At 51.7% G+C, this 139,794-nt stretch overlaps 8 protein-coding genes, 1 long non-coding RNA gene, 2 other non-coding genes and 2 pseudogenes across 15 annotated transcripts in view; 8 read left to right on the top strand and 5 right to left on the bottom strand.

Annotated features, from left to right (window-relative positions):
• The window catches only part of LOC121134383 (keratin-associated protein 10-2-like), a 1,378-nt gene extending 530 nt beyond the window's left edge, over positions 1-848 (top strand). Inside the window, exons 1-2 of the mRNA XM_040732560.1 lie at positions 1-117; positions 268-848. The exon at positions 1-117 is cut by the window's left edge and continues 530 nt beyond it. Coding sequence (XP_040588494.1) covers positions 3-117; positions 268-848 — 696 coding nt within the window. The 5' untranslated portion in view covers positions 1-2. The remainder of the gene's footprint in view (positions 118-267) is intronic.
• Positions 849-5,808: 4,960 nt separating this feature from the next.
• On the top strand, positions 5,809-6,564 carry LOC121134382 (keratin-associated protein 10-3-like). The gene is made up of 2 exons (XM_040732559.1): positions 5,809-6,151; positions 6,233-6,564. The coding sequence occupies exons 1-2, from the start codon at positions 5,809-5,811 to the stop codon at positions 6,562-6,564; spliced, it is 675 nt and encodes a 224-aa protein (XP_040588493.1).
• A 1,331-nt stretch (positions 6,565-7,895) lies between these two features.
• On the bottom strand, positions 7,896-10,414 carry LOC106021181 (annotated as a pseudogene).
• A 3,022-nt stretch (positions 10,415-13,436) lies between these two features.
• On the top strand, positions 13,437-13,940 carry LOC110340980 (annotated as a pseudogene).
• Positions 13,941-24,175: 10,235 nt separating this feature from the next.
• LOC121132748 (keratin-associated protein 10-1-like) lies at positions 24,176-33,067 on the top strand. 3 transcript variants are annotated; one of them, XM_040732333.1, is made up of 4 exons: positions 24,176-24,725; positions 32,120-32,301; positions 32,419-32,460; positions 32,596-33,067. In XM_040732333.1, the coding sequence occupies exons 1-4, from the start codon at positions 24,189-24,191 to the stop codon at positions 32,798-32,800; spliced, it is 966 nt and encodes a 321-aa protein (XP_040588267.1). In that variant the 5' UTR covers positions 24,176-24,188; the 3' UTR covers positions 32,801-33,067. The 3 variants fall into 3 exon arrangements, with proteins under 3 accessions (XP_040588267.1, XP_040588268.1, XP_040588266.1); XM_040732334.1 differs by lacking the exons at positions 32,120-32,301; positions 32,419-32,460; positions 32,596-33,067 and having other exon boundaries at positions 24,176-24,370; positions 24,446-25,037; XM_040732332.1 differs by lacking the exon at positions 24,176-24,725 and having other exon boundaries at positions 31,481-33,067.
• Positions 33,068-34,313: 1,246 nt separating this feature from the next.
• Positions 34,314-39,048, top strand: LOC121134381 (thrombospondin-type laminin G domain and EAR repeat-containing protein-like). Its single transcript, XM_040732558.1, has 4 exons — positions 34,314-34,349; positions 34,794-35,188; positions 36,673-36,763; positions 38,300-39,048. The coding sequence occupies exons 1-4, from the start codon at positions 34,314-34,316 to the stop codon at positions 38,459-38,461; spliced, it is 684 nt and encodes a 227-aa protein (XP_040588492.1). The 3' UTR covers positions 38,462-39,048.
• Positions 39,049-41,560: 2,512 nt separating this feature from the next.
• Positions 41,561-53,277, top strand: LOC101834892 (thrombospondin-type laminin G domain and EAR repeat-containing protein). Its single transcript, XM_021227505.2, has 5 exons — positions 41,561-41,900; positions 43,642-43,871; positions 49,592-49,779; positions 50,756-50,857; positions 52,667-53,277. Exons 1-5 carry the CDS (start codon positions 41,561-41,563, stop codon positions 52,818-52,820), a joined length of 1,014 nt encoding a protein of 337 aa, XP_021083164.2. The 3' UTR covers positions 52,821-53,277.
• Positions 53,278-61,796: 8,519 nt separating this feature from the next.
• Lrrc3 (leucine rich repeat containing 3) lies at positions 61,797-65,521 on the bottom strand. Its single transcript, XM_013113820.3, has one exon. It carries the CDS (start codon positions 65,519-65,521, stop codon positions 64,748-64,750), a length of 774 nt encoding a protein of 257 aa, XP_012969274.1. The 3' UTR covers positions 61,797-64,747.
• A 6,046-nt stretch (positions 65,522-71,567) lies between these two features.
• On the top strand, positions 71,568-85,066 carry LOC110340996. The gene is made up of 4 exons (XR_002382859.2): positions 71,568-71,929; positions 77,062-77,190; positions 80,183-80,268; positions 84,608-85,066. It is a non-coding gene; the product is annotated as an uncharacterized LOC110340996 (long non-coding RNA).
• On the bottom strand, positions 78,800-124,501 carry Trpm2 (transient receptor potential cation channel subfamily M member 2). The gene is given in 34 exon segments (XM_040732160.1): positions 78,800-79,605; positions 80,458-80,574; positions 81,634-81,735; positions 82,794-82,899; positions 83,633-83,719; positions 85,983-86,084; positions 86,357-86,433; positions 87,169-87,326; positions 87,873-87,957; positions 88,692-88,779; positions 92,048-92,180; positions 92,420-92,497; positions 92,500-92,600; positions 93,415-93,598; positions 97,221-97,392; positions 97,832-97,964; positions 98,546-98,664; positions 100,146-100,359; positions 101,382-101,494; positions 102,106-102,251; positions 102,731-102,860; positions 103,589-103,726; positions 104,643-104,990; positions 105,177-105,298; positions 107,311-107,413; positions 108,682-108,882; positions 109,623-109,684; positions 110,940-111,123; positions 113,007-113,173; positions 113,843-114,023; positions 115,543-115,717; positions 122,835-122,923; positions 123,662-123,904; positions 123,984-124,501. Coding segments are annotated over 33 exon segments (4,521 nt in total). The 5' UTR covers positions 123,821-123,904; positions 123,984-124,501; the 3' UTR covers positions 78,800-79,458.
• On the bottom strand, positions 81,692-81,767 carry LOC121134415. The gene has a single exon (XR_005871488.1). It is a non-coding gene; the product is annotated as a Z6 small nucleolar RNA (small nucleolar RNA).
• LOC121134414 lies at positions 82,782-82,840 on the bottom strand. Its single transcript, XR_005871487.1, has one exon. It is a non-coding gene; the product is annotated as a Z6 small nucleolar RNA (small nucleolar RNA).
• Positions 124,502-135,468: 10,967 nt separating the features above from the next.
• Positions 135,469-139,794, top strand: part of Cfap410 (cilia and flagella associated protein 410) — a 6,278-nt gene continuing 1,952 nt past the window's right edge. Inside the window, exons 1-4 of one of the 3 annotated variants that reach the window (XM_005070703.4) lie at positions 135,469-135,641; positions 136,785-136,803; positions 137,519-137,565; positions 138,732-138,961. In XM_005070703.4, the coding sequence (XP_005070760.1) occupies positions 135,565-135,641; positions 136,785-136,803; positions 137,519-137,565; positions 138,732-138,961 (373 nt within the window). In that variant the 5' untranslated portion in view covers positions 135,469-135,564. The other 2 variants (XM_013113996.3, XM_040732043.1) reach the window with 2 other exon arrangements.

Raw genomic sequence — 139,794 nt, 5'->3', positions numbered from 1 at the left:
CCATGGCCGCCTCCACCATGTCTGTCTGCTCTGACGCTTGCACCAACTCCTCCTGGCAGGTGGACGACTGCCCAGAGAGCTGCTGTGAGCCCAGCTGCTGCCAGCCCAGCTGTTGTGTTCCCAGCTGCTGCCAGCCCAGCTGTTGTGTTCCCAGCTGCTGCCAGCCCAGCTGTTGTGTCCCCAGCTGCTGCCAGCCCAGCTGTTGTGTCCCCAGCTGCTGCCAGCCCAGCTGTTGTGTTCCCAGCTACTGCCAACCCAGCTGCTGCTCCCCATCCCCCTGCCTGACCCTCATTTGCACCCCAGTGAGCTGTGTGTCCAGCCCCTGCTGTCAGTCTTCCTGCACACCATGCTGCCAGCAGTCTAGCTGCCAGCCCTCATGCTGTCAATCCTCCTGCTGTGTGCCTGTGTGCTGCAAGCCTGTCTGCTGCACACCCATCTGCTCTGGTTCCTCCTCATGCTGTCAGGAGTCTAGCTGCCAGCCCTCATGCTGCACCTCCTCACCCTGTTCTGTGACCCTGTGCTGCAAGCCTGTCTGCTGCACACCCATCTGCTCCGGGTCCTCCTCATGCTGCCAGCAGTCTAGCTGCCAGCCCTCATGCTGCCAGCCATCCTGCTGTGTGCCTGTGTGCTGCAAGCCTGTCTCCTGCAAGCCCTGCTCCAGCGTGTCCCTGCTCTGCCGCCCTGTGTGCAGACCCGCCTGCTGTGTGCCCACCTCCTCCTGCTGTGCCTCCTCCTGCCAGCCCAGCTGCTGCAAGCCCTGCTCCAGCGTGTCCCTGCTCTGCCGCCCTGCCTGCTCCAGCCAGGCCTGCTGTGGCCTCTCCTCAGCCCAGAAGTCCTGCTGCTGCTAAGCTGTCCTGTGCTTCACAGACCCCCAGGCGCAGGTCTGAGACCCTCAGAGTCGTGAGCTCAGTGGTGCTGCTCCCCACAGCTGTGCTCAGCCTCATCCCTGTGTCTCCATGCCCAGCTCCTAGTATCTTGCATATTGTTTCACCCCATGCTTTTTCATCTACCATTTCAGATGGTTGCTCCTATCCTGTTACAAGTCTATGACCCATGAGTCCTGCAAGCATTCTAAGGCCACCCCAGGACTTGCCACCACCCATGAGGACAGGCCTTCTATGGAATGGTTTGGTGTATCTGGGTCCCTGGCATTGAGCTGATTCCAGTGTGGGCCCTCCCCTGACCATCTGGTGATCTTGTTTCTGTTTGCCTGGCTCTTCTGAAGTCATCATTACCTAGCAGGCTCCAGGGAGACCCTTAGTGGCTCAGACTGGACACCTGCCCTAGTTAGAGGCAGCAGGCTCTGCCTCCTGTTCCCTGTCCTGGGCCCCTCTCCTTAAGCCCTCCTTTGACGTCTTCTACTCTTGTGAAAGGAAATAAATCTTGAGATTCCCGGGTGAGCTTGTGATGTTGGTCTGATTCTTTAAGCTTCTGCATTTATTCACTTTCCAATCTGACTGGTTATTTCCACATCGGTCATCTCTGGGATCCAATTCTGTTTCCAGAAGTTTCTGCTGGTCTCACTCCTGATGGCTTGTTTCCTTGTATGTCTCTTACTCTTGGGCTGAGTCATTGTCTTGTCCCTGACACAGCACTGATGGAGGCCATGGAAGAAGGTATTGGAAGCACCAGGACCATGATCAACAATGTTAGATTTGGGGCTTTTCCTGAGGACCACCCAGAACCCATGACTTTGGGTGGGCTGGCTAGAGAGGTCTTCATGTAAACACATGAACTCACACACAAAGATGTAGACAAAAGATATTTCCTCTGTATATTGTTCTTTGTCCAGTGATGGTCTTGTTGGGATATATATTATATCTATAAATCCTAAAAGCCCCCAAGAACTTAGTGTTAGAGAGTTGACTCAGTGGTTGATAGCACTTACTGCTCTTTAGAGGACTCAAATTCCATTCCCAGGACCCATGTCAGGTTCTCACATCTGCCTCTAACTTCAGTTCTAAAGGATCCAATGCTCTCTTCCTGTTTCCACAGACACTCACATGTGCTTCTCAGAAACATCCACAGGAATAGAAATAAACCCTAGTGAGAGCAAGGATGCTGTAATGACCTGCCCATGAATGTTTGGCTTTTAAAAAGATTGGAGCAGGCTGCAGGCTAGGCCGCCTCTTGTCTTCTCTCATGCTGCCTGTCTCCTGATTGCTTCAGGGCTGTTGGCTTCTCCTGTGGATTCAATCACCCTTGGGTGAGGAGAGCAGGTTAAAACTAACCAGAATCAGACAAAACAAAGCACAAAAAAAGAGCCAAAGAAAAAGCTCAAGAAACACACATAGATGCAGATTCATAAATTGGCACGCACAGAAATCCCATTAAAGCACAGTTGGAAACACTAAAAGGCATGTAAGATTAAAATAAAAGAGGAACACACATGCACACACACGCACGCACACATGCACAAACAAAGGCGGGCATGGATGCGCACACACGCACACACATGCACAAACAAACATGCGTGTTGGCACACACACACAGGCATACACTCAGGCACTCAAAGGAAAATGGCCATACAAAGCATTATGAAACCATAAACCTCCAAAACCACCACAGAGCTTGTTTCGTGTTAACCATCTATTGCTGTTAATGGGGCCTGCCCTTAAGTGTGCTTTGTACACCCAGGGAGACTCTGTTGGAGAAAACTAATTTTCCTCAGTGAGTGCTGATCAGCTGGACTTAGGGGTGGGATTTGTGTCACTTTTCCATCTGCCTTGGACCCATGCAGGCCCTGTGCAGGCCTCCACAGTCTATGTGAGTTCACGGTCCTGGGGGTCTAGAAGGCTTTGTTTCCTTAGTGTCCTCCATCTCCAGTGGCTCTTAGACTCATCTGCCTCCTCTTCTGCAGAGTTCCCTGAGCCCTGAGGGAGGGATTTGATGGAGATCTCCCACTTAGGGCCGAGTGCTCCGAGGTCTCTGACTCCCTGCGCATGTCCAGGGGTGCATCTCTGTATTCGCTCCCATCTAGTTCAGGAAGAAGCCTCTCAGATGACGGCTGAGCAAGACACTCATGTGTTCCATAGTCGACTGTCATTAGGAGTCATTTCATTGCCAAGTTTTCCCCCAAGGGCCATGGCCTATCTGGTCTCAGGCTCTTGCCAGATAGTGGTTGGTTCCTCCACAACTTCTGGCCACTAGTATATTTTGTGGACAGATTACAGTTGTAGACTGAAGGGTTTGTAGCTGGGTTCCTGTTTACCTTCCTCCTGTGGTACCAGGCAGAGTACCTTAGATTTCCTTGAGCACTGCTAATAGGGTTAAGGATTTAGGTAGGACAAGCTCAAGTTCTCCGTGTTTAGTGAATTGTGTAGGTGCAACAGAACCTCACCTTCAGTTTGTGTTGGGGAACCTTGGCAATAGCTTGGATGGTTTTGTGGCATCCATGGGACCCCTTGGGCCAACAACTTGGTTCAATGTAACCCATTCCCAGCACTGGAGGGTTAATTAGGAGGCAAGAGATGTATATTTGGAACTTTGTCTCCACTGTTATTTGGTGACTGTATTAACATATATGTATATATGAGATATATGTAAAGAATCCTCCACTGTAGTAGGTTTCCAAATGACCCCAAATGGTCCTTAGCTTTAGTTGTCCTCCCATGTGCTCTCCCTTACCTCCCCTAGTGTTCCCTTCCCTCCTTAGTTCTGCCATTTGATCTCCATCTTGTCCATCCATAACTAAATATTCGATTTTTTCTTCTCTGGGAAATCCTTCCCTCCAGTGTTTTTCCCTATTCTTAACATCTGCAGTACATGGATTGTAGACTGCTCACGGAAGACTTAACAGCTAACATCTATACACATATAAGTGAATACATACCATACTTGTCTGTTTGGATCTGGGTTACCTTCCTCAGGATGATTTTTTTCCTATCTATATCAGTTTACCAGTGGATTTTATGGTTTCGTCTTTAAGCAGCTGGGTAATATTCCATTGTGTAAATGTACATTATTTATCCATTCATTCATTGAGTGATATCTAAGCTGTTTCCATTTGTGGCTGTTATGAACGGAGCAGCACTGCACATGGATGAACAAGTGTCTCTGTTAGCATGTAGAGTCCTTTGGGTAGATGTCCAAGAGTGTCACAGCTGGGTCTTGAGGTAGATCAATTCCCACTTCCTGGGGAACCGTCACACTCACTTCCACAGTGGAGGCACAAGGTTTCACATACCCTGGCAATGAGGAAGTGTCCCCTTCCCCCACATTCTCACCAGGATGAGGCACCAGTTGTTTTATTGGTCTTAGCTATTCTGATGGGTACAAAGTGACATCCCAAAGCAGTTTTGATTTGCATTTCTCTGATGACTAAGGATGTTGAACTTTTCTGTGTTTTTCAATCACATGTGTTTATCATCTAGAACTGTTTAGATCTAGAACCCATTATCAATTGTGTTGTTTTCTTTATGTCCATTTTAAATATCATTATCTATTTCAGATATTATCCCTCTATCAGATGTGCAGCGGGTAAAAATCTTTTCCCATTCTGTACCTTGCCATTCTTATTGACTGTGGGATTCCCTTAGTTTCATTTATTTATCTGTATTTGACCTTAGATTTCTGAAATGGTTTTGTCATCTCTGTAATTCTCACTCATTGCCTCTAGCTTTGAGGAGTCTGGCTTATGCTGCTCATTACTGTTTTCAGAGTTCCTGGGGAAGTTTTCAAAATCTTCCCCTGGGTTGGGCACACAGCTTTCTCATTGTAACACCTCGGACTGTGGAGCAACCATTGGCTCTGTCTCCTCAGCTGAGCTCCCTGGGTGTGCAGACTGATGTCTGTCAGTAAATCTGGTGAGTTTCAGCCTTTGAAAGAAAACCTCCGCATCTGACTGCATGGAGGGCCCTAGCTCAGCGACTCATTGCTCTTTGGAGAAGCAAAGTTCCAAGACATGTGCCCACCACCCCAGGCAGTATCTGATGATGGAATAAGAGGCTATTTGGAAACTCTGAAGTTCAGAGTATCCCAAGGCTGTTCCCTTCACCCTAGGAAAGGGGCAGAGTCAGGGACCATGAACTAACTCGCCTGAACTCAGCGTGTCCATGAGGCTTATAGCAGTGCTTAGCATGAGTAGATGCATGGGAAATGCTCTAGTAAATTAATTGTCCTCACAGTATCCCTGAGTACCCCAGGAGAGTGTGCTGAAGGAGAGAGCTTGCCATGTCCATGGTTCAGCAGAAGCTCTGAGGACCGGGGCACAGGAGAAGCTTCCAGAACTCAGATGAAACAAAGGGCTATGAATGTTATGGGCACTGTCGTGGGCTCCGGAGAATTTCAAAATGAAGTGTGACAGAAGGCACTCACCCTCCTGCTCAGGCAACAGGGGACCCCTGAGTTCTCACCGACAGCAGGAGGGAGTTCTTAACAGCAAATCCTACAGCACAGGGCACGAGCTAATGCCACCATCTTCACAGCCCACGCCTGGGCTGTCCCCAGTCCATGTCTGCCCAGTGGAGAAGCTGCCCCAAGAACTAAGCTTTCAGATAAACGACAGTGACTGCCACCTCCAGAATGTCATCTGGCTATGACTATGACTGCTTCCCATGACATCTGGGCATCTCTGTGGGGTTTCCTCCAGGGGCAGTCTCACCAGACAACAGTGTTTGTTGACAGTCCATCAATAGTGAGACAACAGCCTGACTCCAAACACAGACAAGGAACAGGAAGCCAGGAGCTGCAGCACAGCACAAACAGCCCAGCTGTATAAAGGTGACCTCCACAGCATCTCACACACACACACTCACTCACACACTCACTCACTAAATCACATCTCGCCCTCCTCCGTCCAACCCCGCCATGGCCGCCTCCACCATGTCTGTCTGCTCTGACGCTTGCACCAACTCCTCCTGGCAGGTGGACGACTGCCCAGAGAGCTGCTGTGAGCCCAGCTGCTGCCAACCCAGCTGTTGTGCCCCCAGCTGCTGCCAACCCAGCTGTTGTATCCCCAGCTGCTGCCAACCCAGCTGCTGCTCCCCATCCCCCTGCCTGACCCTCATTTGCACCCCAGTGAGCTGTGTGTCCAGCCCCTGCTGCCAATCTTCCTGTACACCATGCTGCCAGCAGTCTAGCTGCCAGCCCTCATGCTGTCAATCCTCCTGCTGTGTGCCTGTCTGCTGCAAGCCTGTCTGCTGCACACCCATCTGCTCCGGGTCCTCCTCATGCTGCCAGCAGTCTAGCTGCCTGCCCTCATGCTGCACCTCCTCACCCTGTTCTGTGACTCTTTGCTGCAAGCCTGTCTGCTGCACACCCATCTGCTCCGGGTCCTCCTCATGCTGCCAGCAGTCTAGCTGCCAGCCCTCATGCTGCCAGCCATCCTGCTGTGTGCCTGTGTGCTGCAAGCCTGTCTGCTGCAAGCCCTGCTCCAGCGTGTCCCTGCTCTGCCGCCCTGTGTGCAGACCTGCCTGCTGTGTGCCCACCTCCTCCTGCTGTGCCTCCTCCTGCCAGCCCAGCTGCTGCAAGCCCTGCTCCAGCGTGTCCCTGCTCTGCCGCCCTGCCTGCTCCCGCCAGGCCTGCTGTGGCCTCTCCTCAGGCCAGAAGTCCAGCTGCTGCTAACCTGTCCTGTGCTTCACAGACCCCCAGGCGCAGGTCTGAGACCTTCAGAGTCATGAGCTCAGTGGTGCTGCTCCCCACAGCTGTGCTCAGCCTCATCCCTGTGTCTCCATGTCCAGCTCCCAGTGTCTTCCATATTGTTTCACCCCATGCTTTTTCATCTACCCAGATGGTTGCTCCTATCCTGTGATGAGTCTATGACCCATGAGTCGTGCAAGCCTTCTAAGGCCACCCTAGGACTTGCGACCACCCTTGGGGACAGGCTGTATGTGGCATGGTTCGTGTCTCTGGGACCCTAGCCTTGAGCTGCGTCCAGTGTGGGCACTCCCCTGACCATCTGGTTCTCTTGTTTCTGTTTGCCTGGCTCTTCTGAAGTCATCATTACCTAGCAGACTCCAGGGAGACCCTTAGTGGCTCAGACTGGACACCTGCCCTGGTTAGAGGCAGCAGGCTCTGCCTCCTGTTCCCTGTCCTGGGCCCCTCCTTACCACCCTCTTTTGATATCTTCTACTCTTGTGAAAGGAAATAAATCTTGAGATTCCAGATGACATTGTGATGTTGGTCTCCTCCTTTAAGCTTCTGCATTTACTCACTTTCCAATCCAACTGGTCATTTCCACGTTGGTCATCTCTGGGATCCAGTTCTTTTTCTAGAAGTTTCTGCTGATTCTCACTCCTGGTGGCTTGTTTCCTTGTATGTCTTGTCTTCTTGGGCTGAGTCATGCATGGTCTTTTCCCTGACAGAGCACTGATGGAGGCCTTGAGTGAACGTATTGGAAGCACCAGCACCATGATCAACTATGCTGGATTTGGGGCTTGTACTGGAGACCACACTACACACATGATTTTACCTTGGTTAGATAGACCTTCAGTGAGCTGATTCACTGTGGAGGCCTGGTGACTTGACTGTGATTCCCAGATTCCTCAGGGTAGCAAGGGAGAACTGACTTGGACAAGTTGTCTTCTGATGTCCACAGGTATATACACACACACTCACACACACACATTCACACACTCACACACATGCATGCACACACACTCATACACACACTCACACACATTCACACACATACACACTCATACACACACATACACACTCATACACATACACACATACTGGTGCAGTCATACATACGTACAACACACATTTACACACAACACTCTACACATGCACACATACACAAAATACAAGATACAACACACATACAATTCACCCCACACACACACTCACATTTACCTAAATAAATCAAATCTTTCCATCACGCTATTTTATCTACTATGTTGCCTGGAAAGGCTTGTAGAAAGGCTTCCCCAGCATGTCTGCCTGAGACCGTTCTACCCACTGCTCTGTGTTGCTGCTAGCCCCTTACCTTCCCCCTCAACAATGGTCAGTCGGATTCCTATTCCTCGGGGAAGAAACACCCACGGCTTGTTGCCCTTGCCAATAACAAAAATGTTAGTGCCAAAGCTGCTGCCAGTAGCACCTTTTCACACGAACCACCTCCAAAGAGTCAGGCTGTCTCTGTCTACTGGTGATCACACCAATTTTTCTTGGTTAGCACCTCCAGTCACCATACACAGGTTACCAGTGTGAAATTTGATGTAGTTGGTTTTTCTTCCCTGTCTCCAAATCAATCGGAGTGATGTCGTTCACCTTGAGGAGGAGATCAGGGTAGTGAATAGTACAATCATGGTTCACTCCATGTGGGATTGCTTCTGTGCCTACAAAAAACCTTTCTCACCCTGCGCACCTGTGCTTGGCCTCCTCAGGTATAATACGGCCAACAGCAAAGTGACCCTTGGTGTCATAGATCAGACGGAAAGTCTCTCCAGTCTTGTCATGAGGATGTCACCCATAAACCCAGCAACAAAGGCTATGTTAGTCCTGACTTTGCCCTCAATCTTAATGATTAGTGGCAGGCAAATCTTTTTTACTTCATTTCCAGTCAGGGCATACTTAAGTCTGTGTCTTAGGAAAATGATCAGAGAAAGACATTCTCTCAACCTGTGAGGCATGAGGAGCAAACACGCCAGTCAGTGTATCCAGCATCCGATGTTTTGGGAGCCACTATACTCTTCAGATGCTTCTTGGCACCATGAGTTCTCGCTGTGCTGGGAATGGAGACTCACCTTTTTCTAGTGAATGAAGAAATTAGGGTTGGAGGCAGCAAACCATTTTTTAAGACCAGTTTGTCAGCAGGATGGGAATGGGTGGTTTAACAGGCGATGGCTCTTTTCTTTTTTTGTTCATTTTTTGTATTAGTTTTTTTTACATTCCAATCCCAGTTCCCCCTCCCTCCTTTCCTCCCAAACCCTCCACTCCCCCCTCCTCCCATCTGCTCCACAGAGAGGGTAAGGCCTTCCCTAGGGAGTCTACTAAGTCTGCCCCATCATATCGTTGAGGCAGGACTAAGGCTCCTCTCCACCCCCACACCCCTGTGTCTAGGCTGAGCAAGGTATCTCTCCATATTGAATGGGCTCCAATAAGTCAGTTTGTGCATTAGTGTTAGATCTTAGACCCACTGCCAGTGGCCTCATATATTGTCCCAGCCTCACCGTTGTCACCTATATTACGGGAATCTAGTCTGGTCTCATGCAGGTTCCCCATGTGTCAGACCTGAGTCAGTGATCTCTCACTATCTCGGGTCAGCTGATTCTTGGGTTTCCCCATCATGGTCTTGACTCCTTTGTTCATATTTTTGCTCCTCCCTGACTTCAATTGTGCTCCAGGAGCTTGGCCCATTGGTTAGTTGTGGATTTCTGCATCTGCTTCGGAGGGCTCTTTTCCAAAGCTTGGTGCTCTAACAGCTACTGACCCCACTTGCCACTGTGGTGCATCCTGCTGGTCCCGACCTGAAGGGACAGCCTCTAGAAGTCTTTCAATGAGCATGGACCTGGTCAGTTTCTTTCTAAGTTCCAAGGCTTGCATGGAGGCAAGAGGGACAGGCATCAGGTGCCATCTGGGTCATTTCTCTGCCCAGTGCTGGGTCTGTTCTGAGGAGTGGATCTGCCAGCCTGAGAGCGGCTGACCATACCTTCAGCTTCAGACTAAGCCTTTGTTCACCACATGGGGCTGGGGCAGGCAGTTCTCTGGTCCTTGACACCATGGCTCACTCCCTCTGTAAGTCTCCCACTAATGGTGGCCAGCCTGACCTCGGAATATGGCCACTCCCTCCTTGGAAGGTTCTGGAAACCAAGCTTGTTTGCCTATCACAGGGAGCCGTAATCAGGCAAGGATGCCCTTCGGCCATTAGAGTCAGAACATCTGTGTGGACTTCTGGACCCACAGTTCCAGGTGGGCTAAGCAGTAGCAGTCAGGGAGGCCCTGTGCTTACGTAGCAGCATCCCAGAAGCCGTCACCTGCTCTGACGGTGTGAGTCTGTGTGGGACCTGGTCACTTTGCTACGGGCTTTGCTCCGAGCGTGAGTTCTTACTTATTTCTTAGTTGTTGACATTGAGGATGAGTTTGCGGAGTTCCTGAGTGAACCAGGCTGGCTTGGCTCTCCTGCTGTCTTTGACACTCTGCCCTTGTTCATCTGGGCACCTGGCATGCTCTAACAGTGCTATGCAACAGATACAGTCCACACGGGCTACCCCCACTGTGCCAGGTTGAAATTGGAAACACAAACAGAATTGATTTAATTGCTAGGCTTTCCATTAGGGATGTTTGGGTGTGTCTCAAGGGCGTCCCCAGAGTCTGTCTTGGGAGCCTTGTCCTCCGAGGGTGGTATGGAGAGGTAGGGTATGGTGAAGGTCAGAACCAACTCCTTTTTACCTGAGGGGTTCCCTTCCCCCATGTGACTTCCTTCCAGGCTGCCATTCACCGTGGTATGACGCACTTGGTGGGTAACCATGACGCAGACCTGGGCCTGTGCTGCTGGGCTTCCAACCTCCAGAGCCATGAACTATATGTAAATCTATCATTAGCACCTGGCTTGGGGTATTTCATTACAGGAACAGAAAATGTGCTGACACACTATACCTAAGATGCAATCATATTGAACCAGCCATGTTTCAAATGTTCCATGTGATTGGTTACTGTGGCGTTAGCAGGGTTAGATCCCACCGTTGCCAACAGCCAGGACAATTAACATCACACTGTGTAGATGACTTGGACTTCACACTTAAACCCAGTATCACTGCTAATTGGTATACTAGGTGGGTCATCTTCTCTGTCACTGTGTCCCACCCGCCCCACATGGGAACCTGCACACTACTGAGATTTCGTTCTGGCTTTGCCCCTGCTTCTTTAGTCTAGGCCTCAAAATGAATGGTTGCCACTTAGGGCCTTAGATCACAAACATGGATTCTTCCCAGTGCCGGGGGCTGGAAGTCAGCTCAGGGTGTGTTCTGGGTTCCGGTTAGAGCACCACAGACCACATTCCAACACATGGAAAGGGGGTACAGCGTGACTGGAGTTACCATTATGAGGGTTCCACCTTGCTCACACACACACACACACACACACACACACACGCACACGCACACACACACACACACACACACACACTAGGATTAGGGAGAGGGACACTGACAACTTGGTCTCAGCCCAGAGCTCGTGACTGCTGAACACAGGGCTCTTCTGCTGCTAGTTGAAAACCTCCCCAACACCCGTCCAAAGTAGACACTCAGTCCAGATTTTACAATCACGTTTTCTTATAGGAACATATTATACATTGATTGTATCCCTTAACCCTCTCTCACCTCATTTTCTCCCTCTTCTCCTGCCTGCCAATCCCCTTTGTTCTCCTGGAAGAGTGGTTCTCAACCTTCCTAATGCTGCGACCCTTTAATACAGTTCCTCATGTTGTGCTGACCCCCAACCATAGAATTATTTGTGTTGCTACTTTGTAACTATTTCGCTACTGTGTCAGATCATAATGTAAATATCTGTGTTTTCCAATGGTGTTAGGAAACTCCTATGAAAGGGTGGTTGGACCCCAAAGAGGTCACGACTCACAGGTTGAGAACCAAGACCTCTTACACAAGAAAGCATTAATTCAGGAGCTCACGGATCCAGACGGTTAAGTCCGTGACCGTCATGGAGGGCAGCAGGCAGCAGGCAGGCAGGCATGGCATTGGAGCAGCAGCTGAGAGTGTGTATCATGACCCAGAAGCCTGAGACAGAGGCAGCTAACTGGGAATGTGGGCTTTTGAAATCCCAGAGGCCACCCGGCTAACTAGCACACCTCCTTCATCAAGGCTACACCTCCTCATCCTTCCCAAACAGTCTACCGTCTGGGGCCAGACATTCAAGCACACAAGTCTATGGGGGCTGTCCTCATTCAAGCCACCTCGTCTTTTGGCGGCTATTTTTGTCCTGGCTCTGCTTCCGGGCCCCCCCTTGTGACTGAATTGGCATGCTTGGTCTCAGACTTCCATTCTGTTTATTATCTTTTTCCTTCTGTGTCTGGAGGAACCGGCTGTGTTTGTCCTTAAAGCCATTGTGTGGAAGCTTTATTGTGCTAACCTGCTCTTCCTTGCCTCCAAGGGGGACGTTAAACCCAGCCACTTGGAGTTACATTTCTTTGCATTTACTTCATGGCTTGTCTTACTGGGCCGCCAGGGAAAGACGGCTTACCCTTTTTGTGCCGGATTCTCCTTACCTGTCTAGATACAAGTTAATCTAGGTGATATGACAGGGGTTAGATGTTGTATTAGTTACTTTTCTCCTAGTGGTAACAACTTGAGGATTTATTCTGGCTTCTCATTAGAGAGCACTTCAGTCCATCATGGTGGATAAAACACTGTTGTACTCACGACATCAGTTACAGTATTCTAGGACTTCTCTAGGTCTCCATTGTTACTTAGGCGTCACCCTTGCAGCTTCCTGCATAGTCCATACAAACTCACGGAGGGACTCTGGCCTCCCACACAGTGCCTGGACTCAGAGGCTTACTGGGACATGCTCCATGACGTTGCAACTCTTGTTCTCTGCATGAACAAAATCACATCACTGCACGGACAGTGCACGGACAGCAGGTTGTGTTCTCAGTTCAAGACCTAGCCTGGCCCTCTTTCCCCGCAGCCAAAGCAGCCTCTTGTACCTGTAGCAGGGGATCTAGACCGTCTTGTTGGAGCACTGCGTGAGGTCTGAACATTGTCTGTCTGCACCCGACAAGAGATGGCAAGAGGGCACCGGGATGTGGAGGAGGTGTGCTGAGATGGGCGTCTGCCATCAGGGCCAGCTCTCCCCCGCTCACCTCCCTAGCCCAGGCCATCCAGGATAGGTGAATTCCAAGTGACCTTAGTCCATGCCCGCCTCCTGCAGCCTATATGTTCACCCGAGCCTCAGGTTTAGATCCAGGACAAGTGACCCTGGGCTGGAGGAGGACATTAGCTTCTGGCTGGATCAGACTTAGTGTGATCTCCAAATGCCTAGGAGCCCAGGCTTGGCTTCAGTGACCATCAGTCTTCATATCCAAGAGGCCCCTGGCTGCCGGCCTACCACTGACCCATCCTTGGAGCATGGGAACATCATTGCATGTTCTCACTGCCTGCTCCAAAGCAGGACTCCTGCCTCCTGTAGCTCCTCCACAGGCCAGTCAGGTCTCCCCCCTGAGGTCAGAGGCTGGGGACACAGAATATATCCCCAGGGCCAAGAGTCATCTCCCAAATCCTAACAGGTGGCCACCAGATAGAGAGTACAGGTAGCCCAGCTACAGGCCTCAGCAGAGTGACCAGCACAACAGTTTATGACTGAGCCCTGGAAACTCTCCAGACTGAACAACAAGGAAAGGGAAGGGCACAGAGCCTCCTGCAGCAAAACACACCTGGGGGATAAAAGCCCAGAGCCCAGAGCACCTCACACACACACACTCAACACTCACAGTCACTCAACACACTCATACATTCCCAACTCCAGCCAACCCCGCCATGGCCGCCTCCACCATGTCTGTCTGTTCTGACGCTTGCACCAACTCCTCCTGGCAGGTGGACGACTGCCCAGAGAGCTGCTGTGAGCCAAGCTGCTGCCAGCCAAGCTGCTGTGCCCCCAGCTGCTGCCAGCCCAGCTGCTGTGCCCCAGCCCCCTGCCTGACCCTCATCTGCACCCCAGTGAGCTGTGTGTCCAGCCCCTGCTGCCAATCTTCCTGCACACCCTCATGCTGCCAGCAGTCTAGCTGCCAGCCCTCATGCTGTCAGTCCTCCTGCTGTGTGCCTGTCTGCTGCAAGCCGGTCTGCTGTGTCTCCATCTGCTCTAGCTGCCAGCCAGCTTGCTGCACCTGCTCCCCCTGCCAGCCATCCTGCCGTGTGCCAGTCTGTTGCAAGCCTGTCTGTTGCGAGCCAGTCTGCTGCCGGGCCTCCTCCTCATGCTGCTGACTGTCCAGCTGCGAGCCTGATTCCCATCTGTTTTCCCTGACCTGTGGTCCTGTTGGGTGACCTGGGCCCACCTGCTCTTACCCTTCCTTCACCAGCCCGGCCAGGTGTGGAGCCTGAGCGGCCCCCCAGCTACTCTCTTGCCTCAGCTCCCAGAAATGCTGCCTGTTCCATCCACTCCCGTTCTGGCTGGTTTGATCCTGCTATCGGCTGTGTTACTCTTGGCCTCTGAGCACCAATAAAACCTCTTCTGTCCCATTCCATCTCTGCAGTTACTGTCATACAGAAAACTGGATCCTGGGTCTGCACCTGGCTCTGGGCTCTGTACCTGGCTCTGGGCTCTGCACTTAGCTCTGGGGCCTGTGTCTGGTCCCTATGCTGTGCCTGGTCCCTGGGCTGCACCTAACCCTGTGCTATGCGCCTGGCTCTGGGCTTTGCATCTGGACCCTGGGCCTGGATCTGGGTCTGGGCTCTGCACCTGACTCTGGGCTCTGCACCTGGCTCCCGGGCCTGCATCTGGCTCCTAGATCTGTGCCTGCCCTTGGGCTATGCACCTGGTTCTGGACCTGTGCCCTCCACTGTCTCGATCAGCAACTGTAGGGTATGGGGATCATCAGATATGATCTGGAGCTCCTGTCCCCTCATTCTGTGCTCTGCTGCTGGCTCCTTCCAGATCTTGTGGGCAGCAGAAACTCTGCGTACTGGTCCCCGCTCTGAGCAGCACTTAGGCTCTGCCTGCCGCCCATGCCCATCATTGTGTGTGTGGTGAAGATCACGGAACTCTGGGCTCTGGCCCAGCACACAGAGGGTCCACTGTGGGGAACAGTGGGCATCCTGTCTTCCTGCCCATCCACGTGCTTGGAGAGGCTGAGCAGGCACCAGCATGCCTTGGGCTGCCCACCTGCAGATAGAGGATAACACATGGTGTACAATGGGGGTGGGGGTGGCCGTAAGCCCAGAATGGTGAGAGAATGAGCCCACAGGAGACAGGAAGACATGATGTCCAAAGGTGGGCAAATGCGGCCTCACCGCTGCTAAGGGACTTTGAGAATTGTCTGCTATAAGTATGAGGGCAGAGCAAAGGGAACGAACCAGTCAGGGAGGTGAAGGCAGTGTTTCTACAGGGATTCCTGAGTCCACTTAGCAGCAGGGACAATGGAGGCCACTTAATCGTGGACACATGACCTTGGTGTCATATGACAAGGAAGACAGCCTGCCATGCTGGCCTTTGCTGAGGTGCCAGGTTCCTCCATGTTCTGCTGCCTGGGGACCAGCCTTCAGCAGTGCAGGGCTTGGAGGGAATCCATGGAGTTGGTGTACTAAGACTTTTTACCCAGGTGGGGGGGGGGGAAAGACACTCACTCTCTTGATGGCTTCCTTCAGACCTTTTCTTTATTCTTCTTTTGTATTCTGATTCTGTATTTGGTCTCTTTACTTTTCTTCTACAGCTTACATATCCCAACAAAATCTTTCAGGCAATATAGAAACTGCAGTGTGGTTACATCTATTTTTCAAGTGAATGATTAAAATGAATGCAGGTAAAATTGTGGTTCTCATCTCCCTTACATGAGTAAAGCAAAGTCATCCCAAAGAACCCACACACACATATTTACATATAAGTAATTTGTTATAGATTAACAGAGTGTGGGCAAGCGGGGTATTTTTTACAGTCGTTTCTTTTGCTGGAAGGCTATATATTGTAGTTACAAAGAAATAATCCATCACTTTATTACTTTTCTTGAAAGGTAACCTTGTAAGGACTCTTAAAGGAATCACAAACCTTTTATGCATGAAAAACAATCAGTTAGTTCTACTTTAAATCTTTGGATGCATACCCATCCATCAATAGTTTTTTATATCAGGAGACTGAGGGCAAAAATGGGTACAAGGAATTAGTCATCATCTTTGATCATCCACCAATCCTGAGGTAGGAAAGTTAGTTAGTATTTTCTTTATTTTTGACCCTAACCTAATGAATTTATAACTCAGCTATGTGTCCTTGTGAACTTCAGATTATTTTCTAAGATTTTTTTATCTCAAAGCATCTAATCTAACCCAAAGTTACTGTAAGGCTTTGTTTCAGCTAATGACGCACACTAAAACCTGTGACTGTATCTTTCAACTTTAATATGAAAAGAAATAGAGTCAGCCTGGCCCCTGGGGACTCAATTGCTTCGTAATCATTGACCTGAACTGCGATCTATGCAGCTCCTTAGGTGAAACTCTTAGGCCCTAGATGTACAATACTTCCTTGTATTTATTTTTAATCATCAAAACTCTATTTAAACTAACATTATTATTATCAATTAGATAATGCAGTTTAAGAAGAAATCATCTTCATAATAAGCCACAGGTAAAAATGTAGTAGTATGTGATGTATCCATGAGGTAAATACCCTACATCGCAGGCAGTGGGGGTCTCCCCACACCCACTCACGCCATGCCAGATACCAGAGAAAGATGGCGTCAGCAGACATGTAAAGGCCCTATCCCAGATTCACCCCTCCTGGTGGGCTGACACCTCAAACTTCAATCGCCACCTGCTTCTCCTCGGACACAGCCATCGGCCATCAGCACACAGGACACTGAAGCATGGAAACACCATGCATGGCTGGGAGAGCACTGTGACAGCCACCTCCCAACCCTTCCCTACTGGTCCCAGTCCCTATGTGGAACTGATGCCTAAGAACAGAGTGGCCGTGTTCATAAGGAAGCTTTAGTGTCAACTTGACACATCCCACAGTCATCTGAGAAGGGAGTCTCGAATGAAGGTTTGCCCAGATCATATTGGCCTGAGTACATGTCTGGAGGAGGTAATACTGATTGTTAATTGATGTAGAAGGGCCCGCTGTAGGTAGTGCTATATAAGAGAGCTAGCTACCCATTCAACAAGAGGGAAATCATGCCTGGTACTAGAAACCTAACCAAATGCCCAGAGCTAGTGAAGTCTAAACCAGCAAATCCCTAACTACATTCCAAATGTTTGCCCTTATATTCACAGATGAGTATAGTTCTCATCTCTCACCAAGGAAATTTTTTGCAGCTGATAGTGACAATAACAGAAAATCGTTCAAAAAGCAGAGTTGTGGAGCCCAGTCCCTACTGATACATCTATAGCATACTCTTCCACCTAAGACTCAGGGATAATTTCAAAAGAGTGAGTGGAAAAACTGTAAGAGATAAAGGAACAGGAAGTTTTCTGTGAGATTGTATCTACTAGAAATGCCAGAGAAGCTATACCCATGAAATTTCACTACATTGTTGCCTAAACATGAGCTGCACAGGGACAAGATCAATAGATGTGCTAAAGTCCTCCATCCCACACAAAGAACTATAGGCAACTAAGGAACACCAAGAGTGGGAAAAAGTCTTCCCAGGGAAGAGCACACCAATTGATTATCCAGTACCAAATGGCCATCCCTGAAAGCATATACATGCAGGTAGCATTATATAAAGTGAGCAGGTTGTGTGTGTATGTACGTATGTATATGTGGATAGATGATAGATAGATAGATAGATAGATGACACACATGTGTGTACATGTGTAACAATTACAGAAAAGGAGACCATGAATTTGAATGAGAGGGGTTAGAGTGAGGAAACAGAAGAGGAAAACGATGCAACTATATTATAATCTCAACAAATAAATAAAGCTAGCTAAGCGTGAGTAGGCCAAGTTCCTCCAAGCTTTCTACTTCAAGATCCTGCTGGAGTTCCTGGCCTGACTCCCCTCAGTGATGACTGTGACCTGGAAACATAAGTCAGATAATTCCTTTCCCTAAGCTGCTCTTGGTCGGCGTGTTTCATCACAGCAACAGAGAGGAAACATGGAAGCATTGGTCGTCGCTCATCTGAAGCTCCCTGAAGAGCTGGCCTCAGTTCCTCCGAATTCAAAGCTTGCTGACTACCGGGAGGGCATTGGTCAGGCATCTATCTAGGTGTGAACAAACCCATCAGTGTTACCCTGTGTGGAGAAAAACACCTGGGTAAGAGTTGAGGAAATCTGGGAACTGAGGGCTCTGAGTAATTAGGGCTTTGAAACAGTCCCAGGAGTCTAGAAGGTTCCAAACATGACCATAGGCACATGCTAAGAATGTCACTGGTGGAGAGCTTTGAGCCCTGAGCAAACAGGAAGTAAAGGTGCAACAGGAAGTGAAGGGGAAGAGGGTGGAAACTGGCAGCTGGTAGCTGAGGGGGAGCCCCATAGGTAAACACACAACAGCTACAAAGGTTAGTGTATAAATATAAATATTTTTTGTCACTGTGACAAAATACTTGGCGATAACAGCGCACGAGGAGGAAGAGATTGTTTTGCTCACAGTTTTGTGGTAGAGATGCACAGCTTGGGTGATACTAAGACTGGGAGGAAGGGCAAAGGGACAGGGTCCCTTCCCAGGCAAGCCCTCAGTGATCTGGGTCCCTTCTAACAAGCCCGTCCCCTAAAGGGTTTCTTCTCACCCTACTACTGCCACAAGCTGGGGACTGAGCCTTAGCTCTTAAGTCTTCAGGGGAGGGTCATTTAAAATCCAAGCCATGACATCAGGCATTGAAGGAACTCTGCCAACTCACTGCCCGAGCACTAACTTAACAGTTCTGATACATAGTGCATGCGACGAGGCTACTTCAGAAAAAAAAAAAAAAGTAAGACGAAAAGAACAAGTGAAAATAGCCTGGAAACGTCAGCAACAGGCCACAGGGCATGGGGAGAGACCTAGAAATCCAGAGATCCCATTGTCCAGGATCAGCTCTGCATCCCGCGAGGAAGTAGGCAGGAGCTGGCACAGGAGGAAACATCTGGAAAATGCTCCCAGACTAACGCAGAGACTGTGCTCACTGGAGGAGGCCTTCAACCCATATAATGGAGGATACAGAGAGGAAAATACATGGAATCAAGTAGAAATCCTTGACTTGGAAAGGAAGTCCAGCGGAAGTGGGGATTTCCCTGTAGCGCTTTGACGGTCAGAGGGAGAGGTCGGAAGATGCAGACAATGTGATGACCAACCCCTGAATGCGAGGAGTAGATTTTTAAAATGAAGATGACTTTGGGAGACTAGGGGACACCCTAAGTCACATCAATGTGTGTGACAGGCGTTCCAGAAGGAGGGAATAAGAAAGAAATATTTGAAGAAACAGTGGCTCAGACATTCCTAATTTTAGTGAAACCCACGCTCCATTCCAGGAGACCCAGTGGATACCATGGGCAATGGGATTTTCATGGAGGCATTGGATGGCTAAGAGACAGAAACAGTGAATTTTGACACAGTAAGAGAGATGAGTGACAGCGGAGGCTTCGTGAGAAGCCAGGGGAACAGGAGAAGGATTATGGATGGTGCAAATTGCTGAACTGACCGACACCGGCTGGTGTCTGGACCCCAGTGAAGGGGCAAGGCAACCATGGAGATATTAGTTGATGTCTGTCACCACGCCCATCTCCCCCGGTGCTAGTCTGTAGATGCTCACAGTGCGCACTGAGGCTGGAGGGAGAACCCACCTAAGGTGGATCCGAGCTGTGCTTGTCCTTTACAGGGTTCCTGTCTGGCTCGAACCATTCGATTCTTTATCAGTCTGGCCACATGTCATCCGTTCTGTTGCTCCTTTCAAAGAGCTAACTTTGGGCTTCGTCAATCACTGCTTTTCTACTTTCTGTGTTATTTCTTGGTTCTCTCATTTGATGTCCTTCTGGTCGCCTTAGACGTCACTTGGCTTCATCTCTGGCTTCTTTGTGGCGTGAAGACAGATGGGTGTGAGATTTCTCTCTTAGGTGTCCCCGACTCCCTGCTCCCCTCTGAAGAACGTTCTGGCTACCTCTCTCTCATCAGCTTTGACAGCTGCCTCTCCTCCCAGCTAAGCCCCTTCTAGGTCCCCTCGATCCTCCGGCACCCAGGTTGCACATGGCGCTGAATTTACTACTGTGCCTGTGAACTCTGATTACGTCTAGTTTTGCATCTGCTTTCTTGCTGTGTGGTCAGGGAAGACACTTGTATAGTTCCAGTTCATTTTAAATTGTCCCCCTGGTGTCATGGCCTCTCTTCCTGTCTGTCGGGAGACTGGTCCATGTGCATCTGGAAGGAAGATGGTCTGCTGTTACTTGGTTTTGTTTTGTGTTATCCATGGACTCTGGTTGGCCTCCGGTGTTCTTCCGTTCCCACATTACCTTATTGAACTTCCTAGAGAGAGGATAGCTCACCAAAGTCTCCACTGCTGTCCTGGAACTGGAATTGCCTAGCTCACCGATTCTGTTCAGTTTTTATAAAGAGAAGCCCGCCCGCCTGGTTCCAGAGCCGCATGAGTCCCAAATAAACACATAGGAGGCTATATTAGTTATGAAGCTGTTGGCCTTGCTTGTTTCTTACTGGCTAGCTCTGACTTAAGTAATTACCCCATAATTGTTAATCTAAGTATGTCTCTTACCGGAGAATAGTTCCGGGCTCCTACCCCATGGCGTTACATCTCGAACTCTCTTGTGTTTCTCCTTCCCAGAGTCCTCCTGGACTCCTAGCCCCACCTATCTAGATTCCTATTGACCAGCAGTAATTTATTGACATATACACAGGACTTCCCTAACAAGTTTTGCTTCCTGTGTTTTGGGGGTCAGATGCAGGGAATAGCATCTAGTAACACCTAGGGTAGCTGGACTTTTGTGAGGGGCCCTGCTTGTTGCTGTATGATGCTCTGGGCCCCTTTTCCGCTGATCAACCACCCCCGCTAGCACACTAACTAGCTCTTTACCGTCCACTGTCCATGGCCACCTTTCTGGCTGTGGCCAGCTCCTCCCAGCCAGGCCGCATGTCTCCAGGCCACACCATGACCTCTGGGCCTCACACAGCATTCTACAGTTGTTCTCACTCTAAGCAAACTCCTCATGCCCCAGCTCCCTGAGGTCTGGATAATTAGCAGCCTGGGGAAGCAAGCTGAGGAGTCAAGAGTAGAGCACTTCCGGCTTCCAGTCCACTGGAGAATCCTCCAATGAGGGTGTTTTCACTGCCAGACACCTGGGTAGAAAGGATTCAGCTCTAGGTTTTGACCCTAGGTGTTTGGGTGTAAGATAGTGCAGCTTTTCTTCCTTCTGTGTGGGATCTAAGTCATCAGATGTGTGCAGTATATCACCACCACCGTCCATACGTGGTGTCTCTTGTCCCTTGTTCCTGTTTATCAGTCCCTGGTCCACTGCAGGCCCCGGCTGTCAGTCACTGTAGTAGTGACTTGTTGTTACCAAATACCTGAGGAGAGGACCGTTTCCCATGAGAGTCTGAGGGGTGCAGTCCAGGAGTGTGAGACAACTGGTCCAGAAGCAGACCGGAAGTGAGGCTGGCTATAAAACCTCGTGGCCTGTCCCCTCCCCCAGTGACACTTCCTCCAGCCAGGCTCCACTTTTTACAAGTTTCTACAACCTTCCAAAGTTGTACCAAACACTCTGGGTACCAAATACTCAAACATGTGAGCCTGTGGGGACACCTCACATCCAAACCACAGCCATCTCCTCATCGTGACCTTTCCAGGAATGTCCTAGACATAGATGATGATGTTTCACGTGTTGCCATGTGTGGACAGACCCTCCTGGAAGGCAGAGGTGAGGATGGCAATACACACATGCAGTCACACACGGTTTCCCAGGTCATCACAGAAATGCAAAATGAAGCCCCGTGAACAAGCTCTGTACCCCAGGTCCACTAGGGTGACAGTGTATCTCACTTCCAAAGCCAGGTACAAGCCACATAACGCTGTGTCTGCTCCCTTTATCTCCTTGCTTCATGTCTGGGGTTTGTAAGCACGGGATTTTCATGCCTCCAGTTCCCCTCTCATTTCTCTCTGGTTGGTTCCCAGCTGCTGCCTCCACTTAGCACAGCACAGTGGTTAAACAACAGCTGTAGATTTGGGACCCTGGAACGTACATGTCAGCACAGCCATGTGACACACCGCTCCTTGTTGAGACCTTTTAACTCCGGAACATTCTCATCCTTCTTGTGCGTAGTCTACCCCTGTAAGGGTGTGTGAGGTGTCCGAATATGGCTGGGAGTTGCTCGGTTTAACCACACCCCTTCCTCGGCAACACCTCAATGCTTTCTGAGTCTGCGCCCGAGGATGCTGATGTCTGGCCCTCATCTCCAGGGACATTCTCTGTGGGTGTAGAGCTCTAGCTTGGTACCTGTTTTTGCTCTGATGAGCAAGAATGCCTCCGTGGCCTCCTGGTCCCCACGTTCCCATCAAGAGGTCATCTGTCAGTCATGTTGTTTCTTCCCACCCCTCCTGGCTGCCATCACTGTACTTCAGGCCCGATGTGCACATGCGTAGATTATGTAGTGCCTCTCCAAACACTTTTAAATGCACATAAAATGCACTCTGTTTGCACTGATGGGTCAGCGCCTCTCATCGCTGTTTGCATTCAAACGCCTCACCCCCACCCCTTTGTCTCTCCTAGGATCCAAACAATTCCCCACCCTAGTTCCCCACCCTGTCCCTGTGCTCACTGCTTCAGCGCTCCTCACCCCTGTATGCAGTCATCATACGCATCACCCCTTCCCTTCACTCATCTTCTCTTCAGGCCCCGTCTGATACGCTGTTGACCTCGTCAAGCACAGGCTGAAGTTTCAGGGTTTGAGTTCTTCGTTCCTAAGATTTGGTTCTTATATGTGGACTGCCAGTTGCCGCTGGAAAAAAAATCTCCACCTTTCTCCCAATTTTCCTGAAAGATGTGTCGCTGTCCCTTTAAGGTAAATGCTTCATTTGATCGGAAGAGAAGCAAGGGCATCGCCATGGTTACCCTTTTGTTTTGAAGTGCATTTCCACCATCACCCTCTTTGTTTTTGTAGTGCTGAGGGCCAAACCCAGGGCTTTGTGCATCCTAGGCACTCAGTCTGCTGCCAAGCTACGTACCCAGCCCTCATCAGTTGCCTTAAGTCCATGTGTGACTGTTCTAACATCCAGGTCTCTTATTTATTCTTCTCTTGACTCTTGATTGTCCGGTGATGCTTGACCAATGGCAAGGGTTCACTGTGGAAAAAACTAAGATCCCTTGAGTCTCGGTGCTGCTATCTGACCCAGATGGGTGGACAGCTGTCTCTGGCAAACCGTTGGTCTGTGGGCACTTCCCACATTCCTTTGAGCTGATGGATAGGCAGGGTCATCTAGTCTCTGCTTTCCTGGGGGAGGCTCCTGCACTCACGGCCAGGGTTTGCTTCCCAGACCCCTCCTCCTCAGCAGACCCTGAACTCTGCTTTGCCCTCTGGTTCTAAGGTCACTAAAAGCTTTGGTCAACTTCCTGACCCCTTCCCAGTGAGCTGTGACTCAGTGCCTTGAGAGGAAAACCCACAGTAATGTAGGCCCCATCCAGGACTCTTCTGTGACAGGGATTTTGTCCCTCAAGTCTCAGCTATCTCTGGGCCTCCTGGTGCCTTCAAACAGAAATTCACTTGTTAAGCTGGCTTTTCCACCTTCCCCGGCTCCATTGGCTGATAAAGGTCCACTCCCCATGGTCAAGTATGGTTGGCAGAGGGTCTCATACGGCATCATGGCTCCCCATGGTCAAGTATGGTTGGCAGAGGGTCTCATTCAGAATCAGAACCTGTTGTCACAACATCTCCACATCCATGCATCCTGCAGCAGTTTCGCTGAAAAGAAAATGTTTCCATGCTTTCAGGGACACAGGCACAGGGTAGGATGGACAGTGTCATAGGGTAGGGTGACAGTGTCATAGGGTAGGGTGACAGTGTCATAGAGTAGGGTGACAGTGTCATAGGGTAGGGTGACAGTGTCATAGGGTAGGGTGGACAGTGTCACAGGGTAGGGTGACAGTGTCATAGCATAGGGTGGACACAGGCACAGGGCAGGGTGGACGGTGTCATGGGGTAATACAAAGAGGTGCAGGAGCTGGGAAGACGCTCTACGAGTAGTAGTTACAGGTCGGTCACTGCACCCTCAACCCAGTGGCTCTAGACATGCCACTACATACCTCTGGTCTCAGCACTGTCACAAAGTGACAACTGTCCTCACGCAGAGCTGGGATATGGGAGGAGCACTGGGCTGAGGACATTGTTCTCTAGAACTGCTTGCAGAGAAGACAAGTGTCCTGGCAGCTGGCCATAGCTGGATGACATCCCTGCAGCCATAGAATAGCTGGGACAAGTCCCACCAATGACCCCTCAACCTCACTGCTCACGGAGCCTTACCCAACTACCCCACCTCTGTTCCCAGCGTCACCCTATAGGAGACAGACAGTCTGACAACAACATCCCAAACAAACAAACACCCTAATGATGGCCATGAGCGGCACCAACAAGGAAGGGAGGTCAACAACACAGGGGGATAAAAGCTGATGGCTCAGGACCTCACACTCACTCACGCTCAACACTCACTCACTCACTCAACACTCACTCTACTCCAGCCCAGCTCTGCCATGGCCACCTCCACCATGTCTGTCTGCTCTGACGCTTGCACCAACTGCTCCTGGCAGGTAGATGACTGCCCAGAGAGCTGCTGCGAGCCCAGCTGCTGCGCCCCCAGCTGCTGCCAACCCAGCTGCTGTGCCCCCAGCTGCTGCCAACCCAGCTGTTGTGTCCCCAGCTGCTGCCAGCCCAGCTGCTGTGCCCCATCCCCCTGCATTACTCTTGTCTGTACCCCAGTGAGCTGTGTGTCCAGCCCCTGCTGCCAATCTTCCTGCACACCCTCATGCTGCCAGCATTCTAGCTGCCAGCCCTCATGCTGTCAATCCTCCTGCTGTGTTCCTGTGTGCTGCAAGCCTGTCTGCTGCACACCCATCTGCTCTGGGTCCTCCTCATGCTGCCAGCAGTCTAGCTGCCAGCCCTCATGCTGCACCTCCTCACCCTGTTCTGTGACCCTGTGCTGCAAGCCTGTCTGCTGCACACCCATCTGCTCCGGGTCCTCATGCTGCCAGCAGTCTAGCTGCCAGCCCTCATGCTGCCAGCCATCCTGCTGTGTGCCTGTGTGCTGCAAGCCTGTGTGCTGCAAGCCCTGCTCCAGCGTGTCCCTGCTCTGCCGCCCTGTGTGCAGACCCGCCTGCTGTGTGCCCACCTCCTCCTGCTGTGCCTCCTCCTGCCAGCCCAGCTGCTGCAAGCCCTGCTCCAGCGTGTCCCTGCTCTGCCGCCCTGCCTGCTCCAGCCAGGCCTGCTGTGGCCTCTCCTCAGCCCAGAAGTCCAGCTGCTGATGGATCTGTCTACTCCCTGCTCATGAACCTCTCCCCAGTCCCTCTTAGCTCCTAATGTGGGATCTCCCCAGGACAGAACCCCAACAAGTTCCCTACCCTGACCTGACCTGACCTCCTGCCTCCCAGGTCGCTTGTCTTCGGCATTAGCCCTTCAGATGTTCAGAACATCAATAAACTCTTCTAACTGCCTGGATCTCCTTTCATGCTGTGAGAAAAGTGATTTAAGTAGATTCATTCTCTGCAGGCTGTGGTTGTTTCCTGGAGGGAGGGGCTTAGCCCTGCAATAGTGAGAGACATTGGCCACCTGCCCTGGGGGTGACCAGTGAGCTCAGTGTCATGCTCTGCACAAAGCAGAATAGTGAGATGCTGCTATGATGGTCCCCCATATCTGAAAAAGGTCCCCAGCTTCCACGGAGGGTCCCCACTGCCCAGTGAGTGACGGTCTCAGACATGTGCATGGCTGGCCAGGGATCCCCCATAATAGGCAGTAGAACTCGTGTCTGGGGCATCTCCTGGGCGTGAAGCCTGTCTTTTGCACCTGGAGTAGTGCCCTGAGGGGAATTCCTCTGAAGGGAGTCAGACAAATGACCTGACCTAATTTGCCACCAGAATGTCTAAGTGAGTCCCAAGAGACCAGCCTGCTGGTCCCCAGCCCATCCAGGCAGAGCTTGGGTGATGGAAGAAACACAGTATCTAGCTGTGTCGGTTTAGTAGACACCCAAGGCGGGAAAATGGGGCCAGAGAAGATGAAACCCAAGGCGGGAAAATGGGGCCAGAGAAAATCCATCCATTGGTGGGAACCCACTATCCTCACCTATCCCACACAACCAAGATGTTAGAGACGATGGAGCCGTTGAGCAAAGACGGAAGACATTTAAAGAAAGAAAGCGGGGAGGGGGGCTGAAAGGAGCGCTGTGTGGAAGAGGGATGCTGATGAGCTGGGGTGGGCTCACACCCACTAGACAAACCATGGGTGTGGCTCAGAACTGCTCAGAGAGAAAGCAGTGAGCTGGAGCAGGAAGAAGAAACCCTGCCCTGCAAAGCTTTGTCATCAATTCCACTCTTGGTGTCAGACACGCTGAGGACCTTGTCAAATGGGTGACACACACATGTTCCCATCCCTGCAGTGTCTTATGGAATACTTTGCTGTCCTGAGCACCCTCAGGGTTCTGATGCCCTGTGGAGTCTCCCTACCCACCCCCCACAGCAAGCCCCTTAGAACCGTGCTCAGAAGGGTTCTCTGCCCCATCCTCCATGCTCCTCCAAGCCCCTCCAGGACCGTGCTCCTCCACAGTCCTTTTCACCTGTCACTGAGCATCTTTCCCTTCTCTGGATGCAGTCTTTCCCTTGGCAGGGTCTCTCCCTTCTCTGCAGGGCTCCCCCTCCCAGCTGAGGTTCCGTATGACTCTGGGGCTTTTGGAATTTTGACTAAGGCAGCATGCACATCCATTTAGGGATTTCAGTGAAGGTGTGGCCTTTCAGCTACTTTTAATAACTACCAAGGTATGTGGGTGCTGGATGGTTGGAGGTGTGTTTGATTTTTGTTTTAAGAGCCCACCAAGTTCTTCTACATGTCTGAGCCATCCTGTGTTCCCAGAAGCAGTGAGAGTTCCCATTACTGCTTCCTTCCCAACATCTGCTGCTGGCATTTTGATGTGGGCCCGTTTTACAAGTAACAGATACACCCTCTCATTCATATTCTCGTATTCTCTCTGTCTCTCTGTCTCTGTCTCTGTCTCTGTCTCTCTCTCTCTCTCTCTCTGCACACAGCACAAATTGTCCTCAACCTCAAGATCCCCCTCCTGCATAGCAGAGATCACAGATGTGCCCCACCCCTGCCTGTGACTTCAGTTTTCCCGAGTTTACACTGTGGGTATCGTTTGACATCTGGGTGTCTTCTTTGGCAAAGGGTCTATCCACTCTCTTGCCAGTTTTGAGTTAGGTTGGTTCAGGGTTTATTTGAAGGGTCCTTTGCAGTGTACACAGTGGGGATATGGGGAGCAGATATGCCACCCCCACCCCCACCCCACCCTCAGGGTTCTGATGCCCTGTTGACTCCTGGTGTCCCTTCTGTTATTTGCTTTTCTGATGGTGAAAAACACCTGAACAAAACAACTTACGGAAAGAAGGCGTTATTGGTTGGTTTTAGCTCAGGATTGGAGGACACAGTCCATCATGGCAGGGACGTCATGGCGACGGGGTGTAAGGAGGCTCACTGAGGCCTCAGTCAGGAAGCAGAGAGTGATGCTCAGGAACTCGGGTCACTTCCTCTTTGTTATTCAACCCAAGACTCCAGCCACACTTATGGAGGCTCCGCCCTCCTCAGTTGCCCCTCCCTGGAGACTCCCTCGCTGACATGCCCAGCAGCGTGTCCCCCAGGTGATCCAAATCCTGTCAGGTTGACACTCAGCCACCACAGTGTGGAGGCAGCAGAGGCCCTGCGATGGGAGAAGCCGTGGACACCTGTGCCCAGAAAGGCCTCGGGTCAGTTACCCAAGCAACAAAATCCAGCATCACAGAAACAGAGCAGGGTATCACAGTGCTGCAGTCCTTCAGCGTGCCTAGAATCCAGGTGCCAAAGCTTGGTCCCCAGCCTGTGGTGTTGTCGGGAGATGGTGATGTCTGGAAGAGGTGGGGCCTAATGGGAGGAAGTGAGGTCACTGGACATGCTGGTTACTGTGGTGATGTATTGTTTATGGTTTATTAAAGCCACTGGAGATCAAGATAGCAAGGCAGCCATACTAGTTAGCCATAGAAGCCAGGCACACACCTTTAATCCCAGGACTCAGGATTAAGAGGTAGGTGGATCTCTGAGTCCAAGACCGCCCTGGGCTACCGGAGAGAGAATCAGAGCTCACTCCTTTAATCTCAGGACTTGAGAGCTATAAAAAAGGTCGAGGCGTTCTGTCTCGGGATTAGTCTGTAGCCACGTTGAGGAGAACACAGCAGTCTGAGTGAGTATGAGGAGCAATGGAGTCGGGAGCCGAGTGAGGGTCACCCCTTTGGTCTGAGCTGAGGTAGAGGTGAGAGCTAGTGGCCGGCTGCTTTGCATCTCTGATCTTCAGCTTGAAGCTTGAACCCCAATATCTATCTCTGGATCTTTTATTAATCGTGCTACAGATTAGTTTTTTGTTTGTTTGTTTTTTTTTTTTTTCTTGTCAACTTGACACAGCTAGGGCTATCTGAGTAAAGAGAACTCAATCGAGACAAAAGCCTCCCCTGGATTCCTATAAACAAGTCTACGAACATGTTCTTGATTAATGATTGATGTGAGAGGGCCCAGCCCACTATACACAGCCCTGTCCCTGGGCAGGTGATCCTGGTGTTTTTAAGGAGGCAGACTTAGCATGCAATGGGAAACGAGCCAATAAGGGGTGTTATCCCATGGCCTCGGCTGTGGTCCCTGTCCTGACTTCCTTTGATGATGACTGTGATGTGGAAGGGTGGTAAGCCCTTTCTTCCCTGAGTTGCTTCTGGGCGTGGCTTTATCACAGCAACAGAAAGCACACTAAGACATCAGAGTTACTTTAAAAGAGGCATTGGTCATGGCTTTATCACAGCAACAGAAAGCACACTAAGACATCAGAGTGTGCTTTAAAAGAGACATTGGGACCTTTTGGCCTTCTTCTTCCTCTCCTGGTCACCACAAGTAAGCAGATTCCTGTCACATTCCCCACCATGGCATGCCACCTGACTCAGGCCTGAAGGCATCAGAGCCAAACAGCCACGTGGTGTGCAATGTCTTGAATGAGATGACTCCCGTGGGTTCCGGTAAGTGAACATTTGGTCCCCCTGTCTTGAATGAGATGACTCCCGTGGGTTCCGGTAAGTGAACATTTGGTCCCCAGGTGGTGGCCCTCTTTGAGGGGGGAAGAATGTCACTGGAGGCAGGCTTTGAGGGTTTGAGACTCACTCCTGACATACTCACTTTCTCTCTGCTGCACACTGGGATGCGAAATGTGAGCCCCCAGCTTGTTACCCCAGGGGCCACAGCTGCCTCTGAACCTGTCACTATCCCACCATGGTGGACTCTTATCCCTCTGGAAGCATAGGCACACAGAAACTCTTTCCCCTTATGTTGCCTTGGTCATGCTGTTTTATCACGGCAACGGAAAAATCACTAAGACACAGTGACACTTCCAAAACTAGGAGTCAAGTAAGCTTTCCTCTTAGAGACAGATTACCTCAGGCCTTCTCTCACAGTAACAGAAAGCTGATTAACATTGGGGCTAAGTGGGGCTTGTCTCTGGAATAAAACATTGGTTTAATATCTGAAAAATCAACTAATGTAATATACTGTATTGATATAATAAAGGCAAACATCACACGATCATATCAATGTATGCAGAAAAGGAGCTGGGATGGCCCAACATTTTCACAATAAAACCCCCCACAAGCCCAGGCAAGGGGACTTCCTTACTCTGATATCTGTTAGGAACCCACTACTGACATCACCATGTGCCATGCCATCTCCCTACCCTCCAGCAAGGCACAGGCATCCATTCAGCCCATCAATCCCAGCCACCACTGGGGGGGGGCAGATGTCCTCATATCCAAGCTAAGTCCATGAGTTGTAAACCGCATGCTTTGGAAACCAAGAAACTCATGTGAAAACCTTCTAAATGCATCAGGAATGGGTGTCCCCTGCTCATCTGGAGACTTTTCCAGTTTCTAGCAGAACCTGAGTAAACATTTTGCAGAAATCTCCAAGTTGGCTTTAAAATTAATATGTAATTGCAAGAGAGCCATAATCACCACAAGAAAAGAAAAAAGAACAAATATGGAAAGTTTACATACACTTCCCAGCAAAATTTTCCTATAAAGCAACATCGAGCCCTTCCATCGGTCCTGACCTATAAATAACCTTGTCATTGTCCAGGGTACTGACCTAGCTATACGCTCAGTAAACCTATGAGAGGGGAGGGGAGGGGCAGGAGAAGGGGAGGAGGAGAGGGAGGGAGAAAGCAAGGGAGTGAGCATCTTTTACCTTTAGGACACACACACAGGCAGAGCATCTGCACACCCCAGTGAGAGGCAGATCTCTCAGATCAGCATGGGGAGCGGACTGTGTTAAGAGACAGATGATGAGACTGGCCTCGTGGGTGCTAACCACACAGGCATGAGCCAAGAGTGGTAAGGCACACCTGGAACCCCACTACGTATGAGGAGGCAGGAGGACCAGGAGTTCCAGGTCATCCTCAGCTAAACAGTGAATTCCAGGCCAGCCTAGGCCACGTGAAACCTTGCTTCAAAAGAAGAAGAGTGTACAAAGAACGTAAACATGAAAAGGTTTTTTACCGGGACGCCTGTGCGGGAGAGAAGCAGGGGAGAGTCTCAGCTGGAAATGTCGAGCGCAGTACAGGAGCCCCACAGCCTGTTAGAACCACTGAGGGGCGGGAGCCAGTGTGGGGAGGGCATTCGCTCCCCTCACACTGTGTGTAGGACGCTCTGCAGACACAAGGCGGCTGGGCAGACAGGCCCACTAAACACACTCAACACAACGCTAACCATCAGAGGATGCTTCCCATCACACACACAAACAGCAAAGAGTGCTACCCTGTCGTACTACTGTGCAGTGCAGAGGGTCTACCTCCCAGGGATAGTGCAGCCTGAAGATAAACATTTCCCCACCGTGTGACCCAAGAAGGCTACACAGAGATTGACTCTAGGGCAAAGAAAACTCATTATCCCACGGAACACCAAACACAAACAACAGTGGCTGCCGCTTTACTCATGTCTGTAGTAAACAGGGGACAGTCAAAATATCCACCACTCACTGGACGGATACACTGTGGTAAGTCAATACAGTGGAATATCATAGAGCCAGAAAAAAGATGAACTTGGCACGCGACAGCTGGTTGAATGTTGGGGTCAGAGAATTATAAGCCACAGAGAATGGTTTACATGGGTGGGGAGGAAAAGGGAGTGGGTCTGGTGGCTGGCTGCTTGCTTGCCCCAGCCAAGTTAGAAGCTTCAACTGGCCCCTGCTGTCCTCTCGTTGTCCCTAGCTGTAACCCTACTTCCTGCAGGCAGGGGTCTCAGAGCCTCTTACATAAGCTCAGCCCACCCCTGTCCCCTGATGCCGTTCACCCTCAGTCATCCCAAAGCTGCAGCAGGCGGGAAGACTCGGTCTCGATGCATCTACCCTGCTGGGCTCAGGTTGACTGCTGGGCTGTCTGAAGGCTCTCGGGTGTCACTGTGCATCTGAGGCACAGGTTCCCAGCACTGATGGGCACAGCACACAGTGAAGTTTCACTTGCAGAGGGCACAGCCCCTGCACCCGTGGCACTTTCTGCACAGCTCTGCTTCTCTGTTGCTGCTCTGGAAAGCCTGTCTTCTAGAAGAATCTATCTCACCCTAGTTTTCCCCACCATCCCATTCTCTGCAGACCCGTGCCACGTTGAGAGGCACGGCACAGGGACACTTCTCTGCCAGGTGCGTGTAGCCAACCCTGCCCACTCACCTGGGCTGGAACTCAGGGCTACTCACTGCCTAGTGGAGCAGCCCGGGTGATGAGGCATGTGGCATGTGCACAAAGCCAGACCCAGCATGGGCAAGGCTCCACTAAGCACACAGCACCTTCAGGCCCTAACCAGTACCACGTGGAGCTCGGGAGGAGTGAGTCTCCTATGAATAAACAGATTAACAAGGGCTTTCAGGACGCAGCTTAAAACACCCACGAGGAAGGAAGGTTCTGGAGACTTCCGGCTGGAAACATACCCAGTCTGGTATAAAAGCTGACAGCATAGCACATCACAATACACATTGCCTCACTCACAAGCTCCTACCACCCAGCTCCCGCCATGGCCGCCTCCACCATGTCTGTCTGCTCTGACGCTTGCACCAACTCCTCCTGGCAGGTGGACAACTGCCCAGAGAGCTGCTGTGAGCCCAGCTGCTGTGTCCCCAGCTGCTGCCAGCCCAGCTGCTGTGCCCCAGCCCCCTGCCCAACCCTCATCTGCACCCCAGTGAGCTGTGTGTCCAGCGCCTGCTGCCAATCTGTCTGTAGCAGCTCCTGCACACCCTCATGCTGCCAGTCTAGCTGCCAGCCAGCTTGCTGCACCTGCTCCCCCTGCCAGCAGTCCTGCTGTGTGACCCTGTGCTGCAAGCCTGTCTGCTGCACACCCATCTGCTCTGGGTCCTCCTCATGCTGCCAGCAGTCTACCTGCCAGCCCTCATGCTGTCAGTCCTCCTGCTGTGTGCCTGTGTGCTGCAAGCCTGTCTGCTGCACACCCATCTGCTCTGGGTCCTCATGCTGCCAGCAGTCTAGCTGCCAGCCCTCATGCTGCACCTCCTCACCCTGTTCTGTGACTCTTTGCTGCAAGCCTGTCTGCTGCACACCCATCTGCTCCGGGTCCTCCTCATGCTGCCAGCAGTCTAGCTGCCAGCCCTCATGCTGCCAGCCATCCTGCTGTGTGCCTGTGTGCTGCAAGCCTGTGTGCTGCAAGCCCGTCTGCTGCAAGCCCTGCTCCAGCGTGTCCCTGCTCTGCCGCCCTGTGTGCAGACCCGCCTGCTGTGTGCCCACCTCCTCCTGCTGCTCCTCCTCCTGCCAGCCCAGCTGCTGCAAGCCCTGCTCCAGCGTGTCCCTGCTCTGCCGCCCTGTGTGCAGACCCGCCTGCTGTGTGCCCACCTCCTCCTGCTGCTCCTCCTCCTGCCAGCCCAGCTGCTGCAAGCCCTGCTCCAGCGTGTCCCTGCTCTGCCGCCCTGCCTGCTCCAGCCAGGCCTGCTGTGGCTTCTCCTCAGGCCAGAAGTCCAGCTGCTGATGGGTCTGTTCCTGGTGCCAGCTGACTCAGGTCCCTCCCTGTGGTCCCTCTCCGCCTCTCCAGTCTGCTCCTGACCTGGGATAGACAGTTCTCCAGGATGAAGCCTCCAACCTGTCCTTTGTGACTTGACCTCTCCTCCTGCTTCCCAGGAGGCCTGATGATCCTCAGGGTCACTGTCCCTGTCCCTGTCCCTGTCCCTCTGTTCTGGTTACCTGACCCTGATACAGCTTGTCAGCAGCCCATGGCTTCAATAAACTCTTCTAGCCACGTTGGTCTCCTCTCATGCTTCTGGAACATGCTGTTCAAGCAAGTGTCCATCTCCTCAGCCAGGAATGTTTCTAAGAGGGAAGAACTCAGTTTGGCAATTGACAAGGGATAGTAGCCACCTCCCTTGGGGGGGGGGGTCACAAGTTGTTTGAATGAAAAAGTGTCCCAAATAGGTGCATCTATTTGAAGACTTGGTCTCAGGTGGATGGTTCTGTTAAGGGAGTTGCAGGACTTTTAGAGGCTTGCTTGAGCATGTACGTTATTGGGGCAAGGCTTCAGGAGTTGATAGCTTTGTCCACTTTGAGTCTGTTTGAGTCCGTGCTCTCTGTTTTCTGCTTGTGGTTAGAGATGTGATCTCTGGCATCCTGTCCCACTTACCTGCTGCCATTAATCTCCCATCTTTGTGGACTCGCCCTCTGGAAATCTAAGCTGAAATAAACTCTTTCTTCATAAGTCATGGTGCTTATTCACAACAACAAACGTAACTTATACCAAACGGACAGGCTGGGCACTTGACAGCTCAAGACAGTGTGAGGCTGGTGTGTGTGTTGGGGGGCTGGGGGACTCCACCCTACAACCTCCACCCCATTCTCACCTCTCTATCCCTAGCTCCCCCTCAGCCTGCTGTGGATTCTGATCCCCTGGACATCACTGGGAGGGTTTTACCTTCTGTCACCTGTCAGTTTCCAAGCTCCACGCCATTTCCTGGAAGTCTCCAGGAAACAGACTCACTCTCTTCCACTGTGAGAGCCACAGGAGCAGAAAGAGCCCCCATTCCCAAAGGAACCTGAGCAAGTGTCCCACACTGTGACCGAGGCATACTGCACATTGAGCCTACTCTGAAGGGCACACAGGCCCTCCCCCTCTTTAGAACAGGCATGCAGGTACATGTGGGCAGAGCCTCGCTTAGGATAGTAGTATGTGCGCACACATCTGCACGCACACGGGCATTGAGCACACATCTGCACGCACATGGGCATTGTGCACACATCTGCATGCACACATCTGCACGCACACGGGCATTGTGCACACATCTGCACGCACACAGGCAATAGTAAGCGTGCACACATCTGCATGCACACAGCCAACTACTGTCAGAGCCAGCTTACCTTTCGGCTCATCAGACTGCCTACGTTTGGCTAAGGTCGGCTGGTGAGATGTGTAGATATAAATAACCCACAGTGGGGAGGGCGAGCTTGCTTTTGAGATCACAGACTTGTCACTCTGCTTTGCTGACCGTCGTAAAATGCACATAGCAAGAGAGCTTACTGTGTTCGCCTTGGTGAGCGCATCTTGGCCACGCTGAGTTCATTCACATTCCACCTAGCAAATCTCAGCTACCCTGTGAACTACTGGCCGCTACTCCGCAAGCCCCCACCCCACCCCAAACCCCTAGCAGTCCTGTTATTGTGTTTCCGTGAACCTGAGGCTTTGTGGAGCTCAGTAGATGGGTGCAGCACCTGTTCTTCTGGCCTGGATCGTTTTCCTCAGCGTGAGGCTCTCCTGGCTGCTTCATGAGGGAGCAGGTCGGGACCTGTTTCTCTCTGAAACAGGCTGAAACAGGCTGAAAACATTCTGTTGTGCACTAGGCTGCTTGCCCTGGCCTGGCTGGGGGGGGTGGGGATTGGGGTGGGGAGGTACACTGAATTTCCACCCAACAGTGCTACTTGGGTAGGGTGCCATCGGCTCCACCCACTTCCTGGCTAGCCCCACCTCCTCCTCTCAGTCCCACCCACTCTCCTGCTGGCCTCACCCTCTCTCCCCACCCCTCCCAGGCCCTGCTCTCCTCTCCCCTTCATTCTGCTTCACCCCATCGGCCTTGCCCATCCTTCTTGGTCCTTCCCTCCTCCCTTTCCTTCAGCTCTGGCCCTTCTCTCCACAGAAGAATGAATACCTGCTCTCCCTGCTGGCGGAGGAGAGGGACACGCTGCTGCTCAGCCTGAGGTACTCACCCACACAGCTGCACTTCCTGTTTCTCACGGAGGACTTGGCTGGTGCCTGGCAGACCCGTGTGTCCTTCAGGAGCCCCGGCCTCGTGGACAGCCAGTGGCACACGCTGATCTTGGCTGTGTCCCAAGGATCCTTTTCTCTCACTGTGGACTGTGGCCTCCCAATAGACATGTAGGTACCAGGATGTGCAGCCCAGTGAATGACCGAGCTGTGTGTCGCCTGAGCAACCCATTCCAGTGGCTGTTCCACCACTGTGCCGTGGGGGAGCGGGACGGGCATGGGTCCTGGGCAAATCCCCCTGCCCCAACCCTGCCAAATTCTTTCTTTTAAGATTTATTTATTTATTATGAATACAACACCCTGCCTCCATGTACACATCAGAAGAGGGCACCATATCTCATTACAGATGGTTGTGAGCCACCATGTGGTTGCTGGGAATTGAACTCAGAACCTCTGGAAGAGCAGTCAGTGCTCTTAACCTCTGAGCCATCTCTCCAGCCCCACCCCCTGCCAAATTCTTTACCTGGACTATGGAGAATGCTCCAGGTGCTGGCCCCTAAGGCAGGTAGGTCCCTGATAGTGCCTTGTGGAAGGCAGGTTTCCATTATCAAGCCAGGGATCATGGAGCAGCTACATAGCTCTATGAAATGGAGGGGCCCAATCAGGAGCCACAAATCACCTATTTGAAATGACTGTAGTCAAGGAAGATCTGAGGCCCTTTGGCTCAGCAAAATGCAGGCCAGCACCAAGGCTTCAGGCTGAGCTCAGAGATCAGGTGCCAAGCACAGAGTGGAAGTGGCTATGGGTTTAGGGCTAGCTGCCTGGTACCCCTGGCCAGGAGCTTGGTGCACTGCAGCAGATGGTTAAGGCTGGAGGAAGCAGGAGCTGTAGGAGAGGACAGTATGTCATGGCACACTCTACCTCACGCAGAGGCTCTGGCCACATCCCCCCGGCCCCCACTTGGCCTGCTATGTTTCATCTCTTCTTCAGTGAGTTCAACCTTCAGGTCAATCACAACCAGCATTTTCCAGAGTCTTCTGGGTCCCCAGCAAGACACCTCCCTCCTACCTGTAGCCACCATTCTGTCCTGCTCCCCAGGCTGTGTGAAAGCACACATTGGCTACGTGGGCTAGGGTCCTGATGCAGGGAAAGGTCCCTAGAATTCATCAGGAGGTAGGAAGAGGGCCCCATATGTATGCTCATCATGCATTCCTGCAGGAGCCTCTGTCCTGGAGTGTCCCAGCTCATGTTCACTAGGGACTATGTGCCTTCACCTGTCAGCTGAGTCTTAAACCTTGTCAAGATGATGTCAGCTGAGTGAGACAGCTCCTGATGAGGAGGCAGAGACCAGAGGCTGGCGAAAGGCTGCAAGCATGCTCAGATGCAACAGGAAGGGAGATGGAGGAAGACAGGTGCAGCCACAGCTGGGGACCCTGGGGTCACTGGAGCCAGAAGGTCAAGGTGTCCTGTTTTGTCTCAGAGAGGGCACTGCTCTGCAGGCCCTGGACCTCTAATTGCCCTGGAACCTGTCATTACAGCTGCCCCAGGATTCTCTCGCCTGTTTCCCATGTGATACCCATCCCCTATATTTATAAGCAAATGGAGTGTATGCCCTTCCTCTTCTATGATACTAGTACTGTCCACTCATGTTTCAGAATGGCTGATGTTCCCTTCCCACCCACCCTATCAGTAAGAGGAGCCCGGTTCTTCATTGGCAGCCGGAAGAGAACCAAAGGCCTATTCACAGTGAGTGCGGAGAGGCTGCTAGCAGTACCCCTCCCCCAGGGCTGTGGGGACAGCTTGTCACATGCTTTAGATGATAGATTGCCATCTATGCTGAGAACCAGAAACACAAAGGTGTTGTGGAGTCTACCACAAGGCCCTCACACTGGCTGTTCCTATTTTCTCACACACTCCTCCCTGCAGTTCTTGGATTGCTACTCACAGGTCCTCCTACCATGGAAGCCTGTCCCCAACACTCTTGTAAACTGATGCTTGAATCTAGTCTTTCTGGCACTGATGTATATCTGCCCCATCCATCCATCCATCCATCCATCCACTCACCCATCCATCCAGCCAGCCAGCCAGCCACCTATCCACTCACTGATCCAGCCATCCATCCATCCACTCACCCATTCATCCATCCATCCATCCATCCATCCATCCACTCACCCATCCATCCATCCATCCATCCACTCACTCATCCATCCAGTCAGCCATCCATCCATCTATCCACTCACTGATCCATCCATCCATCCATCCATCCATCCACTCACCCATTCATCCATCCATCCATCCACTCACCCATTCATCCATCCATCCATCCATCCACTCACCCATCCATCCATTCATCCATCCATCCACTTACCCATCCATCAATTCACCCACTTAAACATCTACTCACACAACCAATCCACCTATTCATCCAGTCACCTACACATCCATCACCTGTGGTGTACTCACTGCTAGAGTGGTATCTGGAGTCTACTCCATAGCTGGGAGCTACAGTTCTCTATGATGTCCTCAGCATCTGCAACCATATCCGACATGTAGTAATCACTCTGTGGAAATATACTTGTGTTATGACTGAGTGGGCAAATGGAAGAACAGATAGGTGGGTAGATATATGCATGTATGGGTGGATGATGATGGATAAATGGATGGATGGATGGATGCATGCATGCACGGATGCATGGATGGAAGGATGGGTGGGTGGCTGGATGGGTGGATGGATGGATGGCTAGGTAAGTGGGTGGATGGGTGAATGGATGGATAGGTGGATGGATGCATGCATGGATTGATGTCTGGGTGGCTAGATGTATGTATGGATGTATGGGTGGGTGGGTGGGTGGGTAGATGGGTGGGTGGATGACTGGATGACTAAAGGGATGAATAGGTAGATGGACTGATTGGTTATCAATGAATAGACATTGGTGGCTTAGCAGATGGATTAGTGGTAAGTGGATGGGTGGATGATAGATGGATAGGTAGACAGACAGACAGACAGATGGGTGAATCAATGGTGAGAGGGTAGTGAAGGAAGGAAAGGAAGAGTAGTTGGGTGAAATGGTAAAGGAATGTGGCCTGGTCACTCTAGTTCCATGTGGACAGTCCCTACTTCACTAAGATTAGTAAGCAATTGTCTGTCATCACTCCTAATGGCTTCCCGATAACCTACACGCAGACCCCTTCCCATTGTGCAGGCTAGACCCACTGGACCATATGGGCCAAAGTCTCCAACAACGTCAGATATCAGTGGAACCTCACTTTCTCCCTCTACAGGGCCTGATAAGGCAACTGGTTCTGCTGCCTGGTTCAGATGCCACCCCAAGGCTGTGCCCCAGCAGGAACGCCAGGCTGGCAGAGCTGTCCATTCCCCGGGTGCTGAAAAGGCTCACAGAGAAGCCTGATGACAACGAGGTGCTGAAATATCCCTATGGTTAGTAAGCGGGGCTTGCTTCCCACCCCGGCAGCATCTGGGAGCACAGGCTCCTTTCCCAGCCTCTCCAATGTGCATCTCTCAGAAGGGCAGTGGCCAGGAGGACACTCGGGTCCATCAAAAGGGTCGGTTCCTTTGAACTGTCCCTCCCTTGAAGGGCTATACTTGGACAGCCTACAAGTAGGACATGCACCTTTCTTAGTCTCCTGGGCAGATGGTAGGCATGGCTTACATCAGGAAGGCTCCCTCCTCTAGACCACTGGCCAGCAATTGCCCATATCTCCCAGCCACTCCCTGCAGCTTATCCTAAAGTCCAGCCCACACCAAGACCTAGCTCTGTTTCCTACCAGCCCTTCCAGCCCTTGACTTCTTCTGGACATGCTTCTCCCTGGTTCTTACCCGCTCTGTTCTAGTGTTGGGTTGCAATGTTAAGCCATTTATAAAAATAACACCCCCTGCTGTATAGAACCTGAAAGTCCTTCCCCAACTACCCATATACCGCTGCTCTGTGGAAAGAAGATGAGGTGAAGGACAGCCAAGTCCCCAAAGTGTATGGTTCTCAAATAATAAATAAATGAAATCCCCATCCAAATATGTTGGCCATTTAGGTTTTACTGCGTTACACTGCTGCCTGGTGCTGGTGGAGCTGTCCACATAAAACCTATGTTGATACCAATAGTGGTGAGATCAAACCACAGACCCAAGAATACTGCCTGTAGCTTAGCTATGAAGAGGCAGGGAAAAGCAGAAAAGTGTATGGCTATTGAGGATGTCTACGGGGTGACAGCAAAGGGACAGAGAGACATTCCCTTCAGGTACAAGGTGGGTGTGGTCAGACAGTCACACAGGAAACACTGTGGCTGGGCCCTGGGTTTCCCAACCTATCTCCAATGACCTGTGCTGTCTGGGGCTCCCATCAGCCACACACAAAGGTAAAGATAGGACCACCGGGCTTGGACCTTTTGCACAGAGTCCTTATCTAAGAAGTCCTGACACACCAGACACTTTTGCCTGATCTTCCACACAGAAGCTGACATAAAAGTAACCCTGGGATCCCAGCCACCATGCACCAAGGCAGAGGGTGTCCAGTTCTGGTTTGATGCTGCCCAGAAGGGGCTCTACCTGTGTGCGGACAGCGAGTGGGTCTCCGTGTTGACAGGTGAGGAGGCTGGATGCAGAATTCACATCCTAAGCACACAGAGCATCTGGCTGCATCCCCATTGGGAAAGTGTACCGTGAAAGGCTTAGAGTCCCATCCACCTGGAAGGGCCACTTCCGAGAGTGGGAAGCCACCAGAACAGCCCAGGCAAGTCGGGATGTCTTCCTCCCTAGGATACCCCAGAGCTGTCCTCAGAACTCCAGGAGGAGTGACAAGCCTGAGTGTTCAACCCAGAAATAGTCATATCCTGGGTGTGCCATGAGGGCAGCATGCTGGCTTCTCTCAGCAACTCTTCCCTGATAGCTAATGGCAGAAAGAGGGTGCATCACAGACACTCAGACCTCTCTTTTGTCCTGTTTGAGTCTGGGGCCACAGAGACCCCCAAAGCCCCTGGTGGACAGGAGCAGGCCTCCTTTTAACAGTCCTTTCCCGAGAGAATAAAATGGGGCTCCAGGGGAAATCTCCTTCATAAATTCCAGGGCCCTCGGCACAAGCCTAAGAGCCAAGTCATGGCAGGGTCCCAAAAGTCACTCCCAAGAGAAGCCCCAGCTCCATTCCTATGCACACTGACTAGGTCCCCATCCTCCCATTCCAAGCCAAGACCAAGCTAGACTACGTAGAGGAGCACCAGAGTCTGCATACCAACTCAGAGACCCTGGGCATCGAGGTGTTCAACATCCCCGGTGTGGGACTCTTCGCAGCCACAGCCAATCGGAAGGCTAGATCAGCCATCTATAAATGGACAGACGGGAAATTTGTCTCCTATCAGAATATTGCCACACACCAGGCACAGTCATGGCGACATTTCACCATTGGGAAAAAGGCAAGTCTGTGCAGGTGACTTCCCCTTCCTTGCTGGTGGGCGCCTCCATTGGGTCTGCAGGCTGGAACTTTGCAGGTCAACGCATCTCTCGGGGTTCCAAGCATGCCCTTGCTAAGGGATTGGGTGGGATGCTCAAAGTCCCAGGCTTTAGGTTATAAGAGTATACCCATGAGGAGCCTGCTCAGTTTCCCTCAAGACACAGGTGGTACCAGTCTGTTAGCACAGGTTAACACCGTCTGCCTAGTCCTGTGCTAACTCACTACAAATCCAGACTGTTATTGGAGCCAGGAATATAGCTTGGTTGGTGGGGTGTTTGTCTAGCCTGTACAAATCCTTGAGTACGGTCCCCAACACTGTGTAAACTGGGTGTGGCGGCTCACACTTAAAACTCTAGCCTTCAGGGAGTGGAGGCAAGAAGATCAGAAGTTCAAAAACCATCTTCAGCTACATAGAGAGTTTGAGGCCAGCCTGGGCTACATGAGACCCTGTTTCACAAAACACTAACTGTTGGCGTGACCTCACTGGGTCTAACATAACACAGAAAGTGTCGCAGTGAGTATCTTACTTCTCACTCCACCTTGCTGGCCACACAGGATGCATAAAGGGATGCTAAAAGCAGGTCTCTGGAGGTCAAGGGCCTGAGAGTTAGCCTCAGGCCGTCTCTGCCTCGTGGACTGGAGTGAGCAGGAGACCTGTACAGGAGAGGGCATTGGAACCATCACAGGAGAAGTGAATGTTTCCTTCTCAATTTCTTCAGCCCGCATGACAGGACATTGTCCTGGAGACAGTATTGTGTGGCTGTCTCCAAGCTAGTCCAGCAGAGGGCCCATGGCAGACACTGGGGATAAAACAGGTAAAGCCTGCTGTCTCCTGATAGGGACACCCTGTTTCCAGGTGTCAGAGTGGCAGAAGCATGACCAGTTGGTTATTTCCTAATGACGTCTGAAAGATTTTCATTATCTTTATAATTTAAAAAGAAAGATAATTTAGCATTCAAGAAATAGTGGACAACAGAGAAACAAGAGAAGGAAACATTTTGTCCCTAAACGAATGCATGGCATGCTCTCATTTGCATATGGCACATGCATCACATGTTCTCTGTCCTGGGAGAGCCACACAACCATGCAACATAGAGCCGTGAGCGTGTTTCATTACCAGCACTTTGGTGTTTACTCGGTCTGTCCCGTGCCCTTCCCAGTGGATGTGGGAGAGGCTGAGGTTCAGAGTCCTGGGCTCCTGATCTGGTGCCAACAAACACTAATGTTTCTCTTCCAGATCTTCCTGGCCGTGGCCAACTTTGGGCCCAATGAAAGGGGCCAAGAGTTTTCAGTCATCTACAAGTGGAGTCCCAGAAAGCTGAAGTTCACCCTTTACCAGAGGATCGCCACCCACAGCGCCCGAGACTGGGAGGCCTTTAAGGTGGATGGAGAGCACTTCCTGGTGGTAGCCAACCACCGAGAAGGTAGGGCAGATGTGGCCTTTGACCTGGAAGGAAGTCATTCCGTAGTGTGTGTGCAAGGGTGAATTTTCATCTCATTAAAAAAAAATTAAGAGCCAGGCGTTGGTGGTGCACGCCTTTAATCCCAGCACTAGGGAGGCAGAGGCAGGTGGATCTCTGTGAGTTCAAGGCCGGCCTGGTCTACAGAGTGAGTTCCAGGACAGCCTCAAAAATAATACAGAGAAACCCTGTCTTGAAAAACAAACAAAAAAAATTAAGTTGGAGCTGAGGAATGACTCCCCCAGTAAAGTGCTTGCTTGCCTTAGAAGCATGAGAGCCTGAGTTTGACACCCAGGATGTAAGAAAAAAATAGCTAAACATGGCTTTGTATTCCCAGTACTGGGGTAGAGGATCCCAGGAACTCATCACAGCTGGTGTAGCCTGATTGGTGATTCCCAGGCCACCGAGAGGCATTATCTCAAAAAGACAAGGTAGTCAGTGTCCCTGAGGACTGACACTGGTGATTGGCCTCTAGCTTCTACATGGACATTACACACATACATATGCAACCCGCAAACACACACACACACACACACACACAAATACACAAATCCTAAGTCTTGTGTGGCCCATTTCCTGCAATTTTCCCCTGAACTGTGTGGTCAGAGGTAGTCCACATGAACTCCGTCACAACTGTGGTTGACCTAGGTTAGGAAGACAGGGAAGCCATGTGGTTCCTGACCAGGAGAGAAGCTACTGAGCCCCAGTGTGGGCTATATCAGCAACTTCCCTCCTAACTTTGAGGAGTCAGTACAGCTAGCTGGTGGCATCCTGACCATGGGTCAAGGCAGTAGACGCAGCGCTAATGTCCATGAGTGTGTGGCCATAGAGGGAGCCAGTTTGGAAGCTGTCTCCACCACTGCTTCCCTAAGAGCAGGCTCAACATTCTGTCATGGACTCCATAATGTCAGAGAAGACAGCAGGCAGCACAGCCCAGGAGGTCTGGGAACCCCGGTGTCCGAGTCAAGCTCTTTCCCTGATGGTAGCCAAGTCTCCTCAGTCCTGGAACTCCACGGGTGGGTGACTGTGAGTCATCTCTCCGGAGACTTCACAGCTCAGTATCCACCCAGGTGTGAAGTGCACCAGGCAGCCATTGCACTCAGGGTCTAGGGGAGCCCAAGACCCCCAACAACAGAGTACCCCTCAGGGTGAGTGCTCCACCGGAGAGGAAGACCATGGGAGAAGACCTTCCAGGGAGGACCATGGGCGAGCAGCTCCAGGGGTCTCTTCTAGGGAGTACCATGAAGGGAGGGTCACAGGGGGAGGATCTCCAGAAAGCACCGCAGGGGAGGACCTCCAGAGAGCACCGCAGGGGAGGACTTCTGGACAGCACCATGAGGGATAAATGCCTGGGGAGCACTATTCATGGAAGACTTCCAGGGACAGCATGGGGGAGACGTTTCAGACAAAGAGATTGTCATGTGAGAACATCCGACCTCTTAGGGCAGGGAAGGGCAGGAGGTGAGCAGAGCTTTGATGATGGAAGACTAGGGCACACCTGACAGCCCTATAAACCCACAGGCTTTTTCTTCTGGACCCAGAGGCTGGATGGCACAGGTTACCTGAGGGGTGGGGCAAGGGAGGGCCTTGGGTGTGCAGGGGATGTGCACAGTAGCTGTCTGTGCCCTGGCCAAGCTGTGCCCTCCAAGCAGCTGGGAAGCCTAGGGGAGCCGCCCCCCACCCCCAGCACTGACCTTGGTTCCAGGGGACAACCACAACATCGACAGCGTGGTCTACAGGTGGAACCCCGGCAGCCAGCTCTTCGAAGCCAATCAGTCGATTGCCACGTCCGGAGCCTATGACTGGGAGTTCTTCACCGTGGGGCCCTACTCCTTCCTGGTGGTGGCCAACACCTTCAATGGCACCTCCACCCAGGTGCACTCCCACCTCTACATCTGGCTGGTCGGCGCCTTCCAGCTCTTCCAGTCATTCCTGGTAAGCAGCCTGAGTCTTCCAGTGCAAGATGCCACGGACACCCGGCCTGTGGCCCGTGCCCGCTGGGCGGGGTCCTCAAGGGGCGGGGGCTCCATGAAAGACAGTGTAGTGTGGCCCAGACCCCAGTGCCCAAGCGCCTGTCCCTGCTGTATGCCACATCTTCCCCGGGGGGTCTGGACCCTCACTGATTCCATGGCCCCCAATACTCCGGAGGAAAGCCTGGGTGTGGGCTGAGGCTGTAGAGGAAGGTACTCTGGGTGCCCACAGCAGTCTTCTTCAGGGACCACATCTCCCCAGCTCTGATCGGTCAGTGTCTGTGGATCTCCAGGTCTGGCAACTTGACTCTGACTGGGGCAGAGGGTGGGGACTTTGACTTTGAAGCCCCTTGGCTGGTCCGCACCACCCCTGCTGGCAAGATCTCTGAGTATTTAGTTTTGTGGCATAGACAGTTTTATGTCGCGGTCTGTTTGTGTGAGCTGCACCGAGCAGCAAGCTTTGCCAAAAATAGCAGAGCTTCCAGCAGTGACCTTAGTGGGGGGCAGAGGCACAGCCAGAGGCCAGTAGCCACTCTGCAAAGCAAAACCGGAGCCCAGGGTTTCCCAGTTCTTCCCAGGCTGTGTGCTGTAGAGTGCTGTAGAGGAGGGCAGCCCCAAGAATGGCTCTGCTGAAGGCGGGGAGGGAGGGGCAGGGCTGGTACAGAACAGCCAACAGCCGAGGGCGCAGAGGCAGCCGCAGTTTGAAGCCGCGGGGCATCATGGGGGAAGACCCAGATTGGGTGGACAGGCTCAACCCTGCCAGAGCTGCAGGCTGCCCTTTCCCCCACATCTTCCTGACTCCTCAGAACACACAGAGGTTCACTTTCATGCCTTGCCAATAGTCTCTCTTCTTTTGCTTAAATCCTTTCAGCCCTGGAGATGCCTTAATACGTTTACCGTTTGCATTATTGCAATGTCACGAACATGAGCTTTGAAGCTAACTAAACTGCATACTCTGAATGTACCCGCAAGCTGTGGGGACACACCCACCTCTGCAGGGCATGCCTTTCTGGAAGGGTCTGTGGTGCAGGTACTCAAACCAAGCAGGCTCCCATCCATAGGGCAGGCACTCCCAGGGCACCATGGGTAAGTGCAGTGGTTCAAAGGGAGGCTTCAGGCATCACAGATCTTACAGCCCAGGGCTGGGTGAGCAGAGACCGGCTGCCGGGGTGGGAGCGGGGAGCAGTTAGGATGGTGGGGCAAGGGCAGCTTTAAGGGACACACCCCTGAGGTCTGGCCACAAGTGTGCCTCCCTGCCTTGGTTTCCTTGTTGGTGGGGTAAGGACGGTGTGAAAACAACCTCATGGGTAAGTAACACCTGGATGACCCTCAGAAGAGGCTGCTCTGGCCTGTGCAAACACCTCAACACACCTCTGACTTCTGCACCCACCGAGACAGAAACTGGCTGTGGTCCTCGCAGGCTGGGAAGGCATCTGATTTGAGGGATGCCTCTGTGGTCAGGCAGGAGCACGGGACAGGGAGGGACACTAAGAGTTGGCCCGAGAATGCGCTATGCTCAGGGGTCTCAGGAGTGCATCTTCCTGTAGCCTTGGTGCCCCCCTAAGCTGAGAGCCCACAGTGAGGTGTCAGCAGCTCCAGGGCCTCTGATTGGCTGGGGAAGCCCTAGCCATGCGTCGCCTTCCCTCCTCTCCTGGCACTCCAGGACCAGAGAGCACGCTCATCTTTCTGCATCAAAGCCAGGCTGAGTCTCTTTGGTCCAGAAACTAATCCACTGATGGCTGAGTGCCTGCCCACCCAATGGGAGCTGTGGGATGCCAGGTGCTCCTGGCAGCAGCTCCTGGAAGTACCATTATCCTGCCAAGGTACTCCAGTGGCACACACCCAATGCCTGGACAGCAGGCGGCTCTCTGGGGCAACTACTCTGGGAGAAAGGGAAGGCCTCCCATCCCAGAGGGCATCTGTCACCTGGGCTCCAGGGCAAGGTGGGCATTGGTAGAACGGTCTAATGTTGGGGTTCTGCATTCCCTGATGATCTGGGCATACAGGGGCCATCTGAGCCACAGGGCCTGATGTACCCTTCAGTGGCCCTCGCATCTCTGAGTGGGAGGGGCTTGCAGAGGGAGCAGTGTGGGCCTCCCCAGGAGGGGCTTCTGGCAGTAGGGCCTGGGAATCTGTGCAGCCAGTGACTAGTCAGCTGTGAGCCAGCCACCTGGCCAGCTAAGGGTTCAGAGCCTGAGTCAGCAGGGCCGTGGCAGGTCTCTACCAGTCCATGGCTGACATTACCCAGGAACAACAGACAAGGTGAATTTCAGATTTAAAAAAATGAATGATATTTTATAGGATTATGTCCCAACTATTGTTGGGATATATGGAGAACAGAATATCACACCTCAAGTACTTGAAATTAAGGTGGGGGTGAACCCATATTTGCTAAGTTAGAACCCTGGTCCTGATTGGGCTCAGAGAAGATAGGCGCTCGAGCTGTCTCTGAGCCCCAACTGTTAGGGCACACGGCAGGCCTTGTGTCTCTCATACCCTAGGGACACAGCAGGCTCTCCAAGAGGTGACTGAAGGCCCTGTCCCAGCACCTGCCCAGTGGAATGAGCCTCACATACCCCATGATGCCATGCTCCCTTCTCACACACCTCCCTAGTTCCTATGGCTCCCTCATCTTCCTCCCTAGTTCCTATGGCTCCCTCCCTCATCTTCCTAGTTCCTATGGCTCCAGGGTTCTGGTAATATATCTACTCTCACGTTCTTCGTGCTCAAAAGCTTTCTCCATCTCCCCCAGCCCCTCCTGAGCAGCTTCCTTCTTCCCCCTGCTCCCCACATGCCCTGTGGATGTCCTGACTTCCCACCCACTGGCCCCCCTCCCCTTCCCCTGCACAGCTGCCTCTCTTCCGTAGTCCCGAAGTCCTGGACGGTCCCTTACAGGTCCTAAGGTGGGGCTCCACCCCTGCTCTGGTAAAGAATACTTGGCTGCTCGCTGAGGCAGCACCCAGCCTGGTCCCAGCTGGAAGTTTTTACCCTTTACACAGTCCCAGGAGAGCTTGCTCTGGGCCTCCAGCCACCCTGGGTGGCATAGGACAGCCACTACCAGAGCTCCCTGTGCAAATCCCTTAGGGCCCCATCAGTACAGGTGAGCAGAGACAAGCAACTCAAAGCTGAAAGGAAACCCTGGTGATCTGAGAAAGGTGTGTGCCGTGTGGGCGTGCATGTGTGTGCCTGCCTGTACACGTATGTGCACACGTGCAGACACATGCCTATAGGTAAGCGTCCATCAGAAAAGAGATGTGTATGCACAGGTATACACACATCTGTTTATACGTATTGCACATACATTCACACACACAGGTGTGCGTGAACATCTGTGTGTGTGTGTGCACAACTCCACTCCTGTGCATACACCCGTACACATATGCTGTGGACATGATAGTGCACCGGTTTGTCTGTGAGCGTATGTGTGTGTGTGTGTGTCCGCAAGTATGTAAGCAGGCACGTGGCAGACAGTGGTGATTTTCTTAGCACTTACTTGCAAGAAGCAACTCCGTGGCAGGCAGAGGACTGCCTGTGCCACACGGTGCTTGGGTATGGGCCTGGTAGTCTGAAGGTGCTGCAGACTCTAGTATCTCTGTGTCAGCGGCTCTCTGGACTGCTCCCAGCTTATACACAGCCCTGTGAGGAGAAGGGATGCTGGTCTAGAAAAACCTCAGGCAGCCTCTGTCCCCGCCCATGACTTTGTGACCCCAGGATTCCTGGGCCCCTTACCTCTAGGGTCTCAAGTAACTCTGACCCATGCCTCTTAGGCTTCTTCGAGCTCCTCCTGGATCAAACCTTGGGGCAGCCTCCTCTGGATTCCCAGCCGGTTCTTGCCCACTACCTGGCTGGGCTCAGTGGGTACTGGCGCCCTCTGCTGCCCGTGGAGAGAATGCTGCTAAGTTCGGCTCAGGGCTGGTTTCTTCCCCTAAGCCTCCGGCAGGGTTGGCCAGCCAGACCATGAACAGCAAGGAGACAGAGGCTCTTGGTAGTGTGAAGACAAGGAGTTAACTGATCTCCACTGAGGGCAGGATAAAAGCACCCAGAGGGTGACTGTGAAGGTGGGTTAGCAGGTGAAGCTGCCACATGGTCCCCGTAAAAGTGGGGTGTGCAGTGGCATGTACTCGTAAGTTCTGGAGAGGCAGAGACGAGAGATCCCCGAGGCTCGCTGAATCAGAGAGGCCCAGGTCCCACACAAAGACCCTTCCTCAAAAACAAAGCAAACAAAACAAAAAAAAAGTAAATGGTTTTTGGATAATAACTCCTGAGGCTCACCTTTGGCCTCCAAGTACATGTGCACAAATGTATATATATATGTACACTTGCACATATAAACATATATACACACACATCTGGAAGTTCCAGAGCTATTTCTCACACTGACTATACAAGATGTCTCCCAAGCAGGAGGCTCCTGGGCATCAGGAAGATGCCATTGCCCATCTGGAGCACAATCCATAGCATGGCTCACTCTGTCCCCAGCTAGGACAACCTGGGGCAGCCCCAGGATAGCCTGCCTGTGTCTTCAGAAAAGCAGCCTGCTGGAGAGCTGCAGCTCCTACGGGCTGTGCGGCTTGAACATCCCTGCCCTGGCTCAGGTCCCCAGCGTTCAGTGAGGATCCCAACAGAATCTGGCCCGGTGTGTTATCTCAAGACATAGGGGACTGAGTGGCATCGTTTAACTAACATTCCAGAAGGAGTCAACTGCTACACAAGCCCAGGTTTCACAGTGTCCCCGTAGGGCACGTGTTATTGGACAATAGTCATTGCTTGTAGCAGCTGCGTATGCTGTTTTCTCCCTCTGAGGGGAATTGAGGGTCTAACACATTGTTGGTCCCACTGGCCTCTGGAAGTTTCATTATAGCCTTTGCTTTATTGTATCTAAGTTATGTTTTTAGTTCCAGGCAATTTTCCTTAGTTCTGCATCCTCAGTCTTCCTCATTGTCCGGAGACCACACAAGGACAGCCAGAGCCCCCTGATGGCCTGTGACTCCTCCTCCAGCCATAGGCTCCGCCTCCTGAATCTGCCACACTCCAGAGCTCACCCCTAACCCACACACGCAGCTCCCTCCACTTCAGCAGCTTCCCCCCCCCCCACTCTCTCTCTCTCTCTCTCTGTGTCTGTGTGTGTGTGTGTGCGCGCGCGCACGCAGTTTGAGTATAAGGCACTGATGTGCACAGAAGCTAAGACTACAGAGCCCTGGCTGTACAGGAGTTTCCTGGAACTTGGTGGAGCACTGTCCACTAGCCACAGACCCTACATGGGCCAGCACATTCCTTCCCTTGCTCTGGCCTCCTGCCCTGCTGTCTTCCTAGGCAGTCACATACCTACTAGGGCCTTCCTCCACTGCTTCAGCTTTTCTTGATAGGGGCCTCCCTCTCCTTCTTTGTGCAAGACCACTATGCACTTCCTTTCAGTAGGCTCCTCATTCAAATGGACTTGCATAACTTTGGGGCTGTGACAAAGGTTTTCCCCATCACCCCATGCTTTATGGGACTGAGTGACCTCGGGAGCAAGCAGGCAGAGGAACTCTATTTTGGGCTGTGGAGAAAGGGTGGCAGCCAGGTGGCCTCAGGGGGACAGCTAGCACTGGATCACTGGGTACAGTGGTGATGGCGTTGGTGGCATGGCAGTTGGAGTCGCCCTCACTGGCCTCACCCTCCTGTATGGCTCTTGATTCACTCCAGACCTTCGGCGCTGCGGACTGGGAGGTCTTCCACATTGGCGAGAGGATCTTCCTTGCGGTGGCAAACAGTCACAGCTACGACGTGCAGATGCAGGCGCAGAATGACTCCTATGTCCTCAGCTCTGTCATCTACGAGCTCAATGTCACAGCTCAGAACTTTGTCAAGTTCCAGGACATCCCCACCTGCAGGTACCAACCAAGTGGTAGGAAGGGCAGACTCAGTCTGTGGGTGGGGTGGGTGACACTGGAAGGCCTGCCAGGCCATCCCTGACTTCCTCCCAGGACGCCTGGTCAGGGCAGGTGACCAAGATCAGAAGAGCCATTCCCGTGGCTGGCCCTGTCTTCTTTCAAGCAAGGCCTGGAGATGTGAGTTCACAAGAGAAGGCCCAGCACCTCCACGGGGAGAAATGGTGTGACATAGAGTGAGCATCAGGTCCGAGGTGCCACCTCCCACCATGCACTGCCAGACCCTGCCCTGCTCTGCAGGGCCACCAAGTTATCACTGGGAAGGCAGAGCCATCCCCACCCACACTGAGTTCCTCTGGAAAGATTCTCGCTATCTCCAAGTAAAACCCAGCTGCACTGTCCACACAGCAGAGCCAGAAGGCTGAGCTCCAGGCTGGGGTTCTTGGCCTGTGGGTCATTATCTCATTTGGGGGGAGGGGTTACATATCAGATATCTGTATATAAGATTTTTATATTACAATTCGTAACAGCATCAATGTGACAGTTACGAAGTAGCAATGAAAACAATTTAATGGTTAGGGGGATCACCACAGCATGAAGAACTGTAGTAAAAGGCCAAAGCATTAGGAGGGTTGAGAACCACTGGGCTAGGCCCAGAGTGGCTATCAATCTAGAACGCAGTAGGAGCTGTCACAGGGCTCTTCATCCCTTAAGAGTTTTGGGGACACTCACAGTCCCTCCTGAGTGCCAGGAGCTCCTCAGCCTGAGAGAGAGCACTGAGAAAGTTTAGATTCTTCAGAGGCCGGCAGTCAAGTAAAAAGGTGAGGTTGGTGTCTGTGACAACTTAAAAACAAAAGAGAGGAAGAAGTTACAGAGTGAGCTGTAACTTAGGAGACAAGGCCTGCCCAGAGGCCAACATGGGGCCAGCATTAACTCTACAAAGATGTTGGCGTCCTCACATGGCTCCCTGTCTCCTCAGTGCCCTGGACTGGGAGTTCTTCTCGGTGGGAGAAGATCACTTCCTGGTGGTCGCGAACTCCTTTGATGGAAACACCTTCTCGGTGAACAGTATTATTTACAGGTAAGGACTGCTGATGGCCGACATTCGTCCTCCAACCTTAGGTGGTTCATAGCAGGAGGCTCCCCTCCCCCTCACAAGTGACCACTGGTTCGGAGCAAGTTTAGACCATCAGGCTGAGGGTGTGTTTCCCGGGGCCTGGCCAAGCAGGGAATCTGTGCCAGGCTGTACCCACCAGAGAGCATGCCATTGAGTCACACCCCTCAGATAATGACTGACAGCTGAAGATGTATAGGTGGGCATGCTAAGTGGGAATTTATGGGGTCCAGTTTTCCTCTTACATTTTTTGAGTTTTTTTTTTCTTTTTCTGAGCATGAGTGGGGTATTGTTTCCACTGGCAGAGTCTCACAAGTTTTTTGCATTTAGTCACCTAACCAAATTGTTTTACCATCTCTAACACTTCTCTTGGGAGGCATCTCAGGGGCCCTCGCAACTCAGGCTGTCTCTGCCAAGAAGGTAGGGGCACCCTTGCTCCACAAGGCTCCTACTGCTTAGTTAGTTGCCCAACTAGCTCAAAGCTCCAGAACTATCTTGGGCAGCAGCAGTGGGGGTCAGCAATCCTGCCCCCGGCTTTGATCTAAACATCATGCTGAGCGGCCTGCCTGGTTCCTGATTTCCTTAGGCATCCATGGTACGTGGGGCAGGAGATGATGATCTGCTGGTGTGGTGATAAGCAGTGAGAGATATGTTCCGAGCTGAGTGGCTGAGGCTGATTCAGAATGTCTTCATCCCCCTGGATTCCAATTGCAGCTCAGACTCTGGTTTATATAGGAAGTGAAGTTTGTCCGTGACATCCTGAGGTCTATAACTTTATAAGGATACGATGCAGCTTCTCTCTGCACCTGTGACCAGGGCAGTTTCAATAATGGTGTGTTGATTTCTGTCATTGGGTTCAATTCACTTCTGGGCCTCGGGCCTCTTTATGAGCCCTTCCCCCATGCTTACCAGCTTCTTCGGGTGTCCTGAAAGGCTTCGGTCACCTGTAGTTTATGAGAAAAGCTATGGCTTTGCTTAGACTCCCAGAGTCATTGCTGTAGTCTTTTGAACATAATAAACTAATTTTTAAAGGTGTGTTGAGGGGAGAGAGATGCTCGGTGGTTAAGAGCACTCGCTGCCCTTCCAGAGGACTGATTCAGTTCTCAACACCCTTCATGACTCCAAGTCCAGGGGTCCAACCCCTTCTTCTGACTCTGTGGGTGTCAAGCATGCATGTGACGCCCATGCATACCCACAAGCAAGATACTCATACACATGAAATAAAAGAAACAAATTCAAAAGAAAAAAGTATAATGTATGTTGAAGAATGATAGCCAAAAAACTTTTGAAAAATGATATTGAAAAGACTTGGTAGATGTCACAGTCATTAAAGTGCTTGGGGATCGAACACGGACCTGAGTTCAATCCCCAGCACCCACATATGAGCCAGCCCATGTGTGTAATCCCAGCACTGGGAAGATGGAGATTAGCAGGTCTGTGGGGTTCTTCCTGCAGCCAGTCTAGCCAGATCAATGAGCTCTGGGTTCGATGAGAGATCCTGAGAAAATCAGATGGGGGTGAATGAGGGAGATACCCCAAGTCTATCTCTAGCCTCCACACATATGTGCATGCAAACCAGCACACTCATGAGCCTGTTTCTGAGGACTGAGACACGAACAGCCAGTGCTCCTGACTGCACACTCCTGGATATTTAGGGTGCCCGGAACAGACTCCTGGGTAGAGGAAAGGGAGCTTTGGGATCTTGGATGGGCCTCAGTTTCTCACTTGACCCTGGGAACATGTCCCCTGGCATCAGGCTGACTGTCCCTCCCACAGGTGGCAAGGCTATGAGGGCTTCGTGGCAGTACACAAACTCCCCACTTTCGGCTGCCGGGACTGGGAGGCCTTTAATACCACGGCAGGCTCATACCTCATCTACTCCAGCGCCAAAGAGCCCCTCTCCAGGGTCCTGAAGCTGCGGACTGGCTGAAGTTACCCGGGACCCTACGGCCTCCCCTGAGCATCTGGGCATGAGCAGAAGGCAGGACCCACCCAGCCCTCTCGGGTCCTGGGACAAGTGAAGATGCCCGTAACCTCTCCACCCTCTCTGAGCTGGCTCTTTCCCCCTCCCCCAGCTGGTGCTGTACCAGAGCCACAGTCCTGGTGACTGGTGGCCATATTTCAGGTGGCCCTCGGACCCTTCAGGCTGAGGCCCAAGGCTGCCACCCAATCTCGGTGCTCCCAGCCTGTGTCCTGCAGGAATTCTGCCTTAAAGGGACAGTTGCTATCACACTTTACCTCAAACACAGGGACCCTGGCAATCTCTAGGGCCCCAACTCTCCCAGCCACCCCTGCTGTGCAGCTCTGATGTGCCTGTCATGACCAACACCTATTTATTGTATTTTATCTAGATGGAAATATATTTATATTGCTCTTTACAAAAAGCATGGATGGCATCCTTTTTTCTTTCGGAGTCTCAGTAGTGGACTCTTGCAGAGAACATCATCCTTCTGCAGATGGGGTCTTCCACAATGTCAGTTTACTCATAAAAGTACCAGGGCAAATTTAGGTCAGAAATCCCAAGATCCTGTGTGGTGTGTGTCCCTCTCCTTCCTCAGGAACCCCATTATGAGGACATGGGTGGCTTCCCTAACTACACTCCAACTTAACCCTGCAGTGAGCTAGGTGCATACAAAGGCACCCAAGAAAGGACTGGCTTGCTCCTTTCCATGGCCAAGCCCAGCATGAGGCCCCACACTTCTCTAAACGGCTCTAGAAATAGCATAGATACACTGTGAGCAGCACAGAGCACAGGGACACTGAGCATCCCTAGGGTAGAAGAAGTAATGAGTCCTTGAGGGACAGCCCTGTGGGAGACTGGGGCACACAGACCTGCCACTGGGGAGCACAGACCTGCCGCTTCCGATCCTGGGGTCCAGAAACCATTGGCAGGCTAGGGGGCTAGAACTCAGCCAGCCTGTTTCCACACCTTCCTCTAGCTGCCAGAGCTGGAACCAGGAGGCACAGCCAGGGCCAAGGCTGCTGTGGGCACACTCGGGGACTTGTCAGGTTTAATGGAACCCTGCTGTTGGGACGTTGAAGCCCTAGGTGGACTTTGAATGATTTTATATATATATATATATATATATATATATATATATGTGTGTGTGTGTGTGTGTGTGTGTGTGTGTGTGTGTGTGTGTGTGTGTGTGTATGTATGTATGTGTATATATCAGATGCATGCATGCCTGTGTAAAAGTGCCAGATCTATCCTCTGAAACTGGAGTTACAGAGTTGTGAGCTGCCATGTGAATGCTGGGAATTGAACCTGAGTCCTCTCTCCAGCCCCAGTTTTTTTCTTTATTCCTCTATCACATAATACATACTAACCCTAGCCTCTCTTCCCTCCCCTTCTCCCAATCCCCCCCCTTCCCTCTCATCTAGATCCACTGTTCCTCTATTTCCCTTCAGAAAAAAGCACCACCCAGTGATATTAACTAAACACAAAATGCAGTAAGACTAGGCACAGACCTGTAGTTGTTGGTTTTATTGATCTTTACTCTTTGGGGGATCTGCCACCCAGCTCTCAAGTAATCACTCATGAACACTTATTTTTTCTTGTAAATGCCAGGTCTTAGCTTGGATTCTATCTTGCCAGCTTTTCTTAAATTATCCCATCTACCTTTTTTCTCTGGATTTTTTCCTTTTCTTACTTCTGTAATCTTACTTTCACACTTACTCCAAGGCTGACTGTGTGGCTGGGTGACTGTGTGACTGGGTGACTGGGTGACTGGGTGTCTGGGTGTCTGGGTGACTGGGTGTCTGGGTGACTGAGTGGCTGGGTGGCTGGGTGGCCGGGTGGCTGGGTGTCCAGGTGGCCGGGTGGCTGGGTGACTGGGTGACTGGGTGACTGGGTGGCCAGGTGACTGGGTGACTGGGTGACTGGGTGGCTGGGTGGCCGGGTGACTGGGTGACTGGGTGACTGGGTGGCTGGGTGGCCGGGTGACTGGGTGACTGGGTGACTGGGTGGCCGGGTGGCCGGGTGACTGGGTGACTGGGTGGCCGGGTGGCCGGGTGACTGGGTGACTGGGTGACTGGGTGGCTGGGTGGCCGGGTGACTGGGTGACTGGGTGGCCAGGTGACTGGGTGACTGGGTGACTGAGTGGCCGGGTGACTGGGTGACTGGGTGACTGGGTGGCCGGGTGACCGGGTGACTGGGTGACTGGGTGACTGGGTGGCCGGGTGGCCGGGTGACTGGGTGACTGGGTGGCTGGGTGGCCGGGTGACTGGGTGACTGGGTGGCCGGGTGGCCGGGTGACTGGGTGACTGGGTGGCCGGGTGGCCGGGTGACTGGGTGACTGGGTGACTGGGTGGCCGGGTGGCCGGGTGACTGGGTGACTGGGTGACTGGGTGGCTGGGTGACTGGGTGGCTGGGTGACTGGGTGGCTGGGTGGCTGGGTGACTGGGTGGCTGGGTGGCCCCTATCATCCACCTCTCCTTGTTCTCTTGCTCCTTCTCTTCCTCCCAAATTTCTCCTCTTTATTCTCTCTGCCTGCCAGCCCTGCCTACCCTCTTTCCTGCCTCGCTATTGGCCATGCAGTTCTTTATTAGACCAATCAGGTGTTTTAGGCAGGCCAAGAGTCACAGCGTCACAGAGCTAAACAAATACAACATAAAAGAGTGCAACACATCTTTGCATCATTAAAACAAATGTTCCACGGCATAAACAAATGTAACACAACTTAAAATAATGTTCCATGACACAAACCCTCATATCAAGGCTGGACAAGGCAACCCAACTGGAGGAGAGGGAGGAAACTAGTCCTATAAGCAGTCAAAAGAGTCAGAGACAGCCCCGACTCCTACCCTTAGGAGTCCCACAAGAACACCCAGCTACACGATTGTAATGTCTCTGCAGAGGATTCAGCTCAGGCCCATTCAGGTTCCATGGTTGCTGCGTCAGTCTTGGTAAGCCTCTATGAGCCCATGCCTGGAGATTAATTTTTAAGTCTGACCTTGAGGTCACACAATCCATTGAAAGTCTGACTAGATCAGGAACTTGCAGGTCAATAGTTTGGACTTCTTTTCCTGCAGGCATTAGCCTGCTGGCCCATGCTACACTGGACTGGACGTGATTCCCAGCCTCACAGTCTCAGTCAATCCCAAAATGCCTGTTTGTTTCGCTGGTCTCTTGCTTGTGTGCATACTCCCCACCACTTCCTCCCTCTCTGTTTCTATTTATTATATTTTTTCTAGGACTCAGGCATGAACCCAGGGCCTCGTGCATGCCAGGCAAGCTCTCTACCACTGAGCTAAATTCCCAGCCCCTCCCCGTCTTTATTTTGCGACAAGATCTTATTAAATTACTGGGGCTGCCCTTGAACTCATCCTGCAGCCCAGGCTAACCTGTAACTTGTGATCCTCCTGTCTCAGCCTCCAAAGAGGCTGGGATGACAGGCCACCAGCCCTGACTGGTTCTGTTTCTTTGGAGACACAAATGGGCAAAAGTCCCTGAGCAGTAGTCAGGACAGCCCAAACCTAGTCCCACCAGCCACCTGTGCCTGTAAGCCTGCGTGTGCATTGGACAAGACATGACCAGGGCTGTTACCTGCTCTGTCCTACCCCCTAAAAGCGTTTTCCCTCTTGGAATCAGGTGATGCCCACTTAGTCTGACTCTGAGGCACGCATGTTGATTCGGTGTCCAGTCAGCCAGGAAGTTGGCGCCAAGGAGGAGGGGGGCAGGCAACACTCATCGCTAACAGTGGGCACAAAACAGAGAACAGTAATTTGTCTTCCGCCCAAAGGTGCCACCCCGACTCTGGTTGGCCTGCTGAATGGAAACAAACACGAGAGCGGAGCCTGTAAATCAAGGTGTTTAAATTCTGAATACAAGCCGGAGAGGGCCAGAGCGTCCTCAGGGATTCACAGCATGCGCGCCGGCTGCACCTCTGGTTTGCATCTTGTGCTGGAGCTCCTGCAGCCCAGGCTGCTTACTGAGTCACCAGCTCATGGTTCCTGACCCACCTAGCAGTCCCTCCGGAAAGTCCCAAGTGTGCTGGGCCAGGTGTCTTCAAGAATCCATGGTGTTGGTGTGTGACAACAAACGTTGAAAAAATGTCACTGGATAAATCTCAGTTTTCAGCTATGGCTACTTCCTGGAAGTTGTACCTTCCACAGAAGCATATCAGCAGTCATCTTTGTTTCTGACTTTTAGACTTTGCTTCCTACAAAACACAGCCAGTCATGTGTGAACACACCCATGTCACCTGCCTCCCAAACTGAACATGGTCTATGTAGTCCTGCTGTAGCATTCTGTTTGCTGAGGTCGTTGTTTCTCATGTTGGGATTTCCATGGTTTGCCCTTTGACCTCCCCACTGCCAACAGGTACCTTTGTCTCCCAACTCCTCCCTCACACAGGTACACTTTCCCACGGATACCTGGCACGTGACACTTACGCATACCTTCCTACAGGTACGGCAGTGCAAACATACGCTGTGAATGTATGCTCGCACACACCTTCCAGTCCTCCCGAGCCAGGCCCTGTGTCATGAGCAGTAGGCCTTGAGACCCCTCCCACGTGTCTGACTCAAATCCGAAGCACAATTTTCCCTCGCAGTTGAGTCATGCTGGTCCTCTGTCCCTACACTGAGTGTCACCAGGCGCTACACAGTGTGGATGCTGTCTAGCAAATCTGCTGTTCCGTGGGACCCATCCAGGTCACACCCTCTTGTCACGTGCTCAGCCAGTGCCTGCCTAGCTCACCGCCTCCTCAGGCCCACGCTCGCCCACAGCTGCGCTGCCCTCCCTGGGACTCCTCAACCAGCTGCAGTCCCTAGCCCCTCCCCGAGCATGCTGCTGTCTGCCCTCCATCCTCCTGCTCAGCAGCCTTTGGCTTGCAGTCCCGCTCATGAGGCTGCTGGAAAGGTCGTGGGGGAAGGCTTGCTGTGGCCGATGGCCATTCACAGGATTGCTAGGCAACAGGGCAGGTTGGTGACAAGCTACAGGACCACCTCCCACAGGAACCGTTTCAGAGCCTTTGGTGCTCCCAACCCCGGATCTCACAGGTCACCAACAGGTGTCTGATGCCACCTAACACTGCCCTGCAGTGTGGCATGGTAGAATATTATTTTAAGATGTGTGACTTTTGTTTACGCTGTATTTGTTTAACTCTGTAAAGCTGTGTTACTGGGCCTGTCTAAGACACCTGATGGCCCTAATAAAGAGCTTAACGGCCAATAGCAAGGCAGGAGCAAGGATAGGTGGGGCTGGCAGGCACAGAGAATAAATAGGAGAACAAGGAGAGGGGGATGTGTAGTCATCTAGCTACACAGCAACCCGTGGAGTAAGATTTACAGAGGAGAACAAGGAAAGCCCAGAGGCAAAAGGTAGACGGGATAATTTAAGTTAAGAAAAGCTGGCTAGCCAGGCGGTGGTGGTGCACGCCTTTAATCCCAGCACTCGGGAGGCAGAGGCAGGCGAATCTCTGTGAGTTTGAGGCCAGGCTGGACCGACAGCCTCCAAAACAATACAGAGAAACCCTGTCTCGTAAAACCAAAAAAAAAACAAACAAACAAAAAAAAAAAAAACCCCCCGAAAAGCTGGCTAGGAGCAAGTCAAGCTAAGGTCGGGCATTCATAGCTAAGAATGAGCCTCCATGTGTGATCCATTTGGGAGCTGGGTGGCAGCCCCCCAAAAGAGAAGAAACATCTTACTGCGGTGTGGAGATCACAGAAGCCATGGAGAGAGGGCAGATCATGGAAGGAGAATGGTGCGACCTGTGGAAGGTCTGTATGTCCCGGGGGCGGGCACAGGGTGGACAGAAGCTGCGGAAGCCTGGGTCCCCTTGGCTGAGAATGGCAGGGAGAACTGGGCTGCTTCCTCCTGCCTCGCGTCCAAGAGGGATAGACAGGCAGCCGAGAAAGGGCAGCGTGTCATGTCGGCAACACCACAGGGGAGAGGCAGGGATTGTATAGAGCACTCTGTTGCCACAAAGTCAATGGCCAAAACCAGCAAAGCTTCCCCAGCTCGGTGTCCTGAAGGGCAGAAGGCCCACCCGGGCTCCTGGTTGAAATGGTGACAAAGTTGGCTACTTCCTAAAATGATCTGTGTCCACGTCTCTCCGGCTCCCAGAGCCGTGGGCAGCCTCCCTCCCCATTCCCAGCCCAGCTGCTGTGACTATATCGTCCGAAGAGCAGCCGAGTCCCTCCTCCCAAGCTGCTCCACATGGAAGAGTCATTCAACGGTCGGCAATGGCAGCCTCGAGTCCTTTCCTGCTGTGTGGGGAAACAAGCCTGGGTTCCAGGACTGGAGTAGGGTACCCGCAAGAGCCGACTCTGCTGGCTACTCCCTGGGTTCTCCTCCCTCTCCTTCCTTTTCTCTCCTCTTCTCTCTCCTCTTCTCCCATTCCTCTCTTCTTTTCTCTCCTTCCTCCTCTCTCATTTTCCTTCCTCTTTCTCATCCTCCTCCTCTCTCTCCTTCCCTTTCCTCTCCTCTACTCCTCCCCATCCCTTCCTTTCCCCACCCTAGAGGGGCCAGCATTGAGACACAGTGAGAAGGTTGCCGCAGAGAGAAGTCCAAGAAAACCCCACCTCATACCTTGGCACCTGTCCTCAGACTTGTCACCTCCAGGGGCCTAACGGGGGACAGAAAGGCAGGGTAGCTGCATCTTTATCTTTCCAGCTATTCTCCTGCTGGATGGGACTGTGTGCAAAACTCACCCGTCCCCCCAGGTCCTGGAAGTACCTAGCTAAAGCTGCCCCCACTCCCCAGATGTAAACTAAGGAAGCCACAAAGTCAGACTACAGAATACAAAATACACAAAGTTCCCATCCCAGTCCTAACCCAGCCAATGTGACCCAAGACAGATGCCCATTATTAGGCAGTTCTAATCCAAAACACAAAGCCACCCTTCCTAAGACAGCACAAAAGCCCCAAAAGTGACAGGACAAGCAGAGGCCAGGGACGGGAGGGCGAACCCTTACTTCAGTCCGCACAGACTACGAGGGAAAAGGGAAGATGGTTGGCCTCCACTGGTCTCCGCAGCAGCGCATGGCCACTTCTGATGGCTAATGTCATCCAGTGATGCCTGGGTGTCCACTCCCTTTCTGGGCACTGTTGTTGCCATGGTTACAAGTGCAGATCCAGCTCTCAGCTCCAAGCTTGAAGAGTCCTGCCCCTGGCTATGGTGGCGGTGCCGACAGGCTGGGTGAACAGCTCTGCTTTGCCTCATATGCTGGCCGCTGGCCTTTCTTCCATCTGTAGCCAACCAAGATCTGGCCTTTTGTTTTGACAACACCCCAAGGCCCAGTTCCCAAGTGACAGTGTCCAGGCCAGGCTGCCAGGAGCCAGCCACCACTAAGCGAGCACGCCACTCCTCCGGGACCTCCGTTTTTCCTCTGAAGCAGAGCAGGACCCACCATGCTAGCCACTGTGAGGACCAGCTAAAACACCTTTGGAGGCAAGCTGGCCCTGTGATGTAGAGGCTGTGGTCCCCTCCCGGTGGCCTGTGTCCTGAGTAAAAAGAAAGGTGGCTGAGAGCTGCTGTTATCCCAATGCCAGGCTCGCACAGTCGTGGGATTTTGCTTTGGCAGGGCCTGGACATCCACCCAGAGGCCCTTTCCAAAGCAGGGGCTTTCCCCCGGAGCCCATCACACAGGAACTCAGGTCAGGGTCTCCTCAGCCTGTGGGTACAAGGCAGAGGGGTCCACTCCACTGCAGGTTCAGAGAGCTGCAAAAAAAGCTGTCCTCAGAATCCCAGCTGCCTCTGGATGCCGGAAAAGTCAGGGAATGGATGCTAATACAGACACCCCTGAGCAAGCAACAGTCTTTAGGGGCTGGGAGTGGGGGGGGCAACACTCCCACAGGCACACCCTCCCAGGAATGAGGGAGGGATCCCAAGTGCAGATGCTTGTGCCCAGAAAGGAGGTGGTACCGGTGAGCGGTCCCTAAGCGAGTGCATGCAAACACATGTGCGTGAACATGAATGTGACATGGTGTTTGGCTGGCTTCTATGTAGTGAAAATGTGTGCGCATGTATGCATGCATGCGTGTTACCTCTGCGTGTGTGTGTGTGTGTGTGTGTGTGTGTGTGTGTGTGTGTGTGTGTGCAGACTTCGGAAGCTGGTGGGCCCTGCTCTGCCTACACTGAGGGTTCCCTAGGAGAGACATGTCAGACTGCAGGGAAGGCAAACAGACTGACAGGTGATGTGAGCACTCCAGGGTCTTTCAGCCACATTAGCTGGGATCTGACCTGGAGAGTGGAGACTTGGTATGGGAAGGTTCCAACGCAGGAAAGCGTTATCCATTGTCCACCCCAGAACCTGAAGAGCAAGACAGGTTAGGAAGGAGGTAGGGCTAGCCCAGGCTGGTGGATAGATACCAGGCTATCCCCAGGCACATGAGTCTCCAGGTAGGGCAGCTGGGAACAGCAGTGGGAAGGAGGTTGGTGGGGCCCGCGGGCACCCGTGACCCCGGAGCAGGGGTAGGAAGCTGTGGGAGGTGACAAGTGTCACTAGAATGTGAAGTCCATGAGTCATGGCCCTTGAGATATCAAGTCCTGAGCCTGGGATTCCCCAGATTCCGGAGATTTATCTCTGACATGGCCCTAGTGTCGCTTGTAAGCCTGTGGTTCCTCACTGCGTGGGAACACCCACACTGTGACGATCCACACGCTGCTGGCCCAGCCTGGAGGCCACACTGAACACTTCTCTGGAAGTATGCAAGGATATGAGGGTGGCATTCTGACGGGGAGTGTTTACCAAGTTCCTCGGTGTGGCGCCCCGACGTGGTCAGACGGAAGGTGCCATGGTGCAAGCTGGCTCCCAGAATCCCTGAAAACGTAATGATCGCCATGATGCAGCTCTAACAACCAGCTGGAGGAGCCCTCCCAGCTGTGAGGACCTGCAGATGCTGACAGGGCTGTGAGGGACAGGGGTCAGCTGGAGTTGAAGACACAATCCCCGTCAGTGGCTTTGGGCACAGAGAGCTTTATTTGGGGTTCACAGAAAAAGGCTGAGAAGGGGACAGATCAGGTTCAGAGCTGAGCTTCCAGGAAAGGCAACTCAGCAGCCAGCCATCCTAGGTTTCTGCCTGGCTGAGAGCTTCCACGGGTCCAGAACATTCCACCTCGGTCTACAACTTACCAACCCCACCTCTGACCCCACCCAAGGAACTCAGCTTAGGACCTTGTCTTAGGAAACCACATGTGCCTAGTGGGAGGGAAATTCCCAGAGGGGCCGGTGGCTGGGACCTAGGGTGGTGAGTTTATACTGATGGGGTGGGGGATGACACTGAGCCCTGTGGCACAAACTGCCTGCTGTATCTGAGAAGTATTTGGGCACCTCTGTGTGGCAAGGTCCCACTTGCCAGCCAGAGTCTGGGGAGTGGCTGACCCAGGGTGTCTGGGATCCAGAGGGTCTGTGCAGGGTTGGGGAGGAAGAACTTCTCATTCAGGGACAGAAGGATGGTGAGGATCCAGGGAGAAAGAGCATCTCAATGCACCCTCCCCCGCCAGTCTCCATCAAGGGAGTCCAGCCTCATGCTGGTCGTGGAAGGGGAGAGCAAACACAGGGAATGGCATAGCAGGGAGATGGGACTCCAGAGAAGCAGGGTTGGAAGCCTGGATGAGCAGGAGAGTGCAGGGGTCTCTGGTGTCCTCACAGGAGGAGGGGGCGTGCTCTCTCCACACAGACTGTCCCATGCCTCTCTCTCCAGCAGGGACTGTGCAGGAGCCCCGTCAATGCACAGCCAGGTAGGGCCAAGCCCTAGGCTAAGGGCAGCAAGCCTGGCAGTGAGCTGAACAGCCTGGGAAGGAATCCTACCCCTGCGATTCCAAAGGGTCCACTGGCTGATTCTGGGACAAGAGCAACAGAGGAGCCCTAGGGTACTGACCTCACCACCCAGCCTCCATCCATTCTCTCTCCTGACCTGGTTATGTCAATGGAACAGACCTGAGGGACAGCGGCAGGCTCCTGACACAGGGCCTCCCTACTATGAAGGGTGGTGCAAGGGCTGCCGGGGCCCAGCTACCACCTATGTGGTGACACCAGCCCAGAAGCACACACATCACACATCACACCACACAATGAGCCATATCCTCTGCACCAGCTCCTCCCAGAGCAGGCGCCAGGTTGGAGCTGTCCCTGTTCATGGAGCAGATGCAGTCACCTCAGCACCGCCACAGCATCGGGATAGCAGCACCCAGTCTCTCATCCGAGCCCTCAGCTCTGGTGTCTCAGCCTCTTCACCTTGAAACAGGTGAAGACCACTCAGCCCTCAGCACCTGTGCCTCCACCGAACACTTAACTGGACACCATGTGTTGGCCATGTCCATGCCGTGCGGGCCAGTCAGAAGTCCCACTAGTGCATGGTGTCCCTGAGGAGGCTACCTCACAGTTCCAATTCTCACGGGAATGGGAATGGTGTTACTAGGCCCTGCCAGAGCCTGACCCCTGCAGCCCTGCAGACAGTGTAGCTTGGCCCAGTGCAGTGAAGGAATCTTGGCCAAGGGGTGGGCAGGATCTGAGCTCATCCAAGCCTCCAGATTAGCACTCCACTCATGGTGCACATGCTGGGCGTGGTGGCCCCTGGACCACCAAGTGAGCACTCCGCAGTGGGGCGAGTCTGGAATTCACGAGTGTTTCTTTTTCACATACTTCTACAGCTGACAGTCATTTGGCCTCAGGTACCATGTCTCGTGGTGACAACTGTGGGCCACAGTGATGTTAAAACCAGGCCAGGCCCCAGACACAGTCTCACCTTGTCCCTGCAGATCACAAGAGAATTTGCAACACAAACGGAAGCCACCACAGTCGATTTGTGCTTGAAGAAGCTTCTAGACCCGACACTCAACATCCACACAATCTACACTCATTTGCTTCTCCCACGGACTCAACATAGCTTAAGATAACAACACTTATACAAAAAGACAGTAATAATAAAACTGGAAGTTAGTCAAGTAGGTGGCTGTAACATCTACCCCTGAACGCGAAGTGATAGTGGTAAGAAAGTGGATCAATGAAGTAACTCTGGGATTTCAGCGAGGTCAAAAGAGTTCTTGTTGCTGGAGGAAAGCAGTGTCCTGTTGATTGGCATGGAAACCTCAAACACCAGTCCCTCCTCCTTGGAAAAAGCTGCTTTAGATTTCGGCAGTAGAAAAGGCACAGGAGCCGCTGTGATTGACAGGCTTCCGCTGGCCAGGCACAGATGGGAGTGGCAGAAGCAGGAGAGGGCCTTAGGTTGTCTGGCAGCCGACACCGCCATGGCGAACCCACGCTGGACCTTTCTCATGTTTCCACATTTCTCCCCGCCTCGGTCGACTGAAATTTTGGCACCCGGGCAACTCAAGTGCTCCCGGAACAAAGGTCAACGCAGGCCAGTGCAGGCTGTTCTTTGCACTGACCTCTCCAGAGAGGCCTAGATTGCCAGTGCTCTGCTCTGGGAAAGGGCAGCATCTCTGTGTTCAGATGTCGTGGGAGGGCAAGGGTAAACCGAGTGAGCCATTCCCCAGGGGCAAAGCTGCTGGTGCCTCTGACTGACAAGGCTGCAGCCCTCCTCCCCACCAGGGCCCCATCCCGTGTGCTAGAGTATTCACTTTCCCACAGCACCAAGTGAAAAACAGTGGCAGATAGGTCAGAGGGGTCGCCGCAGACCTACACCACAAACAGCCTGGGTCTTAGGTGCCAGCTGAATCCAGCCCTGGCAAGGTATTCCATTTCTCCAAACCTCAGTTTACCTACCCATTAAGACGGGCAAATCCCCTACTGCGTGGGCAGTGGCTGCAGGGACCAAACGCCAATGAAAGTGCTTTGGGGGCTATGTAGAAGCAGCTATAGTGCACCCCCCTGGGAACACAAGAGCACCATCACCTCCGCCTGTAACCATGGCAGCCAGGCTCAGTGGCCCACCGGAGGCAGACGCTAGGGCACAGGGCTGAGAGGCTCCTTGGAGACCGGCGCACTGGGCAGGGACTTCAGGTACTCCAGGTGTCGCCTGGCATCCTCCTGGTTGTGGCGCACGTAGTACACGACATAGGCAATCACCATAGTGAACCAGCAGAACATGGTGACCAGCATGGCCACATCGGTGGTCTTCCGGTGGGTACTGCAAAAGCTGGCACCCGAGTCCAAGACTTGGATCAGCGGCTTCCCCACAAACTGCTCCTGTGCCGAGGTGTGGCATGCAATTTCATCCACGGAGTCAGGGTCCAGTTTCAGCTCCCACAGGGCCTCCTGCAGGGCACACTCACAGTGCAGTGGATTGTGGGACAGGCGGATCTTGGCACTCAGCTTGCCCAGGGCGTCCTTGGGAATTCTTCGGATGCGATTGTGGGATAAATCCAGAAGCCGCAGGCCCCCGGCCAGCCCTGAGAAGGCTGCAGGCCCAATGGCCTCGATGGCATTGTGGGACAGGTCCAGCTCCCTCAGCTGCGGCAGGTTCTGGAAGGCTCCATTGGGGACTCGGGAGATTCTGTTGGCATCTAGCTTCAGAAGCACCGTGTCCACTGGGATGTCCCTGGGGATCTCCTGCAGGCCTTTTGAGCTGCAATGGACAGCCACAGCCCCAGCATGGGCAGGGCACTGACAGGCCTGTGGGCAGGAGGCACCTACGCGCAAGCAAAAGAGGATGAGGAAGCAAGACCCCTGGGAGGGGGCCAGTGGAGAGGAGGGGCTCTGCCTGCCCCTGGGGCCCATCTTGCCGCCACCTGATCCAGGTGGCTCTTCTCTGCTGGGATCTGCAGGTGAGTGTCCTTCCCCTCGCGGTAGGCAGTCATCCAACACAGACTCTGTGTCCTCACCTAGAGGAGAGCCTAATGTTCTCGGGTCTACAAGAAAAAAAAAAAAAGAGGTGGGGGTGACCAGCACCGTCCATTACCGCCCATCTGGGAGGATAGAACCAGGGAGGAAAGGCGTCATAGACGCACCAGGTTTGAGGCTCTCACACATACCTTCTTTGTAACTTACTCTGGAAGATTCCCAAGGCCAGCTAAAAAAGACAACTAGGGCTGACCACTGGCTAGAGACCGGCCCTAGCGAGGTGGTTACAGAACCCTGCCCTAACCCTGGTCACCCACCCATAGCTGGGGACCCAAGTCTGGGCGAAGGCCCGGGGATCCATCTCTCTCGCCCCTCCCCCAACTTCAGGCAAGTGTTTGGCGGAGGGCTTCCCTCCCGATCTGCGATCTGCCTGCCAGGTCGGGCGGGGCAGGTGGCCGCGTGAGCCTGTTTGTCCCTGAGCACTCGGCTACCTGAGACACCTTAGAGACTGCGGTCATCAGTAGAGCTCGCCAGGCGCTCCGAAGCAGCAGCCCCACGCCCGCAGCGGAGAGGAAGCAGCCCCCCGGCGTGCAGCCGGGCTGGGCGGGGAGCGGCGGCAGAGAGCAGGGTGGCAGGGCCGGGACACCGGAGCTCCGCGGGTGGGAGGCCAGCCGGGCGGGTGTGGGCTTTGCCTGAGCGCCTGTGGCGGCAAAGAGCCTTCCGAGCTTCCCGGAGCCTGACCAGAGCCCTCCCTGCGCCGCGGCGAACCGCCCCGCGCCCACCCAATGGCCAGTAGAGCACAGAGGCTGGCAAGCCGGGGCGGGAGGGGCGGGGGCCTTTGAGATAGGGGCGGGACCGGCAAGAGGAGGGGCAGGGTGGTGGCAGGGTCTGGAATAAGAGGGGGGCGAGGCTAGAGGGGCGTGGTTTTGAGTGGTTGGGGGTGGGGCCTCGAGGGGAGGGGCCGGGCGGAGAGGGGCCTTGCTATAGGGGTGGGGCCGGCGAGAAAGGGGTCCTGATGGGGGCTTTGGTGTTGTATGCATTAGGAGAACGGGGCGGAACCTGTTCTGAGTAAGAGGTGTCAGATAAGGGCGTGGTCTGGGTGCTGAGGGGCGGGGTCTCTGAGGGCGGTCCTTTGAGAGGGGTGGGGCCTAGAGGAGGGGCTGTGTAGGAGACAGTCCTGTTTGAGGAGGGCCAAGGCCTTAAGGGGAAGGGCCAGATAGGTGAGGTTCTGGGTAGGTGCTGAGACCAGGGAGGAAAGGCTGAACGGAGTTCTCAAAAACGGTAGAAGACGGGGCCAGAACACACAGAGGGGACACTGGGGAGGGGGGGAGCAGGGTTGTGGGCGGAGTTCTGTGTGAGGGGCGGGGCCTGATGTGCGAACTGAACTGACTGGGGCGGAGTCTGGGCGGGGCCTGAGAGGGCATGGGCGGATTGTTGTTTTTTTTTTTTTTTTTTTGGTTTTTACGAGACAGGGTTTCTCTGTATTGTTTTGGAGGCTTTTCGGTCCAGCCTGGCCTCGAACTCACAGAGATCCGCCTGCCTCTGCCTCCCGAGTGCTGGGATTAAAGGCGTGCGCCACCACCGCCCGGCATGGGCGGGTTTAAGTGTGGTTTTCTAGGGCATTGGTAAGGGGCGTGTCCGACGACGTGCCACGTGGCCAAGCCCGGCCCTGAGCATCCCCACTGCCTGACTGATGTCCCTCACCCCAAACCTCAGGTCCAAGGTGGTGGCATCCTAGGAAGGCAGATAGGGGCGTCGTGCTGGGACCTGATCCTCAGCTCCGAACCTGTCATCCCCGGCCTCAGAAGGACCCCAGTCTCCCTTGGTCGACTGCCTTCCTCAGACCTCGAAGTCTGCCTTTCCCTCCACTTCTGGAAACGGCCTCCTGTCACATAGCATCTCTTTCGGCCTCTTCAGTTCCAGGTTCACCACGCTGAGTGGCTCTTGAGGCTGTGGTCCTCCCTAGGTCCAGTGTGCAGTTTCTGTGTCTGCTCACCTGCTCAGCTCCGCCTGGTTTTGATCTGGGGCTCTATCAGGAGGGCAATGGAAGCACTGTGCAGCAGCCTTGAATGAATACGCTGAAGAGCATGGCTGGAGCATGTTTCTCTTCTGGTTCCGTGTCATGCCCCGCTGACAACACAGATACACGGCCAACACCTGACGGCCCAGAGCCTCTGACTGGAGACACTCTGGGTGTGGAGTGGTGGCTTTACCTGTGGGTCTGTGTTCCGCCAGAGGTTTATGGAATGGCCTGTTTCCTGTCTGCTCCATCACTGCGTTTAGTTGTTTGTTTTCCCTAATCTCCAGTTGTGAGAGTTCTTTGGAAACACCCTTCTCAGACACATGGTTTGTAAACACTGTTCCTCAGTCTGTGTGGACTGTCTCTATTCTCCTGACAGTTTTCCCCGCAGGTTTTCATTCTGAGGGAGTCTAACTCAGCAACTTTCTTTCTTTGGAGGGTTATGATTTTGGGTGTCATTTGTAAGATGTCTTTGCCTGAGGTAAAGCCATGGGGTTTTATAGATGCACAGATCTGCACTGGAGTCTGGGTTTGAGTTGATCTGGGTGCATGGTGTGAGGCATGGTATATGGGAAGCCCATTTTGTCTGGGTGTTGAGAGGACCATCCTTTTCTCGAGTTTTCTGGGAGTATATTGGATTTTGTTTTTACAAGTCTGTTAACATGGGATTATAGCAATAGATCTTCAAGTCTTAAATTGGACTCTGGGGATGAAGCCCACTTACTCATGATGTTATGGTCTTTGTATGCAGTTGAATTATCTAGCACATTTGCAAACGTTGAGTTCCCTTAACCTAATGTTTTGTATCACTCAAGAATGTTTCCGGCTCATCGAGCTGTGGAGTAGATGAGTTTATAATACACCCCTATAGCCCTTTCAGTGTCCATGAAATGTGAGTGACTGGCGCTGTTCGCATGTATGACTCCCCCAGTGCCCTGCACTTTCTCTCTGATAATTCAGGATAGACATGTGTTGGTTGATTGTTGACCAACCCGGAGCAGCAGTTCTGGGTTAAGCAGCTTCTCCACTGCTTCCTTTTCCAGCATGGGCACTCCCTCTCGTCCTTCTGGAACTTTCTCTGTAGACCAGGCTGGCCTTGAACTCATAGAGATGCCTCCCTCTGCCTCCCAAGTGCTGGGATTAAAGGCATGTGCCACCACCACTAAGCTAAAATAAAATATTAAAAAGTAAATTTTTAAAAATTGTTGATTAGTCTGCTGTGTGTGTATGTGCGTGTGCCCTTGCACATGCCTGTGTGTTTGGATGTGGGGGCGTATGTATGCTTACATGAATGTGTGTGTGGACACATGTGTGTACACATGTAGACTGGAAGTTGATGTTGAGTGTCTTCCTCAGTCTCCGCCTTTGTTTTTGAGACAGTGCCTCTCATGTAACCCAGTGCCCACCAATTTGCCTATTCCAGCTGGCCAGCAAGCCCCAGGAATCCCCCTGTCTCTCTGTCTCTGCCTCCCAGTACTGAGATTATAAGCACAAGATGCTGTGCCTGGCTCTTTTAACATGGGTGCTGGGGGTTTGAACTCAGTTTCTTCTGCTGGTGCAGCAAGCACGTTACCAGCTGAACTGCCTCCCCAGACCACCAGAGTCTGTTTCGCTCGTTTTGAACCCTTATGTTCTGACCACGTGTATTCTTGACTAACTGACCCTATTGCCACTCCAAATTGGTCCTGTGTATCCCCAGAAATCCCCCCTTGTATGCTGTTAATACCATGACAGCTTCCTTTGGTTGAGTTAGGGTAGTGGTCCCCTTCTGTCCCTCCTCATCGCATATTGGGGCTCTCTGTTTCAAGCTACTTCCTTCAGGGTCCCACCTCTCTAAGCCAATCAACTCCAAAAGTGAAAAAATTCTGCAGTGGAGAAGGTGCCGTCTATGTGGCCATATGTGCTGGTTGCTCTTCTCATTGGCAAACAACATGACAAGTGACTTACAGGAGGATTTATTCTGGTTAATAGTTTGAGGTGCCCATCCACATCCCAGAAGGCAGGATTTGCTCAAGACTTGCTTGCTCCCATCTTAGAGAACTGGGAAGCAAATGACTGAATGGTGGCATTCAGCTGCCATTTTCCCTTTTCCTCTTTTAAGTTTCTAGCTTGTGGGATGGTGTCACCTACCCCCAGGTGGGTCTTCCTACGTCAGTGAAACCCCTCTAGAAATACTCTCACAGACCTGTCTAGAGGTATTCTTCAGTCTTCTAGATGATCCTAAGTCCAGCCAAGTTTACAATGATTAGTCATCACCCAGGGTGTATGTCTCTAGTGAACAGACAGAGGCAACCCAGCAAGAAGGGCACAGCCCTGTTCTGGTGATGTTGCGCAGCTGTGGGAAGACAGCAGACACACTCAAACTGAACACAGTCTCCAGAATGACAGGACGCTCAACCAAGAAAAGCTCACTACAGACAGCAGAAGTCTGAACCTAAGAAGTCATCGAAAACTGGTCTGCCTCAGTGTGATGGGATCCAAAGACAAAAGACAGCTATGAAAGATCCAGAGAAACTGAGCCAGGCTAGACTGTAGCTGTTTGGCCTGGGTCTCTCCTGGCATTGCCGTCTTGGTTTGAAGGGCAGCTTGGAGGGAGAAGGGCTCTAAGCAATCTCTCAACACATCTTTGGTTCCTCATCTCCTGGGTTTTCTCATCTCCTGCCTTCTTGGACGAGGCATTTGGGTCCATAACTTGAATGTTGGAGGCTTAGTCCTGGTCCATAGCATGGTATTGTTGGAAGGCGGTGGAACCTTCAGGAGGTGGGACTCAGTGGAGGGGAGGTCTTGTCATTGCGATGGTGATCTTGAAGGAAACAGTGACCTGCTGGTGGACATGTGTTTGGGTGGGTTTGGTTTGGTTTGGGTGGGTTTGGTTTGGTTTGGGTGGGTTTGGTTTGGTTTGGGTGGGTTTGGTTTGGTTTGGTTTGGGTGGGTTTGGTTTGGTTTGGGTGGGTTTGGTTTGGTTTGGGTGGGTTTGGTTTGGTTTGGTTTGGGTGGGTTTGGTTTGGTTTGGTTTGGTTTGGGTGGGTTTGGTTTGGTTTGGGTGGGTTTGGTTTGGTTTGGTTTGGGTGGGTTTGGTTTGATTTGGGTGGGTTTGGTTTGGTTTGGTTTGGGTGGGTTTGATTTGGTTTGGGTGGGTTTGGTTTGGTTTGGTTTGGGTGGGTTTGATTTTTGCTCCCCTATGCTCACCCCACACCCATCCTTGCTATCAGTACAAGCAGTGACTCAACCTCAGGACACAGGGTGGCCAAGGGGCAACCAGGAGCAGAGCCCGCTGCCTTTTTCTCAACAGCTTGGACCAGATCGAGCCTCCTCTGTACCACTGGAGTCCTTGTTTCTCCCAGAATTCCTAGATCTCTTGGGATTCCTGGATCTCCAGGGCTCTGTGGTTCCTCCAGAATTCCTGGCTTTCTACGTTGTTTTGAAGCCTGAACTGGAAAAAGGACATCTCCCCCCACCCCCCAACCCCCACTCCCCAACCCAAGACTGTATCCTCCCAGCTTCCATGGAGTCACACAGCAGCCCTCCCTGGGGCTGCCTGTCACTTCCCAGAGATCCTTGTGTCGCTTGGCAGGGAATGTGAATCAGACCACCTCCCTCTAGCCCCGCCCCCTTCCTGGGAACCAGGCTGTCTTCACTGGCTCAGACCAGCTCAATATGTGTCCCCTGGTCTACTGGGACAGTCCCTGGCCACCCCACAGCTTGCATGCTTTCTTTTGTCCCCAGTGGTTCAAACTGAGTCCTGGGCTTTTCCAAGGTTAATTTTTAGATAGATTGATCACACCTGTTGTAGAATGTTATTGTAAGGCGTGTTACTTTTGTTTATGCTCTAGAACATTTGTTTAATGATGCAAAGATGTGTTTGATTAAATAAACTTCACCTGTAGTCAGGAAGCTGCGTCAGCAACTAGCTGACAGGAAGTTGTGGGGAGGAGCCAGGTGGAGAAGGTTCATAAGGAGGGGTGAGACCCAGCGGGAGGACTTCTTGGGAGAATTGAGGAGGTATGGTAGGTGAGCTGCTTGCCTCTCTGGGAAGCAGGATTCTGCCTCAGCCTTTGAACCTTGAGTTCTTCAGTGGGACAGAGATTTCCTTAGTAGCTCCCAAAGAGTTGGTACCTGAGGGAACAGAATTCCCTCAGGCTTCAGGTCTTGCGGCCTAGTCGCTGCTGGTAGCGGCGAAGTGGCAGTTGCTGAATAGGATAGCTGTGGCGTTAAAAAACTGTCACACGGAAGGAAGGGTCACTCCAGCAGGCTCTGTTGAATAAGCCATCTGAACTCAGCGCTAGCAGTCAGCTGTTGCTTGCCGGGAGAAGTCACCAGAATTGGTAAGAGATTTGGGGAATTCCTTAGGGGAGTAGGAGAGAATTAGACAACATTGAAAACAAATGTCTGTGTTAAGGATGGGAAACATAACGCAGGGTGCTGGGGCGCTATATAATGCTGCCTTGGGAGGCTGGAAGTTAGAAGCAGAATATCGGGAAAATTTATTTAACTAACACTGATATAATACCGATAATACTATCAATATGGTAATTAACATCAATTATAGTGCTGGTGGTTTTTTGTGCTAAATATGACAAGTGGATTAATAGGATGCAGACCTTGGAAGGATATGCTAATGAAAAGGACAAAAGTGCTCAGACACAGAGGAATTTAGAGCAGAATTTGCCACACCATTGCATTGTGAAACAAGAGGAACGGTCTAAGGTTATTAGAGCTCCAACTTTAATATATCCGGTTACCGTTCAACAGCAACCCCCAGATAATATACATCCCCAAAGCTACGCAGAAGTTAATTGGAATCCTGTAGATATGTTAGACTTAAAGAGAGTTAAGGAAGCAGTAGTTTCATATGGTAGGCATTCACCCTTTTTAAGACAGATGTTAAATCCGTGGGCAATTAAGCATAGAATTATTCCATAAGACTGGAAGGATTTAGTTTCAGCTGTGTTGGAAGCTGGTCCACAAATACAATGGAGAACTTGATGGAGAGGGGAATCCAGGGCCCTGGAACAACAAGGTAGGACTAGAGGTCATGAGATTTCCCAAGACCAAATTCTTGGTGAGAGTCAGAAGGCTGCTTTGCAAAGACAGTGTATATTGGAAGATAACACCCTGGTTCTATGCTGTATAGCAGCTTTGAATGCTTGGGACAAGGTTGAAGAATCAGGAAAGGGGATTGAGTCATTTATTAAAATTATACAAGGCCCAAAAGAAGCTTTCACTGATTTTTTTTTGCACAAATTAACATCAGCTGTACATAGCATGATGTCTGATCCAGATGCTAGACAAATATTAATCGAATCTCTGGCTTTTGAAAATACTAATGTAGAATGTAAAAAAGGTGATTAAGCCTTAAAGGGCAAGACCAGCACCCATAGAAGAATGGATCAGACACACAGTTGATGTTGACCCCATACTTCTAATGATGACATTTGGATAGGAGCATTGCTTTCTAAAAATATGAAGAAAAACCAAAATGTTAGGTGTTTTAACTGTGGTAGACAGGTCACATGAAAAAGTGTTGTAGGCAAATTGCTCTTAGAAATAATGTTTATAATAGAAATAATTCAAACAGAAGGCCCCAGCCTTTCGGAGTGTGCAGAAGGTGTGGCAAAGGCCAGCACTGGACTAATGAATGTAGAGGAACAAGGGACAGGCAAGGGAACCTTTTGCCATCTGGGAAATGCCTCTCACAGGCCCCATTGTCAAATGTAGTTCAGTCATTTCCTGCCAGCATTGGGAAAAACCCTCCACAAAACTAATGATATAATGCCTGTTGTTAAAAACCATATGACTCTGAATGCCAGAGCACCTTTAGAAAATAAAAAGAAATTTTCAGAAGAAACCATAAAGCAAATATTTTGGCAAACTTCTATAAATGATCAAAGGCCAAGCTTAAGAATACAAATAAATGGCATAGAACTTCACTATTTGGTAGACATGGGTACAGATGTCACAATAATTGCACCAAAATCATGGTGTACACGTTGGCCTCTTCTGCAAGTAAATGTTCAGCTTTTGGGGATTGGCAGCTTGTCTCAAGTAAAACAAAGGGCAAGATGGGTTGAATGTATAGGACTAGAAGGATAGATAGGAAAACCGAAACCATATGTGGCTAACATAACAATGAATTTAAGGGGATATGATTTATTGCAGCAGTGGAAAACACAGATTAATATTCCTCCAATCCCAGAAACAAACTATAAAATAAGGGAAGCCTACAAGAGAAATATTAAAAGATACTATCAAGGACAGTCACAGACCATTAAAGCTGTACATAAGCAGGGAACAAAAGGTGTTGGTATTTCAAAGGTACCAATCACACTACCTTTAAAACAGTTGACCAACCAACCTGTTTGGGTGGAACAGTAGCCTTTGGCGTTGGAAAAATTACAGGCCTTAGAACAGCTAGAAAAGGAGCAGTTAAATGCTCAACATATCGAAGAATGAACCAGTCCTTGGAATGCTCCTGTATTTCTTATTAAAAAGAAATTGGGAAAATGGAGGATGGTAAAAGACCAAAAGCCATAAATAAGGTGATTTAGCCAATGGGATCTTTACAGCCTAGAATTCCCTTGCCTTCTTTATTACCTAAGGAATTGCCTATTATAGTGATTGGTTTAAAAGACTGCTTTTTTACTATACCATTAAAACAACAAGATAGAGAAAATATTTGCCTTCACAGGGCCTACTTATAGTAATTCTGTTAACAGGTATCAATGGAAGGTTTTCCCGCAAGGGATGTTGAACAACCTCACCCCATGCCAATATTTTATACCACAGCTATTAGAAATAATTTGTGTACAGTTTCCTTGATCTATAATTTACAACTATGAGTGATGTCTTACTAGCCGATTCAAATGTAGATACTTTAGAATGTTTGAAGAAGTAAAGAAATTTTGTCTTGCTGGGGATTACAAATTGCTTCTGAAAAAAATTGATTGCTTAGGGTATAAAATAGGACTACAAAAAATTCAGCCACAAAGGGTACAGATTGGGAGAGATCAATTGAGGACTCTTAATGATTTTCAAATATTGCTGGTAGACATTTCCCATCTACAAGCCTCTATTGGAGTAATAACTCAAGAACTGAGTAATTTGTCTCAAACCTTGGAAGGTGGCAAGGACTTAAATAGTCCAAGAGAATTATCAGCTCAAGCTAAAACAATTGGCTTTTGCGGAAAAGAAATTACAGGGTGCTCGTGTGGATCGATTGGATCCAGAGCTTGACTGCATTTTGGTTATTTTACCTTCTATGTATTCCCCTACAGAGATTTTAATGCAGAGGGAATATATTGTCTTGGAGTGGATATTTTTACCACACAAGCAGAATAAAAAATTAAAGACGTAAGTGGAAAAGGCTTGACTTTAAAAGGAAAATTAAGACTTGGTCAATTGACAGGAATAGACCTAGCAGAAATTGTGGTACCCTTTACTAATGCTGAAATTGCTTCATTATGGGCAGAAAATGAAAACTGGCAGTAACTTTATGGGAGAGATAAGTAACAAATATCCAAAAAGCAAGAGATGTCAGTTTATAAAACAGACTAACTGGATTTTACCTCATGTAGTAAAAGGCACCCCAATTTCTATAGCCCCTACATTTTATACTGATGCAAATAAATCAGAAAAGGCAGGTTATAAGTCAGGAAAAGTAAGTGGTTCAAAACCCTTATGATTCAGCTCAGAAATCAGAATTGTATGCTATTCCCATGGTACTATTAGATTTTCCAGAACCTCTTTATATAGTTACTCTCAATATTCAGAAAGAGCTGTCTTACATATTGAAACTGCTGAACTTATTCTAATAAGCCAGAATTAACTTCGTTATTTATATAGGAAATAATCAGAAATAGGAATCATTCCATATATAACATGTATCAGATCCCATATAGGTCTGTCAGGCTCTCTACTACAAGGTAATCATGAAATTGATCAGTTATTAATAGGAAATGTGCTGGTGGTCTCAGAGTTTCATAGAAAGCAGCATGTTAATAACAAGGGATTAAAAAAGGATTTTTCCATCACCTGGAAACCAGCCAAGGAATTTATAAGAAAACGTCCTAATTGTTCCTTGTATAATAAAACTCTCCTACCTACAGGAAGTAACCCAACGGGTATTCAAAAAATGAAATTTGGCAAATGCATGTATTACATTTTGTAGAATTTGGAAAATTAAATTACGAACACTATATAACATAGATACATATTCAGGATTTCAATGGGCAACTGCTTTGAGTTCTGAAAAGACTGATTCTGTAATTACACACCTATTAGAAGTTATGACCATTATGGGGATACCTGTACAAATTAAGACTGATAATGTTCCAGCATATGTGTCTACTAAAATGAAACAGGTTTTTTGCAATATTATGACATAAATTACAGGTATACCACACAACCTTACAGGAGAAGCAGTTATAGAAAGACCTAATTGAACTTTAAAAGAAATGCTTAATAAACAGAAGGGAATAATAAAGACCCCCAGAGATAGATTGCATAACGCCTTATTAACTTTGAATTTTCTAAATGCTAATGAGAAAGGAATGACAGCTGCAGAGAGACATTGGACAGTAGAAAAATTACTGAATTAAATCAGCCTGTGTACTTTAAAGATGTGTTGACCTCTGAATGGAAACCAGGGTTTGTGCTATGTTGGGGATGGGATTTTACTTTTGTTTCCATTGGAGAAGGAAAGGTATAGAAAGCATCAAAATTAATAAAGATTTCATTAGAACATTAGAGGCCTCTTGATCAGGAGAAGTGATAGTTCATCAACTTCTTTTTTTGGGGGGTGGTGTTTCAAGACAGGGTTTCTCTGTGTAGTTTTAAAGACCAGGCTGGCCTCAAATTCACAGAGATTGGCCTGCCTCTGCCTCTCGAGCGCTGGGATTAAAGGTGTGCACCACCACTGCCCAGCAGAGGAGGTCATTTAAGGAAAAAGTCATCAAATTAGGGTCAGGGCAGGGTTTTGTTTTTGTCTTTATAAGACAATAAGAATGCCCATCTTGAAGACATCAAGAACTTTTAGACAGATCGACATCTAAAGAAGGGAGAAATGTCTAGAAAAAATTACCAAGAAAAGAAACAATTTGGCATGATGGTATAATTATTTTCTACATGGCACAATCTCTTCACCTTTTGAAATATTTGTTGTTCCCACTCAATTATAAACCAAAACTGGCTTTTGGAGTTTGGAATGTAGTTCTCTCCTTCTCTAAACCCAAGCATATTGTTAAAAGAAAATTCAGAGTCTCTGCCTTGTATCAGAAGACCACCTGGTACGGCACAGAAGAAAACCAAAATCTAGGGACTACTGCTATCACAAATTTCTTTCCCCTCACGTTTATTTTACTATCTTAAAATTTAAACTTTTCATTTTGATATTAGTAATGTTTAAGCTTTCCACAGTGAATAATAAATTTTCCTAACAGCAATCTCTGGTCTCTAAAAGGATGATGGAACCCCACAACAATTCTGCCTGGATCACAATAATGCCATTGGCCAACATTTCAGTTTCTTCAGGGTGTCAGCGCCCCCAAACAACAGTAATTTTAGAGATTGATTCCCACATTCCTAAGAGGTAGGGAGAATGGAATTTACTCATTTGGTGGGTAATGGATGCAGCCATCATTTATGGGGGCTATTAATTGCTTTTGGTAAGGGAGGAAATTATGCAAATGATATTACATTCAAAGATCTCTTAGAAAAATAGGAAAAGAGGAATATATTAATGACAGAATGAGAGGATAGATTATTGAATCTATTACAAACTAAGGGACAACTATTGATCTTGAATATTGTGTCTGTAAGGATTGATACAAATTTAAGGTTATTTTTGTTACAATACACTGTATATATATTTTCTACTTTTGTTTAAAGTATTTTTGTATATTGATATATTCAATGTACCAATAATAACTTCAAATTTATATGTTTCTACTCTTATCTAAATGGTTTTGTAGATTGATACAAATTTAAGGGTGTTTTGTTACCACATATTGTGTATATGTGTTTCTCATCATTTAAGGTATTGTTCCTATATAGTTTATTTTAAAATGTAAGATAAATTTCTCATTTTTGAAAGCTATTATTATAAACTATATAGGACAATCAAGAAGCACAGGTCATTTATGAGTTTTTGTTGATATGTTAGGTATGTTTTCTAGGTTAAATAGATTTTAGATAGATGGTCTCCTATAGAATGTAACATTTAAAATGTTGCTAAAGATTTTCATGACAATTAGATACATGTGTTCATAGCAACACTGATTTACTTCAGAAAAGATAGTGGGCATTTTCTTTGTCACTGGGCAAAGGGAACTCTTCTTGCCTTTAACTGATGACAATGTGCTGTGCAGGCATTCTGCAGGGGACACAAGAAAAAAAAACTGTTGAACTTTGCCAAAACAGGGCAGGATAGGATAGTCCTTCAAAACTTCCTGCTTCATACAAGAGTCTGTCAGGCATTCTGCAGGACACAGAGGAAAGTGGCTGACAAACTGCCAACACAGGTATGACAGTTTTCCAGCTACTATGGGCCTGTAGGTTTAAGATTGATGCCCCAACATTGTGAAGGAATTTTGGGTGACCAGGCTGTCAGACGTCTGTCTGTCATTTTCAGAGTTTTTGAAAATCATTTGCAATGCACTTTTTTTGCTTACTTTAAATAATACTAGATCTTTCCGGTGTCTCTGAAGGAATTGTAGACTAGATAATTATAAGTGTAGCTTTAGAGAGTAAGTCATATGTAAAACTTCAGATTCAGTAGATAGATGATGGGGTATATTAATTTGTCAGATGCAAATGGACTGGAATTCATTACATCGTGAATGAACTCCACTCCAATTGTTCTTACTGTGTACAGTCTTATTTTAAGGTGTGCTACTTTTGTTTATGCTCTGGAACAGGAAGTTGTGGGGAGGAGCCAAGTGGAAAAGGGTTTATAAGGAGGGGCTAGAAAAATCATGAGGATTTCTTGGGAGATGTGAAGAGGTGAGCTAGGTGAGCTGCTTGCTAATCAACCTCTTTGAGACACAGGATTGAGTTCTTTAATGGGACAGAGATTTAAGTTTCCTTAGTAGCTTCCAAAGAGTTGGTGCCTAGGGAACAGAATTCCCTCAAGCTTCAGCTCTTGTTAGTGGTGGAGTGGCTGTTGAATAGGACAGCTGTGGCGTAAAAGGCAACAACAATTAAAGAAAAACACATACCAGTCCTTTATTGTCCCATCCCTACACAAATCCCTGAGTCATAGGCCACCCTGTCAGAGAAAGCTTATCAGTCTCAATAGTGCATTCCTCTAGAGGCTGTGACATGATGTGTTGTCATCTTCTAGTACTTTCTGTAACCAGCAGGTCAGCTGAAGCTAGGGGATGCTGGCTTGAGTGCTTTCAGAAGAGCACTTCCAACATCTAGGCATGACAGTCACCCAACTCAAAGCCCTCATTGGCTGTAAGTGACCCAGCACTGGCCAGGAGCCTTCTATCTACCTTCTGTCTAGGACGGAAGGCTCCCACAATGAAAATAGAGGTCCCTCCAGGGCATAGCATCTGCCCCCGAGGATTATGGGTAGTGGCAGCATCTTGCTGGACAAGGCCCCATAAAGCCCAAGTCAAGGTGTGGCATCTGAGGACACAGGCACCAGGAGCCACTGAATATACTTCTGTCCTCATGCTGTGTAATCCTCTTGTTGTAACAGAGATGACTTTCAGGACAGCACCTCTGGGTCCTTGTTAAGATCCCTGTGGTCACCCAACCCAGTACCCCAACCTACCACCCAGACCAAGATAAAGCAGTTCAAGTATTGGGGGCCATTGGTGGATGGCCACTCCTGTCCCTGTAGCTTCCACAGTCAGAAGTGAGCTCCAAACAGCAAGGCCACCTTTTGGAGGATAGTCTTGTGGTTCGAATACAGGGGGATGCGTCTATCCACCACCTGCCATTCAGTAGACATCTGCAGATCACAGGTTGACTCCTTTGGACCATAGGTGTACAGGTTCTGCAAGGACAAACAGCCTATGTTCACCCAGCAACCTGAATCCTCAGGCTACAGGGACCAATGCAGCCTACAATATTGTCTCCCCCCATGACCAGCTCACTGTATGACCTAAGATCACCTGCTCTGGGTGCCTAAGCTGGCCCTGTTGGGACCCATAGACCAAAGTAAATGGAGATGTGACCTTGCTCAGAGGCCTCTGTCCTGCTGGGCCAACCTGGATTTCACAGAGTGGGACTTGCCCACCGTGGTTCTAAATCAGCAGTTGGGAGGAACTGCCCTCAGTGCCAGTGTTCAAATGTCCCGTAAAGAGGGCACAGGGAATGCAGAAGGCCATGCCAGCCTCTCTCTGAACATGGTCCTCAAGTTCTCTTGTGGTTAATATTGACGTCAACTTGACAGGATCTAGAATCACGTTGGAGACAAATCCCCAGTCAAGTCCAAGAGAGGATGTCTAGATTGGATTAACTAAAGAAGATCCTCTCGGAACATGGGTGGCACCATTCCCTGAGATGAGGCCCTGGGGTACATAAGAAGGGGGAGCTGAGCTGAGCACCCACATTCTTCCTCCCGACTCTAGCTGCTTCACAATCCTGCTCCTGTGACCTTCCAGCCATGATAGGCCCATGCTGCTTCTCTCAAGTGTGTGTCTCCTCACCAAACCATGTGAGTACAGGCCCCTACTGTGACTCCCTGGCCTCTAGGCCTGGTGCCCCTCTGGTCCCTCCTGGGTGAGTACCTGCCTCAGCCTCCCCACCCATGGGCAGCTCTGTCAAGACCCCAGGCAGACCACCACTGAGAGGGCCCTAAGATGTGTCCAGGGCGTCCCCCGTGTGGAGGCTGCTGTCCTCACACCTCTTCCAGCCTCTTCAGCTCCAAGTCATTCTGGTCCTGGAAATGGATGCTGACGGCCACCGTCTCAATCCAGGCATTGTCCGTGTTCCTTGGGTCATCCACATACCCTTTGTACACCTGGAGGCCAGGACAGGGGTGAGCTATCTGGTCCAGTGATGGGGCCCTGACGCCCCAGCCCACTGTGGGAAGAGCTCAGATCCACAGGGAAGGCCTCCTGGGCCCGGTCTGAACATAGCTGGCCATCCTGTTCAGGCCCCTAACCTGCCCCTCTGGCTTGAGGCTGCCCAATACATGCTTTCTCCCCGACCAGTCTCAGGCCCCTCAGCCTCTAGCACAAGTCAAGCATAGGACCCCGCTGCTTACACTGGGACTCCAGAGACCTCAGCCTCAATGGTTCTGCTCAGGGAGAGGACCCAGACAGCAGAGGTCACTGCTCCATACCCCACTCAAAATGAGAGTTCAGAACAGCAATCCTGGAGATAATAGCAGATGGCCATCCCAGGGCATGGGCACTTTTTTGGGGGTGATGAGACATGCTGAGACTAGACAGGGATGGTGGCCACAGAGTTTTAGGAGTTTAAGTCTCTGGCAGCCCCCTGGTAGGGCTAAGGAAACTTAAACCACCTCCAGGGGAAGGGGGGGATAGCCTAGGCTTTCTCAAAGAGGGTGAGGTGCGGACATCCCTGCCCTGTTTCTGGCTATGTCCATGTTTATCCATGGAGTCACTCCAGATTCATGCTATATGAGTTTTACTCTTAAATTTTAAGAGTGAAAGCAGCGGTGTCCAGTGAGGTCCTGTGCCGATGACAACATCCAAAACTTGGGGGAATTTTAGGAAACGGCAGGTGTTACCAGCCGTCACTCTTGTTTCTAAGACACAGAACGTCTGGACCAACCCCAGAGGGCTGTTGAGATTGCTCATGGTACATGCAGGAATGCCTTAGTCCTGACAAACAGGGAGATGAATCTGTAAATCTGGTCTTCTCGGATGCTGAGAAAAGGCAGGTCACAGACTGCTCATGTCCCGTGTCCGTCAGTAGCACTCGTATCTGTGTGCACGGAGTCTGGCTAGGGAGGGTGGAGAATCCTATAAAGGAGCAAGCATCAGCCCTGCCCACTGATCCAGGATGGCATTGCTTGGCATGCAGGGCTTAATGCACAGGGAGTGGGCCCTACCTCTGTCCCTTGCACCAGCAAGGTCTCAAAGGGCCCCCAGAACTCTTTTCGGAGGATCCATTTCAGCTTCCGTGGTAGCATCTGCCCCGGCTCCCGAGATCCCTGAGCAGAGAGGAGGTGAAGGTCAATCAGCAAGGCATGCAAGCTGGATCCCAGGCAACCCAGGAGCCCATCTCCTCTGGCCACCTGCCCAGTGTAGGCAGCCAGCCAGCCCCCTGGGAAGCCGAAGGCGGCAGTGTCTGTCTAGAATCAGCTCTCTGGCTGTGTGACACTGCCCAGACCCACCATCCGCGTCAGCAATCCACAGCCTGAGCAGGAGTGTGGGACTAACATGGAGCAGGGACAGCCACTGTGACTCCGTGAAGGCAACTGAGTCTACCGCCACCTCCCACCATCCTGGCAACAGAGAGGGACAGGACCATACCCTAATGGTTTGCTTGTCCTCAGTCCCCTCTGCCTGGTCCCTGCTGCTAGGCTCTCAGCACCCAGCCTGGATGCTGTCCTGGCTCTGCAGTCCACTCTCTAGCTTGAAGACCCTGACTGACGCCACTGCCCCATGCCACTATAGGGACGTGTGCTCCTACCAAGGCAGCCATGGGGATAGAAGTCTTAAGAGCAGGACAGCAGTTCAGGAAAACCACAGACCCAGGGAATGGGGAGAGAGGAGGGCATTGCCAGGTGGGCTGCATTGTAGATGCCGTGGGCTAGGGCCAGGCTAGACTTGATCCTCCTCGCAGGACAAGGCTCTCTGACCCCTACTCTAAGCTGGGCCTGGAGGTGTGGGGGGCAGGACAAGCTCATCTTGGGAGGGGTGAGCAATATGGAGTCATACAGGCCTGGGCTGCTGCACACCAATTCTGTCATTACCAAAGAGCCTCCGCAATGCCCTTAAACATCACCCTTCTGCCTTTAGGGTTCAACTCAGAATCTGGAGGGTGGAAAGGCAATCCACGTCTAAGCCAGTACTAAGTCGTCACAGTACTGAGCTCTGCTACCCAGGGAAGCCCGGCCTGGGATACACCAGACTGGGAGCGCTCAAAAGGCACTGCACCGTATCAGCTCACCCAGGGAGGTGGGGATTGTCACTGTCCCTGCCGTGTCTGCGGGTGGCTGGTATTCAGGCAGTGAGTGGGATGGGCAGATAAGGTTGCCTGGCTTACCCCTGGCAAGGCCCAGTACTCAGAGTGAGGCAACTTCATCACCAGCACCTCTAGCATCTTCCTGACACTCTTCCGGCAGATGGCTCCACCCTGGTTCCTCTTCCACCTATATGAGGGACCCACTTACACCTGCAGGGCCACAGGTGCCCTTTGCAGAGGGGTCGGCAGGGCCTGGAGGCAGCGTCAGACCCATTGCTGCCTCCCCCCAGCCCGTACCCCACACCTTACCTCCCATGATCCTCTCCTTTCCCCCCACATCATCTTCCCTAAGTACCTAGACCCCAGGCAGAAGAGAGACAAGCCACAGGGGGAAGTCCATCCCTAGCCTTTGACCCAATTGTACAGCTCTCTGGGCCTGAGAGCCCAGTGCCTTGTTGGGCTCCATGCAGCCTAGCTAGGACCTCAGGGGCTTCTCCAAGTGCAGCCAGTCGGCACTGCCCAAAAGGTAGGCATGGCCCAGGGGCAGAAGCATCATGTGGTTAAAAGGCTTGAGGGGGAACACGTGGGTAGGTACACATCCCCTTGGTAGGAAAACTTCTAAATCTTAACATCTCAGCGGGATTGTGGGTGAGTTTTTTGTAATCTCTATATAACTTTTTCTCTTTAGTAGAGGCTCTAGACAGATTATTAACCCTCTAGTAGAGCTAAGGGGGAACCCTAAGAAACTTAAGCAACTTTTAGGGGAAAGGGGGTAACCTGGACTTTCTCAGAGGGCGGGGCACACAGTACGCATCTGTGTTTTTCCAGACCAATTATCAAGGCCATTCTATAGGTCCTCAGAACACCTGGGGTGGGGGTATCTTCGGAACCAAGGTGCAGATGCCAGGCATGGGACTCACCGAGTAACCACTGGCTGTAGTGTGTGGTTGGGTCCAAACCAGCTGAGGCTCCCACGTCCGCGCAATCCCGTCCGGCCCATGGGGTTCCTAGGTTAGAAAGGATTAACTTAGCGGCTATACCTGATAGATTAGGACAGCACTGGGAGGGGAAATGAGCAGGGATAGGGGCAGGTGGGGCCAGGTCACAATGGGCATAGCAGGGATAGTGTATCAGCTTCTGCCAACCTGTCCTGGGCCCTCTGGGGTCTCCACAGAGTGAACCCAGGGCTCGTGGTCAGTGTGCAACCACCATGACCAGCCCTCCACAGATAGGGTAAAACACCCAGAAGCCTATGTCTGGTGATTGTGGCCACAAATGATGGGTGACTACACTTGAAGCCAGGCTGAAGGGACCAGGCTGTGGTTACAGGGGCTCACTGTACCCCTGGAGCACAGAGGAGTGCCTCTCATAGGCCAGCCCCCTCTTCCCCTCCTGTCCTTCCACCGGACCCCATTCCTAATCAGGTCTAAGAATTGGTGGCTCTCATGACTTCAAAACACAGGGAGACACGCCCCTGTGCTGCCACAGGACAGACACAGCCTCCTCCAATCACTACCCTCCCCAGATCACCACTCCACATTTAACACCTGGCAAGACCCTCCCCGTGGACGGGCTCTGCTTCCTTCGGTAGCTCCTAATGCCCCCTGACTCCCACCCACCCTCCTCTTAGTGCTCAGCTGAGGTCCTAGTGCTCCCCCCACATCACTCAGTGAGTCGGCAGTATTGGGAGGTGGAGCCCTGGTGACAAAGGAACCCAGCTTCCTTTTCCTCTCCTCTCTTGCTCCCCAGCCCTGAAGTGAGCGGCACCCTCTGTTCCACGCACCCTGCCATGATGGGGTGGCCTCCCCACAGGGCCACCAGGGCCAGCTGGTACTGAAAGCTTTCAGACCGAGGCCACGGTGACAGTCCTTTTGTTTCTCGGCTGCTTGTCCTAGGTGTTGGGTGATGGAAAGCTGGCTGGTGCAGCACCTCCCCTGCCTTGGACGAGCCCCCGCCCTGCCCCGCCTTCAGCTATGTAGCTGGTGAGAAACACTCAAACACCGATGTGTAGAAGACAAGAGGACAAGCTTCCTTGTGATCTGCACTTGTCCCCACCAAAGCGCACATCAGATCCACCCTACCATAGATGTGTGGGGCGTTGGGATCAGGTGGGGCCTCCAGGAAGCGACTGCCCTCACAGACAATCCTAGCCTTGTGATACTCTGCACTTGCTCTGTCTCTATCAACAGGAAGGCATCATTGGATTCAAACCCTTGACCTTAAGCCAGAACCATGAGCCAAAAATCTACTTAGTCTTCAGTATTCTATTATGAGCAACATAAAACAGACATAGCCAGTGATTTCACAGATGGAAACATATCCAGGAAAATAGAATTAAAAAAAATACAGTTCGAGTCCTAACTACATAAGTATGTTATATAAAAGGTATTGGGGCTGGGAGATGACTCAGTAGGAAAAGTGTTGGCCATGCAAGCATGAGGACCTAAGTTCAAATCCTCTGGATTTATGTAAAAGTGTGGAAGAACATGCTCCCAGGGGTGACAGGAACATCACTGACTAGCAAGAGAGGGACGAGGGGCAGGGACCCAACCCTTCCGGCCTACATGTGTGTGTGTGCACACACACGACCACCCTGAGCCCTGTCAGGCACCCCTGCTGTTTCTACACAGATGCCATGACAGCAGGGGTGTGCCCCTCATCTCGGCATTGCTCCTCCCCCCTTGCAGGAACGCACCCCACAACTGATGTTAACTCCTAAGCACTCTTCGCCCCATCCATCATGAGGATACCCAGGTAGAGCCCTGGTCTGTTTCATGCTGCCTCCCCTCCGCTGCTCCAAGGACAACAGCCCACTCTGTTCATTCTCCAAAATCTGCCTGCCTCCCCCTTTCCCTCAGGCTCCACTGCTCCCCCTGTTGGCCACATCTCACATCTGGAAGCACAGCGTGAGTCTCTTGCTGTCCTCAAGTACAGATCCCATCACAGATGCTGGCAGGGTCGCTGTCCCTAATGTGGGCCCACCAGCCACACACCCTGGCAACAGAGTGCTCCCCTCGTACCTGACTGTGGTCCCCACTTTACCAACCATGAGTCAAAGTCCCCAGGTACTAATAGACCCGTGTACAGGGGACCTAGCTAGGGTGGACCTAGGAGCCTGCTCAGGAGAGGTACAAAAAAGGCTTTGTACCTTGAGCAGACTCTGAGGAAATGACACAGGTTTCCTTTTCTCTCCTTCACTTTAAGCAGAAAAAGGTGCCAGCTTGCTCAGAGGTCAACTTATTAATGCCAGATGAGGCTGGGCATACTCACAAGGGGAGCCCATACTGGACCACATAGGCTCCATGGGAGCTGCGACGATCCGTTGGTCCATCCACGACGTTGTAACTGATCCTAGACAGAGGTTCTGCCGTGCTGGGGGTAAGGAAGGGAACATGTTTCAATAAGAAGGTAATGGCAGAGCAGAGATACCTAGGGACAGGGGATCTGCCTCCACTGATGGCCCAAACAGTGATCACAGGCCTCTTCTTTCAGAGGGGCCTCTGGCCACAAGTCATGTCCGTTGTCAGGATGAGTTGTGCCAAGACAGGAAAAGCTGCCCCGGGGTCCCTGGGACAAACGAGGCAGAGCATGCCTGGGCCAGGCCTCATGAATTCTGGGGTCCCTCTGGAGAAAGGGCCACTCACTCTCCCACAGGGTCTGTGAGGACCACATCCTTCTTCTCGGCTGTGTAAAACGGAGGGTCGTAGATCAGAAACTCCACCTATAACAAGACAAGTGGGCTTCCTCAGAATTTTGCTACAAATGGGCCCAAGAGCAGTTACAGCCAAGGCCACTACCCAGCTAGGACTAATAACCTCCCCAAGTGTGCATGTATGTCTCTCGGCCCTGGCAGAGCTGAGGAAAAATTCCAGGTGAACAATGGGACCAGCCCAAGCATTGCAATGGGTAACATGAAACCTTCCAGGAGTGGGACATGGGATACACATGTCCCTGGAGGTAAAAAAGGATTCCATACAGAAAGTAAAAAAAAAAAAAAAAAAAGAGTTTCAGCCTGGAATGTTCCAGAAGAACTTAGAGAAAACCTTGGGGGTTGGAATGGCAAGCAGGTTAACAGCCCAGTGTCATTATCCCTGTCTCTGTGTATAGGTCTCTCTTTTATGCCTGGCCCTCAAAAGCGGGGAGTGAGGGCGCTCCCTGGGAACCGATGAATGAAGAACAAGAAGGCATGGATGGGATGAGAGGCCCAGGAGAGCTGAAGTGTGTGAGGAGCTTCAGAAGCGGCCCCAGGCCGTGACGCTACAAGGCCAGGGTGCCTCACCAGCCTCTCCCACATTTCGACTACATGGTTCGTGTGATTTAATCTCATCTGCCAAATGATCGGATGAGCAGAGAGGCTGTAGTGGGCCGAAGCCACTTATGAACACGGGAGGACCTCTTCTCCTGCTCCAGAGCCAAGCCCCTCCCTCCTGCGCTGGCTCCCATAAGTTACGCTCACCTCCCAGGGCACCTTCTCGTTGGGCACAGGGAAGCGCATGATGGGCGCATCCGGGTAGAGAAGGTGCCGGGCATTCACATGGTAGCCGTCTCCTGGCTCCTCTACTTTCTTCCTGCTACTCAGTTCAGCATCTGGCTCATCGAAGGCCCTTTGGGATGCTAGAAACAGACACAGGTTTGAATGCCAGCCCTGAGACCCCACTTCCCATCCCAGGGATCTCAGACACAGAAAGACAAAAAGCTGCTCAGCATCGCCTAGCAGATACCGGCCACTGAAGCCACGCTTTCGTGTCTCAACCGTGAGCTAACCTCACCGGCTGCTATAGGGCCTGTCCAATTAATGAGAGCAAGTTTGCTCCCTGTGGGCCAGTCACACTCAAGGAAGACCGCTCAATGTCCATTTCCTTACCGGCTTTGCTTTCTGTTTTGATTAACATGGTAGTCTCAGTCACCTAGAATTGTTCCCCGCCCTGCCTCCCAACATTGCAGCAAGATGTGCAGGAGGATGTCAAGGAGACACAGCATGCTGCCCCCAGGAATCCAGTAACTGCTCAAGCCAGGCAGAGGTGAGAAGCTAGCCCTGTAGGGCATCAAGATAGCCACAGCCAAAACCCCTCTAAACTGCCTCTCCTGCCAACCCATCCCTCAGACTCAAAACCACACAGACTATTGGAGAAAGCTACCGAGAGACAGTCTATTACTCACCCAGGGTCACGCCTGCCTCTGAGCCAAAGCCGCTGTCCTTCAGGGTTGTCACGATCCAGTGCAAAGCTCTGGTTGTCTGAGCTACCTGAATGGCAAGTATCAAGAATGACTAAGTTGACAGTCGTGGTCCATGCTGCATGTGGCTTATGGCCTGGAGGACTGGCCTCACTCCCCAAGAGACTCAGGCACCCCGTTTGGCCATGCAGCCTCAGAGAACTTGATGTTGGTTCTCTGGCCTCAGTCAAAGTTAAGGTATAATCCCAAGACAGTGTCTCTGAGGTAGCCTTGAACAGAGAAGGGAGCCATGGATACTCTGGGACGGCCAGAACTGTACCGGTGTGGATGCTTCACTCTTCAAACCTGCGAGGGGCTCAGCAGCAGAATTCTACACTAGAATTTTCTAGGGAATAAAGAAGGTTCTCCTTCCAATGAATAATTGTGTCTGTCTCTGTCCCTTTCCCTCTGTCTCTATCTCCCCCCCTCCGTGTGTGTCTGTCTGTCTCTTCCCCCCCCATTTGTGAGTGTCTGTCTGTCCCTCTATCTTTATCCCCCCCGCCGTGTGTGTTGTCTGTCTGTCTCTTCTCCCTTTCTCTGTCTATCTCTCCATCCCGTCTCTTGTTCCCTCCCCCACTCACAGACCTCCATTCCTGCATCTTTTCCACGTGTGTCTGTCTGTCTGTCTCTAGGTCACCCTTTCCCTCTGGCTCTCTCTTGCTCCCTCTCCCACAGACCTCCATTTCTGCATCTTTCCCCCAAAGCTCTTGGCCTCGGTGTCACCACACCACAAAATGCCCCACTAGGCCCCAACCTCCAACATACCTGTTCCTCCAGGGAGACCAGCCTCTGCTCTGTGGAGCCCGACCTCTTCACACGGTCCATGTCCAGCAGATCCACCATGGTGTCCACTCTGATAGAGGACAAACAGACAGGCTTTAAGGACCCTGCCAGTTATAGAAAACATGGTACCCCAGTTGCACACAGCGCCAGCAAACCAGTAGCCGGGGCGTGACATCTCACTGGCTCTCACTTTGATACGTCTCTTGCCCAGCAGAAGGGCAAACCCATGCTCAGTGGCCCATCGGAGGTATCCGCTGGGAGAGGTGACTGCATTCACAGTAGCCTGCTTGTCTAGATCTGCCACCTGGTGCTCTGAGCGCTGTCTCAGATGACAAAGTTTGTGGTGACAGCTGGGATGGTGCAGGTTTGGCATTGGGGCTGTTGGGGAATGTTTGATTTGTACCAGAAGCCCTCTCCCCACCATGGCCAGCTGTGTTTATAGTTAAACTACTGTCAGGTCAAGGCCTGCCTGCCTGCTGCCTGTCTGCTGCCCGTCTGCCTGTCTGCCCGCCTGCCCGCCTGCCGAGCTCTGAGTGGCTTTGCTTCCTCTTCTGTTACAGTGCCAGCCGCTAGCGATGCCCTTCTATAATGAAGTGAACCACACTGCAGTATCTGATTGTGCTTCTGGGGATGTGACCCAATTTAAACAGCCATGCGGGGAAGAGGAGCTAAGGACCACACCGAGTGTGCTGGTGTCTACACTTCCCCCACACACTGTGTTGCTTCAATTCACAAAAGACACTCTGGTGCCCCTGCCGTTTTTTCCAAGACAACCTTGTGAACATGTGAGGGTGATCTTTACAGCATGTGTGGGACCTCAAGGTTCAGACACATACGAACCATCTAGATTGGCAGAAACCCTCAAACCTCCAGCCATACACTGTGGGTGAGGAGTTGGCATCAACTTGGTTCAGACACAGTGCCATGAGCCCTGGCATACCACACAGCAGGGTGTCCCCCTGGGCCCCCAGGGAGAAAGTGGCCAGGCCGTGGTCCTCACCGGGTCTGAGGGACCGCTCACTCTATACTTCACAGCTCCCACCTACTGAATGCATAGGGTTTTGTTGAGCTTCTCGACAACAGGCCATAGATCCTGAAATCTTAGCAGGCTAGATACTATTCCCCCTAGAATGTCTGTAGGACCCATCTTGGAAATGTGCTATATTAGTAATCCTTTCAAGCTCAGGAAATAACTAGAGAAGCCCAACTTCCTCCAGGCCCCAGGCTGGAAACTGGACAACAGATTCACTCTGAGCCTCCTACACGGAGGGAAATCTGGGGTGAGGGCTGACTAGCCTCGGTTTATGTAACTGTCTTCTTCAGGGCCAGCCTAGTTCCCTGAGGCAGGAGAGCACAAAACCGCTAGATCGGGGCCTAGAATCCCGGCTATACTCTCAGGACAGGGCCTGGAAATCCAGACTAAACTGCTCAGGACAGGGCCCAGAATCCAGGCTATACTGCTCAGCAGCAGTGAACCCGAGACTATTCTACTTCTGTCCCTTCCCAAGTCTTCATGTCCTCAGTGGCAAAGATGGAGCAACCAACACCTCTTTGTAAGAAAGGCTATGGCAGGGAAGCAGGTCAAGTGTTCAGTCTACAGCAAGCCCTTGACACTGTCCCATCAGAACCCTCAAGTCGACCCTGCCGACCCAGCTTCCAGCTCACCCTGGTAAGGGAGCATCCAGACACGATCCGGCGTTTAAGGAAACTCCCTGGGTGCCACACACCCCAATATCTGGGCAGTGGGCACAGTCAGTGTTTCAATGAAATGGCACCATACAGCCAGTCTTGATGAGCAGGTACTAGCAGGTGCTGAGGGGCTGTAATGGACCCTGAAACCTGCTTTCACATAGACAATGAGAGTGTGATGTCAGGAAGACCACAGCCCAGACCGGTGTAGGCTAGCCGGGCCAGGGCCCATAGCTGAAGAACCACACAGCAGTCACTGAGTTCTGCCCAGTTCTGGCCTTTCTCTGGGGGACAGCTAACTGCTACCCCAGCCCACTGTGGTGGACTGAATGAGGAAATCTCCCCATCCCCCCACCCCCCAACCCCCCACCCCGTCTTGGGCATGTGAACACTTGGTCCCCAGTTGATGGCCCTGTTCAGGTTATTCTTTCTTGAGGAAGTATGTCAGCAGTTTTTTTTTAACAAATTCCTTTTGCATACTTTTTAAATGTTTTTATCACATATTTTACATATGGGTGTTTTGTCTGCATACCACTCATGTGCCTGTGGGATGAGGATGTCAGATCCCCTAGAACTGGGGTTTCAGAGGGTTGTGAGCCATCGTGTGGGTGCTGGGAATTGAACCTTGGCCCTCTGCAAGAACAGCGAGTGTGGTTAACCTCTGAGCTACCCAGCCCCAACCAGTGGGTTTAAGATTTGCTCTCTCTGCTTTGTGCTTCCAGTTCAGGATGTGGGCTCTCAGGACCTGCTCCTGCTGAAATGCCTGCTACCTACTGCCAAGCTACTGCCACTATTATGGACTCTAACCCTCTGGACCTGTAAGCCAAAAACTCTTCTATAAGTTGCCCTGGTCATGGTATTTTATCACAGCTACCAAAAGGCAACTAGTACGCCCACAAGCAATCAGTTAATAGGATCACCAACCACTAAGCCTATCTCCAAATCCACTGATAAACCACAAATGAACCTGAGACAGACTCACCAAAGGATGTGGTCACAAAACCATCAACCAACCACCAGTAAACCTGCCAACCAGCCAGTCTTCAGACCCGTTTAGAGGTGCACACAGGAAGTGTGGAAGCAGGAAAGACCCTTCGAGACAAGGACCCTGAGTGGAGAGCATTCCAAGGACAAACTGGATGTCACTGTACCCAAACTCAAGCAAATGGTACATCTTTGTCTAGCTCACCCATCGCGATAGGTACAAGGGGCCTCGATCACGAGCTGGTTCACTGGTGCTGCCGTCATCGTCACCATAGCTACCAGCACTATCGGGAAGCAGTACCATCACTCCAACACCCTTCTCTCCAGGACTCTCATTATCAGCACCATCGCTATAGTCACCATCTCCAGCGTCATCACTGTCATTGCCATCACCTCCAGCACTAACATCCTGGTCACTATTGTTATCACGTCACATCAACATCATCACCATTTTCACCATTACCATCAGTACCATCGATTACCCATCACCATCGCCGCCATCATCATCACAATCGGGTGCCGTTTTCTTATCTGGACACAATGACATCCAGTTTTCTCACCCACAAGTTGCGTGTGAGTCCTCCCCATGGGACTATACTTAGGATGGCTTTGAGGCTGCAGGGCATGGCTTTGATGCCTCCCCCCAGGGCTCCCAGCCTCTTTACTTCTCACTGATGTCCTGGATCTTCTGCTCTGGCCGCTGCTTGTGCTGGAACTGCTGGTTCTGCAGGTAGTTCTCCTTCAGGTAGAGCTCCCAGGACAGGAGGGCCGCCTCCTCATTCTTCTCCAGTTTGTTCTCTGTAGGCAAGATGGGGGGGCAAGGACCTCATGACCCACTCAGGGCCCCCCGTGGAAAAGTCCATCACTCCATGTCCAGGCTCAGGGAGCTACTGCCTGGTGCCAGGTGCAGGGAAAGCCCAGCCGCAGGAGATGTCAGCATGCCTACTGTCTGCCCAGGGCTCTGCAAGGAACCCCACCCTTGTATCTGCACCCAGGATGGTGGGACTGCAGAGAGTCGGCGGGGGGGGGGCACTCACTGAGCTGCTTGTGCCTCATGGCAGGGATCTTCAGGACAATCCTCTTGATGAGGAGCTGCAGGTGGCTGAGGAGGATGAAGGGGGAGGGGCCGGGGGCCGGCCATGGTACTCCTCAATCAGGTCATGCCGCTGGAACTTCCAGATCTGGTCTGTGTGCTCCTGCACTTCCTGGAACGTGTAGCTGGTGGGAGGCAGAGGTGAACGTATCAGAATGCTTGTGGGGCACGACCTTTCAGGGCTGAGTGCCACAGGAAGGTGAGCAGGAAGCAAGCCAAACGCCCAGTGGCAGCTGGCTTCTGGGAATAGGCGAGAACAGGAAGTCACTGGAATTTTAGATTTGTACTCATGAATAAACAAAGATGGCGTCTGTGAGGGCACAGAGTGGGCACGGAACATCTCAAAACTGATCTGCGCATGCAGCACTCTGAAGAAGCAGGTGGTGTCTCAGGTACTAGTACCCAAGTCTGACACAGCAGCCCAGGAGCAGGGGACATGAGCCACTTTATCAGATAGCTTTTCCTGCCTGAGGGTTAGAGTCCACCCCGCTCCCTACCTATACTCCCTGCCCTCACCGAAGGTCTAGCTAGCACATGTAGTTCTCAACATTTGGAATACTCTAAAACAGAAGGGGCAGCCCCTGAAATCAGCTGGTGAGAGAAGAGTACATTGTCTACACCACATGGAGGGACTTCCAAGGGTCGCAGCCACCAGGAACCTGCCTGCAGACACCGGAGGCTGACACCAGAGGCTCAAGGACTCAAGAGCTTCACTGTGGGCAGGCTGGGCCTTCCATGGCCTAGCTGTTCTTATCAGGAGTGGGTCTTATGGCCCCGAAGTCAGTGAACAGGGGCTACTGGGAACAGTGACACAGACAGGATGTCACGCTGGCTCCGCAGGAGCTACACACACACTCTCGTGAGGCTGTCACCCGCCTGCCTGTGCACACGCCATCCCAGGAGAGCCAGCCCTTCCCTGGCACAGGTGCCCACACTCACTTGAACATGGCGATGAGTAGGTTGAGCAGCAGGATGTTGGCAAAGAGTAGATAGAGGCAGAGCAAGGTGACCGTCAGCCACTCAGGGAAAGCGGGCGTCTGCCCTGTCCAGTCACTCTCGGGACACTTGGGCTTGTAGGGGTCTGTGCCGTTAGGGCTGCACTGGTCCATGCTATAATTCACACCTGTGGTGAGTGGGAGGGAACAACCGAAAACAAAAACAAAAAACAAAACACACAGTCAGTTACCGGGAACTGGCTGCCAGGGACCCTGATCACTGGGGCGCTGAGGGTCCCCAGGCTCAGACATCCCCAGAGTTAGGGACTGGGCGTCTGGCTAGAGTCCAAAGCCTGACAAGAGGTTTGCTCTTGGGCATCCTTAAGCAGGAAGTGAGCCGCTTAGAAGAGGCTGGAGCCAGAGTGGTCTCCCAGGCTGCACCCTGCACTCCAGGATCCAGCCACCCCTCCCCCGAGGCACTTCTCATGGGTACAGACACCAGTGGGTCTTGATGCTGAGAATTCAATCAGAAGGAACGGATCGGATCTTAAAATATGTAAACTGGGGGCTAGAGAGGTGGCTCAGGTAAGAGCTCAGAACTGCTCTAAGTTCAGTCCCCTGCGCCCTCTGCAAGTGGCTCCCAACTATTGCTAACTCCAGGGGATCGGAGACTTCCAGCCTCTCTGGGCACTGCTACAATCATGTGCACCTACCCTCACACTGACATACGCATCGTCAAAAATAAATCAAGAAAAATCACAGAACTAAAAGGAAAAATAACAATAACACAAAAAGGAGGACACACCGGAATGAACTTAGCAGTCCCAGACGTGGCCACTGAAGGATGGCTGAGCTAAGCCAGTGGTCCAAACGGTAGAGAGACAGCCTCTTTCCAGACGAGAACCCCACAACTTCGTGTAGACAGGGAATTCAGAGACCAAAGCAGTTTGGAAAGGGAAGAGCAAGGCTGGAGGACTCACCTTGCCCAATATCAAAACTTACTACACAATCCACCAGCCACAGCAGGGAGATGCTAGTCAAGGCCAGACCCACATACCGGCAGAAAAAGATGGGAGACCCAAGATGAATGCTTTAATTAAGGACCAAGTGACTCTCACAGGGAGAAATACTTGTCACCTGATGCTGCTGGGACAATAGACAGCCACATGAGAAAGAATGACTCTTGTCAAGCACAGTGGTGCATGCCCACAGTGCCATCACCGGGGAAGCATAGGCAAGGAAATGCAGTGAGACCCTGTCTTTAAAAAAATGAACGAACTGGAGAAATGGCTCTGAGGTTAAAAGCACTGGCTGCTCTTCCAGAGGTCCTGGGTTCAATTCCCAGCACCCATATGGTGGGTCACTACCATATCTAACTCCAGTTCCAGGAAATCTGATGCCTTTTTCTGGCCTCCCAGGACACTAATCACACACGTAGTATACAGACATGCATGCAAACAAAACACCAATATGTACAAAATAATGATAATTTAAAAACAAGAATGGCCCTAATCTTACATACAAATGCAAGCAAGTAAGAGGCCAAAAGACATATTGGAAGCTATAAACCCTTACAAAACACACACAGAAACCTTTTGAGCCTTGGGTTCGGCAATGTTTTTCTCCACTGCGACACAGAGGCATAAACGGTTTTTAAAAATCAAGTTTCAGCCGGGTGGTGGTGGCACACACCTTTAATCCCAGCACTCAGGAGGCAGAGGCAGGCGGATCTCTGTGAGTTTGAGGCTAGGCTGGACTGACAGCCTCCAAAATAATACAGAGAAACCCTGTCTCGTAAAACCAAAAAAAAAAAAAATCAAGTTTCACCTCATTAAAATTCTATGCTTCAAAGAAGTGTCTTTTCATAAAACAAAAAGATAACCTCTGTAATAATAGAAAATATTGTAAACTCATCCTATGATAAAGGTCTTAAAAGCTCAACCATAAAAATTGGAAGGGGAAATGAGCAAAAGATAGAAATGGGCATTTCTCCTAAGAAGATGTGCAAATAGTCCAGTAAGCACATGAAAACGCATTCAGCAGCAGCCACAACAGAAACGCCAATCAAAGCCACTAGGATACACCACTGGCCCCCACCAGACAGTAATGAGTGTAAGATGATGGGGAGAAACTGGAAGGCATAGCCTCTGTGGGAAGACTCTGGCATTTCTCAGAGTTAAACACACCCGCACGAAAGCACAAATGTAAATTCCCAGCAGCGGCAGCCACAGTAGCCAAAGCCCAGGAAGAATGCAAGCGGTCACAACTTATGAATAACTAAAATGTGCCTCGTCCATGCAGAGAAATACAATTTAGCAATAGATGGAATGAAGTGCTCATAATTGCTACGCCCCAGCCGGTGAAGTGTGAAAACGTGACACTGGGTGACAAGGCCAGACCCAGCTAACTCCACACCAGCTTAGGTCTAGTTTGTGTGAACTGTATGGGAAGGCAGATATGTGTGGGCAGCAGCCGGTGGGTGGCTTTGTAGGGCAGAGGAAGGAGGCCAGTGACTGTTGAAGGGAAGGGGTCTCAAGCCAGCTTCCGTACGACACGTGCATGTGCAGGCCTGTGGACAGCTTACGATGTGGGAAATCTACCTGAAGGAGGCTGGTTTTAAGAAACACATGGGACTGTGGAAAAGCTCCATGAGTGAAATGCTTGCCTTATGTCATAGCTTGAGTTCAATCCAGAACCCATGTTAAAAGCCAGATGTTATGGCCCCCACTTCCAATATCAGTGCCAAGGAGGAAATAGGTGATCCCTGGGACTCTGCTCAGTTAGCTTAGCCAACTAGGCAAGTTCCAAACCAAAGAGAGATCCTGTATCAAAAAAAAAAATGATTGAATGGAGAGATAGCTCAGCAGTTAAGAGCACTGGCAGCTCTCCCAAAGGACCTGGGTTCAATTCCCAGCACCCACGTGGAGGCTCATGGCTGTCTGTAACTCCAGTCTTTTTTTTGGGGGGGGGGGTTTTTTTCGAGACAGGGTTTCTCTGTATTGTTTTGGAGGCTATCGGTCCAGCCCAGCCTCGAACTCACAGAGATCCGCCTGCCTCTGCCTCCCGAGTGCTGGGATTAAAGGCATGCGCCACCAACGCCCGGCTGTAACTCCAGTCTTATGGGATCACGACACTCTCTTCTGACCTCCCTTGGCAGTGCACACACATGGTGCACAGACATACATGAACGCAAATTCATATACATAAGATAAAAATCAAGGAAAAAGTAAAAACAAAATCAAGGTGGCTCCTAAGAAAAGACACCTGAGATGGTCCTCAGGTCACCACACATGCATATACAATCATACACATGCACTCACACACATGTACACACACTCATATACACACACATGCACTCACACACATACTCACGCTCACATATGTACAAGCACACACAAGCTCACACACAGGCACAGATGCACACACACACACACTGAAAAGCTGTCCTTCTGTCAGAGGGTAATCATTTCTGACTGTAGTGGGGTGAGGGAGAGGGAATGGGGGTGGCCTTTAATGCTGTGTACTGTCAGCTGTGCCCCATCATCTCTGCCATAACTTAAGTTCCTGCTGTCACACTCATCAACTGGGAAATGCAGGAGCCCTCCACTCCCTGTTGAGGGCTATCAGCGTCCAGGACAAGCTGACCGATGGAGCCCTGGGCTTCCCTGGTCCTTAGTAAGCCACACAGCCTGACTAGAAATGAACCCTGTCTCTTGTAACCTTGGACTCTTAGAGATTCCTAGGAAGCCCCCACCCCTGACTCCATCTCTCCCTTGCCCCGCCCCTTAGATGCCCACAGCTGGCTCCTACCATCGATGTAGGTTGGGATCTGCCCGAAGATGGTGAGGTAAGAGTGATAGACGACCCCACGGAAGATCCAATCCACCCGGCTCTCGTTGTGGATGAGGATGGCCTGCTTGGCCACTCCGAAGGACACCACCCACACCGCCAGGAGAAAGAGGAAGAAGAAGACGTCCTTCATCTGCAAAGATGGAAGCAATGGGCTGCACTTCCCGCCCTGGATCTCCTCCTGTTCCCCTGTCATCCTGACATGAATGCAGGACGCTGGGGAGCAACCCAGGGCCTCCCACAACCTCAAAGAGCACAGTGACAACTCCTTCGTAGGGAGCGCTTCAAGATGTGGAGCGGGTTGGGCAATGATAACCCAAGGAAGAGAGAGTTTGCATCCGAACCGCAATGGGGCCCATGCTAGGGCTGTGAAACAGACAAGGAGGCCTGGAGGTGACGGCACCCAGGCAATAGGATGAGGGACACTCAGGGATCCTGAGGATGAGGCCAGACACGGGACAAATGGTAAGCTCTAGTGCAATCCTACCTCTTTCGTGACAGGCACAGCCCCAGTCCCTCACGGCAGCCGTGGGCTCCACGGCCCCTCCCGGGTAGGCCCCCTGTGCCCTCACCATGCGCTTCACGATGATGATCTTGGGCCCCAGCGTCTTGCTGATGGTGAAGATGTGCATGAGGCGAAGGCAGAACATGATGAAGTCCAAGGACAGGATGATGCGCCCGGGGTACAGCGTCACCGGGACCAGCCTGGCAGTGGGCAAGGCGCCACCTCAGGCTCTGGTTTGCCAGAAGGCAGAGGTTGCTACTAAAACCTCTCCCTGGCCTGGCGTAGTCCTTGGAGGTACGGGGCTCTAGAGGAGGCAGGCCCAAATATGCCGAATATGGCCAAATATGGCGACATCAAGGGCAAAGTATTCATGGAGAACTGAGCCAGATACCCAGGTGTGCAAGGGACACCCCAGAAACAACTAAGGAGCCTTGGCTATTTCCATCGCACCTCAAGAAGAAAGAGGGCCAACCACCTCTTAAACACACAAGCTGTCAATGTGGAATGTAACCCAGCAGGGAGGGGCAGAGAGGACACGATGTCTGGGAAGCTGAGACGAACGATAGTGACCGGTGGCCCTTACGTGTGACCGCAAACTGAGGTGGACAAAGAGCAGTCCACGCCCCGACAACATTTCCCCATCAGTGCCAAGGGCAGGCATGGTCTCAGCCGTCACTGTGCCCACAGGCAGGCAAGAGTCGGGGTTCAGAGACTGCCTGTCTTAAGCTGACTGGGTCCAGGTGCCCCTCGGGAAGAAGGCAGGGGTACCCTGGCCACTCACCGGCAGGTCAGTCCTGCTATGAAGAGCAGAATGGCACCAACATCCAGCTTGTTCCAGAAGTCACTGAAGTACAGGGACGCCATCTTCTTCAGCCCACACCCATCAGGATCGTAGAAGAGCTACTGAGGAGACGACAGTTAGGGGAGGCCAACATCTCCATCAGCACCACACTGACAAGGTCCTTTATGGGCAGAGCTTGACTGTGGTGGGGGCCAGCGGGACACAGGGTGGACCACTGCACTCAACAAGTCCAGGAACAGCATGAGCAGGAGTAAGAGCCTGCCACACTTCACTGATAGTCTTCCATGAACCAGGGATCCGTGTGTGTGTGTGTGTGTGTGTGTGTGTGTGTGTGTGTGTGTGTGTGTGTGTGTGTGTGCGTGTATGTGCATGTGTATGCATGCATGCGTGTGTGTGTGTGTGTGTGTGCTGGAGAAGCTCCCTTCTCCCTGCTAGCACCTCCCACAAGGATCTTTGCTCTGTCCAGAATGATCCCTGCTTCTGGAGACAGGCCGGGAAGGAGGGTCCAGGAGGAGACCCAAGGATCTTTACCTGGTCTGCCTGGCAGGATCCTCACCCCCAACTACCATGGTCAGGCATGTCCTTTCCCTGGGCCTGAGGGACAGATTCTAGGAGACGCATGTGTTCTCTATCTTGGGCTGCCATTTGAGGTGAGTTCAGGGGACACCGAAGCTCTGACCCCATGGAGGGGCTGACTACAGAAGCTGAAACCCAAAGCACCAGAACCTCAGCATTGCCCCAGCTCCATCAAGCCCCAGTCCCATGGTTCTTTCTTGAGCTTCTTTCTTCTTTGGGTCTCCCAAAAGGAGGTGTCCACCTAGTGTAAGCCGGTACCACAAGGATGAAGTGGGAAACTAGCACAGTGAAGGATTGGTCTGCTCAATGGTCATACAGGCCTTTGTCCCTGGAACATCCAGCCTTACAGTCGTGTCCTGTCTATCAGGAGTGTGAGCTAGTCCAGGTAGTCATATAGGCCACTCGGGACTAGTTCAACCTCTAGAGGGGCTAGAGACGGATCAGCGGTGAGGACAGAGCTGTCTATGTGACTGACCCCAGTATAAACCCTAGACCCTGCAGCTTGCAGAAGCTGCCTGGGTGACACTGTCCCCGAATGTCATTATATATCCTTGCAGGGAGAATCAAGGTCTGCCCCTGCCTCAGGGAAAGGAACTCTGGATGCTCTGGGTAATGGGTAGAAGGGGACACCTCTGTATATCACTCTAAGACCTTTTCTGGAATGAACCATACCATGTTCATGGTTCTCCATCAGCCTGAATCTTTTGCAAACGATCACACAGGGCCCCACACTTGAGTAGGTAGGGAGACACACCTACTCAAAGGTGGTCACAGAATGTGATTAGGTGCCTGGGGGATCATGGGCCACACAGAACTGGACAACTGTGTGAGTGCTTTGCCTGGGAAAGGTCCAGAAGCCCAGCCTTAGGCAGAGCAGTCAGGCCATAGAGGCAAGAATCCCAGGTGGAGGAATGGATGCCTGCCTCCTGGGCTTCTGCCCAGCTCCCAGGGGCCAGGGTGAGGTTCAGTGTTAATAGACGCTTGGTGTAGGAGCGGTGAGCACCTGTCGTGTCTCCTCGCACACCAGGGAGAAGAGCCACAGGTAGATGAGGTACTCGCACCAGGACGGTGAGGGCTGGAAGTCCACCATGAGCACGTAGGCGAACAAGCAGAGAAAGGCAAAGTAGGACAGGATATTCATGTGGAAGATGACCACGGGCGCATTGAAGAAGGCGCGGATGCGGGCTGGGCGGCACAGAGCCTGTAGCCTCTTCTCCCTGTGGTAGACACGCCAGGTGACTGTGACAGACTGAAAACCCAACGCCCCGCAGACTTTGATCCCCAGGACCCCCACTTACCCTGCGAGAGATGTGACCCAAGGGGCAAATATACTAGGAAAGGAACACCTCACCTGGTACCCAAAATCACATAGCAGTCATAGACATGCCAGCACAACAGCCTTGGCACTAAAGACCCCAAACCTTGAACAGACCCAAAAGGCCAGGAAGCAAGTCTCTGCATCCTGCTGAGCTGTGACCATCACAGCTTCTATCCAGGGCTGATACCTGGCTGTAAGCCTAACCTGGGTTAGGTTCCCTGTACTGTGCTCTTAGCATTAGTTCTTAGCTGGAGCTTTCAGGCCTCAAGTGCCCCACAAATGGGGACCAGCCGCCATCACTGTCATAAAGGTCAGTTCAACAGCGGGACGAAGTCCCCACGTGGACACGTACTAATGTGCAACCTCTTGTCACAGCTGCTACTAGAAACACAGGTGCAGCTCTGTCCCCTCAGGGAAGGGGGCACGACAAATGTCGCATGTCCATGACCCCTGGAAGGAAGTGAGATTGATGCCTCATCCTCCTGGGAGTCTGTGAAGGGTGTGAGTCCAGAAAGCAGGGCAGACTGAAACTGCTTTAGTACCTGAGCTGCTCCCCTGTTTTCCCTAGCACACATCCCCAACAGCCAGGCCCTGAGAAGGTGACAGAGCATGTGGCCTATGGCTATGAACGATCTTGCCACTGGCCACCTGGTCTGGAGCTTGGTATCTGCCCCTGAACTCCCAGAGAACCCAGAGATGCTATCGAGCAAACTAGAAATGGCATCTTAGCAAGAGCCCTTGGGCTCTGCGGTGACCCCATGCTCCCTGTTGCTATGGAGCTGAGGCCAAGAGTCAGGCTCATCAGCTCCTCCAGCAGCCAGCAGAAAACTTGGGGCACGGAAGAGTTTGACCCAAGGTGGTACTGAGCACTGGCGCTACCCCCTCTACTTCCTGCACATTCTAAGAGCCCAGAGCCCTCACCTGAAGGAGATGAGGCCGGTGAAGAGCAGTGGGAAGGCCAGCATGCACAGGATGATCTGCCACAGGCTGTTGTCCACACTGAGCTGGCCCCACCACACCTTGGTCAGGAAGGCCTGTGGACAGGGTGGTCTCAGGCCACTGGGCACCCAGTGGTCTACCCCCCCTTGCCCCAAGCCCCCAGCCACCCAAAGATGAGTGCTAGTCACTCCCCCCTAATCATTGTGCTCTGAGCCCCTAGTCATAAGCGATGGATAAGCAGGGATAATCACATGGGGCTCTGACTCCACTCCTGCCTGCCATCTCCCCTCCAGCTTCAGGACCCCCAATCTCTGCAAGGTCCTGAGTCCATGCAGTTCCAAGCTGTCATAAGCATACCATGGGGCAGGGTTTGGTTCCTCCCCGGGTATCCCTGGACTCTGTACATCCCAGGATAGCCCGGTAATAAGGGAGTGGTGTGTGCCACAGTCCCTAATGTTTCATGAAGGCCACACTATCCCCCCGTCCTTACTGAAGCCCCCCAGATGATGGGAGCTCTTAGAACACACACTGGGGGCCCCCTGACATTTGAGCAGCTTCCTCCATGCCCATCAGTCACCTACTTGGCTGTGTGCCAGTTTTCCCATCCTCAAACCAGGAGGCAAGTGCCTGTCCATCAACATATGGCTAGGTACTAGGTACTATCCCAGTCACCAAAGAGCCACACTGCTGGGAACAGTCATGTCACCTGGATGCCTCCATGAGACACGAATTTCATGTCCTTGGCCTCTAGGGCCAGCTGCAGGCAGGTGGCCTTCCCCCAGGCCTCTGACACACGGACAAGAAGCTTCTGCGCTCTCTCCTCATCCTTCCGGTAGCACTCAGTGAAGACACCTGAGCAGGGGGAGAATAAATGTCACCTGGGACGATCAGAAAGCCAGCCAAGGCAAGACATGGGGTAAGACTAACACATAGGGACTGTCCCGAAACATCTAGGTCACAGACAGGGACTCTAGGTATTAGAGACGACATACAGAAATGGAGACCAGCTGGGCGTTGGTGGCCCACGCCTTTAATCCCAGCACTCGGGAGGCAGAGGCAGGCACATCTCTGTGAGTTCGAGGCCAGCCTGGTCTACAGAGCCAGTTCCAGGACAGGCTCCAAAACAATACAGAGAAACCCTGTCTCGAAAAACCAAAAAAAAGAAAGAAAGAAAGGAAGGAAGGAAGGAAGGAAGGAAGGAAGGAAGGAAGGAAGAAAGAAAGAAAGAAAGAAAGAAAGAAAGAAAGAAAGAAAGAAAGAAAGAAAGAAAGAAAGAAAGAAAGACAGAAATGGAGACCCCAGTGACAGGGCAGGTGCCCCAGGGAGCTCACCTATAGCTCTATGCTCAAACTCATCCGCCAGTGCCAGCATCTCCTCCGAGCTGTCTGTATCTTCCTCCTCCTTGGACAGCTCCTTCAGGATCTTGCTGCAGGCCAGCGCTGCAGCAATACAGTCCTGGCTCTGGGACACAGGGGTGCTGTGAGGACCTGGGGGACTACTAGGTTTACCCACTCTTTACCTAGAAACCTATGATAATGAACAGAGATGCTTTGGACCTGAAGTTTGCGGGAGTGGGCTGTCCATATAAACAACTAGAGTTACCTCACATTAACACTTAAGCCCCTGATGGTGGCCTCTTGTACTGAGCTATGGGTACCATGTTCTTGTCTCCCTAACAGGTAAAATGAACAGACAGGAGCTGGCAAGATCTGGGCAGGTCAGAGAACGACACTGTCTACATCCTCAAGCCAATAGCTTAGAGGGCCTTTATCTTTCTTTCCTTTTCTTTATTTTTTAAATGTCAGTTTTTATTTACTTTTTAAGATCTACTTATTTATTATGAATATAGTGTTCTGCCTGCGTGTATTCCTGCAGGCCAGAAGAAGGTACCAGATCTCATTAAAGATGGTTGTGAGCCACCATGTGGTTGCTGGGAAATGAACCCAGATCCTCTGGAAGAGCATCCAGTGCTCTTAACCTCTGAGCCATCTCTCCAGCACTTCTTTCTTTAAGAATTGTTTTCCCACCAAAGTTTTTGTTCCCCACCACTGGATGCTCCGAGCCTCCCTAGGTCAGAGACCTTCTGTCCCCACACAACCATGAACTGTGATTTGCTGTAGAATGTGAGCCCGTGACTCAGATCACCAGTCTAGACATTGTCATGTCTGCAACGAAGCCAGTCCTGGTACCTGAGCCCAGATGATGCCCGCCAGCTCCCGGCGGTTCTGGATAATGGCCCAAATGAGAAGGTCACGGATTGGGTCAATGGTGAAGTTAACTTGGTCTGTTGATCGCTTATTGGTTGACCGGAGGCTCACTCCCTGCACCTGTAGGCAGAGGATAGTCCACGTCCCACAGAGGCCCCCAGCATCAGATCCCCAAGCTGGTGGGCAGTGTGTGTCCTTCCTTCTGTAGTCATAGACAGACGGCACGTTTCACTCTCGGTGAACTTAATTAAATGATTCGCTGGGGGCTGAGGAGATGGCTCAGCAGGAAGGAGTTTGCCACATAAGCCTGAAGACCTAGGTTCAGATCCCCACCACCCACATTAAAAGAAGAAAGATGTCTCCTGGAACTGAGTCAAAATAAAGACACCCTTCCCAAAGATGCTTTCTGGGGGTACTCGGTCTCCGTGAGGAGAAGAGTAACTACTATGGACATTTCTGGAAGCAATGAAGTGAAAATGAGGTTACTGGGGGCTCCCCTTTTCCCACCCTTCTTATGTAAAGTCTCAGCAAGAGCCCCTCCCCCTTGCAGGACAGGGAGAGGGGCCTCAGCAGGAACCAGCCCTGTGGCTGTCCTCAGACTGCAGTCTCCAGGACTGTGAGAACATTAGTTGATATTGTCTAAGCCCTGGATCTGCAGGGTTTTTACGCCGTCCGTGCCCTCCAGGACACAATGCAGAGCCCATTGCTTTGGGGTTGTTTGCGTGGTCAATTAGCTTTGGATTTTTTTTCCCTCTCTCTCTCTCTCTTTTCTCTTCCTCTTTCTTGCTTTGTGACTACCTTACTATGTATCCCAGGCTGACCTTATACTCTTTATTATCCTACCTCACATCCTGAGAGCTGAAATTGTCGGCGTGCATATGTATACACACACACACATGCGCACGTGCACACACATACACATACAGCAATTAACATAAGAGCTCATAACACAGCTGCCGCCCACCAAGGAGCCAGCGTGACACCGCACCCCGACACCAGCACCCACATGGCTAGCACCCAAATTACCACCACTCACATTGAACTTGATAGGTACCATGGGCATCGAGAGCCATGGCCGGTCATTGTACCGGGGCCGGGGGTATAGCAGTTGTGTGGAGTCCCCCAGAAGCTCGCGCAGCACCTGGGCCACGTGGTACATGTGCAGCCGGGGTGCATCAGATGCGCAGGCCAGGCGCTCTTCGGCCAGCACCTTCTGCAGCTTGCTGTGGAAGAGGCAAGATGGCTCCAGGTTCTCGTACAGGCAGAGTAGAACGTCCCAAGTGACAAACTCCTTCAGCCGCACCCCGTTCTCCAGAAAGAGCCTCACAAACTCAGGCTTGTTGGAGATGAGGGCAGCTGTCATCATGGGGTGCAGATCTGCAGGCTGAGAGGGAGCAATGTTCAGTGACCATCACACTAGGTCAGCACCTCCTAGAACTCTGAGCTTAGGACTCTACAGGGAGTGCCCGTGATCTCTCTCCTGGAGGATGGAATGAATCCACCCGTGTCGCCATTCCCAAGGCGGGGCTGGAACCCGGCGCACGCTCGCACACGCACACACATGCCTCACCTTCCACTGCCACTCGTCAGTGAAGATCTCACTGCGAGCAATGTCCACACGGTTCCAGGCCACCGCCAGCTTCAGTTGATGGTCCCAGTTCTCGTGGCCAGAGTGGTCTTGGCTTCGAGAGGCTGTGGGTGACAGTGTGTGTCAGGTGTCTCTACGGGAGGCTTGGTGTGGGGGCTCAGGGGTTGGCTGGGGACTCTAGCTCCCTTAATGAGTTAAAGTGTAACTCAGAGCTTAGTGGTGGTGCCCTCCCTGAGACACCCACTTTGTAAGCACTTTTCATTTGTTAGAGAATCTCAGGGTTTTGGTCATCAGTTTGGTTCACCCCATTTCCTGGGTCATTTCCCAGCCATGCCCTGCCCCTGTGACAGGTGGGTCACAGCATAAGGGGAAAAGTCACAGTAAAAGAAGATACAGGTTTCTAAAAGGCATTCATTTACACTAACTTGTAAAATAGAATTTCCAAAGCCAACACACACACACACACACACAGGCACACTCAGGAGTTGGAGATCAGAACCAGGGGGTCCCATAGCTGCACATATTTTCTATTTGAAGAGCAAAAGCAGCTTTGGCCCCTCCCTCCCACCACACAATGAAGTGTCCTGCTGAAGAGGCAGGCTAAGGAGTGTCAAATGACATCAGTGAATATTTGCAACCCTAGGGCAGGCAGAGTCCTGAGCCAGGACATAGAAAACACAAACGACAAAGGGAAAGTTGACAAACCACAAAAGGTAATCCCTCTGTTCTTTGAAGCCACCTTAAGAAAATGTAGTCGCAACCCACAAACCACGGGCAGACTTCCCATGTTTGACAGAGCACACCAGAATGAACAAGGGACGCTTTACAGCCCATAAGCAGGAAGACAGCCAGATTAGAACAGTCAGTCAAAAGACACCTTGCCAAGAACAGAGAAAATGACAACAGAGGCCATGAAGCATGTCCCATGCCATAGAAAATATACCAGGAAAAATACACAGAAGAGACCTATATCATGTCTAGGCTAGTCTCCAGTTCCCAGTTCTTCAGCTAAAACCTTCCTTCCTAGAGGGAAACTCGGTAAGACACAGGAAGTCCCTAAAACTCACCAGATTCACGAGACCCAATACTCCCCCGGGTTATATAAACAGTGAGGAACCATGAGACAAGGAGACTCTCCCACTGGAGCAGCTGCCTGCAAGTGATACAGAGAGCTCCAGGAGTTCAGCTCTCCTGCGTCCTCACCCACACCAGGGTGGGCTTTCAGCGACAATGTCCCTGCCTTTGGGTCACCCCTGTTCCCGTGCTCCTCACCCACACTCCTCTAAGTAACCCCAATAAACTCATTGGCTTGTCAGGGCAGAGCTTGGTGGCTGCGATACTTTGGTTCCCATCCGTTCCCTATCCAAGGTGAGTAGATGTTTGTTCATATCCCCAGGAACAACATCCCATAAAACCTTTTCCCAGAGCCTTCCCTGGCCCCTCCCCAGCCCCATCCCTCCCCAGCTGGCTCCACCTCTCCCTCTACACTTGTCTATTCCAAATCCCTCTTGTGAGTAGAGTTTGCTGTTGTGATGTTTTGCAAGCTATCTTGCAGGCTTCCCAGGTTCATCTTGACTAGCCTGGCCTTCAACTTGGCAGTGAATCTCCTGCTTAGAATACTAGCTTTTAGACTGGTAACTCTGTCTTAACCTCTTATGTAGTGAAGTAAACAGACTCTGCGATCATACGCCACTGTTACAATGACACAGCTTTCATAACTGCCTGTGCACTTGCCTGTTTGAGATTTTTATTCCTTCACAGGGCATATCCAGAGTCTTTGCATTCAGCTAGCTGGCTCCCTTGAGCACTTCTAATAACTCGGGCCTAGTGCCTACAAATTCCCTGTGCTTTTATTTGTCTGAGGACATCTTAATTCCTCCCCCGCCTCTTCTTACTCTTCTCAAGATTTGCTGTCTTCAGAAAGCTTGACTGCCACGGGACTGGCATGGGCTCCTTTGCATTCACTGACTGGAATTTGCTGTGTTTCTCAGATGGTTTGCGGTGACGGCACAGGGCAGAGCGCTCTGGCCAGTGCATCTGACTGAGATGTTGTCATTCATCATGAGCACACTTGTCCTGGCCTCTCTCTCTCCTTTCCCCCTGCTCACAGTCTCACCTTTCAGTAAAGCCTGAAGAATGGCCACATCCACGTCCTGCTGCCCGTCCTTGCCCTCCCGGAAGACAGTCAGCAGCTGCCGCCTCCGCACAATGTCTTGGATCTGCAGCAAATGGTTGCCAGTGAGACCCAGGTTAAGGTATTCTGCCTCCTTGAAGGACAAAACGGACCGAGGCCCCAACAAGGAACCACACTCCCCAGTCTGTGCAGGATCAGCTAGTAAGGCGCTTGCCACCAAACCTGATGGCTTTGATCAGTCTCCTAGGACCCATACAGTAGAATGAATTGACTCGCACAAAATGTCATCTAACCTCCACGATGTGTGCATTGTGACACCAGTGTGTGAGCGTGAGCACACACAACAAATGTAGTAAAAATACTATTGGACAAAGATTAAATTCACTTCTCTGAATTGCCTGAATAATTTATACTATTTGCTGGGAAAAGGCTCCCCGCCTGCCCAACAGCTCACAGCACTGGACAAGCAAGCAAAGGCCTTCGGGAGTGGGGAGAGGGGAAGGGCTGAGAATCTCACCAAATTTATGTTGTTTCCCTGTCAGATAATCTCACAGAGCATCCACACCAAACAAGGCCACTCTGAGTCCTTGGCAAATTTAAAATGAGATCTCCATGCTTCCCTGGGCCACCCCATCAGAGGACTCAGTCCAAGTCCCTCCATGAGTTATAGTCCAGTGTGCCTAGCTCCAGTGTGTTCCTTTGGCTTGTGGCTGGCGGGACCTAAATTCAACTCAGCAGAAGCTAGCACTGCTCACACTCATCCAGGATGCTCACACACTGTATAAACTCTGAGGGAACAAAGGTGCAGACACTCACTGCACACTTTTCTACTGCACACTCTTCAGAATTCATCAAGACACCACCCCAAAACCCAGCTTCAGGACTGGGAAGCTGGACACTTCTGAGTCTGCTCTATTAGTGCTCCTATGAGGAGACAAGGCTGGACCACGTGCTGCCACTCACTGCTGTGGCCGGTAACTCTGCCGCTGGCATCCCCACCAAGGTCCCTCTTGTGCTCTGCACTGCTTCTTGGCCCTCCCTAAGCACCACACCCCTCCTGTCCAACATGCTCTGGGTCCCAGAACAACACTCTCAAGCTCTGAGAAGTCCCAGCCCAGCCCTGCATTCTGCAAACAGAGTCCAAACCTCAGCTTTCCTTTGGCATGCTGTCTGTCATATGCTTCAACCTCCCAGTGCCCAACCGGGAGGCCCTGCCTGTCCTGGGGCTCAAAGATCCCCACCATCTGCAAATTCAACCATGCACCCGCTCTGACCCACTTCAGGTCCCTTGAGTCCTGGTCTCCTGTCTGTCTGGAAGTCAGCCTGGTAACTGTAAGCCCCTATGTGCCTCACCTTTTTGGTCCATTCCACGATCCTGTTTTCAGTGAAAGTCTCGAACATCTCCTGGAAGAAGATGCTGAGCTTGTGCTGTATCAGGGAGATGGTGATCTCAGAGACAGGCAGAGCAGCCACCTGGGCAATGACGTCAGCCACTCGGCCGGAGCCCTCCACTATCACACAGGGTGTGCCATTGGTGATGGCATTGTAGATGGTCTGCAAAACCAGAAGCAAGTGTGAGCTGGCCAGAGCCCTCACCCAGCTTTGACATGTTTGAAATGCAGCGCCATTCGGTGGCAGCTAAGGCTGCATGCCGCTTGCTACTAGAGTGAGCCTATGAAGCTGGAACTCTCTGGAAGCCCTCACTGGTTTAGTGCATGCCACTCTTCAAGAGACAAAAAGAGCTGTTGTTGGCACATAAGGGGTGTGTGCCGCTGATACACCTGACCCAGGCTTGTCGCTCAGCACCCAATCAATACCACTGTAACTAAAGGGTTCGTGGCACAGTCACTGACCAGACCCACTCACGGGCATGCTGTGTGGACCCAGAATGGCCAAAGCCCAAGGGTACAAGGACCATGAGGAAGACTCCCGATTTGAGCTCCAGGAGCTAGACTGGAGCCAGGGGCCTGTACTCTGAGGGCAGTGCCAGGGGCGCTGGGTGAAGGAAGGCCTTCTGGAGAGGCTCTGGGAAAAGAGAACCAGCAACCCTACCATGACCTGGGCTAAAGCCAAGCCACCTCTCCCACATGAGGGTCTACTCATTAAGTGTGTCCTCTCCCACCTGGAAACATCCCCGTCCTGTGTGTGGTGGATTCCCTCCCCTCCATCTCCTGAGGACGGCATGCCACGTGTGTTCACAGCGAAGGCACCAGATTTTTAGCAGAGGCGTCCGCCAGTCCTTTCCCCCAGACAGCAGGGCCTGAACCCCAAGATGCACAGCAGCTTCTACTCACATGCAGCGTGCCAGGGCCGCCCTCCAACACCACGCAGACAATGGGGATCTTGATGGCCACACCTAGGCAGACGCAGAGCCCGCATGAAGGCGTACTGGGGGAGACCTGCTATTCCAGGCCGCTTCCTCCGCCCAACCAACCAACCCCACCCTAGTCACGTGAAGCACCAGCTGGGCCGAGTATAGATAATGGGCAGCTGCTAAAGGTGAGCGGTGATGGCTTGCAAATTGCTCACACACCGTAAAATAGCAAACCTGAGACCACCTGGCCATTCGCGCCACTCCTATCTGCGACCATTCTTCTTGCCCCTGCCCTTCCTCCTCCCCCTGGCCATTTTCCCTACCCCTGCACCTACCACGTCCCTAACCTCGCACCTGAATCTGCGCTCTATCTTTCCACCCAGGCCCTACCTCATCCTGGTTGGATTCCTGTACAGAAAGGGAAGAACGGAACCCCACCTTCTCTACCCAGTGGACCACTCTGGCCAACCTGCCTTTCCCTGTGCTCTTTTTATGGTGCCTCAAAATCCAAGCTGGCCCAAGGGACCTCTAGGAGGGGACTGATCCATCTGGCCAGGGCTGGGGTGGGGCACAGATTATGAGTCTTCTCCCTTCTACTAAACCCCATCCAGAAGGCAGGAGAAATAGAGGTAACATGAGGAGTCCCTTCCCCTGGGCAGCAAAGCCCATCCAGTGCCAAGAGGGTCCCTGCTTTCACACGCTCCCCCCTGGGTTCTCCTAGTCATAACAATGCTCTCCCAATGTGGTGCCTAAACAGACACCATATCCCCCCCCCCCCCGGGAACTTAATGGGCATGCAAGTTCTGTGCCATCCAGACCTGGGGGGAGGTGGTTCTGGGGTGGAGGTGATCAGCCCCCACTGGGGACCCTGATTCAGGAAGCACAGAGAAGCTTGAAACATGCTGCCCAGAGTCATCCCAAACAACCCAGGTGATGAGGCAGAACCCTCGCCGTGCTCCCTGGGCCCTCTCCTCACTCCACACATTAGGTGCTCCCATCCCTCTCCCCACAAGCTGTGATTCAAGCTCCTCATTTCCCAGCCTGAAACTGTCTCCAGTTGAACATGTAGACTGTTCTGTTAACTGACAGCAAACAGACAAGCCGGCACCGACACCCTTCCACCGATTAAGGTAGCAAGAGAAGACAGGTTCCCACGAGGACTCAGACAGGGAAACCAGCACGGATACGTTGTGATTTCACCTCCATGTACAATGCAGGCCGTGGCCGGCTGTGGCTCTGACACAGGGACAGACCTGTTCTTTCTGCCCCAGATGCCCTCAGAAGCGTGAGCATTTACCTCCTCTTTCCTTTGTTTGCTCCGAGATGAACTTCTCCAGCTTCGTCCTTAGGGGAATCTCCACGCCATACTGGCCATGGGTCCCGTCATCCACCAGGATGAAGTGGGAGTGGTTGCTGTCTAGGCAGGTCAGATTGCCTTGGCCTTCCTCATCCAGCATGTACTCAGCATGGAAGCTGCCTCCCTGTGGAGGACCAGGGGAGACTCACACAGGTAGGTGAAAAGTTATACCTGTATTCTGGAAATGGGGGAGTCTAATCGCTTGGATAATGCCTCCCCCCAAAAAACCCACCAATTCCTAAGACCAAGAATCTGCTAGTGGCCCTTATCTAGACAAAAGGCTATTGCAGCTGTGATATTTAAGGATCTAAACAGGAGAAAATTAACCTGAATTATTTGGATGGGGCCCCCAGGAACTCCCAGAAACATCAAAAGTTAAAAGTGTGGTACAGTTCCTCAGCAGGGCCCCCGTATAGTGTATAGCCTCGTCTTCATTGGGGCTGAGTGATATGGTGTCCATGTTGTGGGAGAATAATGTCTAACTATGGACAGATAAATTAGTTTCTTTCTGTCACCAGGTTTGTGGCCATGTTTCCCAGCAGCCCAAAAGACTAACCTGCTGAACCACACACCTTCTTTACTGTCCACAGAGAATGGAACCTCAAAACAACCAGAGGGTTCTCAACTGGGAATTCCCCCCAGCCTCAGCCTTACACCATACAATGGATATGTAAAACAGAACCGTCGGTCCATCCTGCCCAGGGAGACACTTCCATGAGTCTGACACAAAAGAAAAACCAACGTTGTTCTTTAGAGCAATCGTGTTTGACAGAGGAGCCAGGGAGACTCCACAATGGGCCAGGCACACTCCTGTCAGCAGTGACAAGAAACTTTCTCTAGTCAGACTATATTGTCCTCAGATTTCCCTGACTGCGAATGAAATGTCCATGTCCTCACTAGGACAGATCCAATGTGTCCTTAGAAAACCCCACTTAGAGAACCAAGTTATCAAACTCAAATCTCCATTCTTAAGTAGCTGCTGAGCCAAGCTCTGGGTGTAGCATTACCGGGCAGCCCAACTTGCCACTGACTGCCAGAAAGCATGGCTCTGTGGAATTCCAGGCTGGAGGCCTCTGAGCATAGATGTTCAAAGCTAAAAGCTCAGGCTTAGTGGTTAGAAAGCTGGCTCAGTCTAACCCAATGCTTGTTTGGCCGTGTGGTCCTGATCACTCCTTTCCTCAAAGCCCATTTCTCATCAAAGCAGCTCTTGGGATGTACCCCCACCTGGGAATAATCAGCACGTGGAGCCCTCCTGTAACCCTAAGTCTGTCCATGATAGATGGCCCCCCTGCTCACTGTGTCCGAGGTATTGTATTACCTAAGTCAGAACCGAGCCCAAAGCACCACTTCCTTCTCCAACACTCGAGATGACACCCAGCACTTTCGCTGACACACAGCACTCACTCACGCTACACACAGCACTCACTCACGCTACACACAGTACTCACGCTACACACAGCACTCACTCACGCTACACACTGATACACAGCACTCACTCACGCTACACACAGCACTCACTCACGCTACACACAGCACTCACTCACGCTACACACAGCACTCACTCACGCTACACACAGCACTCACTCACGCTACACACTGATACACAGCACTCACTCACGCTACACACAGTACTCACTCACGCTACACACAGTACTCACTCACGCTACACGCAGCACTCACTCTACACACAGCACTCACTCACGCTACACACAGTACTCACTCACGCTACACGCAGCACTCACTCTACACACAGTACTCACGCTACACACAGGACTCACTCTACACACAGCACTCACGCTACACACAGCACTCACGCTGATACACAGCACTCACGCTGATACACAGCACTCACTCACGCTACACACAGCACTCACTCACGCTACACACAGCACTCACTCACGCTACACACAGCACGCTCCCTGCAGTCTCTGTAAAGAGTTGGATTTCTCTCCCTCGGCTCCCAGCCTTCCTCCTGTGACCCAGGCTCACTCTGGAGTAACTCCTCACCTTGGAATTGATGAGACCTTCGCGGTTGTGGATGGTGCCCCACGTGGCCACACCAATGGTGATGACTTCTCCGTCTTTGCAGCTGCTGCTCAGGCTGAAGTCCCGTACCGCTTCACCCACCTGCTTCATCACGCCGGTGTGGGACCCCCCAGTGATGATCCAGGCCCCTGGGGAAAGAGACGGACCTTGCCTCTAGGCCCCAATGTGCACCTTGCCAAGCCAGTACTGACACCCAGAGTCCCTCTGTACTCCTGACAAGGGACTTCATCAGATTCAAGTCTATTGGCAGATATGCCTCTAAGGCAGGTTTAAGGAGGAGACACTGTGCTGTGACAGTATCTTCCTGATGCCTTTCTGGAACCTGAACTCCGACATTGCAAAGATGACAATGGGACAGACTCCCATCTTCTCTCCGCAGGCCTCTTCTGACATTAAAATAAAACCTAGGGTCCAGAGAGATAGCTGAGTAGCAGTTAGGAGTACTGGCTGCTCTTCCAGAGAACTAAGTTCTGTTCCCAGCATTCATGTCAGGAAGGCTCATGGCCACCTGTAAGTCCAGCTCCAGTGGAACCAACGTCATCTTTTGTCTTCCACAGGCATCAGAACACAGGTAGCACATACACACACACAAACACACACACACAGACACGGACACACGGACAAACGGACGCGGACACACACATGTACACAGACATGCAGGTATGCAGGCACTAAGTAAAAATAAATCTTTTTTTAATCTAGCACATAGCAGTGGCAACACAACTGTAAACATCAGTTTATATATAGTGTGAGCTGAGAGGCAGCTGGGCATCATGGGAAGTGCTCATGGCACTCACCTGTGGTCTGGGCCACCTTGACCAGGCCCCTCCGGAAGATGCTCTTCAGCCTCAGCCTCATTTTAAAGTTCTTGGCCCCGCCAGTCACTGAGATGAGGAGGTTGGGGACATCCAGGCCCCAGTGCTGGGTCATGAGTTGGTAGATGACACTGGAGGGCGTGTCCTGGGAGACCCGGACATACTGCAAGGGAATCATGAGCTGGTAAGGGCACCTCGCAGAAGACACAGCAAGGCAATCTTACAAGGCACAGGTCACCCTGCAGGGGCAGTGAGGGCATCCTGCAGGGCAAGGGAACCCTGAGAGAATGGCCTCAGCCTTCACACTCAACAGAGGGGGTCACCCGCGCCCTGCCTGCTCAGTGTTGGGTTTGTTTTTTATTCTTTACTCTTCTGTCTTCTGGGGCAGGGGCCCTCCACCCAGCTCCCAAGTAAATCACACACAGAGTCTTATTGTTGTTTATGAATGCCCAGCCTTAGCTTGGCTAGTTTCTAGCCAGCTTTTCTTAAATTAACCTGTCCACCTTTTGCCTCTGGGCTTTCCTGATCTCTTGCTTCTATAAATCTTACTTACTCCCTGGATTGCTGTGTAGCCGGATGGCTGGGTGGCCGGGCTCTGGTGTCCTCCATTCCTTGTTCTCTTGCTCCTCCTTCATCCTCCTCCTATTCTCTCTGCCTGGCAGCCCTGCCTATCCTTCCTCCTGCCTTGCTATTGGCTGTTCAGCTCTTTATCAGGCGTTTTAGACAGGCAAAGAATCACAGCTTCACAGAGTTAAACAAATGCAACATAAACAAAAGTCACACACCTGAAAATAATGTTCTACCACAGCTCAGCTTGGGGCTGGACACCTTGAGCTCACACCCAGGAAGAAAAGTAGCCAGCCATGTATAGTCAAGACATGGCTTGTAAGAAGAGGAGGTGAGGTCTGGAAGAGAGGCCCCAAGTACAGGGGCTCCCTAGGTAAAGCCAGACTATTCTTTACAAAGCCCCTGGGCCCAGTTCCCTCTTTCAGACTTCCTCTCTCCACTTCCTCTCTGCTTAGGGATCACCTCAGACCACCCCCCACAAACACCCTCCTTATGTCACCCCCCCCCTGCACTGGCTCCTCCCTGTGGTTTAACCTCTACCCCATCTGCTTCCTGTTCTCACACCCAGCTCTGGCACCCTCTGCTGGCTCCTGACCTGTCACTGAGTTCCCTGCTTGGTGTACACATTATCTGCCCCTGGATGTGAGGGAGAGGGGAGGGGGAAGTTGGCAGCCCCCTGGCTTCACACTCCAGAACACCCTAAACCCCTGGTGGACTGTGTGTGTGTGTGTGTGTGTGTGTGGACACTGGACCATTCAGAATGAACTCATAGCCAGGCGGTGGTGAGACACACCTTTAATCCCAGCATTTGGGAGGCAGAGACAGATGGATTTCTGAGTCTGAGGCCAGCCTGGTCTACAGAGCTAGTTCCAGGATAGCCAGGGCTACACAGAGAAACCCTGTCTCGAAAAACAAACAAACAAAATGAGCTCATGCCTCCCTTAGGAAGCCCTGTACTCCTCCCTCTGCTCACAAGCCTCTTTTTGCCTGAAGAGCACCAGCCCTGTGCCATTCCTCAGTGTATAGTGGGTTCCACGCACCTACATGCCTACTCTCATTCTCCCCCTACCCTCCAGGAAATCTGCTGCAGTGTCACAGGGTGTAATGGAACCCACCTTCCCGGCTTTCTGGCTCAGGCCTGTGAAAACAATGTCGCCAAAGGCATCTGTAGGCATCTCAAGGACATGCTTCTTCGGGTCCCATTCCTTGCCCTGAAAGGCGTGAGGCTTGGTGGCAACCTCCAAGTTCAAGTGTTGTTCACGGGTGTAACCACATTCGCACACCACCTTCCTGTGAAGATACCAAGGTTATCACAGGAATGCAATGCCTCTGGTGTTCTCTACAGGGACACCAGGAGGACCAGAGGAGAGCCAGGACGCTCATACCACCCAGCAGTGACAAGGCGCCCTGCCTGAGTGTCAAGGGGACCATGTGGCAGTGAGTATGAGGCAGCCTGGCCCTCCCAGCCAGGCGGCATCAGCAGGAACCAAACAAGGATAGCCTAGCCGGTGGCGTTGGACTTAGAACTTCTCCCAGGTGTCAATGAAGAGATGCTGCCCCCCCCCCCCAGACAGGGTCAGGACCAGCTAAAACTCAAAAGTGGGAAAAACCATCAGTCACAACAAGCAAGTCAGCCACGATCAATACCCACATCAGGATGGTATGGGTGTGGAGTTATCTGGGGAGGGTTTAACAGCACCCAGGTTAAAAATGCTTCCACGAGTGACTAAAAGTACCCTAGATTGAAACTGCAGCTTCTACAAAGACAGGGAGCACAGCAACTAGAAATCTCAGCGCTGCAGCAGGTAAACTAAGAGAGAGGAAAATAAACCAAAATAGAAATGCATAGACATGGAGCTATGGGGAGCCGCAGAGTCCCGGAAAAGAAGGAAAAGCCACACCTACAAAGCTGTGTGAAGAAACGATGCCCAATTTCCTGTTGAACAGCCCACCCTCCCCCACTACCCAACTCCATCCCCCTACCCCCACCCCTGCCCACCAGTCCGGCTATGCCTCTATGTATCAAAATATCAAAGATCTGTGTGGAACATTTGAGCTCAAGAGTGGTACAACAAAGCTCTTCTCATTTTTATTACTAAAGCAAATGAAACATGAGGTGATGTTTCCATCTAACTTAAGTAAATACAAGTGCCACCAGATGATGCACCTGGTGTTCTGTCTTTTCGTCTTTGGTTACATGAAAAGAACCAAGGGGGAAGGGTCTAGGCCCTGCCCTATATGAAATGACAGACTATGGACACCCCCATGGAGGGCCTCACTCTCCCTGGGGAATGAGGGGATAACGGGGGGGGGGGGGGTTGGTGGGAGGGCACGGGAAGAGGGGAGGGAATGGGAGAGGGACCTGGAACTGACTTGTGAAGCAACCTTGTTTCTTATCTAAATTTAAACTGGAAAATAAAAGAAAAAAAAAGTACAAAAAAAAAAAAAAGAACCAAGAATACTCCTCCCAGGCCTTTCCCACAGAGATAAGGTGGACACGCCACGGGGATTCCCTTGTGTCCTTGTTTTCAAGTGTATTCAGTCAGTTATCACGGTTCATGCAATTCTTTCTGAAAGGCCACCTTGTGGGAAGAACATTCCCCACGCTGCCCCACCCATAGTTCAGAGGAAGTTCAGTTTTCTTACACAGGTTCTCACAACTTCTCAGGCATGCTTCAAAAATAAACAAATAAATAAGCCTATAGATCCAAGAATCTGAGTGAGTCACAGTGTAAACCCAGAGACACATGCTTAGAGATGACATCACCAAACTTCCAAAACCAAAGAAGAAAAAAAGCTGGACAACAGTGAGACCAAAATGGTACCTGCTGATTCCTCTCCCCTACAAGCTTTTTGGTTTTGTTGTCGCTGTTCTAATCTGTATGATTATTTTGCCTGCATGTGTGCCTGGTACCCAAAGATTCCCTGGAACTGGAGATAGAAGCAGAGATGAGGAATTCACTTTACGGGTCCTGTGAATTGAACCCTGGTACTTTGAAAGAGCAGCTAGTGCTCTTCACCTGCTGAGCCATTTCCAGCCTCACAGAGATCCGCCTGCCTCCGCCTCCAAGTTCTGGGATTAAAGGCATGTGCCACCACACCGAGCTTAAAAACAACATACTTCTTGTTTGAAGCCATAAAGAAGAGGTTCAGTGCTGAAAGATTTAAAAACTACAACCCAGAATTCTATACCCAGCAAGACTATCCTTTGAGAACGAAGACATCGAGGAATGCTCTTAGCTGAACTACCATTAAGGAGATTTGTCAACAGTAGAACAAGCCCAAAGAATGGCTAGAGGGAGTGGAGTGTAGCTCAGCTGGCAGGGTGCTTCCTGGCTTGCTCCAAGGCCTGGGCTCAGTCCCAGCACTACGTGAACCAGGCATGGTGAGGCACCCCTGTGACCCAAGTACTCAGGAGGTGGAGCTAGAGGCAAGATCTTAAGTTCAAGGTCACCTTCAGCTACATAGGGAGTTCAAGGCCAACCTTGGCCACTTGAAACCCTGGTTTTTGTTTTGTTTTGTTTTTTTAAAGGAAATTATCTAAAGGGAAGCGAAAGGACAAATGAAGACATTCTGGATATCAGAGAGGAAGATGAAACACTAGAAAGAGCGAAAACATGAGTAAATACATTTCATTTCTCTTGAGTTTTTAAAATGATGTTTTACGCTTGGACTGGGTCAAACACGGTATTCTAAGCAACTGTAGGTGAGGACTGATAAAAGGAGGTATTTCTGCACTCGGCTGCAACTCTCAGCATATCAGCATCCTGGACTGTGACACCCTTTGCTATGTAACTTCAATAACCACAGCAGCTACAAAGCAGCTGAACCGAAACAGAAAGAAAACAGAAAACAAAAACAAAATGGCACATTTAAGCCCGAATGCAGCAATAATTGTACTAAATGTGAGTGATCTAAGTATACAGCAGGCATGGTGGCACACACCTTTAGCACTTGGAAGGCAGAGGCAGGCAGATCTGTGAGTCTGAAGCCAGCCTGCTTTACAGACAGACAGACAGACAGACAGAACTAAAACAAACAAATGACCAAAAACCAGGACCTGGTTATTATCTACAAAGTCTCACATCAAATATTTACAATTACTGGGGGAGGGCCTGGGCCCTCCCCGGAACTAAATGACAGACTCTAGAGATTCCCCCATGGAGGGCCTTACCCTCCCTAGGGAATGGAGTGGGGATTGGGTGGGGGGCTGAGAGAGGCTGGTGGAGGGAGTGGGCGTGGAAGGAAGAGAGAGGGAGCTGGGACTGACATGGGAAGCAAGCTTGTTTCTAACTAAAATGTATAATAAAAAAAGTGTTTAAAGAATTATTTACAGTTAGAGAATTGTTCAACAGTGAAAGAGTCGATGCAGGAACATGAATGGAACTCAGGGGCTACGAGTCAAAAGGCACAAGCCTCCACCGTGTAGTGCCATCTGTGTGACACTGACCCGGGGGTGCGTGACTCTATGCATCTGACTTTCTCTAAATGACAAATTTACAGGAAATCGGTATGAAGACTGGAGTACTGGTTGCTACAGGGTGAGAAAGGGCGGGGTGTGTGTGTGTGTAACCACAAAGGCCACATCTGTGGCAGTTGAGCCGTATGTAGCCTGCCTGAGTGGTTGCACATGGCTACGAGTGTGACGGAAGGTCAGGGTGCACTCTGACCAAGGCTGAACTCTCGGTTTTGATGTAGCACCACTATTATACGGGACAGAGCTACCGGGACAAGGAGGCTGGTATGTCTTTCCTTTAAATCTGCAATTCTTTCAAAACTAGAAGTGGAATACATACAACAGAAGCCCAGTACAAAAGAGAAGAGGCAGGCATAACACACTAAGCCCCACAGAAGACAAGCAGAGCTGAGGCAGAGGATGTATCTAAGCCATGCAGACTCAGACCCAGCCCAGCAGGCAACGACGGCTGGGCCAGGAGACGAGATCATATCTTCCTGTCACTGCTGCTGCAGGGTTTGGGAGTTCCAGCTCAATTCTCCATCATTATCACTAAAGGTTGCATTCCCTGGCCCCACTCTGAAAAATCATATAGACCCCAGGCACTTTTGGCTTGCAGGGACCTTAAGGGACACTTGTGTGGTCTCACTTTGTGGCTAGGGTTAGCGTGAAGGCAGCAACATGCCCCTGAGATGAGACCTGGCTGTTGTATCTTGGCCTGGTGATGCCGAGGATGCCAACAGGCAATACCAAGCTATCTCTTTTCTCTCTTCTTTCTCTTTGATGGCATGAACTTTTACACACACACACCAAGGTGTTCTCCATCCTGGCCCAGAACAGGTAGCTGTACTGACTGTGTCAGGTAACCCAGAAATTAAGGCTGTGTCTTGCCCTATTTTGGGCATGAACAAGAATGGCATGCTGAGAGGAGGGGAGAGCTCTAGGGAGATACCCAATGCTTCCAAGTCCCTCTCCCAGATGTGATGACCCTGGCCTCACTCAGCACCCATGCTGGAATGCTGAAAAGCTTCCCAACCCTGTTTCAAGCTCTACACTCTATGGATGAGGCTGCGGGATAGGAAAGAGGCGATGTGCCCACAGTTGGAAGGAAATGCTCAGACACATGGGGGAAATGTCTGGTCTGGAGTGGCAATGGTACAAAGGGACATAAGACACATCCGTGCTGCGGTGAGTGTGACCACTGGTAAAGGGGGACTAAGAAGCAAGGGGGATGATGGAACCAGGCAGTAAAGGTTCCGGGCCTGACAGGACAAGCGGGGAAGGAAGTTCCTAAAGCAATTGGTGGCTGTGTTGGTGAATCAACACAGCTCCTAAGCTCTGTCCTGAATAGGAAGGATGCTGGCCACTTCCTCTGCTCCTTTGCCTGCCCCATGGCCAGTAACAGCAGAGGCACACTCTCTAGGGACCGAAGCAAAGGAAAGGTTCAAAACAGGTGCCCCCGCCCAGCACCTGGGGCTGAGTGGGCAGGGGCTCCACCTGCCAGGGAGACTGCCTTCCACCTGGAGGCTGGGAACAGGAGTCCTGCCCACCAGGTCTATCCCGCTGCTTTGACACTTGCTGAACACTGGTGTTCCTTCCAGTTTGCAACTAGGTGGCCACACGATTGTCAGCACACACAGGCTCTGTGGTGGTTCCAGTGTGAGTGGCCCCCACAGGCTCATATGTTTGAATACTTGGTTCCTAGTTTGTGGAACTGTTTAGGAAGGATTGGGAGGCGTGGCCTTGTTGAAAGAGCCATGTCATTGGGGGTGTGCTTTGAAGTTTCAAACCCCCTTCCCTCTCTCTCTCTCCTGGTTGTTGTCTCAGCATGTGAGCTCTCAGCTACTGCTCCAGCGCCATGCCTGCCGGCCTGCTGCCTCTTCATGGAAATAAACAGTAACTAAGACAGGCTGTCTTTGGCTTCTAAGGCAGAAGCCCCAGCATAGGCAACTGGAGAAGGCACTTTCACAGCCACGACCCTCCACTTTGAGGAAAACCATCAGTGAGCATCCTAACTCTCAGTGAGCATGTGGGGTGGCCTTGGGGACCCCAAAGCTCACACAGACCACATCAACTGAATCAGCATTTACTTTCTCTCTAGGCCCTGCTTAGCTTCAGGGAGTGAGGCTGATTACCCAGATTCGAGCAAAGCCAGTGTGTGGGAGGCACATAGAAGCTATGGCCAGTGTCCCTTCCCCTGGTCTCCTTGGGGCGTGAAAAGGGCCGTTCTTCCCACATGGAGCCCCTGGTCCCTTTCTGTGTTGGTTCCTCAGTGTCTATACAGAACGGATTCTAGGCTCCACAGACACGGAAATACCAGGGCATTCAAATCCCTCCCATGTGTCAGTTATAGCATTTGCGTAGAATGCACAGTCAATTCTCCTGTGAACCAGGGGTTACAGTGTGGACACCACAGGAGCCATCGCATTGCTGAATGACACGAAAGGACAGATAGGGTTTTGTTTTGTTATTTTTCAGGGAAGTTTGCTGGAAATTGATTTTTCCCTAAGTACAGTAGGGTTCCTGGCATAAAGCTATGAACACCATGGTGGTGACCTCTCCCTCCAGGACCCATACCATTATTACCCAGAAGCAATGAGACTCTTCCCTGAAGAGAAACCAGGTCCCCAAAGCCTCCAGGCCCCTGAGTTTTCACCAATCACACCTAGAGAGATCACAGGGCTCAGAGACAGCATGATCACTCAGTCTGAACATGGTATAAGGCATCTCCTTCCCCTATGTCATTCAGAGCAGAAGGGCCAGATGCCATCTGTGTGTCTGGCCCAGATGCCATCTGTGTGTCTGGCCCAGGAACTCATAAAGTCACTCAGCCTTGGCCGTAGCCCCAAAGGACCTGAGCAGTGAGCAGGAGGGACAAGCACTAAGCCCCCAGGCACAGCACAGCCATCAGTGAGAATGAGAGAGACATAGGCATTCTGTGGGGAAGACTACATCCCATACAGATTGGAATCCAGGGAGGCTACGCTGAGGAGGTGGTGTCTGCCATCAGCATTGAGGGGTAAACAGGAGTCCCCATGGAAAAGGGAGTGAAGAAAGTAGTGGTTGAAAGAGGGCTGCTAACGTGAATCCTCACCCAGTTCTGTCTCAAGGACCCCCCACCTCGCCTGACGTTGGTGGCGCACGCCTTTAATCCCAGCACTCGGGAGGCAGAGGCAGGCGGATCTCTGTGAGTTTGAGGCCAGCCTGGTCTATGGAGTGAGTTCCAGGACAGCCTCCAAAACAATACAGAGAAACCCTGTCTCGAAAAAACAAAAAATAAATAAATAAATAAATAAATAAGGACCCCCACCTCGAGAACAGTATCTAAGGGTGCTGCATTCCCAGGAACAGGAATGGGTCCCCATTTGCTCCATAGTCCCTCTGACTGTCCCAACTTGCAGGCAGCTGGGGAACAACAATACCCAGCTGCCTAGAGTGACCGCTAACACCTCCTATCTCGTCTTAGGAGAAGCCATATTCTCCCTGTGGGCTAAGTGAAGGGAGAACAGGAGGCCCAGAAACCTTGCAGCAGCAGGACCCTCTGACATGGCTTTCAAGGACCATTTGACCTGTGGACTTCCCATAGGTCCATACAGTTCCTGGATCCCTGACTCTGTGGAAACCAAGTCCTGGCCCACCAGGCTTGATCTGAATGTCGCTGCTGGACAACCACAAGACTCAGTACGGGTCACCCTCTGCCATAGGTCAACCTATTTAAAAGCACATTCCATACCCCAGGGAGCTCTTAGGGACGTGAAAGAGATGAACTGGGCATGTTCCTCCAGTGTCTCCTGAAATGAGATTGAGAGGCTTGGGGACTCTCAGCCTGGAATGATCACCAGCTGCTCCTTTACCGGCCCTAGCTGAGGTCACACAAGTGGGTCTGATTAGCCATGCACACTGCATTGGGAGAAATGGACTGGAGACCTTAATCAAAACCATGCCACTTACCCTGCGTCAGAGAGTTTGGGACTTTCCACGAAATACACACACTGCTTCTTCTTGATGTTTTCAGTAATCCATGAGTTGAGGTTTTCTTGCTGGGAGTCAGAAAGAGCATGTTGACAATACGAAGCCACTCACTCCCAGGTCTCCCTTAGACACCTCTCTACTCCCTGACCAACTTCCACTGAGGGACCCAACGCCACCCCAAAACTTAAAAGCTCCCTTGCTTGGCATCTGGATATGTACTCAGGGACAGGGATGAGACGATGAAATGGTGTTCTCTCGGGGATACTTTGTGCTCAGCACTTTACAGATTATATGTCCACCTTGCTTTCCTTGGAAAGGACATGATATGAGAAGAACATCTGGGGTGAAAACCTGATTTGTGGCTTTGAAGACACCCTCCTGCCTGCCGGCCCACCAGCCTGCCTGCCCGCCTGCCCACCTGACCACATACTCAAATGTACTTTCAACCTGATTATTCAAAGGTTTTCGGTGACACTTTCCTGTGACCTGAGGTGCTGCCCCTGGACTTCACAGAAAGATAGAGGAGCTAGAGTTATTATGCAACAGGGGAAGAGAAGTGAGGGCTTCCAGCATCCAGCGTGCATGGCCATTTCCCACGGAAGGGGAAGCCTCTGTAGCTGAGCAATGTTCAGTAAGCAGTCTGGCTGGTGTTATAACATATCCTGGCTCTCCTCATCCAAAGAACATTTCTGAGTTGGCAGCGTGAGGTGGGCAGACCCGGGTAAGAAATGAGCCTACCCTGTGGTCACTGACTGTCTTGACTAGCCCAGGGCGACCTAACCAATGGTCAGCCAGCGGAAGCCTACCTTCTCAATGTAGGGGCACAGAAGCCTCCTGCTCTTGGAAAGGTTGCTGTTGCTTCGCCGGAGATTGGGGACCATGCCCAGATCGGTGGCCCTCCTGGCCTCCACCCCAAAGCCCTCCTCTTGCTCAGAGACAGTTCTTCTTCGGTCTAAGGACTCCATCCTCCGAGGCTCCAGATTCACCCCAGCAGAGAGATCTCTAGATGCCTCGAGGGAAGTCTTTTCTCATTTGTGAGGCTGGGGGTTCTGAAAAAACACCCAAGAGAGCTGTTAAAATATATCTGAAAGAGGAAGACAAGGCTGCGGTTCTGAGAGACACACCCACCTGTTTCCTCTGCGGAGTCTTCATCTATTTCCCCTCATTGGCCCAGAGTCCTATCACCTTGGACAGTCTACAAGCACAGATGCGTCCGAGGATCCTCGGGGCCCATTCTTAATGGTTGCAATCTCAGGTGTCTCAATGGCTCCACCATTCACCAGCTCCCTGAATGAGCGCCCAGACCAGAGAAAGGAGACAAATTCCTGTGGCCAACACATGCCCTGGTGTGTGCCCTGTGGTTCTGCATCTCATGATTACAGAAATCAGTTGGTTTCTTTCATTTTCCAAAAGGAAAACGAAAGACTCTGCTGCCTACAAAGTAGGTTTCGGGAAGTACCATAATGTTGCATCCTGAGTAGCCAGCCATTAACGACAGGCAGCCTGCCGGCGCAAACCCTTCCTCGTGGCCGTTTTGCCGAGGCCACAAAAAGCTGCCAGTTTTCCTCAGTTAACAACTAAAGAAAATCCGTGGTGGCCTGCACCTTTAATCCCAGCACTTGGGAGACAGAGGCAACCAGATCTCTGAGTTTGAGGCTAGTCTGGTCTACCAAACTAGTTTCAGAACAGCCAGGGTTACACAGAGAAACCATGTCTCAAAAAAAAAAGAAAAGAAAAGAAAAGAAAAAAGAAAGAAAGCAAAACAAAAGAAAAGAAAGAAGAAAAGAAGGAGAAAACAAAGGTATTCAGTCCTGCAGGGCTCCCCTGGGCCTGAGATGTACCTCCTAATGCTGTCCTGTGATGTTAATCACCCTTCATTCCATTGCTCCAACAGGCATAGAAGAGGGGTTGTCAAGGAGCAAAAAGCAACCACACACATCAGCCTCTCCCTGTGCTGAACACCACTCTCCAACGCCAGGTCCCCAAGCTGTTTCTCTGCCCAGTTTCTGGTCAACACTCCTTCCTTGGGGCTCTCAGGGCTGAACTGTGGCTACAGCTGCTGGCTTCAGGTAGATGCTGTGGCCCCTTGATCTGCCATCCCCTCCCTACCCCCCATTCTGTTCCCAAGAATAACTCCTCAGCAGAACCCGAGGGTGGTGAGGATAAAAACTGGCCAGCCTCTTGTGCAGCTGTGAGAGGACAGGACACAGCTTGTCCCTTTGTGACTTTCCAGAGTCTTGTCTTGTACACTCAGTAGCCACCCGCCTTGCCTCCCATCTACAGAGAGACAAAGGAGCCCAGGTGACAGGAGAGGACCAGAAGCCAATACAGCAGCCAGTGTGGAGAGACCTAGACTAGAGGCAGCTGCCCTGAGATAGCCTACCCTCCAAATGCCAGGAGCACAGTAGGCATGAGTGTCTGATGGCTTCACCTGTCCAGAGGACTCTGAGGTATTGACTTTCAGACAGCTGCTGTATCAACATGGCCACTGTGTCTCTGCAGATGTCCTGGAAACCCAGCTGCAAACAGCCCTGAGATGCCCACTCCCCTGGACCCATAACTGCCCTTAGCCCATACTGTGACCCTGGCTCGGACCCTTTCCCTCCCCATCCTCTGCCCAAAAGGAGTAAATGGCTATAGATGACCCAGAACTGACAATGACCTTACTCAGCCCGTCTAGCCTTCAGTGGGGTTACCCAGTCAATGACACTTACATGAAGCTTTGCCCACACTAACTTACAACTAAACATCTCCATAAGCCATTAGCATAGGGGTGTGTGTCCAGAGCACTCCAAGGTTAAAGAATAAATGGACAGACAGATATACAGAGAGCACTTGGCAGTACCTACACCTCTGGATACAGAATGTACAACATGACATCTATAAATCTACCCGGATCATCTGGTCTGCCTTTAGTAAGCAGCAGACAGGGACGGAGCAGGACCCCTACATGGGATGAACTTTCAAATATGAGGTCTACACACAGGCACTAGTAGGGACTCAGACATGCGGGGGGGGCAGAGGCACACCCTTCCATACAGCCTCACACCAACTGAGCCCAGCCTCTCATTAGGAATGGATGTATAGCCAAATGCAATTGGACTCCGGGAACATGTTCCAAAATGGCATTTGAGCTCAGGACCTCTGAACCCCGGGTGTATCTGGGCACCCCACCCACCCAAGCGCACAGAAGTACCAGAAAACATAAGGGGCTTTATTGTGTGGGGGCGGGGAGGGGCTTGTGAGCCCTGGCTGGTGGCTGGGACACCACCTTGCTCACTGTAAACTCTCTGGCACTCAGGCTTCTCGCTAGTTCTCTATGCCCCCAATCCTGGACATACCAGCCTGGAAAGCACTTCAGTTATGATAAACATCTAGACACAGGAAAGGGCACAGGAGCTAATTAATGTCCCAGTCCCCTGCGAGGGTCCAGAGCAGAGCCCAGACCACACCAGCTGGCATTGAGCCTGTGCCGTGTACTAGCTCCAGAGCCTGTACCTAGGTGCAGCTCAAACCCTGCAGCCCCTCAACACCCCCAACTTATGCCCCTATCCCAGGGCACATCCTCCCCCCACCCAAGCAGAAATCTCTGCACCAGAATGCAGACTGCACTCCAGCCCATGCCTGCACCAAGGTCCAAGAATCGTTGCACTTTCTTCAACCATACTCAAAGGACACAGCAAGGGACGACCCTGCACCTCGCATTCCCTCCCGGGGCTAAGGAGCACCCTCCCCGCATTCCGCCTAAGCTCCTACAACCAGCACTCCCTTCCCCCAGTCGAACCCGCATTTCCTCTCCAGATGCTGGGTCAGCGCCCCTTCTCCAGTGCCGGGTACCTGCTCAGAGGCCGCGCACCCCAGCGTCACTCTGCGCAGCTGCGCAGGACAGCAGCAGCAGCCCTGACCCGCATCTCAGGGCTAGGCGCAGCCTGAGTGGCCCGCCCCGCACTCTGCGTCACTCAGCCTGATTGCGAGGCAGCTGCAACTAAGAGCGTGAAGCCAAGCATGTGCTGCCCCCCTTGAGATGCTCCACCTGCCGGTCAGTCAGCCTTCTCAGGACACCTAGTGACAGATGCTCAGGATAATGGCATTTGCGGTCTGAGGGTCAGATCTTCAGCAAGCCCTGAACCACAAAGGCAGCCTGGGATAGAGAGTCGGGGGAGCCTGTTGGACCTGGCTCAGGTAACTACCTGACTACACGGGTCTCAGAATCCTCCTGCTAGAAGTCCCTTGCAACTATCATCACACTAGCAGCACCAAAGCCCCCCCCCCAAATCCCGGGGAGTGACATTAGATCTGAAGGCAACATCAGCCTCGGGATCCCCCAAAACCCAAATTGAGCCTGCAACGGGGCTGGTTCCAGGACCCAAAGATGCCCACCCCCCAGTTACCCTGCATGCATTGTGCCTGGTTCCTGAGAGTGACAAGAACCACACTGACTCCTAAGAATCCAGCGGTGACTTCCTTAACCATTCTTTCATCCCCAAATCACACTCTGCCTTCTCCATTCCCAATGCCAGTAGGCAATGCCCAACAGAACTCCTGAGCCGTGGGCCTCAGTGCCAGGAAAGTGAGGAGGATTGACCTATGACCTAGACAGTGGAGGATCTACCCAGGAAGTCATGCCTGGCCAGCAGCTTCCTCCTTCGTCTCCTCCCCAGGGTACCAGTCCCCTGTCCAGATCCTGATGCAGCATCCTTGTGCGGCTGGCCTATGGCTTCCCCACCCTAGACGAGCCAAGCTGTAGAGAGTAAAGAGCCCTGTGCATACAGATGAGACAGGAGAAGCCAGGGAAGTTTAACACACAGCTCACCTCTTCGACCGCATGAGGTGCAGAGCTGCTCTTCCTGGATGATGTCGTTCTACAACCTGGTGATCCTTGGCTGTCTGATGTGACAGGCTCTGCCTTACCTCCCAGCCTAAGTGACTTCTATGTTACCTTAGGGCCAGGCCAACCTGGATTCCCATAGGCCTTATATTTAACTCCATCAAACTTCCTAGACCCTAAACCTTGGGCACTATCTCTGAGTCAACAGTACCCATTCCTAAGAAGCCAGATGTACTTTGTAAGGCAGCCCAATGTAAACATGTCTAAATGGTTGTGTACTTGGGACTGGGGAAATTGTTATCTGAATACTTTTTGCAAAAATTGTGCTGTGCTTAAATGTGGCTAAAGGAAAATGATCTGGGCCAGCCTGGGTTACATGGATCGTTTTTTTCCCTGCCTGCTGTAAAGCCCACAAGGGAGTCACCACACCAACCAGCCTGCTGACACTCACCACTGAGGTTGCCCACCATCTCCCTGTCTGGGGAGCCAACCCAGACTTCATGGAGCCATGGCAAAGAAGCACTATTTGCAGGGACAACACTTCACAGCTTTTTATGGCATGTTATTAGAAATAAATGAAATGGGAGGGGCTGTCTCTCCTCCAGAGCAGTTGCAAGGTGGGTCACAGGCCAGGCAAATGTACACATGGTTATCAGGGCTGTGGCTGCCCTCGTAGGCTGCATGCTGCCCGGGCACCCAGATCCCTTCCCTGTCCGCTGCTGTGTTCCCAGCAACTGGCAACCACAGTTCTCCGAGTGGTAGGTTATAGAACAAGATGCCATGCCCAGGAGACATGCCCAGACCTAGGGTAAGAGGTAAGGGGGTGGATACCCCCATGCCAGCAGCACATGGACCTATGCTCCTTCCCTAAGACATCTCATTAGCTGAAATCACTATGGGCAGTTAATATTTCATAAGACAGTAATTGCAGCACGACCAGCTGATGAACAGACTGGCCTCTGGTTCCAAGTAGCCCGGGGGCCCTGTGGGAACATCATCTAAGGTGAAATGGCCAGTGAGCCATGCATCTCCCATGAAGTGTCTGTGCTGTGTGGCCCCGAGTGGCTCCTTCTCTTTTAGAGAAGAACCACAGGTTACAGGAAGGCCATATCACATCTTCTAAGATGCCATCACAATGGCATTTTATGAAATATCCAACCATAAAAACGATGGGCACCATCCATAAAACTCAGATGCAGTATGTGCTGATCTCGCCAGAAAGTCGCCTCAATTCTGACGAAAGAAATATTCAGCACAAAAAGTTTTTTTTATTTTTATTCTTTTAAGGCATGGGCATTATGCCCAAGACAAAAAGCCCCTGCTTGGGCAGCAAAAAGAAAACCACAGAAATGTGGTGGTCTGATGATGGTTCTCTGCATAGAGGTCACGAGTGAGAAGCAGGCCTGAAGAAGAAGGCTGTGGAAGGAGAAGAGTTCTGAGCCCAGAGCACCACACTTTCTCTCTAGAGTACGGCAACTGCTCTGTCCCAACGCTGACTCTGCCTTTGTGTTAGGAAACTCAGCCATAGGAGATGTGTAAGTGGATGAGCACGGCTGTGTGCCAATAAAACTTTATTTACAAAAACCAGGCAGAGTGCCAGATATGGAGGGAAAGCCAGGCTTGAGAGTGGGGAACACCCTCACTTTCCTTCATCGAGGGAGTCAATGGGTCCTCTGCATTCCAGAAACATCTCAGCAAAAGGACTGCTTGAGAAACTCAGTGGTGAGATAGCACTGCAGGAAGTTGTAAGACAAGCAGCTGATGTCCCCTGGGAGCTCCCCACTCACTGCTGAATGCTAACACAGGCACAACGCCACCCTAAGAGCTGCCTTGACCCCAGGGCCAAAAAGGTCACAGGACATTCTCAGTAAAAGTCAACAGCACATACCCATATACACATAGTTAGAAACAGATACAGAATCTAACAAAAAGGTCTGTCTTTTAACAACAAAAAGAAACCTTAAAAACAAAACAAAAAGCCCAACTTTAAAAAGCATATGGATACGAGACATTAATACACAGCCTATGTGAGATGAGGTTGTCCCCTACTGTATGTGAGACTCAAAACTGGTGCGCAGGGAACACATGTGTAGTCATCCACTGTGCCTGCCTGCCCTCTGAGAACGCTGCCTCACACTGTGGTTGGGAGAGGCCGGAAGGTCAAGCCTCCACAGCAAGTTCTGAACTGGTCCTGGGAGGAGAGACCAGCCAAGGCAAGCCGGGCACCGCCAGATGTGGACCTGTCCTGGGGAGCCCCAGTAAGGACTTTAGAGCAATAGCCAGCACAGGTGGCCGTTTGTCCCCAGCTCCCTGGCTGTAAGTGCCAAAAAGTCCTGCGTGGGTTAAAACCGTAAGAGGTACCTGACCCATGTAACCACTGAGACCAGAGATGGCCTCTGATTCAGAGAAGAGTCGCTGTGAGGGGCTGGAGAGCTGGCTCAGACAGTGACAGCATTGGCTGCTCTTTCAGAGGACCCTACTTCAGTTCCCAGGACTCAAGCGGCTGCTCACAAGCGCCTGTAACTCCAGCTCCAGGAGGTCAGGTGCCCTCTGCTGGCCTGTGTTTGCAACTACCCAGGACTGGGCGCTGAGTTTCATCGTTTGGGGGGCCTTCAGATGGAGGAGGAAGGAGTAGGGCTGGAAAGGATGGGCACTGTGTGGAGAATTCCTTCCCTAGAGGGAACCAGTGACATTGCTGGGATTACTTAGAGGGAGGTAAGAGGTGAGTGGGATCATGGAGGGGAGCGGAGCACCAAAGAAACTACATTGGAGCCGGGCGGTGGTGGCGCACGCCTTTAATCCCAGCACTTGGGAGGCAGAGGCAGGTGGATCTCTGTGAGTTCGAGGCTGGGCTGGACCGATAGCCTCGAAAACAATACAAAGAAACCCTGTCTTGTAAAAACCAAAAAAAAGAGAAAGAAACTACATTGGAATGCCTTCACTCAGCATGGATGACAGCTTCCCCGGAAGCCCTCACAGATGGAACCCCTTCCATTAACCTCCCGTGTCTATATGCTCCCTCACATCCTAAGACCACAAGGCCTCATGTAACTAGGGCAAAGTAGGACACAAAGGGCTGGGAGGATGGGCTAAACTCTCTGGGGAGGGACATTGGACCCCCTTTCTAGGAGAGAACATCAGTAGTCAACAAGACTACCCCTGGTAGCCTCTTGCAAATAGGCACAGTTGATCTGGCGACGACGGCATTCTACAACAGCCACCCTCCTCTTCTGCAGGGGCAGAAGAGAGGTGGACCCCAGGTGCTGTGTAGCTGTTTCACCTGAATTGAAATGTTTGCTCATTAAGGGAGGCTCATAAGACTGAAAAAGTGAAGGAAACACCCAAGGCTCAGGAAGCTCAGAAACTTACAAGACTCACAGGCCCCTTCCCAAGGTTAGATAGCCAGCTACAATTGCGAAGGAGAGACTGACCCCACTGCCTGAAACTTGTTCAGGAAGCTTGATGGAGACAGCTCTGGTGAATGGCCACCCATGCCCCTGTAATGAACCCCAACAAACTCATTGGTACATCAAACTGAACTGTGGATTGTGTCTCTGATCTATTGTCATTACCCTATAGATGCTTCTTTATGTGTCTCCAGGAAAAGCCACACAGCACTAGAGGATGAACCTCGGCTCCACAGAGAGTAAACAGCAGCAGCAGGAAGTATGAGTGCTGAGGAAGCCAAGCAGGAGAATGAAGAAGGGTCTGGCTGCTCATAGCAAGACAATGCGGGCCTGGGAGTAGCCTGCTCTCCTGGCAGCCAGGACACTCACAGAGCAGTCCACAGACTACAGGTGGGGTGGTACACAGCCAACTCAGGGACAGTACGTGACCCAGACATGGCCAGTCCCCAGATGTGAGCTCAGGGAACTAGACAAAGCACTTTTCCTTCCAGATATGAGAAAGGCTCTTCCTGCCAGATACGAAACTGCCTGCTTCGTACCAGACGGCCAACCACAGTGGTCTCAGGTAGAGCACAAGATGAGGCCATGCCCTGAGAACTGTGGTTGATCAAAGGTGGGAAGCCACTACTCAGGAAGGGGAGGCAGGGCTTCAGTTTCAGATTAAGTCATCTGGGGTCACTTTCTTGTCTGTGCCAGGTTGTTTGCCAGAAAGCACGCTCCTCCACATTTGAAGTGAGACCTTTGTTAAAAGCACCAAACTCCATGCGGTCGTTACAGCACAGGGAAGTAGAAGTCTGAGAAGAGAAACTGCAGGGTTCAGGGAAGCCCCTTGGCGGCCCTCCTCAAGAGGGACAAGGGCACTTGAGGATCTGGGGAGCCAAGTGCCCCCCACTGAAGATGCAGGGCCAGACAGGGTGCTTCAGGGAGTGCATGCCTGTGGGGAGAGACTGTTGTCTGCAGAGGAAGGACTACCGCTACATGCACTGTCTCTCACCACAGCGACCTTCCCATGAGGTCATTGCTGCTGTTTCTCCATCCTTCAGATCAAACCAGCCTGGAGTTGTTGTCGAAGGGAGTCCTGGGAACATAGCTAAGGTCCAGCAGTGCACCCCAAATCTATGAACCTAGGATTCTCTCGTTACAGATCTCAGCAGAAGCCGTCAGAACTTTCCACACCTCCAGCAGCCACCAAACTTGATACCATCTGCAGAAGTCTCAGAACTTGCACGATAAGCCTCCCCTCCTCTCTGGCAAAGGTGTCAGAGAAATCTGAGAGAAGAAAGTGCATCCAGGGAGACAGTGGCGTGCTTCAGGAACTCAAGGGGGCACGGGTCTAGGTCAGCTGCCTATGAATCCTCAGTGAAGGAAAAAAAGAAGTTAAAAAAAAAATGAGCTGGGCAGTGGTGGCGCACGCCCTTAATCCCAGCACTCAGGAGGCAGAAGCAGGAGGATCTCTGTGAGTTTGAGGCCGGGCTGGTCCAACAGCCTCCAAAACAATACAGAGAAACCCTGCCTCGTAAAAACCAAAAAAAGAAAAACAAAAAACAAAGGACATGACTGCTCCTAGGTATGGTGACAGAGAAAGTTTAATGTAGATAAAAGGGAGAGCATAGCCAGAGGCAGGGACATCTGGAAGAGTCAGAGAGGAGCCAACCAAGAGGGACCGCTTGGGCCAAGAGACTAGCTAGGGGAGCACACGAAAGAAGCCAGGTAACCAAAACGGCCGCATTGTAGAGACAAGGGCAGCTGGGGGAAGGGCAGCCCAGACCCTAAGCTGCAGTTTAGGGTAGAGGGCAGGGAATGCTAGCCGGACTCTGTAACAGGTAGGGATTGAGGGGTGCTGGGAGAACCTGGTGGCGAGATCCACTCTGGTGTGTTAAGCAGGCACCTCCTTAGTTCTGGCTTTGAGACCTACCACAGGGGGTAGGAAAAGCCACAGCCCTGAAACCAAAGCTCTGTGCTGCTTCAGCCAGACCTCTGACTCCACAGCATGGCAGCGGGGCCTCTTTCCCTATCAAGAGTCTCCAGGAATAGCCTATCTGCAGGGAGGTCTCCGTGGAGCTATGGATGGGCAAAGGTCAGATACCAAGACTGGAAAAGCTGCAGAACCGGGGCTTGCCCACAGCTTGACCCATTCTCTGCCTGGGCCACCCCTCACCTTGGCCACTCCTGTCTAGGTAAAAGAGGGAAGAACTGGGCTAGTCATGCCCAAGCTGAACAGGGCAGCTACTGCACACTTTCCCATCAGCCTCAGCTCACAGGCGTTTGCTCCAATGGGACACAACTCCACCACAGGCCTAGGCCTCTCCCAGGACAAAAGGGAGCAGGAGATGGCCGCCTCCTCCTGTCAGATGCTCCCGCTCCAAGTCAGCTGCCCTTTCTCCAGCCACTTTTCTCTCATCCACGCCCTTCTTGCACAGCCTCTGCTGGAGTGGCCAGAGGACCTCTCTAAGATCAGATAAACTGAGCCCATAAAGACCTTCCTGCCCCAGCTGGGGAGATGGCTCTGTGGCTAAGAGCACAGACTGCTCTTCCAGAGGACCTGGGTTCAATTCCCAGCACCTACATGGCAGCTCACAATTGTCTGTAATTCCAGTTCTAGGGGATCTGACACCCATGGCAAAACACCAATGCACGTAAAATAAAAACACCGGGGCTGGAGAGATGGCTCAGCAGTTAAGAGCACTGGCTGCTCTTCCAGAGGTCCTGAGTTCAATTCCCAGCCACCACACGGTGGCTCACAACCATCTGTAATGAGATCTGGCTGCCCTTTCTGTACTGCAGGCATACATGCAGAGCATTATATACATAATAAAATAAATCTTAAAATAAATAAATAGTAACACCAATGCTCGTAAAATAAAAATAAATACATAAAAAAAACCTTCCCGCCACATTGGCTAGGCTGAGCTGTTCTCTGTATCTTTCGGCGCAGGCATTATTGTTTTCAGAGGGAAAGAATGACGTACGTGTGGGAGTCAGAGGGATAAACCAATCTTGGGGGTCTGTTCTCTCCTTCCACTGTGGGCTTCAGGGAACAAACTCGGGTTTCCAGGCTTTGAGCAGCCGCTGTCTTTAGCCACCGCTGTCTTTAGCCACCGCTGTCTTTAGCCATTTCGCCAGCCCCTTAAACCAGTTTTTGGTAAAAGCAGGCCAGGAGGTCAAATGGAAAGACGGGTCAGCGGGGAGTCCTAGAAAAGTTTCAAGAACAGCCTGTCACCTCCGAAAGGCCTGAGGTCCCCAGTGCTTGTCCCGGTGTAATCTGTAGGCCATGAAATTATATAGAAGTTTCAACCTAAAAATAAACTCAGCGCCAGGCTCTCCAGAACAAAGCAAAATTCATTTATGTCAGGATGCACACTGACTGATCACAGGCTTAGGGTTAGGAGACTTTCAAAAACATAAAGTCTATCTTCTGTTTGGGTTTTTGTTTTTAAAGATCTTGTTGTGCTTGCATGTACGTGGGATTTGCAATCGAGCTGTCTGTTGCACGCGGAGGCCAGAAGAGGGCGTCGGATCTCCCGGAACTAGAGTTACAGAAGGTTGTGAGCCTCCGGGTGGGTGACGGGAAGAGACCTGAGTTCCCCGAAAAAGCAACAAATGTTGTGAACTGTTCCTCCAGCCCCAGCTCCGCCCCTCGCCCCGGCACGGTTGGGGTGGGGGTGGGGGGGCAGGGGATGGCAGAGGCGCGTTCCCAGACTGGGTTTCTCTGTGTGGCCCTGACTGTCCCAGAACTCACACTTGTAGACCAGGCTGGCCTCAGACTCAAAGAGATCCTCCTGCCTCTGCTTGGCTTTGTTTTTTTGTTTTTTGTTTGTTTGTTTGTTTTTATTTCTTTTTTAAGAGAAGGTCTCACTCTCTAACCCAGGGTGACCAGGAACTGTTTGGCTCAGGCAATCCTCCTGCCTCCGCCTCTGAGTGAAGCAACTACAAGCAGGCGCCAACGCCCGGTGGCAGGTTAGCAGTTTTGTAACTCAAAGCCTTGGTTTGGGCGCAGGGGTGACCTCCTAGGGATGAGGATACGGAGCAAGCAGCCCAGGAGGGGTTTCTACCGGAATCCCCCACGAGGACTCCCTCATCCTTCCCCACTTGGCCCGCTTTCACGGTGGCAGCTCCGTCCTTTCCGATGTCCCTTTCCCACCCCCGCCAGCCTATCACACTCCTGCAGCCTGGGGTTCTAGCAGACCGCCGACCTCCACACGACAGGAGGTGCAGCGGCAGCAAAGCCCAGAGCCTTGCGCATGCGCAAGAGCGGCGGCCCGTCAAAGGCACGGGGCGGAGCCTCTTGCCCCGGAAACGGAGCCCTTCCATTACGTTCGCGCAGTTCCGCCCTCTCTCCTGGCTGCCAATCCGATCTCGGGCCCCGCCCCTGGAGATTCGGACCCCGCCCCTGGAGACGCGCCGCATCGAAGGCCTCTCCCACTAACCGAGTGTTCTGCGAGGGGGCGGCCGGGCCAGCGGCCCTGCGGCCACCATGAAGCTAACGCGAAAAATGGTCCTGTCCCGAGCCAAAGCTTCGGAGCTGCACAGCGTGCGGAAGCTCAACTGCTGGTGAGGCCGGCCAGAATCCCCCCCACCCCGCCCCAGGGCGCCTGCTCCCCCAAGCTAGCCAAGTTGCAGGCCAACCCCGGGGCCAGTGCCTCGCAGTGAAGTGGCCCTCGCCTGTCAGCTAGAATTTCCCTCTAGTTCCGCCCAGGGGTTTTCAGTAACCCTCTGTGACTGTGTCTGGTATCCGAAAACAAAGGCGCTTAGTGGCGGGTCTACAGGGAAGGAGACTGAGGTCGTAAAGTCATGATTCTTTGCCATTAGACGCTGGAGAGAGGGTGGCCTGGTCTGAGTTGAGTGACAGCCTGGAACTTAGATGTTTTGGGATGAATGCACTCTCAGGTGCATGGTTGGGTCACACTAGGACTGAAAGAGCAAGGCTTAGGGAAGAGTTTGCGTTAGTGGGGTGTGAGAGAGCCCCCGAGTTCTCTGGGGACTCAGGTGGGACACTGGCCAGAGCATCTAGAAGGGACCCTCGCTCCTACTGGTGTCAGCGCGCTACTGGAAGGAGTGGACTTTGTTAATTAAAAGCCTTTCTCTGCCCCGGCACATCTGGTGTTGAACCACAGCCCCCTCTGTCCTGAGTTTTCAATAATGTCTTTCATTGTTGAGCCCACATGGCAGGGCTTCCTCTGCCCAGACAGAAACAACAGCTTCATTGCAGGCCTGTGAAGTTTGCTTCATAAGTTGCATGATCAGCCTTTGAACTGGGCCTCCTGTGAAGACCCCTTTGTTTCTATCTATGAGCGGAAACAACTTTCTGCTATGGGAGCCTGAGAGGAGTAAATCGTGCACCCTGCAGACAGAGCAGACAGAGCACCCCCGTGCACCAAGCATGTAGTCTTGTCAGAAATCAACCTAATCAGCCGGGCGTTGGTGGTGCACGCCTTTAATCCCAGCACTCAGGAGGCAGAGGCAGGCCTGGTCTACAGAGCGAGTTCCAGGACAGCCTCCAAAGCCACAGAGAAACCCTGTCTCGAAAAACCAAAAAAAAAAAAAAAAAAGAAATCAACCTAATCATTTGTGATACCTTCCCTGTTACTTGGGTAACCAGCCTTTCAGATCACAGATGTACAGGCAGTTGTCACTTGGGGATTTTTGGTATTTCCACTCAACAAGATTAAAGTGTGTCTGTCTTTTCTCCCCCAGGGGCAGCCAGCTCACCGATGTAAGTTCTGCCCTGGTCCAATCATCGCCCAGATGCCCCAGAAGAACAGTGAAAAGTTACAGGACTGTGGTTATCAGTTCAGTGCTGTGTCACTTCCTGGTCCTGCACAGAAGAGGGCAGAGTCAAAGCTCCACTCTTGGAGGAGTCCTGGGTGGTGATTCTCCTCAGACATCATCAGGCTCTCTGCATGGCCTCCTCTCAGTTGGCCCAGCTTCAGGATGAGCCCCCACCCCCACCCCAGTGGCAGACAGAGGCTAGACAGAATACCGAGCTGGGTCTGTGGAGCTCACAGCCCAGGTCTGCTCTGCAGATCCGACAGTGCTGTAGCCGAAATGTAGCTGCTGTTCTGTCTGACTTGGGCCGGGCTCCACTGGCAGGAAGGGTGTCCATCCTTCCCTTATGCCTCAGGAACCGCCAGAGAAAAGGTTCTGTATCTCTGTATATGAAACCAACATCCCCAGCCAGATGTCCTTAGCGGGCATTGAGAGTTCTAAAACTGTCTGAAACACCCACCCCAGTGAAGAGCACTGTGAGGGCAGGCTGGGCCACAGAGACCAGCATGCGCTGATTCTTCTGAGTGTCCTGGTTGTGCAAGGCTATACGCCTTGACCCCATCAGTGCAGGTGACAGGACCCAGGACAGATGTCTTCCCTGACCTGAGAAGTGACAATGGGACACTGTCACCAACTCACCAGCCCCATTCTTCCCTCCCTAGATTTCCATATGTCGGGAGATGCCCAGCCTGGAAGTGATCACACTCAGGTACTTGACTCCTGGGTCACTGTAGACCTGGGGTATGGAAGCTATGGGGAACTACATGTCCTTCCTGTGCAGCCCAGGATAAATAGGAAACCTGGAGACTCCCATCAGCCTACGATGGCAGCTTCTGGAGACAAAACGGTTGGGGAATGGAACTTCAAGAGCCTGGCCCTCCTGCAACTCATATCTGCTGTCTTGGGGACTTAGCTGGGTCTCCTAGGGGCTCCGCTCTCTTTGCTCTCATATCCGCCCTAGGAAATATCCTGTACTCTTGTAGCTGTGGTCAGTCAGGCCTTCTAATACTGAGCAGGAATCCCCACAGGCCAGTCCTCCCCATGGCCACATCTGTCCCCAAGAACCTCCCAGTGCCCTACCCTCCTCCACCGTCCTGATCCCATCACTTCTAGGAGCTCCTCTGTCCCTAAATTCTCCCTTGACCATTCCGGGACCCAAGATAGGGCTGACACATTGGGTCCCTGCAGCCTGCTAGGTGCTGGCATGAGGGCATTCTGCATGTCAGCATGGTGCTGGTGTCCTTTTCCAGAGCATGCTAACATACCAGAGCAGCCTTGCAGGAGGGCGCATGGGTGGGGTTAGCTCAGCAGGCCCAGCCCTGGCTCTGGGAGGTAGAATGTTTGGCCACTGTTGAGTGGAACATGTGTGTAAAGATTTAGTGGATGGTAGGGACTTTGGGGGTTCCTGAATGCCCTGTTTTTCCCTTCCCGTGTTGTGTTCCCCTTCCTACAGGGTGGAAATCACCCTAAAACCCTGTTTGTCTTTAGCCTGGGATTCTGGGAGTCAGAGCTGATTTACGTGTTACACAGAGCTTGTGGGCTTTGCTGAGTTTTAGCCAGTGCCTGCTGTAGAGCTCAGTGTGTCCCTTGGGGACTCAGTGTCGCCTACAAAGGAGGGTGAAGCACCCTGTCTGCCACAGTGACTCCATCTGAGTGCAGGGCCCCGGGCCAAGGAGCTGCCCATATGGTGTCTCAACTTAAGGAGCCCCTCCTAGCTCTGCCTCTGCCCCAACCCCGACTTACTTGGTTCTGACCCACTTCTAAGGCCAAGACCTTTTGCTGGTATACTCATGGCTGAGGCAGACCCACAGGTGAGGTCCCTGGCCCACGGAGGCCCCGACTGTATGGGTCCCAAACAGTGTGCTGGTCCCACAGTGTCAACAGCGTCTCCACCCTGGAACCTGTACGTGGCTGCCGACGCCTGAGTGAGCTGTACCTGAGGAGGAACCGTATCCCCAGTCTGGATGAGCTGTTCTACCTAAAGGACCTACCACACCTCAGGGTACTGTGGCTGGCCGAGAACCCGTGCTGCGGCACCAGCCCGCACCTTTATCGCATGACCGTGCTGCGCAACCTACCCCACCTGCAGAAGCTAGACAACCAAGGTAGGGTCTGGTATGTCCGCCCACTGGCACCTGAGGTGGTCCCCATTGAGAGGGACCTCCCAGGCACCTGTCCTCCCTGTCTCCTGCACCTCCCAGCGTGAGGAGTGGGCTTATGCCCATCGCGCAGTGTTATCAGGAGCAGGCCCCGTGAGTGTCCCCTTTCAGATAAGCCATTGTAGCATTGAGTAGCCACGGGGCTCCTATCTGTTACACCCACCTGGATGTGTGTGTTTCAACAGTCTCTCCTCCTTCTGCCCCCCTCCGTGAGGGTTTGCAGTGGCGACTGGGCAGCATGTGGTGGGCTCAGCTGTACTGGCAGCCAGGCCTCTGGAGCCGCATGGAGGACACCCCCACTGCCCTCCACACCATGCCCGCCTATGCTCTGCCTACACGCCCCTCTGTCATGGGGGACAGTCGTGCTCACTGCCATCACTGACACCAGGCATCTGAGCTCTCAGCAGCCATTTTCTAGTCCTCATCAGCTACATGCAGCTGTCTTCTCCCGGACACTAACAAACAAGAGCGAGTGAAGTGAATACGTAAAGCTCGGCCCTCCTAAAATTTGTCGTAGGGGCCGGAAACGTAGTCATTTCCCGAGAAATGGCAGAGAGCCTGCTAGCATGTCGTATGCAAGGCCTGGATCCAACCCCAGCACCACACAGATTTGTCTGGACTTGGGGTTTGGCTCTTAGAAGATGCTGGGCCTGACCTTTACAAGTAGCCCCCTTGTTCTTCTGTCAAATGTCATACGCACTCTGGGATTGGGAATCAGAAGGGGCAGGACTGTCCGTCCCCAGGGACAGCCCCCACACACAGCAGCAGGTGTGAGGCCC

Source organism: Mesocricetus auratus, unplaced genomic scaffold (assembly GCF_017639785.1).
Source record: "Mesocricetus auratus isolate SY011 unplaced genomic scaffold, BCM_Maur_2.0 Super-Scaffold_100027, whole genome shotgun sequence".
Taxonomy (NCBI): domain Eukaryota; kingdom Metazoa; phylum Chordata; class Mammalia; order Rodentia; family Cricetidae; genus Mesocricetus; species Mesocricetus auratus.
Note: the sequence above shows the minus strand (reverse complement) of the source record. Positions and strands in the feature narration are given on the sequence as shown.

Coding starts and splice junctions, on each gene's coding strand:
- LOC121134381 (XM_040732558.1), top strand. CDS start 34,314: ATGCACATAGCAAGAGAGCTTACTGTGTTCGCCTTG. Junction 34,350..34,793: donor AGCTTACTGTGTTCGCCTTG/GTGAGCGCATCT, acceptor TCCTCCTCTCAG/TCCCACCCACTCTCCTGCTG. Junction 36,764..38,299: donor GAACCAAAGGCCTATTCACA/GTGAGTGCGGAG, acceptor CTCCCTCTACAG/GGCCTGATAAGGCAACTGGT.
- Lrrc3 (XM_013113820.3), bottom strand. CDS start 65,521: ATGGGCCCCAGGGGCAGGCAGAGCCCCTCCTCTCCACTGGCCCCCTCC.
- LOC121134382 (XM_040732559.1), top strand. CDS start 5,809: ATGGCCGCCTCCACCATGTCTGTCTGCTCTGACGCTTGCACCAACTCC. Junction 6,152..6,232: donor GCCTGTCTGCTGCACACCCA/TCTGCTCCGGGT, acceptor GTTCTGTGACTC/TTTGCTGCAAGCCTGTCTGC.
- LOC121132748 (XM_040732333.1), top strand. CDS start 24,189: ATGGCTCAGGACCTCACACTCACTCACGCTCAACACTCACTCACTCAC. Junction 32,302..32,418: donor GGGTCCTCATGCTGCCAGCA/GTCTAGCTGCCA, acceptor CCAGCAGTCTAG/CTGCCAGCCCTCATGCTGCC. Junction 32,461..32,595: donor CCATCCTGCTGTGTGCCTGT/GTGCTGCAAGCC, acceptor CTGCCAGCCCAG/CTGCTGCAAGCCCTGCTCCA.
- LOC101834892 (XM_021227505.2), top strand. CDS start 41,561: ATGCAACATAGAGCCGTGAGCGTGTTTCATTACCAGCACTTTGGTGTT. Junction 43,872..49,591: donor AGCTCTTCCAGTCATTCCTG/GTAAGCAGCCTG, acceptor GATTCACTCCAG/ACCTTCGGCGCTGCGGACTG. Junction 50,858..52,666: donor GTGAACAGTATTATTTACAG/GTAAGGACTGCT, acceptor TCCCTCCCACAG/GTGGCAAGGCTATGAGGGCT.